The sequence below is a fragment of the Sabethes cyaneus genome, chromosome 2 (genome assembly GCF_943734655.1).
Source record: "Sabethes cyaneus chromosome 2, idSabCyanKW18_F2, whole genome shotgun sequence".
Taxonomy (NCBI): domain Eukaryota; kingdom Metazoa; phylum Arthropoda; class Insecta; order Diptera; family Culicidae; genus Sabethes; species Sabethes cyaneus.
Window position 1 is genome coordinate 217,432,641 of NC_071354.1, and position 110,681 is coordinate 217,543,321.

The 110,681-nt window shown below is 39.7% G+C and overlaps 1 protein-coding gene across 3 annotated transcripts; it reads left to right on the forward strand.

Annotated features, from left to right (window-relative positions):
- The first annotated feature begins 5,885 nt into the window (after window positions 1–5,885).
- LOC128733516 (synaptic vesicle membrane protein VAT-1 homolog-like) lies at window positions 5,886–105,718 on the forward strand. Of its 3 annotated transcripts, none has more exons than XM_053827162.1 (9): window positions 5,886–5,991; window positions 6,632–6,849; window positions 35,533–36,069; window positions 82,429–82,558; window positions 91,194–91,409; window positions 103,190–103,335; window positions 103,439–103,598; window positions 103,659–104,196; window positions 104,294–105,718. In XM_053827162.1, exons 3-9 carry the CDS (start codon window positions 35,738–35,740, stop codon window positions 104,311–104,313), a joined length of 1,542 nt encoding a protein of 513 aa, XP_053683137.1. In that variant the 5' UTR covers window positions 5,886–5,991; window positions 6,632–6,849; window positions 35,533–35,737; the 3' UTR covers window positions 104,314–105,718. The 3 variants fall into 3 exon arrangements, with proteins under 3 accessions (XP_053683137.1, XP_053683136.1, XP_053683138.1); XM_053827161.1 differs by having other exon boundaries at window positions 5,896–5,991; window positions 6,532–6,849; XM_053827163.1 differs by having other exon boundaries at window positions 5,933–5,991; window positions 6,595–6,849.
- The last annotated feature ends 4,963 nt before the right edge of the window (window positions 105,719–110,681 follow it).

Consider the following 110,681-nt stretch of genomic DNA (forward strand, 5'->3'; position numbering starts at 1 on the left):
TAGCTAGTTATTGGTTTATTTATGTCGCCGTGATGAACGTAAGAGAGGAGATACGAAGAGAATCTCTCATTTGCACATAGGCCCTTTTCACATGTTGCCTGAGTCCGTAAGATATGTTCTTTGACATAAGAGGGAAGGTCCCTAACAAGGGAGAGAGGTTCTAATAAGTAAAGGAGTTGCGTTTCTCTTGCATTTGGACCGATAGCAGTTGCTCAAGTGGCTGGGAAACAGGAAGTGGAGGTCTGGAAAGGGGAAAGTATTTATAGAAAAAAGTATCTTTCGGAGAGGGAACAAATGCGTAAGTGGTGGCGGGACAGAAGGAGGGAGCCATTCCACCATAACTCCAGAACAGCTTGACCGTTCTCTACCAAACTTGGCGTACATGTTCCTTGACATAAGACAATCGACACGAGGGGGTTGACAAAACGGGCTAGCAGTTTTAAACAAAGGGGCAGGTTCACATAAGTAAAGGAGTTGTGTTTCTCTTCCATTTGGATAAACGAAAATTCTACAAATGGCTGGATGACGAGTGGGGGATTCGAAAAGGGGGTCACCATCCAAAGGGGAAGGTCAAAAAAGGAAAAAAAGCCTTTGTTTCTCTTTTATTATAAGGATTTTTTAAGACAAATCAAATGCATAAGTGGCTGCGGGACCAAAGGAGGCAGCTGACCACCTTTTAGCTGACGTGAGGACGTGAGGAGAAAAAGCGTTGTCACTATATAGATTACCGAAGAGTAGACAGAGCTACAAGTGGCTGAGGGACAACAGGGACAACTCGAGAGCTGGGTTTTCGCGAACATCATCAACGTACGCTCCCTACGGGGTGCGGATATCGACTCGGACCATTACCTAGTAGCAGTAGATGTGCGCTCAAAACTATCGACGGCTTATACCCCGCAACAAAGCCGCCCTCCTCGGTTAAACACTCGGTAATTAGACAAGCCGCGAGTTGCCGAAAACTACGCGTGCGTACTAGTTGAAGCTCTGCCTTCCTCTGTTGAGCTTGACGCTTCGACCTTTCAAAACGGATGGAGTATGATACGCTCGCCAGTCAACGAGGCTGCAACCACGGTGCTAGGTGAGGAAAACTCGAGTGCAAGAAATGATTGATTTGATGGGGAATATCAGCAAACGATAGAGAGGAAAAGAGTTTGGAAAAACTATCTAAGCATATTCACGAAATAGAGAATCTGGCCAAGTATTGACGAGCGGAGAATGAGTTGACCACTATCCTGAGGAGGAAAAAGCGCCAGAAGGAAGACAGAGATCGTGAAGAGCTGGCACAATTACTCCGGGCTAACGACATGCGCAAGTTTTGCGAGAATATGAACCAAACTCGTCAGAGCTACACGCCTAAACCTGTGACATGTGTAGGAATGAGGGAGGGAATCTAATCACAAACGGGCGCGAGGTGGTCGACAGGTGGAATCAGTTTTTCGATGAGCACCTAAATGGCGATATAGAGCTTTCTGACAGCTCAACCACCCACACAGCGAACACGAAAAACGCGTGTATATACATGATATTTGCCTCATTTTGGCAAAAAGCTGATGCTTGTTTGCCTCATTTTCAAGCACCAACACACACAAGAATGGAAAGGTCTATACCAGAAGTAGACGCAACGTAAGTTAACCTAGGAGTGCCTACAAACGACAACAGCGTGCCGGCTCCCGGACAATACTGACCCCCGAGAACTTTACAGAAATGGCTAAAAACTGCCAGCAACGGCACTTCATTGGATCATTCAATGACTTCGGAGGAGGAGAAATTACCGGCGGAGTGGATGGAAGATGTGGTTTGCCCCATCTACAAAAAGGGCGATCGGCTAGATTGCTGTAATTACTGAGACATCACTGAGACACTGAGACACTTTGAAATTTGTACACCTCGAACTGCAGCAATTAAATTTCATGCAAAAACGAATTTTGAAAATCTTTTTCTGAATCTCTACAAATAATCCGTGCTGCTTGGATTACACATTATAATTTTTGTATAATTTTTAAACGAAAACTTTAGTTTTCTCCGCAAATATTGACGACAACAAGTTACTATATTCAGGGGGCAGTCCCGGCGTAGTGGTTAGCATTCACGCCTCTTACGCCGAGGACCCGGGTTCAAATCCCAACCCCGCAGAAGTCACGAATGACCCAAGCTGTTAAAGTGACTATAATCTAATAAAAAAAAAAAAAAAGTTACTATATTCTAGAAAAGTATGTAATTTGACTGTTAGAAAATCTTTGCCGAACATGTCAAATGCGTATAAATACTGTAGAAAGAACTGTGGTCAAAAAATTGATTTTCGTAAAGTCTCCACAAAAATTGTTCTTTATCTCTAAAACTTTAATAGCTAGAAGGTTTCTTTCTTTGGTAAAGTTCTTTATAATAATCTTTTCAAAAATTTTGTAGAACTTTGTTTTGCTGTATCTCTTACTGTTCAAAAAATAAATTTTTTATCTTACTTTTAGGGGAATTAATCAAATAATCGTTCATACCATACGAAAGAGCTTTTAACGCTGAGAAATTTCTCTGAACATACTTAACCAGTATAATCAACCATTTCGGCGCAATTAAAAAAACGCGTGTTCTGATACCAATGGGACCACTGTGCGTCGCAAGGATGCCGGACGACTGTGCAGTGAAATCCGTTCCCTTCAAGAACCCCACCGGCGCCAGGAATAGGATGGCACAACGTGCTAGATGGCTCGACCAGGTTGAAGCCGACTTGCGTGTGTCAAAACGCGCAACGAATTGGCGATGAGTAGCTAAGGACCGAGTACAATGGAGAGGTACAGAAATCCTCCGAATAACGCGACGGGTGGTGCTTTAGCAAAAAATATAGGCTAAAACTAGGCCAGGAAATGCTCAAGAAAGCAATATTTTAAGGACTTTTTCTTGCGCTGTTTTCTTTTCAGGTATCTACTAAGCTTAATTCTCAAATTTACTTAATTGGAATTGACTCTTATGCAAAATCTTGAACAATGTCACTTACATGTTTAACGCTTATTGAACAGTAGGTGCATACGATACGCGGTTTTCAGCAACTCAGAACTGACCCGAGAGTACAGAGAGTAGTATTGGGCGTTGACGGCATTAACAAAGACTTTTCAGCTTTTAACGTACCATAATAGCGGTGAAAGTGACAGAGGTGGGACAGAGATCGAGAAGAGCTAGAACCGGAAAGGAGCAACTCCCGGCGGAACTCTGCAAGAATGGCCAGGAACCGCCAGCAACGACACATCACTGGATGGTTTCAAGGGTTTGAGAGACGGCTGCCGGACGAGTGGATTGAGGGTGTGCTTGTCCCATCTACAGAAAGGGTGATCGGATGGATTGCTGTAATTACCGCAGCATAACGTTGGTCAAAGCCACCAACAGGGTGCTCTCCCAGCTTTTGTTACGTCGTCTATCTCCGGTGGCAGGAGAGTGCGTAGGGTAGTACCAGATGGGCCTTATGGAGGCCCGTGCTACTGCAGGTCAAATTTTTACTCTTCGGCAGATCATCCAGATGTGTCGGGAGTTCAACCCATCATATTTTTGTGGATTCTGGGGCAGCATACGATTCAGTCGGACGCGAACAGCTGTGGCAGGTGGTGCGTTTTTCCGTACAAAGCGACGTGTCCAAAATAGAGCTACACTGGAGCGAGTGATGTGTTGCGTGCGTGTTTTGGGAGCACTCTCTTTGCTTAACATGCTTTTTATTGATTAAATAGCTGCAACCCATGCGCGTCCCCTCGCGTCAAATTGAGAGCAAATTGGAAGTACGCTATGTAACTCGTTAAGGTGCAACCAGCCACGTAGCCAGAGGTGGGGGCCAGGAGCCGTATCTTGGCTTCTAATACATTATATGCATATCTTACTGCTTATAAATATAATACATCACAATACATTTAATATATTGTAGTTCTAAACGCAAAAAGATGCATATAAAACAGTTAAAATCAAAATTGGGCCCCCGGGCCCCCCCTTCTGGCTACGTGGCTGGGTGCAACTACGTTACTTTTGCTCATCTTGAATGCAATCTGGTGTGATTGGTTTAAGTCTTTGCTTAATGTAGGCTCGTTTTGGCTACAGACAAGGCTCTTACGTATATAGATTTTTATGAATCCCTTTGTTTGTGTAGCCTTTCCTAATCCCAGAATGCCGCCTTGAATAGTATCGATAAATCTAATATCGATGCTTCACGAACGATATATCGACGGTTTCGATAAAGCGGCGGTGTTGATATTGATCACCCCTTCGGCAGACAACCATGTTTTCGCAGCCAACATCTCGTGTGTGCGAAAATGAGATAGCATGTCAGCACTGCGTTTCACTCAACTGCCAGCAGTCTGATTTGGGCCCGCGTCAAATTTTGAGCCCCGGACATGCTGTCGCTGACGTTTACTGCAGCTCGATATAGAGATGTCGATGGGCTGATATTGATATTCGATTATCGATACTTTCGGGAATTTTGCCCAATCCTACCGCGCAATTTTTTTTTTGTTTTTCAGTTATTTTTATAGCTGACAGCAATACAATCGGAAGTATGTAAACAACTCCGTCGCTCTATTCAAGCCAAGTATAGCTGTGTCGTCTGCGGTTAGGAAATCATAGACATTATAAAGAAAATGTTTTGAAGGATTTTGACTAAATTTTCAAAAGTGAGAAAAATTAATTTACTCTTCATCAAACATACATTCGTCTGCAGATGCACTGGCAATGATCCAATGTTGTTCCGTTCTGTCCGAACATGTTTTGTCCTGTACAATCTAAAATCAGTCAAATTTTACTATTGGAGTCGATGCGTAGTTTTCCGATCGATTGGTGCAGAAATATTGAAAATCAATCAGAAAATCACCGAGTTACTGACGTTCAAAATTTTACCACTTAACCACAATTTAACGCATTTCTGGATTTTTTGAGAATGAAAACCGACTTTTCAGTAAGACATAGTCCTCCGTCAAGACATGGTGTCAAAACCAAACCATTTTACTGCCGATATAGGACCATATGCGTTATGGTCCTATATCGGCAGTAAAATGGTTTGGTTTTGGCACCATGAAGAAACGGGCAAGTACAGGCAGTCCATGATCGGTTGCTAAACCCTAGTTTTATTCGACAATTTTTTCACGCTGGCTACTCATGTTTCCAAGCTGAACCATTGCTTTATGAACGCGCTCCTTATGCTGCAATGCTTTGTCTATGCTATAAAATGGATTCAAATTGCGTTTCGTTCCATGCTTGGACATAGCGGGGGCTCTGTATGGTTTTATAGATAGCTTTTACTCTCTTCATCACAATCTTATTCCGGTTTGGATGTATGCGTTCAGTGTATGCAACAGTGTCAGAGCGCGCAGTACCGATCAAATGTATGGATGTAAAATGCGCCGAAGGGGAAGTTAGAGTTGCTACGAACACACCCGTTCCTTTCTTTTAAACTTCTTTTTTGATATCGGTTAGCCGAATGGTATGCTGGAAATTGCTTACCATATTTATCGTAACTATGGTATAAGCAGATATTTTTCAATGATGAGAATTGTAATAATTTTGTAGCATTCAGCAAAAACATAACAATGACAGTTTATGATGAAAAAGCAAAAGTCTAGAATATCAGTCAATTCCATTGTGTTCAACCGCCATAACTTTTGGTTGGTTTGGTGCCTATAAAAGCACACATACAAAACACCCAACTGTTTTTTTTTCTCACGTACTGAGTACGTACTATACATGCGTCCCATTGCTGAGCTGAGAGTGCGATGGAATATATCGGCGTTCTGTCTGACTGTATGGAATGGAGGGGAATGGCTATTCCTTGCCTTTGACTGTGTGGTTGCGTTGAACGCGAGGAGCAACAAGAGAGCCGACTAGGCTTCGGTTTCCAATTCAAATCAATCATTTCACTTTGAATTTCCGTAGCGTTCAGTTGTTCAGTGAAGAAGCTTGTGGCTTGTTACTTTTCTATCCGTCTGTTACAATAGGCGTTGTTAGGCGTTAGTTTGTTAGCTCTAGAAGGTGATAGTCTAATAAGGATATTCCGTTAAAGTGCAAGTCTTGCGTGGGCAGAGCGTAGAGTTGTTTCGATAGATGGAGTGATCAGTAAAAAAAAAGGATACTAAAGTTAAAGCTTGGCTGTGAAGTGTTACCGTGCTTTAAATCATTTTTGACAAAAGTCCTGCTATAAAAGAGTTGAGCGTGTGGAACCCCGCATGAAGAAGACCGAGACGATCAAGTTGTGCATTTTGTTTTTCCCTTCTTTTTGATTCCTGTTGGATAATTATTTGACCGGTTCGTTACCTCTTCTTCGGCAGGGTTCCCTCGGCGACGTTTTGCCTGGCCATCTCCATCCATCCTTGCGATCGCGCGCGCCTACCTCTTTCGGGTCGGTATCTCGGTCGTAGTCGTAGTTTGGTACTGCTGCAAAGTAATATTTGCACCCATATATTCTGGTGGGGCCACGCCAACGAAGGTATAGCGAAAAAAAACGGCAGGGAAAAATCGCAACTGCGACGACCGTCATACAAAGTGCGAGTGTATTTATTATACTTACCACAGAGAGCCTCCCGACTCCCGAGTGTAGTGTGTAACGATATAGTATTAAAAAAAAGTATAACAAAGGAAAAACGTCCGGCTTCTCTCCGATTATTCCTTTTAGTCACATTCGAGTCAGTTCCGAGAGTAGTGCGTCGTTCATCGGTACAATTTAAGACCATACGGACGGAGTTGGCAGCAGAGCCAGAGTGCGCGAAATCCGCTTTTGTCTGTGAGTGGAGTATAATATAAAAGTGACCCACGTTTACCTTACCACGATAACGAAAGGTTAGAAAAGTGCTGTTTTACCCCCCGGCAAACATCGAGGAGAAATTACATATGGTGAGTCATAATGATTGATTTTTAGTTTTTTTTCTTCTCTCTGTTCGAATCATTTTTCATCGTTCGAATGTGGCTGGAGACCGGCCAACGTCGAGGGAACAGTATTACACTCTATTGAAGTTCACGCAACGATCGGTACAGCCCGTAGAGGTAATTTTATGTTGTGTCTTCTTGAGCAGAGCACGTCAAGTGCTCCGTATAATTATCGATGCAAATTTGCGCAATAATTGTGTGATCCTCCTTAGTACGGATCCGCCCGTAGTACGGTGGGAATTTTTGTTCTCGATTCAATCAAATTGTTGGATCTATCATAAATGCTGAAAAAAGATTTTTTTGGAATGACCCTCTAAACCAGGTACCTTCCGGAAAGACGTAGTCCTACGTCAAAAACATGAAACTTAAAGTAACTTAATGAGGGTCTTAACATCTTTAGCGCTACCTACTGTGAAATTTTCACCACTGAAAGACTAACAATCAGCCAACAAAAATAATTTTTCGACTTTTCTTTGAAATTTGGCATGGTGGAAATTGTGTTGTAAAGAACTTTTCTCAAATAATATTCGTTTTGGATTGCTGAGAAAATGTACCTACACACTTACTTTTCAATAGAACAATTTTTTCTGTACGATGCTTCATGGCAGAGATATGAATTCTTGAAGGTGATAAATGTTCGGATACAATCGAGTCTTATGGTCTTAACTCAGGCACAATACAAATAGAAACGCTGTCGTAAAATTTTGGCCATTAAAAATTACAATTTGAAAAATAATTTGAATATTGTCCGTAAAAATTTTGTGAAAAACGTTCCCCAGAGATTTTTTAATGATCACCGAGAAAATTTGCTTGAATTTTATTTTATTCTTTGTTTTAATATGTTAGAATTTTCTAGGAACAATGAATCCTCGAATTTTTTAAATTTTGTTTTCGTTCATAAGTAAGTTTATTGAAGATGCGAACTTGTAAAAGAAATTCTTGTACGATAATTTTAAACAATGCTCATTGCTTCCCAGTTGGCGTCAAGGCACTGCACTGGACTAACAAGCCAGTCGTGGTGTGTTAGAAGCTCGATTGGGAGAGGTTGTAAGAATAAAATAGGATCGCAGTACTAGGCCCACAATTATCCTCACTGCAACAGACTTCCCTTACAACCACACCAGGATTTCTACTTTTAGAATCCAGAGGATTCTTATTTTATAGTGCAAGCGATTCCCCTACCGAGTTATAGCTATCCCGGGGATTCAACTATGTATTGGATTCTCCTATAAGAGTCCTGGTTCTATAAGCAAGGCATTCTCTGCGAATCCTCTGCAGAATTTCTTTACCGCTGAAGCGAGGAATCCCAGCGGCTTCTGTATGAATCTGTTTGGTTCGTCTTCGTCCTGGTTGCCTGCAACCGTCGTCGAATAAAAAACAAGCTCAAAAACAAGTTCCGAATGCGGAAACATAACACCTAGACTTGTCCATTGAAAAATAATTTAAAATAATTTAAAATTTGACTAAAAATAAAACAACACGCAAGTGAAATACAAATTATCATCCCTGAAATGATAAAACATATGAAGGTCTGTGCTAGGAATACGAGCGCCTGATTGATGTAGAACCACGATTGTAAATACAATTCGACAACACGTGACATTTCACAAATGTTAAACAGTTTGCTTCTGACATATGGAATGTCAGTTAAAAATTGTACAAGTATCGATATAATCGGTTGAGAGCTCTTTTCCACGAACTCAAAACGATACAAAGTTGGCACCAAAATGATACCTACAAGTAGATAACACAGTAGGATTTCGAATTTCCACTCCAATCAGTGAGTGTCGCCTATGTTATCAAAATGGAAAACGTGACAAAATCGAGACTGAAGTTTTTGGAGCGTCTTAATAGAATACGAAACCTGAAATTAAAGAAAAGAAAAAACTTTCCAAATTAAATTCTACTAGGTACATATCAATATTTATTTACGACAGATACGTATTTCGCCTACGACTTGCAGGATTCATCAGCCAGCAAAAAGAAAATCGAGAGGGGTTTTAGATATGGAAAAATGAAATACATGTGTCAAATATCGACTAATTACCATAAATTAATAATTTTTACTACGATTGCAAGCGTTTTAAGCAAGCGTTCTTCAAGAGTTATTCACCGGTTTCTTCGTTGAAATAGTCATTGTTGAAAGATGAAAACAACTACTCATCACAGTGTGTAGATGTCCCGAATTGAGTAATTCAGTATAGCTTTCCACCAGCAGTGTTGACTTTCGTTTAAATTGCGGGCTAATTTTTCTCAAAAACATAAATGAAATAAGAAGCATCTGCAAACAACAAGACTACAAACAGATTAGGTGCTCGTCAGAAATAAAATATGTATCACCGTCAATCCTCCAGAACGATCCTCTCGAAAAATCGATATAAAAAACGTAATTTACACCAAGAAGCAAGTCGATTTTATTGACACGAATCTTCACAGCTTTACTACAAAGACAAAGCCCTAAACACGCACCACGAGACGTTCTGCACCGTTAATTAAATTCTGCCGTGTATATCATAAAAAAAGGATTCACAATCAAAGTCGGGACAGGCGAAAATCACATGACCAGACAAAAATTTTGTCATCAGAAAAAGGCTTCCGCCAGACGGTGGTGGTAACACTGCTTGTTCCACAGTTTGCACCCGGCATGGCATGGCATGGCAGGCGAATCAACCAGTCAGCCAAACCGAAAACGGCACGGAAAATATAACGAAAAAGAGAAAATAATCCACGTAAAAATATATACAATAAAATCAGCCGAGCTCCAGTGTGCACATGGCATTATGTTCGCACGAACACTAACCTGCCTGTGCCTGCTCTTGCCTGCCGGGCGAGGATGTCCTGCCCGTCTGCATGTCTGTACCGCTCGCTGTACCTTCGGCACACCATCCGCCCACCACCGGATCGGATCGTACGGCGCTAGCTAGCTCCAGCTAGCAAGGTCCACCGGGTGCGACGCACCCTTTCCAATTTTCATTTTATTATCCACGTCTGTGCATCCTAGTGAGCGAGCTTGCGTAACTGTATGTGTGCATCAGCATTAAACATAGCCTAGCGAGAAGCATAGGTGTCTCATTTCACATTCCTTACTCGCAATCTTCTCCGATCCTGGAAATATACCTCGTCCGTACTGGCAATTTTATACTTATGCAATGGAATCGAACATTGAATTTTGTTTTGAAGAAGGTAAAAATAGACAAGCCGAATCATCATTATATATCTATGTGCATTGAAATTGCGAGAAAGCAGCAGCAGCAGCAGTGCACCGTAAAGGTCTAACTTGAGCTCGGTTTTCGGGCAGGCCAGCAATTGAAACAAAAAAAAAACAGTGCAAAAGCAAAACGATGCTGTAATGGGCAGTTTCCGGGGTCGACTTTCTCAATTATGTTCGAATTTATTTTCATAAGTGCGAAATGATGTGCACCAGTTGTTCCAGATCGCCTTATGACGATAACGTCATCATTGTAACAATATATCGGGGGGGCAGTGCATCATCATCACCAGTTTGTGAGTGTACATGATGCCATGAGAGTAACATCAAGTTTTTTAACAGTTTTAAACTTACAGGTACCGTATGTAATACATTCCATTCCAAGCAGTTTTGTAAGCTCAAAGTCTGAACACGAAAAAGAAAGAAAAGTAGGTACGCACCGACCAACGCAGCTCCACTCTCACTTTTATACCTCTTTAATTTCAAAGTAATTAATTCAATTATCGAAAAGTGTTTTCTTAATGTTGAAACAGCTAAAATTAAAGGCGAAGATCGATGTGTGGGGTGGAACAGCACAGTGGAAATAATATGCATTCTACCCAGATGAAACTGAATAAAATTCACGATAAGTTGGAAATTTCTTTGCACATGAACAGTCTAATAATAATCTGTTCAATGGTGATAGTGCGGTTTTCTCTTTAGTTTTAAAATCTATTAAGATGCTCAACATAGTAACTTTAGTCAATTATAAGCATTACGACGTATGGTGCTTTTACCTCGTGAAAAAGGCCCGTCTTACTCCTATTTACAATTACCATGACGTATTTTAATTTTTCCCACAAACCGTACTATTTTAAATACTTTTTCCGGCACACGCAGGACAAGAGTCATTTAATAAATGTCAGTGGTGGGGACAAACGACAAAATACAAAACTTTATTTTGTAGAAACTCCTTAAATTTGTTGCTGCTAAAACAGGATCGTACGAAGTCACAACGAACGAAAAATTTGTTTCGTTTCTAATTTTGACGTTTTGTACGGCCGAGTATCACAGGTTGTTTCGAAAGTGCTTTGCATACAGCATACAGCATACTAGCCCACTTGTGAAAATTTGAAAGATTTCTTATCGAAATCGATGTGGATCATCTTACGTCGCTGGGTCCTCTTACCCCTTGTATCCCTAACCCTATATCAGTTTAGAGTTGTTTTTATAACATCTGTGAATGATTTGTTTTCTTTTCATATCTGCTTGCCAACTGTGTTATTTTTATATCGTTTTATTGTATCACTTTGGCGTCCTTTTGGAAATATGTGTGATTCTTGTGTTCTTTATATCCCGTTTTAATATCACATCTGTATTGTGTCACTTTTGAGTATCATTTATGTTATTTTTACGTTATTTGACAATTTCAAATTAAATTTTGTATTTCCTTTGCGTTGGTTTTGTGCTATTTTTTGCATTCGTATCTTTTTTGTAGTTTTTGTAAATTTGTGTCTTTTTGTTACCATATTTGTATCAATTTTGTGTCATTTTTGTTGCATTTTTGTATCATTTGTCCTTCTGTTGCGACGCATAGCTACAGTCGTAAAAACTCGTTGAAATGCACGAAGAAATAAGAGTGGGAGTTTTAAGGGGATGCTTATGCCGGCATGTTCGTTAGAATGAGTACGCGTGTGTGAGCAAATTAGACCTCACGAGTGTGGGCTTCGCAACACTAGATATATTTTTAAAAGCATCCTGGAAAATAACGATTACTTGAATCAATCATTTTTCTTGTCAACGGCCAGGCCAACCGCGCAGCATATACCGCAGAGAGAATTGCAAGGAATCAAGTGAACTTCCCGTATCAATCGCTTCCTTTATAGTTAATGATTTATCCACAGTCGTTAGGAGTATCTCTGCCAATGAAGATGAAGTGATACTGCGGACATTCGGAGATGAACTAATGGCTACGTGGTTTCGCTAGGTAGGGGCTTGGGATGGCTAGAGCTATGTCGAGCGCCTTTCCCCTTTTCATACTCTTTGTTTATGAAATTCTCATAATGCAAGAAACAGCTTTGTTTTCCTCACTTAGACGTCCCTCCCCCACTTGTCAATTCTCCCTTTTGTCCCAACAATCATTTATATGTTCGTTTTCTCCAGAAATCCATATAATAAAGTATATGTATATTACATCCTTCATGTCAAGAAACATGCTCGTCAAGTTTGATAGAGAGCGATTTGGGCGTTTCTGAGTTATGACGGAGCATACATATATTCCCTTTTGTCCCGCAATTGCATATGCCTCTGTGTTCCTCTGAAAATCTCTATTTAAAAAAGTTTTTGTCCCTCCGGTGTTGGGCCCCTGGAGGGGGGGGGTGGTCTGCGAAAAAAAAACAGAATTTTTTAATCGAGCAAACAAATGGATTTTTGGGCATTTTTACTTAAAGTTTAAACGTGAAAACCAAATCTATTGTTGCTTTTAATAAATACGAAGTTATTTTTCATGCAAAAATCTACGAACAAAAAGACAAAAGCGAAAGAAAATTTTTTTGGTCGAGTTTCGGAAATTCCACTGTTTGAACTTCCATTTCTATTTCGTGCTAGAAGCGTTAACTCAACTCGTACACTCATTTTTCGAGTTTTTCAGGCTGTAGAGCCCACAGACAATTGATTTTATAAAAAAAATTAAACTCATCCCGCAAATTATTTTTTCGCCCCCCGATTTTTCAAGCCAACTTCCAAGGGGGGGGGGGGGGAGGGAGTGACAAAAACTTTGGAAATGATTTGCAATGGCCTAACTGTCAGTAAAGTAAATGGTCCCAAAGATAAGATGCTAGCAAAAATTTTTATTTTGTGTGTATTTCGTGTAACGTCTAATTTAAACCAAATGTTATGGATATTGTCTTAAATTAGTTCTGTTAAAATCTTCTTCTTTTTGCTTTAATACCAATCGAAATGGTTGTTGAAAAGCGTTACAACTGGCTCGCCCAATCCTTTATTATTTCATCCCAAATGTTCTCCAAATACAGTAGACTCTCGGAAAAGTTAACTCTCTGAAAAGTTAATTATTCAGAAAAGTTAAGCGAATATTAGCTCTCATGCAACGCTCTAAAAAGTTAATTTTTGGCTTAACTTTTCTAAGAGTTTAAATTTATTGGTTGTCCAAAGCGTTCATTCACACGCGTGTGTTATCTTTTATCTTTATTTATCGGTTTATTATCGCCTTTCCACAACTTCATACAGAGTATCGTCATAGCTGGGATTAAATTAAACTCTTGTACCGGACAGTTGTAGTAATAGTTCAATACAGCCACATAGTTGCTTCAGGATTTTTGATAACAAACTGGAAAAGCGGCATCTCAGATTGAATTTTAAATGCAAAAAAAGGAACAGTACAAATCAAAAAATAAGCGCGAACATTGTTAAAACGTTGTCGTAGACTACGAAAAATCAAAGGTAAACTAGAATAACCGACTATTTTAAATTTACTGAAAGGAACTAAGTATCATTTCATAAGGATCTTGCTACATATTTCTTTACATTACAATTTCCAGATTCCTAAAAATGTGTATCCTGTATCCGAGAATATATTTTTCGCTTTTGTATTTATCATTTTCGATGACTCTTAGGACTACTCAGAAAAGTTGATATTTCGGAAAAGTTAATCGACCCATTCCCCAATCGATTAACTTTTCCGAGAGTCTACTGTATTGCTTAAAAGTATCCACAGTCAATCCTTTGATGCTCCCTAATTTACCAAGCATGTAACCTCATGCATAGAAGTCGAGAGGATTCAAATCAGGCGAAGAGGCAGACCACTGTTACGAAGAAATAAAATCCGGAAAATTGTCCTCACACCCCAAGCCTGTGTAGCTTACGGCTGGTGAGACGATGCAGAATCATATTGGAAGCAGTATGGTACATTCTTGTAATGATTTGTAATGAACGTTGGGAAGTATATGGTTCTGTGTCTAGACGTGTTGCATATATCCAATAATGAAATAGCAGGAACATGTATGTTTTCGTCCGAAACAGAATTTATGATCTTGCGACTCCTGCAGCCTTCTGCTTTTTAGTCAAACCGTGCACTCGTAGTTTTTTGTATGAAATCAATCGAAGATCATCTTTCAAAGTATTCTTCATGGTTGAATGCGAAATTCCCAGTTCCTCCAGCCATCTAACGTTAAGGTTAATCTGGTTTCCATCGAATTCGCTCTCTTGCTCGTTTGATGGCTTCCGGTGTCCTTACAGTACGTTTACGGCCAGCTCTAAGTAGTATTTTCCAAGAACAGGTTTATTCCTTGTATTGTTTGATGGTACTTAAAATGAATCTTTGGTCTATTTTGAGTGACCTCAGCTTCCTTAAAATATTACACGATCGAAAATGCTGAGAGTCATTACTGCTTACCCTGCATACTCTGTTTACTTATTTGCCCGCCCACCATTGTTACAGACCACCCTTTTTCCACTCTCCAGTGGTGATTCCCTAATGCCAAAGAATGCCAATTTTGGCAGAGAACGATCCAGGCATTCCGGAGTTATGGTGGAACATATTGCTAATTGCAAGTAAAATTGTCCAATCAATAAGTGCACAATCGCTCAGAAAAGCGCTATTTTAGATTAAATCGTTTCGGTCTGCTCGGTGCACTTATTGCTTGGAATGTAACGAAAAAGTGCGCCGAAGATACTGAAACGATTTAATGTAAAACAGTACTTTTATGAGCGATTGCGCACTTTGGATGGTACAATTTTCCTCGCAATCAGCAATACATACATACTCACGCCCAACTCTATCTTGGGCGTTCCATGCGTCTCAGAAATCGCAATCACTTTCGACACGGTCGAGCCATCTTTTGCATTTTGAGCCCATCCGATCCTGGCGCCGATGGAGTTTGTTGAAGGGGACCTTTTTCGTCGTACTGTCTTCCGGCATCCTGACGACATGTCCGGGCCCACCGTAGCGTTTCGAAAGCGTAAAGCAGGTCCAATTCCCGCTTGAATGCGCCGCTAGATCTCTTTACAAAGGCTGTTATCCGCGGTCACTAGCGATCCCAAATTGTCGTTTGTCTCCTTTGAGCCTCTTTTTTGTGTACCTCATCAATAAGTTCGGTAACCAATTCGTATGAATTTTTGACTCTAGATGTTTTGTAAACTTCGGACGGAAAATGTTCAGTATTGCAAGTGCTATGATCCGGAATGTCGTGCCATCTTGAAGCAATAAAAAGGTTTCCATTACTTTTTCACGCAATTTAAAAAACACAATTTGCTCACACTTACATAGATGATATCAATCTATGTATGATGTAGATAAATGTAAGCAAATTTCTTGAAAAAATATCCATAAAAATTTCCATAAAAATTTTTTTTTGATCTCGCCTCGGGTGGAAATAACACACAACAATAGGGTTTTTTTCTGTTACGAAATTACCACATTCGGGTTTTCGGACTTTTCTTTGTCACTGTTTGGCAAACATGATGCGACCGACCGACCGACCCCCCCGTCAGGTTCGGTTCGGTTTGGTGGATAGTTTGTTATGAACATGATTCTTCGCTGTTTTTTCGACTGTATCAAAGCGGTTATTTGCCGTTGCGGTTTGTTCCACACGAGAAGCCAAACAAGTAGTGTGAGATGCGTTCCGAAAAAGCAAAAAGCTGACGAAAACTTTGACGCTATTGTGTAAAAGCTTCCAATCAGCATCACGATCAATTGGGGTAGATTTCCGCTGATGTCTAAAGGTTACCTGGAGAGTTCTGTAAATATTGCAAAACATCTCAGGATGATAAAATTGCATATTCCACAAGATATGATCCAACAACGATATACCATGAACTCGTTAACCTTCCACCAAAAGTAATGTTTTATGTACGAGCTAAGTTTTTATAGCACGAGAAACTTTCTTTCACTAACGATGAGATCTTATTCCATATTGCACAGAACTGGTTTCCTGCTATTATTAGCAACGTACTGCAATATGCTCAATCTCTAGGTCATTAAAGAGCTAACCGAATAGAGTGGCGAGGTTAATGCCTCATAAAAATGAAAGTAAAGAATGGTAGAGGTACACATTTCACTCTGATGCATGGTGTTTTTTTGCACACTTTTTTACGTGCACAGCTAAAACAGTTAGCTAAAGCAAATCACCACGCAGAGCAGTTTAGCAATTTGCGAAGCAAAACGTTCGTTGGCCAAATACAAAATCTTTTTCGCTAATGATGGCACTGGATTCTCACCCAAACTAATTACCTACCTGTCGCCACCTTCGATATGCTGAGCGATGGTTATTAAACACACTGGCATTGTTCGCGTATATTGTAAAACTAGCGTGTCATTCTGTGAATTTACCTTCAATGTTTTCTACCGGCCGGAAACCCGACAGCACACAGAAACGACCGTTCTACCAGTGCGTTTGTTATTAAATTTCGACGGTAATAAATTACAGGTGTCGGGTGGTTATAACACCACCACCATGCCCACCCCCGTTGTGACAGATAAATTTATTGTGTTCGGATTACACTGAACAGATATAGCAAACAATACAGTTTGACCTATAATAGAGCATGCATTAGAAGCGGCGGGAAATGATGGTAATATTAAATCAAACACTTGTCTGGCTAGGTTGAACCATCTAGCACTTCGACGACAAACGTTCTCACGTAAGCAGGTAGTAAGGTTGGTTGGGATGATGATTAGCACTCAGCAGAAGAAAAACTGTGGGTCATATTTTGTCAATGACCTTTCAACTTTATTTTAGCTACCTATTCAAAAGATAAACTGTTGTCACTCGAAAAGCACTGGTAGAACTTCCTCAAAATCTAGTGGAATATTGGGGCCGTGAAGACCTTTACTAATTAAGCAGCTTTGCACAACTATATTGCGGTTTTTAGTTTTTCCTGAGTTTTGGCTGAATGTGAATTTTATGGATATTTTTTTCCAGATAAGGCCATTACAAATATTTTATAAAGTTTTTGTCCTTTGTGGTATTGGGCAACTGAAGGGAGGAGGAAAAAAACAAAGGGATTTTTTTAATTGAGCAAAAAAATATTCGTTTTATGCATTGTAGTTCAAGTTTAAACGTGAAAATCAAATTTCGTCTTGCTTTTCATATATACGTTATTTTCCATGCAAGAACCTTCGAAAAATACAAAATTGTAAATTTTTTTTGCCTTTTTCGGAAATTCCATTGTTCGAATTTCCATTTCTGTTTCGCGTTAGAAACGTCAACAGTCAATACACTGATTTTTCTATTTCTTTAGGTTGTAGAATCCACAGTCAACTGATTTTATTAAAAAAGTTAACTTATTTCTCACAAATATTTTATTTGTCCCCAGATTTTTCGAGCCAATTTTAAAGCAGGGGTGACAAAAATTTTAAAAATAATTGGCAATAGCCTATTATATTCTTAGATTGCTTAGAAAATTTGCTGCATTTTCATTAAAAAAAAATTTGCGCTGCGGTGCATGCCTTTGAATTTATGATAAAACTTGCAATAGCTGCTTGCGTGCATCGCGTCGCGTCTAATTGTGAGCAAATCGGTGGTGGTACTCAAGAAAATTTTCTACACCTTTGACGAAAAAACACTTTTTGCAGTGATAATGAAGATTCACAATAACGGAGATAACCGGAATGAATTACCAAAACGCCCAAATGTTTTTCCAACGCTAGATGCAACTACGATAATGATGCTCTTGATGTCTGATGATTACAGACATGATGTCTTGATTACAAAACTGGCATAATTGATTTTTGATTTGAGATAATTATATTTGACAATTGATTTGTGCCTTCACTTACTCCGCGCTGGGGTTTCAACATAACGCGACGCCTGTCAGGGGTCTGGTTTTGGTTACAGACAAGGCTGTTAAGTTATATATTATACAACCGGAAATTTTTTAAAAAAGAACAAGGCAATTGTTAATTATTTTGAAGTCTTTGTCACCCCCTTAAAAATCGGGAGGCAAAAAAATAGTCGGACTTGAGTAATTTTTTATGAACCTAGTTGGCTGTGGATTCTTTCTATGACCTAAAGAACGCGAAAAATGAGTGTACGGAGTGTTAACGCTTCGAGGACAGAACAGAAGCGACATTTCAAACAATGTAATGACCGAAAAACGTTTACCACATTTTACTTTGGATTTAAGTCTTTCTTTTGGTAGGTTAAAATAATAAAATAGTGACGTATATATGAAAAGCAAGTATAGATTTGGTTTTCACGATTAAACTTTAAGTAAAAATGCTTAATTTGCTTAAAACGCTTAATTTGCTTAAAACGCTTAATGCGCTTGTTTGCTTTGTTTTTCTTTTTTTTTCGCGCCTCTCTTTGCAAATGTCGGAGAAATATCAAACAGCTAGGCCTCAAAATAGTATCGTCTGGAGAGCTGGAGGGCGCATCATCGCCCAACTCCTACAAACTGTGGATAACTTTTATTTCGGAAGTTTATCTCAAAACGAAGTGCTAACCGAACTCAATTCGCAATTCCGTCATACTTCCACAGCTGATCGAAACGTTACCTTTTGCTTATAGCAACTGGAAAAAATGCAATCGCGAAATATAAGAATACTTACGAGGTTGATTATTATTCAATTAGCATTTTACGTCTTGCTTTGTAAGTTAAGGCATTTATTCCCATTTTCTACACCCATATCTTTCAGGTCGATCACAATTTGTTGAATGGTTAGAAATCAGACTTATTTAGCATAATAAGTCGAGTCAGACAAGGGTCACATTTAGGACCGCTTCCGTTTCGAATGTTTGTTAACAAATGAATTATTATTATTCGATGATATTGTTGGTTATTTGTTATTCTCTACGATAAAACTGAACCTTGACGTAGTGTAGGGCTTTTTAACTAATCAGTAAATAAACAGCTGTCACGTTTATACATATCTGAATGTGGGTATATGTTAAAACACTTTGGTTTTAAGTGAGGTGAGGTTCAGAAAGTGCTTTTATTCCGTTAAGAATAATCTATCACCACTGTCACAAATGTCATTCCCATACATTTTTCGTGTAGCCACCATCTCATCTAGCCCACAACAAACTTCGCCTCGGATGAAATGTGTTTGTGAGTAACCCGCTCTAACTTCAACCTCGGGTAAATATGCTCGAACAAAATTGGTGTTTTGCTTTTTTTATTTTTGTTTCGAACGTGTAGGAAGCGTAAAAACATGTTAGCCGCTTCTTTACGCTTCAGTTTCATACACCTGGCTATTACAAAATAACTCCGAAAAATATCGGATTGATTGGGTTGACCAGGGGCTTAAGGTTAGCAAGAAGTGTAAGCGGGATATCAGATCCGGTTTGGATGCCGAAAGAACATTTTGCAATGATTACGGGCAATGATAGAGGTGCTAAGGTAGCAGATGCGAAAATTAAGTCAATTCTAATACTATAGGTATTACATTCAATTCACAATAATAATATTTATGGCGGTCGGTTTTTTCAGGGCTTGATGACGGATTCCCCTACTAATACACTGCCCATAAATGCATAACAGTCCCATCTGACTTTTCACCACTTTTGAGATAAACCTGGAAATCATCTTTAAATTAACTGTTCTTTCAATATTTCAAACAAAAAAGTTATGTTTGTTCCCAACATGTTGAAAAAAATATCAAACTTTGTCAGTCCCATATTACAAATAAACGCATAACAGTCACAGTAGTGAAAATATATCAATAAGTATCTGTTTTTTGGAAATGCCTGGACCGATTCGACTGCAGCAACTACTAAACGGAAGATTTTAAGCCTAGAAGAACACTATTGAGGAGAATTTGGATCGGATGTACGATTCCGAAGTTACAGTGGGAACAAGTTACGGAATATATGGGACTTGAACATAGAAGCACCTTGAATTACAACAAACCCATCATGTGACATCTATAAATACACGGCAAATCTAGACTATTGATAGTCGTATAAAGTGTTCAAGACGACATTGGCCACATCTAAACATGTCCGTGAATGTTCCAGATACCTCTACGGGGATCAGTTTCTGAATTTAACTATTTAACTATATAGTGTCCAGGATCACATTGGTCATACTCGGACACGTTATGGGACCTCACTGTAAACTCAAGATAACAAATTACAATAAAAAGGAGAAAATGCTAGGAAGAGATTTGAGTCTAAAAGGACATTTTGAACAATTGAATTGAACGAGCACGTGAATTATCAAAACAACACGTGGTCTTGAAAGTACTGCCGAGCCACCGACAACGCAAGGATCAAGGCATGCTGTGGCTGTGACCTGTGACTGTTATGCGTTTATTCTTGCTTATTCAAGCACAAATAAACGCATATCAGTAACTTCGGCAGTTTTTCTAAATTTTGGAACAAATTTTAGGTCACTTGTGAACCAATTGCTTGTAAAAGTATTCTGTTATGTACATTCAAGTGATTTTATGACGATTTGGACGATTTGTTTCCAAAATCGATTCAATATTAAAGAAAAATTGTCGTGGCTTCAACAGCGTTTTTCGTAGTTGCACGTTTTTGCATATGTGACTGTCTTCCATTTATGGGCAGTACAGTTGTTAAAAAAAAGTTTTGGCAACCGATATATGACTTATTCTGATCTTAAATAAGTTTATGCAACTAGAAGTGTCAAAATTGTGCTGCTTGGGTCCCGTTATAAATACTGCGCACTAGCTTTTTAGTTTCGAGAGTCGGGAGGCGGGTGCGATTCTATGTTTTAAAGCTTCTATCGACTACCGCGAACGCCCTGGTTGTGCTGCGGTCAATTTACTTCGTAGACCTATCTTAGAATAGTGCATGAATGCCAGGGAGTGGATGGTAGATGAAATTTGTTCCAAGGGTCGAGCCCTGATAAGTTGATAACTGCTGATGGTCCGAGATTTGACTACCTATGGGATAATTTATGTTTGTTTGTGTTGGAAAATTGCCGGTTGAGGACAAACGGTGTTAGGCAGAGTTGACGAGATCTCCATTTCTTTACTATACTACATTTTAGTACTTTAGTAGTACAAAATGTCCCAGGGCAAAGCACATTTACATCTTTAATTTTTCCCCTTTCATCATTATCATCATGATCATTATCAGCATTCTCATCACTATATTTAAAATATGACATTCCGGCCTTTGGCAGAGAGATCTCAGTGTTAGTTCATGGGGTCCGCGCAGGGTCGGCACGCCTCCGCCTACGGTAATAGGCATGTCGGGTATGTTTGGGGCTCCATTGCCTGTCTCGTCAGGTAGAACTGGTATTTGAGGTCTCCATAATACTCTTATGATGACATTATGACAACACAAAAGGGCCGGGCATAGACTTTTATACGCTATTAAGCGACCAGCTCGATAACCCGAAAAAAGGGACAAAGGAAATTGTTTATTTGTTATTTATTCATATACTTCATCGGACAATTAGGTTCAAAATGAACTTAAAAATTACTTAGCTATTAACACTTATAACATTTGCATGATCTAGTGCTAGAATTCGTTGGCGGTATGTACGAGATTATTCGTCAAAATTAAAAGGATAGGCAACACAGTTGTACCATAGAAGCTATGAGACAGTCGGCAGCGTATTGCGTTGAATAGGAGTCTTCCTGTAGCATCATCCTAGGTCGTAAAACTCTCGATGGTTCGTCCGATTTGCGATGGGATGTCCGGTGTATCATATTCGCCTGTTAAAAGCTTGCAGATCGACTTAGCGTGTCTAAACACAACAGACGACAGTGGTCTTCGTACGGCGTTAAATATTTCCCTCCAAGGAAGATGACGAAGCGCATAACGTACAAATTTTCGCTTTGTACGCTTTCTAGTCTAGCGCTCAGATAGACTGGAGCGGGTTCCAAACGATGCTCGCAAACTCAAGCGTTGATCGAACAATAGAACAATAGAGAGCTTTGAAGCAAAATGGATCGTTGAAATCACCAGCGATCTTAAATATGAACCCAAAACCCTCAATTATTACTCCAAAATTCTTCCCCTGTTCCACCCTATTCGATTTGGTCCTGAAAATTGCGCTTATAATGCGTTGAAAGTTGATGACGCAACTCTAGAAACTCCTGTAACTTTCTCCAATCCTCGAATCGTCTGACTACAAGATAGATTTTCAAGTCATCAGCGAAGAAAAGCCTTCCACCTTCATTGCGTCGTAACGCTGCGTCGCGTATGTAGATACAGAATAGTAGTGCTCCTAAATTGCTACCCTGTGGTACACCAGAATTATTTGTAAACGCGGTAGACCGGCAGGTCGTACGAAAAGTTGCCCTCTCCGTAATGTATGTCTCCAACCATTTACAAAATCTTGCAGTACAACCAAGTTTTTCCAGCTTTCTCAAAAGAATAGCATGATATACCAGTATCAAAAGCGGCGTTCAAGTCAGTGTAATTTGAATCAACTTGCGCTTTGGTAGCCATAATTATTTAAGCAGAGCAATCCAAAGCTCACCAAATTTTTTTTATGGATCGTTCTATTAAGAATCCATGTTGTAGTGTGCTCTGGCTGCCTGCAAATAACGTGTCTTTCATGATTATCTCGAATATCATCGATTCAGCACACAGAGTGGTTATTCCTCTGTAGTTTACGACATTGTTTGGACTTTTCCTGTTTTATGCACTTGCGGGAATTTTTCCAAGAAGCTGAATAGTATTGCTGCTACAGTGATAAATTAAAAATGCAGGTCAGTGGAGATACCGGCTAATCGGAGTACTGTTTTAAAGTGTTTGCCCTGCATCAGTTACCACACCAGTTCCGGGAGTACAACTTCTAGCATTTTATATTCGTTGGCGTCAAGGCAGTGTACGATTCAGTCAAACGAAATAAGCTGTTGCAGATAATGCTAGAACATGGTTTTCCGACGAAATCAGTTTAACCTAGACTGATTTGTTCGGGACTATTGACCAATCAAGTCGAAATTGAAAGTACAGTACATACGTTCATCAAATGGCAAATAAATTGATATTCAAAACTTTTCAGTCTTTATGAGATTATTTTTCCATGCAAAAAAAATTTAAAATAATTACACCATTTTTTAAGAATACTTCTTTCTCGTGCATGGAAGTCAAATGCCACTCGTAATAACCCCGATTTCATGGCAGTCGCCGCTTTTCACCGCCGGAACAGGGCGTAATTCTGTTCACCTCTATTGCACCGTGAGGTGATTGTCGTCGTAATAAGCATCTCCAGCTGCAATTCAGTATCAAAAGAGCCTGCATTGAATTTATGAAAATAAAGGCTCTGCAATGCTTTGCCCCAGATCTTTTCCCCTTATGGAATTTACAGAAAAGCAGTAACTTTGAACCAATTGATGTGCACAGAACGTTATTAGTCATAAAAATGTGAACTAGCCAGTGAAGGTAACTAGAGTGGAGTATTCTTTCAAAAAATGCACCTAATCATAAGAATATTGCGCTAGTTTTAGCGTTCTAAACATTTATGAAGAGAATTATTGCTCTTGAGCTTGATTCATTTGATTTGTAACAAACAAATGTCCGTGAAATTTAGCTCATATTGATCAGCCGTGAGTCTTACATTAACCGCAAAAACTGACTGTTAAAGTTGCATTATGAATAGGACTCCTCACCGGGTCACCGGTGGCAGTATCTCAATTAGCTTCCTTGACCACTCTCAAAAACCCAAAGGAGACGCCCCGGCTGGCTTCCCCGGTAACTTCATTAATATTATTATTGTTATTACTGTTATAACTATTATCGTTATTATTGGCGGCGGAACGGTGCAATCGTCGTCGTCGTCGTAAGGCGGCGGCGGACGGTCCACTACAAATGGGCGGTTAATGGCGCATATTGTCTTCTGCCAAGTGACTCGCGCGCCCCCGCAGCGGCAGCAGCAACAGCAGTGCCGGCTAGAGTACCATTAAATAACGCATGTCGCCGGTTGGTTCTGCCTGCCGGTCAGCAGGGCAGGGGACGACGAAAAAAGCAATGCACTACGAGCACGATTTTGGCCGAACGGAAGGCAGCGGCCGGGTACGGAAGTGAAAGACGTAATAAATTTTATCTTAATTATATTGTTGCACTATATGCGGGGCAATTACTCTTCTCTACCGATGCCCACGAGCTCAGCTCGGAATGTGTTATTCCGCTGTGTCGCTGCCACCAGTTGGGTTCAGCAGTGTTGATTTAAACTTTGCGTTGAATCGGTGGAAGATAAACATAAACACAGAGCGGCGAATTAAATATAGCGAAAGCAGTTACTCGTGAGATTGCAAAAAGAATGGCTCTAAGTAGTGTTTAAATTACTGAAAGAAGCTGGTCTGTTCAATCCTCGTTTCAAACTCCGGCTGTAGAATGCGAAAGCAATGTAACAAATCTTCCATTCATCTGATTGGTTATGGTTGGACTTACTTCTGTTCCGAAGGAGGTGGGTGTACACGTCGTTATTCAAGTTAAGCGAGTAATTGTAATCCTCCCCAAAATAAAAGAAAAATAATTGAAACCAGGTAAAACTTTCATGAATAATCAAACAAAAATGTCTAATTTTAGCCGGAAAAGTTGTGAAAAAATTGAATTTGCCACGGAATCGGTTTGAAACTGTCCATTGCTTTATCGGTATCACATATGACCTACTCTGAACCCGTTAACCGAGATAAACCCATGCCGCGCGGTTAAACTCGGTCGGCGACGCCACGCCGCGATTCCGAACTTTCATTTTCAATTCCAATGTCAGTAACGTACGTACCGGAATGCGTCACGCTTCGTCAAAAACCCGCCAAGTGTAACGATATACGTCTTGAGTGGTTCATTTTTTTTTTGCTTCTTTCGCTGCCGCACCCACTGCCGCTGTTGCTTTCAAATCGCGCACTCTTGTTACCAGTTTTCCATCATTTTACTGCCCCATTAGGATAACAGCTAACCCGACAAAAACCTACCGATCCACCATAAAAAGCTGATTTATTTAACGGCTCACCGGAATTTTCTCACTATCTCGTCATTTGTTCTTTTGCTATCGAACTGTTTGGCCTTGTCGTTGTTTTGGGAGACAAATTGGTGCAATTTTGTAATTTTAAACTGCCAAATTTATCTTTTAATTTCTTGGAATTATAATCTACTTTTACATCAATTTTCAATATTATCATTTCATTCAGGTTATTCTTTCAGAAATATTGAATTTTGCAAGAATGCTCTAAGATTTATGCTGGTAACATAACATCTTGTGGTTTCTGGTTTGTGTACCGTACAAGCAAACGTCAATAAAAGCGCTTTGGAATAACGTCATCCATCGCGGAACATATTTTTGCGTTCCTAGATCACTTTGCTTTGACTTGTGAGAGTATGTTTTCATGTATTTTACGGGCATCTCAAAACAAAAGCAGAACGTATAGTAAACAGCGCCGGGCCGGGATGCGGATGTTTTCAAAATGTTTCTATTGGCCTGTGATGCGAATCGGAATGTATCGCAGCTGACTTTTCAACGTTGGATAGAGACGTAAAATATGTGTTATTGCTCTTCCGGGAAAATTCAAAGAGTTAATTACCAGTTTGGCAAATGTCTGTTAGTGTCAGTTACCCTTCTCGAGAACCGAACATTTTTGTTTTCAACTGGTTGAATACCACAAAAACATGTTATTATAGCTAGCAAAAGTAGTTCAGAATTGGTTATTAGCTTTCAAAATCCTTCATTTTTTTGTGACGTCGAATCTACATTTTGAAATTTTTGTTTATGTTTTCATACAAAAATACCTACTTGTTCTACAATCTTTGATTCAAAAGTTATGAACTTTTAAAATAAAGAAAAACAGATTTCATCTTAAAATTTGAGACTTTGTTTTCGTTCAGAAGTCCAAAAGTTTTGCCCGTATACAAGTGTTGCATGAGTGTTAATACTCGCTTAACTTTTCTGAACAATTAACTTTTTAGAGAGTTAATTTTTAAAGGTTTTATTGTGGTATTATTCATTACTTCTGGCTTTATTATGGTACTAGCTGGTTGTCCGATCTTACTAGGGGCTCCTTTGTCACTCAGCAACTTGTATGTCTATTATTGTAACGAAAATTCTTATAGAGCAAGAAACAAAACCCTTTTTCTTCATATGAATGTGTTTACTCCCTTTGTCAGTTCCCCTCCTGTTGTCCTACAGCCACTTGTAAAGCTGTCTTCTTCTCGGAAATCCCTATAAATTGACAAAGCCTTTTTACGTTTTTGAATCTCCCCCTTGTTAATTGCCACTTGTACAACTGCTTTCGTTTTAAATATTCTAGAATATTGCCATATTCTAGTATTTTGTTTCATTTCGCAAACAAAAATTCATCAAAGCAAAGTATTTCACAGAAAAAAAGTTATCAATCAGTTTCCTGCCACAGAAAGTAACTAAAATGATTTTGCTATAGAAATTGCGATTGACTAACTGAATATATTTATTTTATTAAAACAACTAGTTTTCCAACATTTCGATGGCGCGTTAATTTCATCCACCTATCATACCAATATACACGATAAAATTAAATGCACATATGCTGCCTAAGTACGGAGACTACTGAATATTTATTATTCTATGGGATATTTTATTATGGTCGCTATAAACTTAAGCGATCAGGATGATCTGACAGTATAACATTAACTTTTCTATTCACGGATATATTTTCAAGTTGACAATACTGGTCGAATGGGTTAGCTTTTTAGTAGAGCAAGCTGTATGCGAAAAATTTCATTAAATTATGGCGGTGGCTGTCCAGCAGCGAAAAGTCTTAATTGCTACTTTCAGCAGAGCGTGGTAAGACTACTTAAGCCTATAACCTGATTCTTCAAGAGGTTATAAAAACCTTTTGAAGAGTTTTATAGCGATGTGGTTGAGCTCATAGTTAAATGAGGGATTTTATGAAATTGCTTATGGAAGCCACAGGAGGAACGTAATAAAACTTTAAATTGTTGTTTGGGTACTCAATCTATACCTATGCAAAAGGATTTCTGTCTGTCTGTCCTGTCTGTCTGTCTGTCCTGTCTGTCTGTCTGTCCTGTCTGTCCTGTCTGTCTGTCTGTCCTGTCTGTCTGTCTGTCCTGTCTGTCTGTCTGTCCTGTCTGTCTGTCTGTCCTGTCTGTCTGTCTGTCCTGTCTGTCTGTCCTGTCTGTCTGTCTGTCCTGTCTGTCCTGTCTGTCTGTCTGTCCTGTCTGTCCTGTCTGTCTGTCTGTCCTGTCTGTCTGTCTGTCCTGTCTGTCTGTCTGTCCTGTCTGTCTGTCTGTCCTGTCTGTCTGTCTGTCCTGTCTGTCTGTCTGTCCTGTCTGTCTGTCCTGTCTGTCTGTCCTGTCTGTCTGTCTATCCTGTTTGTCTGTCTGTCCTGTCTGTCTGTCTGTCCTGTCTGTCTGTCTGTCTGTCTGTCTGTCTGTCTGTCTGTCTGTCTGTCTGTCTGTCTGTCCTGTCTGTCTGTCTGTCCTGTTTGTCTGTCTGTCCTGTCTGTCTGTCCTGTCTGTCTGTCCTGTCTGTCTGTCCTGTCTGTCTGTCTGTCCTGTCTGTCTGTCTGTCTGTCTGTCCTGTCTGTCTGTCTGTCCTATCTGTCTGTCTGTCCTGTCTGTCTGTCTGTCCTGTCTGTCTGTCTGTCCTGTCTGTCTGTCTGTCCTGTCTGTCTGTCTGTCCTGTCTGTCTGTCTGTCCTGTCTGTCTGTCTGTCCTGTCTGTCTGTCTGTCCTGTCTATCTGTCTGTCCAGTTTGTCTGTCTGTCCTGTTTGTCTGTCTGTCCTGTCTGTCCTGTCTGTCTGTCCGTCTGTCTGTCTGTCTGTCTGTCCGTATGTTCCTTATAGAATCGAAAACCACTGAACCGATCGGCGTGAAAATTCGCATGTACAGGTTTTTGGGGCCAGGAAAGGTTCTTATGATGGTTAGAGAACTCCGCCTCCACTAAGAGGGGGGGGGGGGGCTGCCATACAAATCTATACCTATAAAAATGGTTTTCTGTCTGTCCGTATGTTTCTTATAGAATCGAAAACTACTGAACCGATCGGCGTGAAAATTTGCATGTAGAGGTTTTTGGGGCCAGGAAAGGTTTTAGTGATGGTTAGAGACCCCTCCCCCCACTAAGAGGGGCGGCTCCCATACAAATGAAACACATATTTCTGCATAACTCGAGAACTAATCAAGCAAATAGAACAAAATTTGGCATGTGGGTGTTTTTGGTGACAACATTTTATTCTATGGTAAATTGGGACCCCTCCCCTCTTTAGAATGGGAATTATGACTCCTTTCTCCTTTAAGAGGGGGGGCTTCCATACAAATGAAATACAAATTTCCTCATAACTCGAGAACTAATCAAGCAAATGGAACAAAATTTGGCATGTGAAAGTTTTCGAGGGCAAGAATATTTTCTATGGGGAATTAGGACCCCGCCCCATTTTAAAAGAGGGGGCTCCTATACAAACGAAATATAAATTTCCTCATAACTCGAGAACTAATCAAGCAAATGGAACTAAATTTGGCATGTGAAAGTTTTCGAGGGCAAGAATATTTTCTATGGGGAATTAGGACCCCGCCCCATTTTAAAAGAGGGGGCTCCTATACAAACGAAATATAAATTTCCTCATAACTCGAGAACTAATCAAGCAAATGGAACCAAATTTGGGATGTGGGAGATTTTGGAGTCTTGAATTTATTTTATGATAGAGACCTCTCACCCCTGTGGTAGGGGGATATGGACTCTCATACAAATAAAACAGAATTTTTTGCGAAACTCAAAAACTAATCGAACTTGAGAAATTCGAGACTCTTCCATAAAACATCAGTCAATAACTAGACCACAAAAGCTATCTATAGTAACACTAGATCATTCAGGACGAGACGGCCGCGAGTGTTGCCGGTGACCCGCCATCGGAAGCGCCGCCCACTGGGGGGAGGCAACTCCCCGCAGAAATCACTGCTGTCTAGGTTTATTTGTTTTCCTAGGTCTACCTGGGTTTCCTGGAACGAGCGACAGCGAGTAAGAAGAGGATCGCGAAATGGTACTTTCCACAAAAAAGTTTTCCGTGAAATGATACATTCCGCTTAAGGTTTTTCGCAAAATGATATTCGGCGAAATGTTGTACAATCATGGCGAATATTACTATCCGCTTTCTGGCTATGCAATGAGGAGACAGGGGAGTTGTTTTCTACTTTACTGTGAGGAAGAATTGCAAATTTGTATATTAAACTACCCATTCCTGGTAACTAATAAGCATTAACAAAAGCAGCAAATCAGCGTATCTGGCATTTTATACTGCACGTTGTTGTATATTAGCTTTTTGACTGCATAGGTGTTGTAAATTGGCATCTAAAATTGTATTCAATATCTTCGTGTCGGTAATTAGCTGTAAATTAGCATTGTCGGCACTATAAAACGGTTATCAGTAAAGTAGCTGTACATTTTGCCAAAATAGCATTTAAGTAGCATTTAAGGCGACTTAAATGCTTATTGGCCTACATTTGAATAGCATTGGTGATGCTTATTGGTTACCTGGGATGCTTCCATAGTTACGTAACTGCCAAAATGAATCATCTAAGGTTGAACTCAGAAACTTGCAAAACTAGAGATTGTGACAAAGATCACCCGGGATTCATGATTTATGTACAACACAGGTTATTTTGTGGCAATACGAAGTTTGTCGGGTCAGCTAGTATTCAATAAATAACACGGAACTACTTGTTAACGAATAGATTCGCGCTACTGGTTGAAAAAGTTAAAACAAAAAACTATGATTCTATAACATTAGCCCGAATACCACTAGCCCGAAAACCACTAGCCCGAAAGCAACTAGCCCGAATAACACAAGCCCGAATGTAACACATGCCCGAATGCAACACATGCCCGAATGCAACACTAGCCCGAATGTAACACAAGCCCGAATGTAACAGTAGCCCGAATGTAACATAAGCCCGAATGTAACATAAGCCCGAATGTAACACAAGCCCGAATGCAGCACGAGCCCGAATGTAACAGTAACCCGAATGTAACATAAGCCCGAATGTAACACAAGCCCGAATGCAGCACGAGCCCAAAGGTAATACCAGTACGAATTTAACACAAGCCCGAATGTAACATAAGCCCGAATGTAACATTTGGAGCTCCATAACCGCAAGGTTGCAGAATCGGCTGGCTGAGAAGTCTGTTGTATAAAAACAGTAGGTGTACGGAGTGTAGCACCCAAGATTTGCTTTCGGATCGGTGTTGCGAAGCCCACACTCGTGTGGTCTAATTTCCTCACAGAAGCGTACTCATTCTTTCGGACCCTCGCTCTTATTTATTCATGCACTGCAACGAATTTTTGCGAGTGTGTGTTTAGCTAACAGCTATGGTCTTCGCTCTCGTTCGTCGTTGAAGCCTGAGCTGCTGATACAAATTACCCGCAAGGGTTCGCACTCCCGCCCATGAATAGAATTGAGGGCGAAGATGACGAAGAAAAGAAAAAGTAATGCAAAATTTGTATCACAGTTCTTCATTAGCTTCACAGGCAACTGATTGCTCGTGAGTTTTTCGACTCGCGAATAAGCTACGCAGAAAGACGGTGTGAGACTGTGCGTTCGCCAGTGTGTGGGTAGCCGTATGTCTGCACACAGCAACGGCGGCTGTTTCTTTTACGACTGCGTGAGCGATGTAACCATTGAATACTATGCTTCTCATACTCTTTCGCGTGTGAGTAGGCATCGTTGACTTTTCGTTCGATTCGCAACATTGATTTTGGTTTTATCAAATCCCAAGAATACTCAAGAATAAGACACACAACAATAGTAATTTAACTGCTGTTATTAATTGTTATGTAAACTTTATTTGAAAACTAGCCTCGCTCTAACCTAGCCTATAAATACTGAAACAAAAGACCGCCGCTTATTCAGTTTGAAAGTCGCAAAAAGCGGCTTCGCCGCTTTATATTTTACAACAGTTAAATCGATGCGAGGACTAGGGAAAACTAACTAGTGGTCAGTAGACCTAGGAAAACGAATAGACCTAAACAGATGTGATTTCTGAGGGGGGGCTGCCCCCCCACAGTGGCCGGCGCTTCCGACGGCGGGTCACCGGCGAACACTCGCCGTTGCCTACGGCCGGCTCGCCCTGAATCATCTAGGAAACGCTTGCTACTAATCTGGTAAAAAGGTCCCATATCTTATGATAAGCCTAACTCATATCTCGCTTAACCAAAATCAAAGATTTAAAAATTGCTGAGCTCGAAAATCAGCTAACTCTAGTCAAGTTATTGAAATCTTACAGTATAATAACGACAAAGCAGAAATAATTCGTAGCAAAGCCTTGGATTTATAACGTCTTTAGACATTATCCTTCTTTATCGACAGACTTCGCAGCCTGCTATTAGAATGCAGGAAAATTACTGGACCAGTGCAACGATCCTACTGACTCTATCTAGCAAGCACCGACTAGGCGAGATTCGCACATACGACGACTGGCTTGTTAGACCAGCATCGTACCTCGAAGCTAACTGGACGGCTTTATTTTATAAAGGTAACTTGATGCGAGGACTAGGGAAAAATAACTAGAGGTCTACTAGATCTAGGAAAACGAATAGCCCTAGACAGATGAGATTTGTGCGGGGCCCCCCGTTTTCTAGTGTTACATTCGGGTTAATGTTACATTCGGGCTAGTGTGACATTCGGGCTAGTGTTACATTCGGGCTAATGTACATTCGGGATAGTGTTTCATTCGGACTACTGTTACATTCGGGCTTGTGACATTCGGGCTACTGTTACATTCGGGCTAGTGTGACATTCGGGCTAGTGTTTCATTCGGGCTACTGTTACATTCGGGCTTGTGACATTCGGGCTACTGTTACATTCGGGCTAGTGCCCTTCGGGCATGTGGTATTCGGGCTTTTGGTATTCGGGCTAGTGTTATAAAACCAAAAACTATACCCAATAAATGAATGTTGTCATCTTATAACTTAGAAGAAATTTGTGAGTGTTTAGAGCACATAAATGAACTAACTTCTCTTTCTGCCCTTCAACAAAGCAAAAAATAAACGTTTTAACCTAAACCCAGTGAAGAGGAAAGATATCAAATTACGTCTCCCAAACTCGCTGTTTGCAGCCCAGTAGCATCAGGAGCATAGCCTTCAGTTGATGTTTTTTGAGTCACTACTCATAAAGATCGTAGCATGCATTGGATTTGTAGATTTAAATCACATGTTTTGGAACCTCAACGCAAAGCAAAGTCTTGGGTATAACCGTCCTTAGATATTACCCTTCTTTATCGACAGGCTTCGCAGTCAGTTCTTTGGGGTACATGACAATTACTATACAGGGCTTGTGTAACGATCCAACTGGCTCTAGTAGCACCGATCAGCCGAGATTCAAATATACCATTAATGGCTTGTTAGACCAGAATCGTACCTCCAAGCTAACTGCGCGGCTATAAAGATATTTAATCCAAATCACGGAACAACGTCATAGTTGACCTGGCAAAAATGTGCGTTTGGAAACAATTTAACAAAATTACTGCTGGCCTGTTACCTTACAAGAAGGAATCAAGGTTTGTTTTTATTACCAACCCTTCCCCCACGTTGAAGATATTTTACCAATTCAACCCAATTTTATCAGCAGCACATCCTTGTCACAACGCAATATATTCTCCATCTATCACCACCGCAGTTCCAACATCCGAAGGACTACCACGCTGTCTACCAGCCACCATATACTTTGTTTTGGTAGAATTTATGATGAACCCTATCCTCGCAGCTTCCTCCTTGAGATGCGTGTACGCTTCTTCCACAACTCTACGGTTAACACCGATGATATCGATGTCGCCCGCAAACCAAAGGAGCATGTAACATTTCGTGATGATGGTATCACTTCTCTGCACACCTGCCTTTTGAACTGCACCTTCCAACGCAATGTCGAACAGCAAATTCGATAGTCCGTCAGCTTGCTTCAAACCATCTAACGACACAAATAAGTCCGATGTCTCACCCGCTATCCTGACGCTTGATTTTGAACCATCAAAGGTAGCACGTATCAGCCTAATCAGTTGAAAAACCATCTTCAAGCAAAATCTGCCACAGCTCATTTCGTTTAACTGAATCGTACGCGGCCTTGGAGTATATAAACAAATGGCGAGTCTGCAAGTTAAATTCTCGAAATTATTCAAAGATTTGTCGCAACGTGAACATTTCGCCGTGCGTCGCGTCGTGACAATTTATACATTGTTACTTTTCCTGGTTCTAGGGTACCTGGTTCCTTTCCGAAGAAGAAAGCCAGCTTCCCCTGTCTGCAAGCGTCCAATAGTCCCACTTGAAGTCCAGTCTGTCATTCACTAGCAGAGAGTTCGGTGTTGAAATAACATTACATTCATATAATTTTGCGTTCATATTCTTATATTCAATTTAGCTCTAAATTCGTGTTAAAAGAATATATCTTTATGTATATAAAATTACAAGCAACAAGAGCATCACTTCCACAAAGCCACATATAATAACTATGCAGATTCCCGTTGCCGCGCCGTAGTCGTTGGCGTGCCAAGTGAAGCCGGATTTCTGGATTGGATGCATCACAAAAAAGTAGATTGCTTCGGCGGCGGTATCTCTCGTTCGATGATATGGCAGGGCCTCGGGTTCACGGTTTGTTCGCTGAAGGAAAGGAAGGCGCATGCATGATGAGACGACAACCCGAACGAACGAGCGAGCGACCCGATGTGTGTGCGGCGCGCCACGCCATGCCACGCCGGTTGATGCAGCACTCGCTGTGCCAGGTCTCATCTTTTCTCCGGTCCGGTCATCCTGTCTTGATGGTTGATTTGTGAGTGCAGTTACCTTGGACTGCTGGCGATGCGATGGCTCGGTCAGTGTGCTGCTGCGGCGCGGTGGTGTGAAGAATGAAGTACGCACTGTGACCAGTGAAACCTTGGAATGAGAGATAATTTATAATGGCTTCTGATGGCGTGTAACGAAAATTGAGGAAAGAAAATGAAAGCGATTGTGCTCTCGGGTCTGGAAGTCTGGAAGGCAGTGTCTGCTGCTGCACTCTGCTGCACTATGGGCTTAGAAAAATGTTTTACTTTTAATCGAGTATGATTTTACATCAGAAGACCATCGAATGTCAGCTTTCCGTTTCGGTATTGCATTTTGAATGCTATTAATGAAAGGTTCAAGTTCCCTTCAACCCCGATATAATTTGTAGATAATAATTTATTGGGGCTGCAATTTTGATTGCTCGCGTGCATGCGACTTTTGATGGCTGACCGACCTGACCATCGGTTTACCAACTGGCGTGCGTTTTCCGATCGGAATGGGATGGGGTCTGTCAACGGTTGAACCCGTTGCTTTCACCCCTGCCAGTTATAATATACACTCACTCCGACTCCGGTGGTGATCTGTATCGATTTAATTGGATTTATTGATCCACTCTGACTCTGTGACTGACGGTTAGGGTCCGCCTGGGATGGGAATATATAGGGGCTTTTCATAGCTCCACTAAATAAGTGTGACATGATAATAGCTTCCCGCGGTTGTTCTTAGAGCTACGCCTCTAGCAAACACCGCAACGCCACGAAAAGGGTGATATATTTAAAAATTGATTCTATCTACTATGTTTTGGTGTTTAATTCTTAGAAAGCCTACGACGGTCTACGAACAAAGGTCAATTAGGCGTGATTTATTGAACCGATGATCTCGGATGATTATGGGTTGGAGACTGAACGAACAGGGGTAACGGTTAAATGATATTTTGGTACATTTATTCGAATTAATATTATACTATAAAAGTGAACAAAATTACAGAAGAACCCATCGATGAAATAAGAATCTTCTTAAGAACTCTTTAATCACCAGTACTTTGTTGATTATTGTTATGCATTTCTTAAGACATTTGGATATTTAATATTTCACACGCGTTCAATTGTTTCGCCATCAATTTCCTCTGTTGCGTCTTGGTTTGTTCGCTTTTGCGAATATCCAATTTCCTTTATTTAAATTTCAACCATCTGCTCGCGCGAGCGCAAATCTTCGTTCGTTCAAGTGTGTTTCAGTTTTATAAACAAAATGTGATCCTCATTAGATTATGTCACAAACCTCCTCTAGTCCTCCTCCCACCACAGTGGAAAATTTAGCACGCAATCAAGATCATCATTTGTCACACATTAGCACAAGATGATCACACTTTTGATCACACTCCTTGTTTTCGTTCGAAACGGTTACACAAACATGTTTGTCATGCTGTCTAAAAATCCAATTTCTGTACCGATGCTGTTGCATTCATCATCGTTACAGTCATCAATTTCACTTGAAAGCCGTAACTATAACAAACCAGCGAGATGAAAAACAATGAAGCACTCGTCGATTATTCATCGAACAATATTTAAATGTTCCGAATCGGGACAGTGCGTCGTCTTATTTATAAATATTTACTTGCGTTTTCATGGTCCCGTCAATAACAGTTTCCTGGCGTGTGTAGTTGCAGAGACCACATTTCTCGGTACGCCTGTTCATTTTTCCTTCTGGTAGAACACTCAGACTTCCGTTTGATGTTGATTAATAGGCTCCAATTAATTTTCCTTTTCACACTTTTCTTTATTTCCAGCTATAAGCGATAATTCCTCTGGGACGTGAGGTGCAAGCAAAGCGAACCAAAGTGTTTATGCTGTTGCGCTGCTGATCAAGAGAGATTAAAAGAAAGGGAAAAATCGTCATCAACATCGTCGTTGAAAACAACACACACCCACGAGTCAGTTTCAGTTTCGAGTCCACGAACCCAACGGCTAAGTAAGAACACTATCATCATCAGAATGACCGAAACTACCGAAGCCCCAGTCGTTGCCGAGGTCAAGACCCCATCGCCGACGAGCGAAACGGCAGCTGCCGCGGCGGCCGCCGCCACCACGAACGGTCACGCCGAGGAGGGTGTCACCGCGCCGCAAAAACCGGTCGAAGAAACCAACGGCACGGCGGAGAAGACCGACGACAAAGCCAAAACTGAGAAAGCCGAAGATGTACCGCCGCCCAAAGAGATGCGAGCCGTCACGCTGACAGGGTTCGGTGGCTTCAAGAACGTCAAGATCCTGAAGAAGCCCGAACCGAGCCCACAGGCCGGCGAAGTGTTGATCCGCGTCAGAGCATGGTGAGTAATGTGTGTTTTTTTTCTCTCTACCACATTTGAACCGTGCAGAAGAAGAAAAGGTGGTTTACACGCGTTCGTGATGGTAATGAGCATGAAAGTAAAAACTACTACCCATCGATTGTTGATAGCAAATGAGCCGTGCCGAGAAGATCGCTTGTCGGCCAGTAGGTGGAGTAGGGTAATTCGATCGCTTGTTAACGGGCGAAGCTTTGATTTAGATTAACTACCGATTGGTATCGTAAATTGATTTACTACAAAGAAGAGAAAAAGTGATTCGTTATGTGTGAGTTGCCGAGTCAGTAGATCTTAATTTGCGCGCAGGAATGGGAGATTGATTTGCGAGGAGGATCCTCTTCGCAGTAAGCCAGCCCGCCAGTCAGCCAGCGCAGCGTCGTGTTTCATAACGATTTGTGTACGTCTGACGATCGCGCGCTTCCGATGAATCAACTTTTCGAAGTTTCGCTTGCGCAAGAAGAGGAAATGCGCTATTTGGGGTGTTTCAGCAATCCGGCGGGGACGTGCAGTTTGCATCAATCGACGATTCGATTTGTGTGTCCGGTCTTTTTAAATGCAGAGAGTGAAAGGGGGAGAAACAACTGATGGATTGTATGTAGGCCTGCGGGTAGATGTTTTTTATTTTCAGTTTTTTAATTGGTAGTGTTATTTTTATAATTGCAAACATTACTCCAAGTTGGTAAATGATGTTAGGAATTTCTCGCACTAATCTCACGTGTATAACAATTTGATTAAAGATATTTCTGTTGCTTCAATAGGTAGGTGTAACAAAACAGTGATTGATAATTAAACAAGCAACAGCAACATACAATAGGTTCATGACTGAAAAGCTAATCTTTGCATTGAGTTGCATTCCACAATATCAAGCTGTGATTATTTTACCCAGAACCCAGATATTTTATGACATGCACTTCTCACTTAGAAAATTAAGTGCATTGATGAATTAATTCGACCAGACACAAGAATCAACAAAACAAACAAATCTATTCATTGAAATCTACCAAATCGAACAATGCATCGCTTTCATCTCATAAGACAAAGAGCATCACAGCGAGAAAGTAGACAATTCAAAAGAAAGGAAGAAAAAGAGTGAGTGTCACATTCTTTAACTTTCAATTGTTTATTTCCAGGCAAATTCTTTTGCTCTGGCTATAATGAATCGAACTTTTGAACATTGATATCGATTATGGTTAAAATTCAATAACGAAACACTTTTATGCTGAATTGCTTTCCCTGTTGCAAGCTTCTGATGATTTCAAACGAAACATGGCTGTATAAATTGTGTTGCAACAATTGACACACGCTATGTCCGAAGCCACTTATTATTTAACTTTCATGCACCTCAGATTTTTCTTCACAGGATTTTAGTACATATTGATCAAAACGATTAATTTTAGAAAGGTCCTAAAATATTCTATCTTGGGTTTTTTGAAAAATTCAATTTTTAAGTTTACATAGGAGTCACTTCCTCTCAAGTGGTCTTATCCGTTGTAATCGACCACCTCCGATTTCAACCAAATTTGGTATAATTACTCATTCCGACCTCACATTCAGTTTCTCAAAGTTTTGTACGGATTGATCAATCCCCCCCTTGCAGTGCCGCTTCTCTATTTTTCTCAGATTTTCGAAAAAACATTTTTTACTACATGTCACTGCAAGGGGGATTGATCAATCCGTAAAAAACTATGGAAAATTAAACGTGGGGCTCCTGGCGCCGGTGGGGTTCTTGAAGAGAACGGATTTCACTACACAGTCGTCCGGCATCCTTGCGACATGGCCGGCCCACCGTAGTCTCCCCACTTTCGCCAGGTGTACTATGGGAATCTCTCCAAGCAGTGCCTGTAGCTCGTGATTAATTCGTCTCCGCCACTCTCCGCTTTCCGTTTGTACTCCGCCACTATTTTTAGTCCGCACCACCTTTTTTTTCAAAAACAGCAAGTGCACGTATGTCTTCCGTTAGCAGTTTTCACTTTTGTGTCGTGTTGAAAACGTAACCACTCCGGCCACTTAGTTCGAGTTCTTTAGGCTACTGTGCTGACTGACAATTGTATTTTATATAAAAACTCTTACTTGTGTCCAACTTTTTTTCACGGGGCCAATTTTTAAAACTAATTTCAAAGAAAAGGGGGTGACAAAAACTTCAATATTTTAACCCTCTCTGTTCCATGGTAGCACAGGTGCTCCATGACTTCCGATACTAAAATTGACCGATAAAATTTTTGAGGCATTCAAATATGAATATTTTGATTTTATAACGTAGTAAAAACATTGTTTTACAACCTGTATAGTTGCGTCTGACGAATTGCTAATTAATAGCTTTTTTACATGATCAAAAACTGTAAACCACCAAAACACTCCTGGGACAGAGAGGATTAATATGCAACTGGACATGACTTCGAACAATGCGATGACCGAAAAACGGTCACCAATACACATTTATTCTAGGCTAAAGTTAGAGCAGGCTACTCACAAACACAATCTTATCTGAGGTGAAGTTTTTTGTGGGCTAGATGAGATGTTGGATAGGCGTAAAATGTGTTGGAACGACATTTGTGACAGTGGGGTGAGTACGGAACTATTTCCTCAGCCTACTTTTTGGTTCCTCCCTCGTTTTAGTAGTTGTCCAACGTCGGAAAGAAAAAAGCTTTATCAAACAGGGTTACGGACCCTGTTCGTCATACATAAATACGATCCATACTGTATTGCGAGTTTTTTATAAAAATGTATACCTATTTAACCCGAAAAAATATTTCGGAACTTACATTTCTCGGTGGAACCATTTTTTAAGTTCCAGCGAGAGTTGTTCGTCATGCGAAAACTACACTTCGTCATAAGCAAGATTTCTTTCGTTTATCATGGACAACAACAATTATTTACAAAAATTTATGCATGTACCTATTTAAGCCCTGTGCAAGAGCTAGTCAACTACTATAAAAAAGTAGAAACAGTTTGAATCACAGCTCAAAATTTCAAGTAATTACTCCGAGCGATCAGCAGATTCTCTTCGTCATACTCAAAACTGGTAGAAAATCACATGTTTTACCTTTGTTATACTATAACAAAGGTTTAGGAATTGGTCGAAAAACACGAAATTGATCCGAGGCCCGGAGGGCCGAGCCACATATACCAATCGACAGGGTTCGACGAACTGAGCAATGTCTGTGTGTGTGTGTGTGTGTATGTGTGTATGTATGTGCGGAGCGCAACTTTTCTATCGCCTGTTTCTCGGAGATGGCTGAACCGATTTGTTCGCTATTACTTTTGTTTGAAAGGTATTATTGCCTAGTATATCACTATTGAATTGTTTCGAGGTCCGACATTTCGTTTAAAAGTTATAAGTAAAAAAGTAAAAATTACGTGACACGATTTTCTCCGTACCCAAATGACCGATTTCAACGATCTTGGTATCGAATGAAAGCTCTTGTTAACACTAAATTTTTCGGATAAATTTTATTGAAAACAAACAATCAGTTTAAAAGTTATGCTTAAAAAACCTGTTTTGACAAGGTAATAATTATCGCCTGTTTCTTAGAAATGACTAAAGCGATTTAGACGCTATTAGTCTCATTTGACAGGTAACATAACCTAATAGATCACTATTGATTTGCTTTTTGATTGGACGTTTAATTTGAGAGTTATGATCAATTGAATACAACACATTAAAATTTACAATAATTTATTACGATTTCATCTAAGATGATTTACCTAGTTTGAATTATTTTGGCATCAAATTAGAGATTTTAATGCTACAAATATATCTGCAAAATTTCAGAAGAATCGGTTTTGCCGATCAAAAGATATTAACCCTCCAACACTCGCGCCGACTTTTGTAATTCGGTTACTCGTGCGCACAATGGTCCAAAGCCAAAAAGACATGCGCATTAGAATTTTGACTGGGAAAACTTGGTTTTAGGTTTAAGGAACCTTCGGAAGAATTTCTTGAAATTGAAAGTTCTATCGTCTGGTGCAATTTAAATTTTGATTAATCCCCCTATAAGTGAAATAAAAAAATTATTTTTCTTCAGTTTCAATATAACACATTGATGTGTTCTGCAAAGTTTTAGAACATATTATTACAAGAAATTTTGTTGAATACAGTAACCTTCTATCTATTAAGCGAAGAGAGAAAAATCTTATTCATTGTATATGAATTTGTAAGATCAGTTTTTTCTATTTTAGCTCTTTTTGTAATTGTTGCATTCCTTTTTCATGTATTACAAAATTGTATAAATAGTAAAAATACACAACTTTGATTAATATAGTATACCTCTACGTTTGTTTGTTTAGGTACTGTAGAACTTTGATTAAAAAAAAGCCTTAATGTTGACCCCGAATGACTCGACTACCAACAGATACATTTTAAACATTTTATATTTGCTAATTATGTTGCTGCATACAGACACCATTTTTACATATGAAGAAACGAGAGAAACTTCCAGGGCCAATCGCGGTACAACTCACATGCTGATTGCTTCGTTTCTGTGATGTCAGTTTATGCTGATCTATTTGCCCAACAATTTAAAGTATTAATGCATAATTATGACATTTTGCTCATAACAAGGTAATTGAAGAACATACGTTAGTTAAGCAGAGATTTGTAACTTTATAACAATATGGCATTCAAAAACCTACACGTGTTGTACAAAATGCAACAGCGTGAGTAATCGAAGGTTAATAGATATTGATGAAATTTATTCAAGAAAACTTTATTGATGTCAATCAAAAATAATGGCGTTACAGAAATTTATGCGTAGTTCAAAAACCTATGAACTAGACTTTTACTACGCAATGTATATGTTAAAGAATAATATTTCCTCTTATAACTTGCTTTTACTTGCACTTACTCAAATTAGAAACAACCAGCTTACCCTTACTCAGTAATTTCATGAAAAAAGGATCTATCAAAATTTATAGGTGCTGCTATTTTGTTCAAATTTTGTAAACTTATTAAATTTCCAAAAATTTAATGAAAACCAACGCACCACGCAACGATAACAAATAGATGAATTATGTTTCGAAGACGTGTCGATTTCTATCTCAAATAGCAAGTAAGACCGTATAACAAAGGTTCCTTTCACCACTAGGTGGATTAAATCGGGTTTTTTTTTAACAAATAGTGAAAAATACTAATTTTCTAACATAATCTTTTCCTCGATAGTGAAGACAATCCACAAATATCAATACCAGGTTGGTTTGAATGTAATTTGCATCAACTGATTTTATTAACAGCAGGGCCGTTTATGAAGTATTCCACCACGCACACATATAAAGATTTTTTGACATTAGCTGGGGCCCTCGCTGCGGCGGTTTGCAGTAGGAATATCAACAACATGAAATTTCGAACTCCCGGATCCTCTCCTCCACTCTTCGCTCCCCTCTCACTACTAAATGAACGAGCCTCAGCATTTGTGTTTCTCAAAATGGCCTACAATATTGATTGGCGACAATAAATAAATAAATAATGTCATTCTCGTTAGTGACGAAACCGCAAATTACTCTGTGGCTGCCAGTAACTCAATATTTTTCTGTCCTTTTCTTTTTCCGCTCACCAACATACTCCCATGGCCCTAGGAAACCACCACAAAAAAATAAAAATTGAGTAATCAAATTTTGTAACTCAAAGCGTTTTATAGGTTGAATTACTGCTTGGGTCATAAATTTCATTAAATACTGAGTTTTGTTCACAATTAAAATTCCGTTCAACTTCCACTTATCGAAGTACTTGCAAATGTTTACTAGTTGACTTGAGTGTTCGCTTGAATTTATAGAAAAACCGCCATTAATTTCGATTGCAATCGCGAATCCACGGCAGTCCTTCGTTGACACGTAACTAAGACAACGAGCATGGATTTGCAGTGATGCCAACCTAAATAATTGGGAAAGAAAACAACTAGATATTTTCGCTATTAAATTAACGATTACAGAGCGTCGTAAATTTGCTAAAATGTTTATTTCCATCGTAATCTGATATTTTACAGCAAAAACTTTATCATAGCTAATTAAAGGTGAAATACTTATGCGGCTCAATGCTTCTTGAGTGGTTAGAAAACGAATCCTGCTACTAGCAATTCTCTCTTTTTCAGGAAGTCAATACATACAGTGTCAATACATAAACAAAACGACGATAAAATATTTTAAGTGAAGTTTCAAAACAATTTAATAATTAGAAATCTCATACTCAATTTACGCAATACACCTGAATTGATGCAATATACTGCTCATTACTTGCTGTTTCTAGTACAGATGAAATGAACTAAGTAGACTGAAGTCGCTTTTTACGCGAATTTCGGAATTTACGCGGTTTTTAACGCGAATTTCGGAATTTTACGCGGGTTTTTACGCGAATTTTGGAATTTACGCGGTTTTTTACGCGAATTTCGAAATTTACGCGGTTCTTTTTTACGCGAATTTCGGAATTTATGCGGTTTTTTTACGCAAATTTCGGAATCTACGCGGATGTGCTCAAAACGTCTATTTTTCCATGTAGTGTTGAAATCTACAGTTTTTTTACGCGAATTTTGGTTTTTTTACGCGAATTTTGGAATTTACGTAGTTTTTTTACGCGAATTTCGGAATTTACGCGAATGTGCTCAAAACGTCTATTTTTTCGTGTAGTGTTGAAATACACAAAGTTTTTTTTACGCAAAATTTTGGTTTTTTCACGCAAATTTTGGAATTTACGCGGTTTTTTATACGATTTTCGGAATTTACGCGGTTTTTTTTACGCGATTTTCAGAATTTACGCGGTTTTTTTTTGTGCGAATTTCGGATTTACACGGTTTTTTATGCGAATTTCGGAATTTACGCGGTTTTGAGATCTAAAATATCAATCAAGAGCAAAAAATTGACTGACAGGTTCGGTTGCGGACAGGTTGCAATTCGTGAATGAGTTGTTTTGAAGGGTAGAAAACTGAAAAAGACAAACACTGTCAGCAGTTCAGTACTGATGTCCATAGGATGACAGTTGAAGGAATACTACCAGGGGTTAAAGTTGTATGCGCTGAATGCGTTTTATATTCGCCTTCATGCAGGGCTGTCACTTTTTCGAGCATTGGCATGCATACAGCATAAAGGAACTTATACATGTATCGTCTGTGCTTGGATAGTTAATCGTGGAAAAAATGTATTGGGAATTTAAGCTATATCACTCAATTTGATCACCAGTTTCTATTATTTAGCGATTGATATACGATCTCTTCTTCCATGTAAATTGATTCGTATAAAAAAAATTTGATCGATTGATGCGAAATGCGATTTTACCGCCTCACCCTTCTGTAGTAGGATGACCCCCTAATAAACCAGGCATATAACGGTCTGATCGAAGAAACATCGGATATTCATATTTTACGAACCTGATACATCACCTCGTAATTAGTTGGAGAAGCAGTTTGAAAAATTAGAAAGAAAATTATCCTTTAAGCTTCAAATGCGCTGTCTGCCAAAAAATCAAATGTCATACGGTGTTTTGGCCGCTCTGAATAATTGGTTTATGAAACAGTTGTCTGTTTTTAAACTGATTTCTTTTGGGTTTACTAAGTAAAATTAACATTCACTATCATAGTTATCGGTGAGGTAACATCATGGCGATTAACTTCAACCACCCAACCGCCCGGAATTATTTGCTTCTAGAGCACCATTCTATTGACTGTTTCTACAAGGGAAAGAAAAGCAGATACCTAATCTCAGAATAATCGCAAATTTCACCATGGTTTGCTCATCCGTCGGACAAATTTAATCACACTGTCCGTTGCAATGCGGTCGACAGACATTAAATGACTATGTGATGACGAAGAGCTTCACAGGTTTTTGCCCCTGCATCGTATCGACCATATCAATAATAGGTTCATTTCCATGAAATGATAAAACGATGATTAAGCTTCTACGCCGCTAAGAAGTATGACTAGTAGTGTTCAACCACAAGCTTTCTTACCAGGGAGAATGATTATTCATACAACGTTTCACACTTGATTGCCAGTCACTATGAATTTGTTATCGCCTTGTTTACGAAAGTTCGTTTCACTTATTTTGTGATCAGCGGAAAAGCTCCACTCTAGTGTGAAGTGAGGGTCTCAGTATTGGAACACTCGCAAAGCAAAACTATTTAACTGCCTAATTTAAGTTTTGCATTCCTGGGCAACTGGGAAAAATATTCTAAACAATTGAATGTGTTGTCTCAAATCAGATGACAATGAACTCTGTTGTGTTGCACCATGCTACCGAGGCCACCATAATCCAACGACTAATTGAGCTCAATTGATCTATTATCAGACAGACATTAATGGTAGGGTCAGATTGGATTACGCTGCTGCTGCCTGGCTGGTAATTTTTTCTCACAACACTTTCTTTCGTCCCTCCAGCTTTCCCGAGTGTTATTTCTACCGCATCTCGCAGTGAGACGAAGATAGAAAAAAAATCATTTTTCATATTTCAATTATTTCTTCTCACTTATCGGTCTGGGTGCGCTGCTAATCCTGTGCCTTGTGACGGGACACCGATGCGGATGGCGATGGCGCGATGGTGACTGCACATCGAATAAATCCCTCTGCGCGGTCTCGACCGATACGCGGATGATGATGATGATGAAATGGGCCAACACGGTAGATAGTAGTACCATCATCAGCCATGTCCTAATTGACCCAGACTGATGATGCGCTCGTCGTCGTCGTAGCGGAGTGGGGAGGGTACGAGTCTTGAATCTCATTTGATTAATTGTTGGTTTTCCCTTATTCCCCCGACATGGCTTTCGAGAGTCAGCCGATCGTGATATTCTGCCGTCTTCTGTTCTTTAGCCGACCCGCCAGCCAGATAAGCGGGCGGCCAGCCGACGGTAGCTTGCCTGCTTGCTTACTTGGCAAGGACATTTGGTTCAAATGCGGGATCATTTGTTGATTATTGTATTTCTGCTTCGAGAAGAAAGAAGGGAGTTGTGTCGTGTTTTTTTCTGTATTCTACCATGCCCTACCATGAACCGTTATATGCGACTGCAGAAATTGAAGATCAGGGCATAAAGATACGGTCTGGAAAATCAATTGGAAAGTTGGTGCATTTGTGAGTGACTAATTTTTATTGTGCATCACGTTGTAAGTCGTACTGAACACAGTCTTAAAGTTTGAGTAGATTTATTTTATCAGCACTCGAATGGTGAGAAAAGGTTGTTCCTTTTTCACACTCTCCACTTCCATCCATAAATTCCATTAACGCCCTAGCAGCTTCCGTACCGTAGGCTTGATTTTTTAAAGCCTTATTTTTAGAAGCCACAACGAGCTCATATCATCAAAGAATGTACATGTATATGTAGAACGAGGAAGAACGTTAACTTTATTACCATCGCTCGGAAAAGAATTTATCAGATCTAGACGATCAAGTGGAACGGACTGCTTGATACAGTTTTCTCCGAGGCACATCTTTTGCACGTCCGTCCTCTGTTCGTTCTACGCCATGACACATCTCTCACTCATACACGAGTTGCTAAAACACATCAGTAGTAAGTGTTTTCATAAAAAGCGAAACCCGCGATTGTGGAACTCTCTACTGACTGTGATGATGAAGACAACATGAAGAATCATTTTTGTTGGCAGCGAGCGGGGCGTAAGATTTCAGTTCTAATGGCTATACGTGCAAGCATATAATTTTCTCCAGTGCAAGGATGCTGCTACATTCATTGGCTGACAAAAAGAGGATGACGATAATGGTTCTCGGGGCAATGAATACCAGCCTTGGCTTCATCATATCGCGTTGCACATTGCTGTCGATTTTTATCTTCAACATCAGTTAGATTGATTTATTTTGTTCCAAATTTCTCCCGAATCGAGAATCATTATTATTGTGTTAAATATTAAAATTTTCTGTCTGTCGTCGATACCGGAAAAAGTTGTACAAACTAAAAAAATTGTTGGTACCTAACAATGAAGCTCATAAATTGCACACATCCTCACTCAACCGGGCAACCAGCCAACAACTGCACTGATGATGTTGGTGCACTCCAACTCATGTGGGATGGTGCTTTATCGTGCATTTCATGCCTTCTTTCACAGTTTCCCGTACACTGCCATAAAACCAAACCCGCTACTGACGATGGCCGGAACGTGAGAACTGCTGAAGAAGTCTTATTCGCGCTCCTTCCAGGGAAGAATCTAATTTATATTCATTAAGCGTATTAAGCCCATTCCATTGTGCAGTATTGGTTGTAGGGATGAGAGACGATATTTCTGCTGGATGGATGATGGTCAGCTAAAAAACGACAAGGAAGCGCTTGTTGCCAGTGCTTGATGGGATGGAGTTAGTACGGAAAGCCCTTCAGCATGCTGTTATCGCAGTTATCATGTCTCAACCTAATACACATATTTGGCTAAGGCGAATTTGACTCAAGACGACGAAACATGCAAAAGTTATTCAGCGACCAAAATAAGGAAAAAAACTTATCTATTATTATTTTTCATTTCGGTTTAAAATATAAGGGAATAAAACCACCACTAGAAAAGGTACTCCTCAGAGCGGTTGTTCGGTCCGGATCGGAAGGATCGGGACACATATGCAGCGCACATGTGTTCCTTCTTGTGTTAGGTCTTGTCGTTTGATGCCATTGCTTTCGTAGGTTCTTTTTTTCGAAAGATATATTTTCTACATTTCCTCTATACACTGTGTTGTGCGCCATGCATAATATTAATATCGCAGCATCAGTTATGAGAATCGCTTCCGAGCGAGTATGCATACATGTTTGCGCTTAAGATGTTTGAAGGAATTGCACTTTAATAGGATTCTTCGGAAAATTTTTCGCTTCGTCGCAGATTTCGACTTTGTTGTGTTGACGATCGGTATTTGCTTTGGTATTTTACGGACTGACTGTGACTGTTGATTGTGTACGCCAGTGCGAGGAAAAACACTGTCCGATTAGATGCATTGTAAGGTAAGGATAGAGATAAGCTATGCACCGCACCGTTGGTTGGTTTGCCTCCGATAAGAAACGCAAATTATGTACGGTCGGGGTCTACATTGCTGCAATTTGTTGTGCAAGCGTTCTTATCTTTGTTGAAGAGACATTCATTTGTTTGTTCTAAAAATCGTGTACCCATTAGCAAAATTTTTTGCGCTACTTTATGCAATAGCGCAGTTGGTCTTTCGGTGCCAGCAAGCTAGCAAGTCTATGAATCAATTTTTTTTGGGAAAAAACAGAAACTAAATCTGAAATTCTCGTCCGTATGCTCACGTACAATTTTCACTAAAAGAAGAATATAAAAATCACAACACACCTCACAGACTCTTGGAGGGTCTCTGGCAATCGAAAAACTGCGCTCAGTCTATTGTAATATCCGTTGAAATTCTGCTGCGATGCGAACATAGCCATCGTACTAACGAGATGAATGTTTCTCGAGCTAGTCCCTATTTATCACAGCTATCATCAATATCTCCGCAAAATATCGGATTGATTGGGACGGCCAGGGGCTTAGGGTTTTTTTGTATGCCAGAAGGGCACTTGGTTCAAAAATGCCACTGCGACAGTCACGAAGATTGTCTTTTGTAGCTGGCCCCGATTGCTGTACACAGTTTACGGATTGCTCATACCCATTGATGGAGTTTAACTAGGTTGTAAGATTGGCCCCAATTAAGTATTACATGGTTAATAAAACTAACTACCTTCTTGGGATGAAGTTTCCGTACTGAGTATGGAGTTAATAAGTAGCTTCCGAAAAAGCTGAACCTGGAAGACGCAAGAGCTCCACAGGAGCAAAGCAAGTGCGTTGAACTTTATAGTTCTAAATTGCAATAGCGGCAAATGTCGGTTAAGATCTTGCCAATTCTCTAAATAGTAAAGAGTGGGACAATGTCCGGTGTGGAGTCCCGTGGGCTTAGGGTTAGTAAGGGGATGTAAGCAAATACGGGCAATGATAGAGGTACCGTCAAACGGGGTAACATGCAACAGTTCTCAACTATGAGTGCAGGTAAAAACTTATCTCTAGTACATTTGAGGACATTTAATTTATACAAAGTTTTATTAGGTTTAGGATAGAACAATTTAACATATTAAGAAAAAATATCCGATCAATATTGGCTGTTGCAGAATTTTTTAACTAGGGTAAAGAACTAGTTTTAAGCAGTCTAAGCGGGTCACTGATTGTTTTACCTTATTACAAGCGATGGGTTGACTAAGTGGGGGATATCAGCATACCAGTCTTCTTGCTATCTTTAGTTCTTCAAGCTGTTACCATTGGAAGACACTATTGTTGAGCTAAACTTTTGATTTTTCGCTTTAAAAGTTGGAGCGGCGGAACTAATTTTGAACACACCGAACCCATTTTCACCCGCAAGGTGCTATTTTAAGCAATCCTGAAATCTGAATTTTTTTACGTCCCGTTAAAAAATCCCTCGAACTTTTCCCCCTATTCAGTAAGTTCGCGTTCCTATCCGCGACCTACTAATCAGCATCTGATGCGTAATCGGCATAGCGTATCGGCATAGATGCGTAAAATGCCATCTGTCTAAATTGTTTATCGGGGCATACACTCACCGCACCGTTCGGCAAACGGTATTCGTCGTCTCTTTTATTCTCTGGTTTTCTTATGGGAAACTGCGACAGGGTGGCAACTACCTGGAAAAACCTGGAAAACCTGGAATTGTCAGGGAATTTGAAATTACCTGGAAAAACCTGGAATAATCAGAGAATTTTTAACAAAATCAGGGAATTTTTTAAACAACCCCAATGATCGATTCATTTAGTAGTCAAGTCAAGAACACTTAGAAATAGATAAAGAAGTACGGCACACAAGCGATAGATTGGATTATCGATAATTAGCTCAGTGTTTTGCAAAGGGCCTTATTCTGCGGGGCAAGTGAAGTGATATAACAAATTTAGTTTGCACTCACTTTGCGTGTTTCGTTTGGCGTTAGTCAAGTCGAATCGAATGATATTGAAGTTTCAGGACGGACATTTTGCGGCATGTGACACAATTCGCAGAACATCGAAGTAAATGCCAGTGGCACCGCAGCGAAATTCGGTTTTCGAGAAAAATGTTGGAGAAATTCCACTGACTCACGGCAGTACATAAACTTGCCATACTGTTGAATGTTACAAGTTGTAACCGAAATGCGGGTGTAGCGACCCTGCCTTCCACGTTACGAATTTTTGGCTCTAGGTTGGACACGGAAGAGTAAATCCCGATCAATCCATGCAAAGTGAAATAAGCCGCGTTGGTCAGAAAGTAGAACAGCCATCAGTGGTAAAGCGAAATTAAAAACTAGCTCAATTAAACTGCTTTTTTGCATGGCTTATGGCTGGGAGAATGAAAATTAAACGCGTGGATGGCAGGAAAAGCGCGACTGTGGGTTCGAGAGCTAGCCGCAATAGGCACTAAAACTCCGCTTGCGACTGAGTTTGCGAATAAACTTGCGCGGGAAAAAGAACAGATAAGGAACTCACGGGAGGAGTGTAATTTGCTGGTCGGCAGAATAAGAGAAAGTGATTGAAGAATTCGCCTAGGGAAATAGAGTAGGTGGGGAAATTTTTCTCAATACCTCGTAGATTGATAAACAATTAAAATATCAATGATCGAAACACATTTTCAGTTAAAATAATATCGCAATATGAAACCTAGAATTTTATTAAACACCGGGAAAAACCTGGAAAAATCAGGGAATTTGGTTTTTCGTATCCAGTTGCCGTCTCGCCCTGAATCATCTAGTGTTACTACAGGTAGTTTTTGGTGGTCTTGTTATTGACTAATATTGTAAGGAAGAGTCTAAAATTTCTCTATTTCGATTAGTTCGAGTTACGCAAAAGTTTCTGTTTTTTTTGTATAATTGTCCCCCACCCTACTACAGAGGGTAGGACCGTTCCCTTTCACCATTCACCATTGAAAAATTGCATTCTCCAGAAACCCTCACATGCCAAATTTGGTTCCATTTGCTTGATTAGTTCTCGAATTATGCAGAAATTCGTGTTTCATTTGTATGTGGGAGCTCTCCCTCTTAAAGGGGGAGGGGTCATAATTCACCATAGAAAAAATTCTTGCCTCCCCTCACATGCCAAATTTGGTTCTATTTGCTTGGTTAGTTCTCGAGATATGAGGAAATTTGTATTTCATTTATATGGGAGTCACCCCTGTTAGAGGGGAGAGCGGAAAGGGATACACGATAGAAAAAATTCCTGCCTTCCAAAGGCCCCACATGCCAAATTTGCTTGATTAGTTCTCGAGGTATGAGGGAATTTGTATTTCATTTGTATGGGACCCCTCCTCTTAAAGGGGGAGGGGTCATAATGCACCATAGAAAAAAATCTTGCCTCCTAAAATCTCCACATAACCGATTTGGTTCCATTTGCTTGATTAGTTCTCGAGTTATGAGGAAATTTGTGTTTCATTTGTATGGGAGCCCCCCCGTTAGAAGGGAGAGGGGTCTCAGTACACCATAGAAAAAATTTCGGCATCCAAAAACCCCCACATGCCAAATTTGGTACAATTTGCTTGATTAGTTCTCGAATTATGCAGAAAATCGTGTTTCATGTGTATGGGAGCCCCTCTCTTAAAGGGAAGGGGGGTCCTAATTTTCCATAGAAAAAATTCTGCCTCCTAAAACTCCCACATTTCAAATTTGGTTCTATTTGTTTAATTAGTTCTTGAGTTATGCAGAAATTCGTGTTTCATTTGTATGGGAGCCCCCCTTCTTAGAAGGGAGAGGGATCTCAGTACACCATAAAAAAATTTCGGCCTCCAAAAACCCGCACATGTCAAATTTGGTTCCATTAGCTTGATTAGTTCTCAAGTTATGAGGAAATTTGTATTTGTGTGGGAGCCTCTAAGAGGTGTGAGGGGTCTCTAACCATAATAACAAACGGACAGACAAACAGAAATGCATTTTTGTATATAAGATTACATTTAATTCACATTAATAACATTTCTAGCGGTTGGTTTTTGACGTTTGATGCCGAATTCCCGTTATAAATACTACGCACTAGCTCTTTGATATCGAGAGTTGGGACTTGGGGGACGGGTGCGACTCTATGGTTTAAAGCTTCTGTCGACTACCGCGAACGCCCAGCTCGTGCTACTCTCAATGTACTTTTTAGACCTATCTTGGGACAGTGCATCAATGATGAAATTTGTTCATTGGTTCATTTGTGGTTGTTTGTTTTGGAATATTGATGGTGGGTGAACGGTTGAGGACCGGTGTTAGGCGGTGAAAGGTTAAGGTTTTTCATAAAATTTTCCACGCTCTAAAGAAAACACAAAAAAAATCTACATCATGGAATTTTTTTCAAAATATCATTTCTTGTTTCTCAATTTCTAATCTAAAAGATGATAAATGATTGTTTGCGAGTTAGGGACGAAAAACTATACTACGCTTTAGCATTCCCAAGCGGCTCGGTACACTTGTCTTTTGTTTCTGAATATTTACATCCGTATGGCAGATATGAACCTGCAGTATGTGGGGAAAGTTTCACGCCCCACTCTATGCCAAAGCTTGGCATGGGCTAACAAATCGAACCGCCGATAGACGATGAAAAAAAATTTGCTGAAGTGAAGTTCATCGTACATACCTACAACTTATAGCATCTGAAAGGATAAAGAAAGACAACCGACAACGAACAGTTCAAGAGTTGATGACCCTTCCGTTGTTGGATTGCAAAGGAAGCGTCAGGATCAAATGGAAGCAAAAGAAAAACTTTAAGTAGCGTAATATATTGTTCGTGTGGGTGCATTTTCTGTGAGCACAATCCATTTCGTTGTTCGTTTAAGAACTCACATGTAGTTGAACTCGGAGGCAACCCAACTTCCTTCCTAAAGAAACATCTATCCGTTTTGCAGTCAGCTAGTGTTGTTCAATCTCCGGCATGGTGCCAAAGCTGTAGTTAAGGAAAATTTTAAAATACAATAGCCAATCGCACAAAATGACGGGTCTTCATTTCATGTTTTAGATTGCTTCAAATTTCATTGTAGATATTTTTAGTCATGATTAGTCTCAAAATCAATTTTACTTCACATGGCTGCTGCTCGTTTCCGGCTGACCTGAAGGAAATAAACAATTTAGCGTTGTCGAATCGATTCTCCGTGGACGGTTACGGTAATGACGGACGAAATCATAAGCTTTTTGTATTTTCTCGAACGCTGCCAATGCAATGGCAGCAACAGCAGCAGCAGAGTGTCCACGCGGAGACGATTATTGGTGACTCGTTTTATAGCTTGTACTAATCAACTTGGTTTTCCATGGTCTTTTCAAAGTGTGACGATGATGGAAAAATAATATCAATATAGTGTTTTGGGATTTTCTCAAATGAGCTGCAAACAATGCTCCGTTATTGTTGGCCTTTTCACGCGTAATGGTATCGGGTAATGGTGCAGTGGAATTTCATACAGTCGTTTGGGATTTTTTCCCTAAGAACCATGAAAAACTTCCACAATTACGAATTCGAATGTGCCAGTAAAAGCCAGTGGTCACAGTTTTTTCTATCTGCTCTAAACCGCAGCAGTGAAATAGTACACAAAAAAGAAAACAAAACCATATCACATCACCCCAGATAACGCAAAAAAAAACAATCAAAACAAATGTTTTGCACAAGGATTCGTCTGGATTTAAAGAACGGTATTATCAGTCCGGTGTGCGCTGCTGATGAAATGCATGTAAACGCCATGACATTGACGACGACGCCGGTCGGTCGTCGGTATGTGGATCCCGAAAACAGCTGAACCAGACATATCTGCTGCTACACAACAAACCGGAATTAATTAAAAATTTAACCATGCCCGTGGTTGTGCTGTCATGTCAGGTCACCATTTGTGTGTGCTTGATGCTAGTAAAATGAAAGTCTACATAGAAGAGAATGTAGTGCACAAATTCGTAGGCATCAGTCTTATGGCGTTGCTGCCAGTGCAAATGTCTGGTGCATAAAAATCGATTGTACCCCCTACCAGGGCCTTTAATTATCACCGAATTTCAAACAAAACAGAAAATCTTTTTTCTCAGCATACATTGTTTTTTATGCCTCTGAGTTTCGTATGTACAACTCCACAGTGATTTTCATCATAGTATACAAGTTCAATATATCGTGAAAATAGAACAGGAGAAAGTGATTTTCAAAACCACAAGGTGATATTCACTTCAGGAAAAAAAAAATTTTAAATGCGGTAAATGAAAAGAAAAATCTTATGTCCAACAGCTGAACGCAATAGATGCTAAATAACAGCATAATTTTTTTTTTATTGATTTTCACTGCTCAAACGTGAATATCAGTTTGTTAGAATATCACAGGGCGCTGATATTATATATTCTCGTGCATGAAGTTCATGCTTGCTGTATATAGTTATTATGTACGTTTGATCAAAGCAAGCAGATTTTCAATGCAAGGTAGACTGATAATCCAGAAGTTTGGACGTTATGCTGATGAATATTAACAGCACTGCCCCCTACCCATTGATAATAATAAAGCTGGTGCTTTTGTAAGCGGCCGTTTTATGTTTTATGCTTTTCTTCTATGATTATTTTTCAGCCATTATCTCATTGCTCATTGCTATGCATTGATAGCGTTGATTTTGCTTTCATATCCGGTGGAAAGTGTGACCAGAATTGTTTTCCACTTTCAAAAATCCCGTCATCAGTGTCATTCAATTGTCGATAGGTTGGGTAATATAAAGCAAAGTGAAAACATGCTGCCAACAGTTAGGAAAGAATACATTCTTTAGTACTAACGTGCTAGTATTTTTATCTGTTTTATTTTAATTCTAAAATGAACGTCTTTAATGACTAATACTGTCTAAGTGATCGCCTCAAAACTATTGGACAAAACAATTAGTTTTTTTTTTTCAAATCATACCGGAACTTTCTCTACCTACACCTGTTTGTTTTTATCAACCCGATTTGTGACTACTATAAAACTAATAAACTTGCGTAAATTGCTTTTGGATAGGGTCATTGAAACCAAGTTGAATTCACTCATTCAAGGTTTTATTGTTTCACTTGCGATTTTTATATACCAACTTTCCTGTAACGGTAAGCAATACGTAAGCACAGACAGGAAAGGAAAAGTACACTTTATACTCTATTTATACGTCCTTTCTCTTCGATGATTTATGGTTTCGAATATATCCTGTAATATTTTGCTGTGTGCAATATAGCAGAAAATAGCGGTAACAAATGAATGTGCCCTTCAATGAAGTTCAGTTGTGGGATTTGTGTTGCATTAATCGATAAAGTAATAATTTTTACACCAAGATCATATCTTCAACAACAATCGCATATTGTATTTTTACAGTTTTTCAATTGCCTCTTTTCTTAATTGATCTTAAATTTAATACTACTATTCCGTTAAAGCTAATACATTTTTCTCTGTTTTGTATTTTAATTTTTTAAGCTTGGTGGGCTCGAATCGTTAACATTGAATGCATTAAAGACCTAAGCTGGTCGTCACAATAGTTATTGTGGATTGTCAGTGCTCCTGGCAGACCCTTGGTCTGATGTTTGGATACATGCATTGCGTGCGTACCTGTAACGCAGAAATAGGAAAATCAAAAGTATTGTTGCACCAGCTGCAAGCTGCAGTGAAAAGAAAATACTATTTAAAGAGTATTAACTAGACTGTTAGAATATGTTAGCTGTGTTTACAGAGATGGGAAAGCATTGTTGCACAAGTGGATATTAAAGCTACAGTAAATAAAGGGTTTCATGCGGAACTGGATTCATCGGTTTAAATGCCATTCATTATTTTAAAATGGCTTTTAGTAACCCCCTAGGCTCAATAGCTTTAGTAACTTTTTATTACCTCTTACAGGAGGGCAAATTACAAGGCAACAATTCCTTTTCTGGTCATTGTTATAGGGCTTCGACCTTTGCACAAGATCCAACATCTAAATCTAAGTTGAACTTTCAATTATACTTCAATTGCAAAGTTTACTGGAAATGCGTACTTCTTACTTCTAGCAGCGTAGAGCCGGAGTGGCTCGTGCTGTATCAAGAACTTGCCTCCACTGTACTCGGTCCTGGGCTACTTGTTTTCAATCTCGAACCTCTTTCTACCATATATTTGGTTTCTGACGAGTTAATTTGTAACCCACTCCTCATAGCATTCGTTTTTAGTCTGGCGTAGATTATCGCAATGTTACGAATCGAGCGAGAAGTCAACCTTGCCTACTCACACGCAAGAGAGTATGACCGTTCAACATCGAATTCAACGCTTACGCCGCACACGCAGGCGTTAAAGAAACAACCACCGGTGTTGTGTGCAGACATTCTTCTACTCACACACTCGCGCATATCGTCTTCTTGCATAACTTATTCCCGAGTCAAAAAACTTGAAAAATCAGCTGCCCCTGAGGCTGGTGGCGCACTGGGATACAAATTTTTCATTACTTTTTCTTCTTCTTCATCATCTTCGCCCTCGATTCTACTCACGAGCGACGGACGACGAGCAACGACTGTAGCTGTTAGCTAAAAGCATACTCCCAAAACTCGTTGCAGTGCATGAAGAAATACAAGCGGGGGTTTAATAGGGATGCTTATGCCGGCATGTTCGTTAGATTGAGTACGCGTGCGTGAGAAAATTAGACCGCACAAGTGGTGAGCTTCGCAACACTGGATTAATACCACCGACCCAAACTTTCTAGAGATGTTGTTAAGATCGCTTGCCATTTTCTCACTCATTGTGCAAAAAGTGCCACTTTTTTGGTTCAGCAGAACTGCTGCCACAAATGAGAAATACATCCACGCAAAGAGAAACAGACTAAAAATAAAGAGAAATATAAACAAACTTTAGTTTCTCATTGTACGAAAAATGAGAAACTTTCGAAATCGCTCATACTGCAGTACCTACGTGTGAAGGTGAAACAAAAAAAAAAGATCCGCGTCAGAAGCAACTGCAGTTGGGCATTCCAATGTTGCCAAAACAAAACGGAACAGAATAAAACGCGACTGATTACAGTGTGAATGGCTCTCTTCTCTTTTTTTATTCTGAGAAGGAATCATCCCTGGCGAAGGCTAACAAATATCTACTTTTGACGAAGATAGTTCCTGTTATTTCCATACCCGCTCGCCGGATTACACGCTTTTCGCTATGTTAAATTAGGGCATGGGAGGGTATTTTCGGCCCAATAACACATTAAAATTGAATATCGGCAAATTATTTTTATTGGCGAAAGAAAAGGCAAATATGCTGAATTTAGAAACCTGCTGAAAATACCCTCCCGTACCCTACATAGAGGACACTTCTCCGTCCAATTACCGCAATTCTATTCGCAATTCGAAAAGGCTTGAGGGAGCTCCCGAAATACGCACGCAGCACATCACTCACTCCACGGTAACCACGGTTAACTAACGGTAACGCGTTAGTTCATCCGGAAAACCGTCCTCGTACTATCTGCCGTAGCCGTTTGCGTTTGACTGTATCGTTTGCTGCCATAAAATCCACGACAATTTTATCCGTGGGAACATTGAACTAGTAGCACGGTTCCGCCTGAAACTGCCCCACGAATTCTGTTGCTATTGGGGGGAAATGACGTAACGAAATCTCAGAGAGCATCTTGTAGGCGGCCAGTAAAGTGCCGTTGCTTTATTATTCTTCAGCTGACCGATTTCTCGCCGGATCGATTCTTACGAGATCGGGAGTCGGCACGCTATTATCTTTCGTAGTGTAGGCACTCCTAGATTAACTTCCGTTTCGTTTTCTTCTGTTGCATCGCTATTGAGATGCCAATCGAAGAACTGCTTCCACCTGTCGATCACCTTGCGCTCGTTTTGTGACCAGGTCCCTCCTCGTCCCTACACATATCGGGCTTCCGTGTGTATCCTTTACGAGATTGGTTCACCTTCTCATAGAACTTGGGCATCACATTAGCCCAGGATAGTTGTTTTAGCTATTCACGATCTCTCTCCGAGTAACAATTCTAATGCCACTAGGTTTTAGTTGAATTTTATAAAGGTTTTATTGTGGCATTAATCCATACCTCTTATAGCAAGCTAAAAACCATAATAAAAATGAAAATAAAGCAAATTTGCTTTGAATGTTTATATTACCTCGATAAAGCTAGTTGGCTGAACCACGTCTCTTACCATACGAGTGCCATAGCAATACAATATGGCGCATCAATCAAAATTGATCTTATTAGGTTGCTTGTCAAACCGCAATAAGAGCTATTAAAACGGTAACACCCTAACCAATCAGATTTATTGCTGCTATTATGAAGAATATTAGAATTCAACACTGAAATTATTTTTTATGCAAAGCCATATTGCCATATTCTAGAATTTTGTTTTAGCTCGCAAACAAAAACTCGTCTAAGCAAAATATTTTGCAGAAAGACAGTATGTATTACCAATAGTCGGTTTTCTTGTCACTGTAAGCAACTAAAATTATTTTGCTAAAAGTTGAGATTGACTAACTATATTTATTTTGTTAAAACAACCGGTTTTTGAAAATTGCATAATTTCGACGGTGCGTTGTTTTTATCCACACATATCTATATGCACAATAAAATTTAATGCGCATGTGCTGCAAACCAACGTAGACTGCAAAAAATTTATTAATTATTCTAGGGATTATGGTCGCTGTAAATCTAATCCATCAGGATGATCTTATAGTAAAACTTTAACTTTTCTGCTCACGGACGTATTTTCAAGTTAACAAAGGTGTGGCCTGACTTAGCTTTTTATAGAACAAGCTGCGTTGCCTCCCGATTGGCCTCGAGGTAAGGTGCTGGCCTAATAAGCCAGTCATCGTAAGTTCGAATCTCGGCTGAGAGAGGCTGTTAGAGTCAAAAGGATCGTAAAAACTGGTCCTGCAATTGTCCTATACTCTAACAGCTGGCTGCGAAGTCTGTCGTATAAAAACAGAAGGTGAAGTTTAGATAACGGAATATAAAAAAATTCTGAAACTTTGAAAAATTGTTATTATTATTAAGGGTGTTTTATAGAGCTATAGGGATTTAAGCCGGGATAATTTTGTGATATGTGATCATTTTGACCGCCGTCAATCGTCTTGTATTTACTGTTTGATTAGCCGTTTTGAATAGACTGACTTACTTTAAATGTTTTAAATTTTGGGTATACCCCAAATACAGTTCGTCCGACATTCATACTATAGCGTGATTTATGTATTTTGGACATTTCCAGTTGATCTTGTCGTAAATGTCCAAAATAGCGTACGCGTAACGCCTGTCCAAAATACATAAATCGCCCTAGCAGTTTTTATCTCGTTTTTAGTCAAAGTTCATAAGCTACATATCCCATCATTGGAAAGTTAGAAAACAAACGTTCAATCGAAAAACAGCAAAAGTTTTCGCAACATCAACATTAGGAAAAATACAACGTGGGAAAAATCCCCGCCCAGCAGTTTAACGCTCGCGAGAGACTACACTGTAGATTTTTCCACTTCTATTATTACTAATTAAGCTAGATTTTTTTTATTTCAATTCTATCCCTCTATTGCCATAGGGCACAAACCGACCGAGACTCATTCCGGCTGCAGCGATATTTCTGCTTCTTTCCTTCGTACGACGGAAGCGTCGTCGAAAGAATCGCCGGATGCAGTTACTATATATGTAGAGTATGGAGCGGCGAGCATCTCTACTGTAGTAGTACCTACAGACACAGTCGGTGGTAGTGACAGTGAACTTTCCGACGGTCGACCGACCGGCCGACCGACCATCCTTCTGTGTTGCCTCTTTTGGCCACCATTCATTGGTTGGTGATTGGTTTAGCGGATCCAATTAAAAGTTGCCTTTTTTTAAAATTGGTCTGTTTGAAAAGTATAGAAGAAAAAAAAACGTATGATAGTTTCCAGTCGTGCAGACATTCGCACAATTTTTCACTTTCCAGCAATGTGTGGCTGGACTACTGCTGCAATGCAATTCCAAATGAGCACGAAAATGACGGCAAACATACACATTGCGTTTTTTTGCATTGTTTGGTGGTGCACGGTTGGAATTATTCGTTACCAACTTACACACTTTTCACTCTGCGGTCAAGCGAATCACACACCCGGCGGTCGGTGATGATGGACCCTTAGTGCTACTTGAAAGTGAAAATTTACATGGATCGTTAGGTTTCACTTTTTGTGGTATGATGCTATTTTATTATTTTTTTTTTCAATCGTATAGATGACTGATCGACTGATTCGCAGATGAAACGGTTCGGTTTGATGGGCGTTCCCGAGGGGTGTGTGCATGCCCGGTGAAAACCGACTAGTATCAGTTCGGTTTCAACCTAATGCTGCTGCCTATGTTTATGTACGGTAGTCGCCAACATCGGAATGCGTATTCTATTTCGAAACCGGGAATATCTTATCAGTCAGCCAGCGGAAGTAATCAACTAGAAATTTATTTCCATCAATCAGCAGCAGCAACTGTTTGTTGAAAGGTGCCACCACAGAAAAGCAATGCTCCTACTGTGGCGCTGGGCGAAATTTGATAATGCACCATGATGTGTACTCTTGACTGATAACCTTCTGATAGCTGTGTGCTGTATGCAAATTCGTTTTTTTTATTTGCAAAAACAGGTCGAGTGATTTGCAAAATGAAATGAAAACAAATCAATTTTGGGTTTTAAACCTTTGAAATGCCTACGGCATCCATTTTATTCGAAAATTGAATAAACTATAATGATAAAACAGCGTAATTCTTTTACTTCATAAAGATGTTTCAATTCAATTCTTCACCTTGTACGATTGACACTTTTGATTCTCTATTCACTGAAACGTATCTGTCCCTGCCCTGTCGATAAGGTCTTTAGAATCGCATTAGTTTGGGATGCTTGTTTTTATTATTGATATATAATCTATCCATTAGAATGGCATTGCGTGCTGCTGGAGGTTATTCGTAGGCTATAAAACAGCCCTTCATAAAATAAAACAGACTAAAATTAGACCACCACCGGATTGGTCGGGGGCTGCTAACGAACGGCGGCTGCTGGGCTCGACGTGTGAAGATTCTAGATACACTGTTTCACGGTTTACGATCCTCTGTGAGGATGAGGGAGGGATTTTTGCTATGTCTATTTTGGGACTTCGGATTCGTTACCTGAGTTGACCAAACAGCAATAAAGCCTCTGCTGTTTCGAGGTTCTATGCCTTCAACATGAATCCTGAGGGTATTCCATAACATACCAGTCCTACCGTTCAAAATCAATTGAAGCAGACAGTTTCTCGGTGCCTTATAATTAAGTGTTCTACTAGAATGGGATATTTTGATTGCGTGCTTTGAAATCTCAGCCACAGTCAGTTGTCCCGGACTGACATCCGTTTGGCACTGGAACATTCGTTGCACATCTTTGGCAAATCCCACGTCAGTCAGCTCATCGCCACTTGCACAAAAACCGTCCGTCCTGGTTGTTGTATTGCACGGCAAGTTCAAGATGATGATGATGAGTGTGCAGTGAGATCACAACGGGTTGGACAAAATTGAATAAATCTTGCAAATTATATTTCCGCTTATACTGCACATTCTCCAAGCACGGCCGGTTGTAGACTCCAGATTAATCCGTCTTCGGAATGGCGGTGGTCTCTCTCTGATAACGGCCGAGAGACGGTTGAAAATTAAAGCCGTGAAGAAAGTGCATTAAACGCGGCTGTGAGATCCCTTGACAGTGTCGTTCTTTCTTTTCGCTGGTTTCACTTTGTCCTCACCATTGATGCCCAGCCAAGAGGACGTATAATCTTGAGATTTATTAGTTCTTCCTTCTATCGTTCAGTGACCATACCGTTGTCGGTGTATGATGCTAGAGGATGAGCGGTTCTTATTTTCTAATATCGAGAAATAACCCCGCTCTGGAATGTGTGTGACGTTTCGTGGCGTCAGAGCATGGAGCAGTACACAACAATAAATACGAATGTGGTTCAGCTTCTTCGACTGGAAATGTCCAATGTACATTTAATTCAATTATTTATGAATGCTCTCTCTCGGCACAGCAGCGCAGCATCGTAGCGAATGGAAAGCTATGTTCATGAAAGACCTCACACAATGATTTTCGAACCAGAAAACTTTCTTCCTGTCGGTGCGGTGGGAGGATGATCTCGTCGCGCTTCCGGCTGTTGCTGGCTTCCGTCTTGTTTTTGATTTGTGAGGAGATAATAGCGATGATGTGATGGAGATGAGTAATTATTTCGGAGCATTTTTCTTTAAGACTCTGCCTGAATACCGAATAAGATTAGAAGTAGTTGTTTGTGACACTGATGTCATGAAATGATGGAAATCATCGTAGGATTGAGCGGCTTCCTTATATCTTCAAAAGCCACTCCTCCTGTAAGACTTGACTTGTTTCTCAAGATTAACACCACATTGAACAGCCCCTGTTTGAATATATAATACTATGAAGGACATATTTGAATGATTTCCGGCTATAGTTACCTAGCTTAGCTCGGAGGAAATCCAATCAGGAAGTGTAAATTTCGATTAATTTTCGCAGCAATGGAAGCCGTACATCTGTGCTGATAACGTGGTAATTGGTACCTTTCAAAGTGTCAATTGTCTGCTCCTTATCGACATGATCTAGAGATTTCACATAACTCCACAAAAAATAGTTTAACGTTGATTTAATCACATGAGCTTCAGTACACGGGACCAACAGGCGAACTTATTCGTTCGCCAATTTTTTCTTTTACGTGGCACTCGATGTGTGGTATGTTGCGCCGTCTTGTTGAAACCTCTCTCTAACAGCCTCTCCCAGCCGAAATTTGAACTTTGAACGACGACTGGTTTGTTAGAGCAGAAGCGGTCTTAAAACCAAGCTCGCCGTTTTGATACTATCTAATTCAGTTCCGTCCCAGCAGAACGTGCTCTGCCTGTCTGTTTTCTTATTCCTGAGCTGCAATCGCGACTTCCACGGCACCGTATCAAAAAAGAATGACAAGTAATGCTTGTTTGCGTTTTTCTATTAATCCATGTACGACAGCAAGCAATACACACATGTTATTTCGATGTTGTCCAATCTTTTTGTATCGTGTTGGAAAATTTACACCTTCTCACTTATCAATTTTCCCCGTCCCCACGCACCACTCGTTCATCGATTTCAAAGCCGCATATGATAGCGTAAACCGACAAGAGCTATGGAAAATTTTGGACGAAAACGGCTTTCCAGGTAAGCTTACTAGACTTATCATGGTTACGATGGATGGAATTCAGTGCTGTGTGAGAATCTCGGGTGGATTGTCGGACCCATTCGAATCTCGCAGGGTACTTCGACATAGAGATGGTCTTTCCTGCCTGCTATTCAACATTGCGCTTGAAGGTGTTATAAGGCGAGCGGCGATCGAAATGCGGGGCACGATTTTCAATAAATCCAGTCAATTTATCTGCTTTGCTGACGATGTGGATGCTGTCGGCAGAACATTTGAGGCGGTGGAAGATCAGTACACCAGACTAAAACGCGAAGCAGAGAAGATTGGATTGAAGATAAATACGTCTAAAACGAAGTATATGCTGGCGGGCGGGACCGAGCGTGACAGGGCCCGCTTGGGCAGTACCGTGGTAATCGACGGGGATGAGTTCGAGGTAGTCGACGAGTTCGTATACCTTGGCTCACTGGCAACAGAGGACAACAATACCAGCCGTGAGATTAAAAGACGTATTATCAGCGGAAGTCGGGGCTACTACGGACTCCACAAACATTTACGGTCGAATAATCTGAGCCCTCGTACAAAGTGCACACTGTATAAAACGCTAATTAGACCGGTGGTACTCTACGGGCACGAAACGTGGACACTGCTAGAAGAGGACCTACGAGCACTCGGAGTTTCCGAACGGCGGGTGTTAAGAACCATCTTTGGTGGAGAGCAAGAGAACGGTGTATGGAGGCGAAGAATGAACCACGAGCTCGCGCGTCTCTGCGGTGAACCAAGTATTCAGAAAGTGGTTAAAGCTGGACGGAGACGTTGGGCAGGACATGCTGCTAGAATGCCGGACAACTATCCTGCAAAAATGACTCGCATCGAATCCGGTAGGAACAAGTAGACGGGTACAGCGAGCGAGGTGGCAAGACCTGGTGGTGCGAGATCTGGCAAGCACTGGGTGCCCGCGGAACTGCAAACCAGCTGCCATGGACCGAAATAGATGGAGAAATTATACTGCGCAGGCCTTGTCATAAGATGTTAGGCCAATTAAGTAAGTAAGATCGTGCCATCCCTGGTTGACGATCCCGATTGCACAGGAAATGTCGCTTTTCAAGCGAACATACTAATAAACCAGATATTTTTTAGCGAACTTCGACAGTTTTATATGCTTGAAAAAATCTACTACCTTTTTTCTTCCGGTTGCCGTAGAAATTCCTGTCTAATCAAGAACTTGTTTGAAGACTGCTTTGACGTAGCTTTCATCGTCCATCACCATTCATGTATAAATACATGTATAAATTTGCTCGCTCCAACACACGCGTCAGCCTAATAGCTCTTGTCTGCTTTTTGAGTATAAAATGGTTGCAATCGTAGAAAAATCATTGATTAATTATATTTAGCTTGGCGACGGATTCGCGTTATGAATACTGCGCACTAGCTCTGTGGTCTCGTGGGTTGGTAGGCGGGTGCGACTCTATGTTTTAAAGCTTCTGTCGACTACCGCGAACGCCCAGGCCGTCTTGCGCTCAATTTACTTTGTAGACCTATCCTGGGACACTGCATAAATTCCGGAGGGATGAAGGATGCAATTTGTGTCATGGGTCGAACCCTAATAAATAAGTTGATAACGACTGATGGTACGAGATTTGTCTTCCTATTGGTTCATTTGTGGTTGTTTTTGTTGGAAAATTGATGATGGGTGCGCGGTTAAGGATAACCGGTGTTAGGCGGGACTGACGAGATCTCCAATTCTTCACTATACACCCAAATAACATTTTACCTCCACTATTGGAGGGACATAAAAAATCGGTCGTGGAAAAAGAGGACGTAATTCAAACTTTGAATGTAAAACGAGAGGACTTTAATACAAATTTAGGACGTAAAAAAGAGGACGTTAATTCAAATTTTGGACGTGAAAGAAAAGATTATCATTAGACTACGTGACTATATAACCAATTACTTGACGTTATCTGATCGTGGAATCTCCATAGTCTCGGCTGGCAGAAATGCTTCTTAGAGGCTCCGATATTAGATCCCCCCTCGGGCTTAGTATAGAAGTAATGCGCTCATCAGCGTCCAACTGGGCAACCCTCCACAGATTACAGATTACAGATTTTTGACCTATTTAATAAAAAAAAATTCTATATCAAAAGGGGTCTTGATTTTTTTGGCAACATAGGCGACACGCATTTGTTGTCAAATTCGAAGTCCTACTATATTGGATTTGAAATTCAATTTGCTGATGACATCTAATTTTACAATAAGAAATTAAGCCTCATTGGAATTATAAAGCTTGTTCATAAATTGTACCTAGGTTTAAAAAGGAAACTTTGGAGGCAACAAAAATACAGTTAACGTAGTTTATTGTCGCAAGAAAGAATTTCTTATTTTTCAACTAATAACTACAATAACTACTACCTATTTGTCTTTTGCGCGACCCAATTTACAAAAATATTAGGCGAAAATCACACGTGAATATAATATTCCTGGTGAAAAAAATCGCGTCAGTTTTAAACAAGCACATTGACTTCGAGGAACCATTTTGCGTGTGTTTTCTCAGTAAATCACCATCCCAGTGATTGCATTAGTCGGAAGCGAAAAGATTTATATGTCGGCATTATTATCGGCAATCCAACCCACCCCGGGAACTTTCACCGTAAATATTCGCAAAGTTGTCCCCAGCGCGCTACCGGCAGATTTATGATTCTCCTGCCTGAAGGAGCGGCCAGCCACCCTTGACACACAGTTGACCTTGAACTTTGAGCTAGAATTCGGCTGGCTAGACCGAAAGTGTCATCCAAGCAATTATTTTAGTTTCCGAAAATGTTTGCCTTTTGCACAGTGATACGGGTTTATTAGTGATTTATAACTTGGTGATCCTCTAACAAACAGGCAGATTAGAGCCAACATGGAATCGATATTTTCATGTATTTAGTAAGTTTTTAGTTTGATTGGCACTTTAAGGTCTGTCTCGACAAAACAACCACTTTGGGGCGCGTTCGCCAAGTGGTAGCTGTCATCTGGTCGCGACAGACACTGTCAACGAGAGAGAACTGTCAGTCAAAATATGTAAAAAGCGGTCGTGTGGAGTACTTTATTTCATAATAAACCGGCCACGCTGATGATGATCCTTCGGTACGAACGAATGTTTAATCGTGTCACGCCCAGAGGCAGCTTCAGTCCTACCCATCGCTATTAAGTGATTTGAAGTGGAATTCGATACAGAATGCGATGCGAGTTGTAGAACGATAAAGAGCGAACCCCGCTGTAGGAAATCAATTAATTAAAATGTAATTGTTTCCAGTGATTAAGGGCGGAGAGCACTCTAGCTGATGGACTGACAGCTCGTAATGTGTTTTTTATTATAAAACAAATGTCACACTTTATAACTTTACATGCGTGTTGACATTTTTTGAATCAACCAAAAACCACCCAAAATTACAGGCAGATTTCAAGACCTACCGTTTCACGCTGGAACTTTAATTTATTCAACAGACTTCCATCATCCTAATGACAATATCACACCGCCACAAGGATTACATAGCTAACTTTTTCCGCATCAGACACCCACATATTTTGGGATTTGCGGATCGGGTTTTTTCCGCCTCTCTGCCCAACCACAGAAGGTACAGGAGTAATCCATACTCCTGCCTCTTCAGAACGGAAGAATCGCGGCATGGGGAAAAAGTTTTCCCATCTCCAATTCGTCACGCTCCTGACAACGTGTCGCATCTCCGTGATGCGGTCGTGGTTGGTGTGTTGTTTCTGCCGCGCCCATTTTTTTCTTCTTCATGGGTGAATCGAATTTTCCGACCCTTGACTACTACTGTGCGTGCGACGAAGGTATTCGTTTCTTTCATCTTTCACGGCGCAACAGTCAATCAGTAGTACAGTACTCTAAGCACAGGGTGCAAATTTAGGCCACTGCCGATGGTCATCGATGGGGAGAGGGATCCTATATTGTATCACAATACGTTTGTGCTGCCTTAATACTTGTTGTTGAATGATGTTTACTAAGGATGACAGCGGATGCCCTTCCGGGAGGGTTTCCGAAAGGCGTCAATTTAGTCGTTTGTTACGACAATATTCTGATTGCGCAGGATGTGAGAATCAATATCCTACGAGGATTGTAAGCCGCTCTTCTTTCTGATTTTATTATCTCCTTTCTCTTCTAGATCTTCGTTATTTTTTTATAACAGTCGTATTCAATGCTAATATTACGTTTGTTTTTTGTCTTTTCAGGTGAGTTGTGCAATTTCATTATCGATTTTGTTGGTGCTGGTAAGTTTTGACAGTTCGATCGGTATCTCTACTCTAAATTACTATGAAATCTAATTCAATGCTTCTGTTTTATAGGAGCTTATAAAAGCTAAGTTCAACTGTCATCGTTGTCACTTTCCCACATTGAAATCCATTGTGTTTCTAATATAATTCAAAGAATTTTACGTTTACTTGAATCAAGTTTGATCACGTACAATTTTTACGGTTTAATGAGTAAGTTAATGTTTGGCACAAGTCGCATGTAGTCTGACCCGTATGACGCTGGAATTTTAATACTCCATTTCGGACTCGACAGCATGAAGTAAATCTATTCAGTTCACACTGCGTAATTAAGCTATAATAATAGACTTTTGAGTTTGACTAATTATGAAGTCAATCGCAATAAGTCATAAATAGTGACATTTAATGTCGTCAGGTTCTCGTCCAAAAGCTTTGGTAGCCGATTCCTCCAACTGATACTATTTATCGTCAACATTTAAATACCACGACACTTAGCGCGTGCAGACTCGCCACCAGACTCTCCGGTATACCGCAGCGAGGTCGTATTGGAGGCGATATATTGATCGAGATAAGAAAACAGCAAACACACCACAGCACAGCTAACCTGTTGGATGGACACCACCCACCAGCCAGCGGCGGCAGCAGCACATCACCCGTTCCGATCCGAGCCCGAGGCCACGGATTGGGATGGGATGGTATTGAAATATTCAATAACCGCTCGTCGTTCGGCCGTCGAAAATAAAAACTGAAACTTCTTCGAAATTGTGCCTGGCATGGCCTGGCTTGGCCTCCTTGGCCGGCCGTACAATGAATCGTTAAAATTTATACGGTTTCACCCGGTTTTATTTTCCACCTTCGTACAGCAGCCGCTGGCTGGAGGGCCATCAGATAGTAGTAACCGGAGAGCATTAAACGCAATATTAAAGGAAAACATTTTCGGACTCTTTCTGCAATTCGTAGTATGGGAATCCGCCTCGGATGAAGCTATTATCGTGTTTCAAAATAGAATTTTGCAACTAAACCGTAGTTAATCTGTATAAATATTTATAAGCTGAAGCGTTTAGGATGTATGCGGAAACGTTTGTGATGATGAATGAACTCAATAACATTTTGAGTTTAGTTGGAAAATCTTTGCGTTTAATCTATTCCCAATAATTTAGCAAAGGAATACGACCAGTGAGACATTCACCACCTAACAAATAGTTTTCACAGAACTCATAACAAATAATTTGCGACCGACATTTCTTGCACTAATAAAATAAGCCAGGAGACTTTTATTGCTAATGGTTCCTGGTGGAGATGCAACGTAAATAATTAATTAAGACTGCAAAGGAATCTCCCAACTTGCTCATGTACGTCCGTCTGGTGCTCGTACGTTCGTTCGTGCTTACCGAAGGAATCATATCATCAGCATGTGGTCCCCTCAATTAGCATTGGCGGAAGCATAGTTTGATTATCAACACGCTGACATGCAGGAAGATCCAATATGGGAAATGATTTTTATATGCTTTTTCATACTACGTTGGAGGGACAACAGTTTGCATCGGATCCTCGTGTTAACGAGCGGATTTCAATGAGACAATTTTTTTTTCTAAGTTTAGGAACACGAATTAACTGTTCCGTACATTAAAGTCATTTTTTACACGAAGACCTGTCACACAAAAAATCTATCTAAATTCTGGAGTTCACTTAAACCAAAACGCGTAAATATCGAAAAGCTCTTGAACTCTAAGCTTCGTATAAAAATCACTCGACTTCGGTTGGCACCTGATTGTTTTACTAAGGCAGGGCAGGGACAACGTCCACAAACTATGTTTGTATGCCAAATTCTAAGAACCTTCGGCTTACTTGCTTACTTATTCAGTCGAGAGTCGGGGTGGTTCTTGCCGTATCAAGAATTCCTCTCTATTGTTCTCGGTCCTGGGCTACTCGTCGCCAATTCGTTGCCCGTCTCGACACACGCAAGTCGGCTTCAACCTGGTCCGGCATTCTTGCGACGTGGCCGGCCCACCGTAGTCTCCCAACTTTCGCCAGGTGTACGATGGGAATCTCTCCAAGCAGTGCCTATAGCTCGTGATTCATACGTTTCCGCCGCTCTCCGCTTTCCGTTTGTACTCCGCCAAAAATAGTCCGCAAAACCTTTCGTTTAAAAACGGCAAGTGCACGTATGTTTTCCGTAAGTAAAGTTACTGTCTCAAGTCCGTAGAGGACTACCGGTTTGGTTAGCGTTTTGTACATCGTCAGCTTTGTGCGGCGGCGTATGCTCCTTGATCGAAACGTCTTACGAAGGGAAAAGTAGGCTCTATTTCCACCTTGAATGCGTCGTTTTATCTCCTTACTCGTATTATTGTCGGCGGTGACCAGAGATCGCCGTCAATAGTCACTGTCCGTGGGAGGCAAACGTTACTTTCTCGGGAGCCTCTTCCTACCATATATTTGGTTTTCAACCCATTGATTTATAAGCCTGTTAGACGAAGTTACTGTTACCATGTGTGATTCCGGTGCTCAATCTGCAGCGGCTTGGATGTTCAATCTGATGTTACTTGCATAAGAGGGGTAGACCAAGCACATCACAGTGAATGCTTCGGTGAAGTAGTTTCTTTTTTTCTTGCTGTTATTTTTTCTACTTGCGCTAAGAGGTATATTTGTAGTCATATCGCATTTGTGTTGCCCATTTAGTGTGGATGCGCCACAGTTTGGATGCGTCTAAGTTTGCTCTTAGTCAGCTAATTCCACTGGGGATTGTCTAAAAGTGTCAAGGAAAAATAAGCCAACATCGCAAAAGCCAACCCCTCGAGTCAAACTACCCGGAGGGATCAGCTTTGTGTAATGTTTTGATGGCACAAAATGAAACCTTTAAATATTTTACAAATAGCAGGTAGAGCTTTGGATGGTATTTTCAGCATGAATTTAATTATTAAGCCTAGTCTATTTTCATGTTTTCCGAATCTAATTATCCAATTTTTCTCCAAAAGCGAATGTGCAACCATAGTACTGTATATGGGTAAGAATTAGTTATAGTTTTTCCCCCAGGAGGCAGAGAACTGGCGGTAAACCCAAAATAGAAGTAGGCTGAAGAACTAGTGCCGTACCCTAAGAAAATATGACCGGAATTTACGATGGCTCTAACTGTCAATGTACCTCACCAAAACGCATTATTGGCAGCATTGCCTTGTTTTACGACTTCTAACAAAAGATTTTAACTCAAAACAAAACAAGTTTTGCGATCGGCTGCAGAATCGCATCGAATCGTAAGTAGCACACTTTAGGTTCATTTAGTTGAAGCAACCGAATTACGACTGAAATTACTCATATTTTGGTTACCACAACAATTTTGTAACAACCGTGCTAGTAGGGATGTTTGTCGAAGGCTAATCACAGGGATCACAGGGAAAATCACATTGCTTCAATAGTATAAATATGGCGATTTTGATGCGAAAGCCGAAGCCATTTTCATACCATGTCATGTGAACTATCCAGAAGATTGGAAATTGGAAACCGACATGAGCTGAAAGAGACAGCGGGTAAACCGAAAAAATCACATGTGAAATGCTGCTCGCCAGGTATAAAACGAAATCATTACAGATTCGGATTATGACTGGCAATAAACAGTGGATTTATTTCAAGCATCCTAAGCAGCAAAGATCTTAAGATAAGTTGCACGATCAAAACACTATGGACGAGAGACAATCTACTGTGAGCTACTCAAACCTGTCGAATTCGTTAATATTGAATGCTACTGACAGCAAATGATTAGTTTAAATCATGATTTGGGTGAAAAAGAGACCAGAATACCAAAAAAAGAATGAGCAAAGCTGATTTTGTCGCATGGCAATGCTCCAACACACACTGAACAACCAGTCAAGGAAACGATTAAGTCATTAGGTTGGGAAGTTTTTTCGACTATCTCCTATTTGCATCAATGGGAAACGCATTTGCTAGAAAAAAGACTTGATGATTGGTTTGCTTCTAAAGAGAAACAGTTTTTTTGGAGTGGCATTTACAAATTGCCAGAGTGATGGCAACATATTGTTCACAAACCCACTATGTGATATATGTGGAGGAATCATTTTGATAATACTAACCAGCAAGGCTCGGCAAAGTGACCATTCCCGGGATTCCAATCTCGCCGAATTTTGTCATCCAAGGAGTCAAAAACTGAGGATTCAATGCTGGAGAGCTTAGGGAAAGGAAAAATCTTATAGACTTCCCTAGAAAAGCCTGAAGATATCGCCAAGTGGAATAGCTAATAATAAGCTATCTATAACTGTTGCACAAAATTAATAGCTAAATTGAATTCATCTGATCAGTTTCCAGTACTTTCAAGAACTTCCAAAGACTCCAATGTTCTTTCTTTTTTTTTATCCAATATTCACTCAGAATCTAGACTCGTAAAGCTTTCAAACACTCTGGACTGGATTTTTTTAGAGTTTCAGCATTATTAATCTTCTTGAAACTCTTTTCCTGACATTTCTACAGTAAGCTGACCCCAGCAATAAATTGACTTATAATGTTGATATCAGCTTCCATTATTCATTATTATTGGAATTAATTGACTTATAATGTTGATATCAACTTCCAGTATACGTCTTGATTGAGGTATTTGTAAATTCCACAAATTCGCGTAAAAACGTGCTAATTTCAAACTTTAACGTAAAAATAAACTCCGTAAAAATGTGCTTCAGTGTGTATAACACTCCTCCGAGCAATAAAAGGGACAAGACTTGAGTGTGGCAGCACCTTTTTACGCATTGACGTCATCAATATCCTTCAGGTTTGCTTTTTCATGACGAAAAAGCATGCCCCCGGGTCGTAAATAGTTTCTTTTTTTCCTTTTTTCTTTCTTAGTTTTTTTTACGCAAAGCGGCCAGAGGTTAGGCTTTTGCTTTGTTGCTTCGGTTCATGGCGGCTAAAAATATTTACCATACGCACCCGAATTGCTGTAGTAGGGTCATAAAAAGTCGCGACTAACGAATACGCACCAGACAGCATTAATTTGAACGAAATATCGATTTTTCGATAGCGCAAAAAATGATGAGGGCTATTTTTAGGGACTGGAATTTCAGGAATTTTAATGGACTTGCTCAAAGCATTTTAACGATGAAAACTAGTGTCGAACTAAACGTAATCCAACGGTTTATTTAAACCCACAGCATTGTCGAAAAACCGTCCAAGATTCCAAACTTTTTTTCTTCATGGCTAGTATAAAAGGTGAAGGAAGCGAGAAATTAAGCATCGTTTTTTAACTCCGTCTACCAGGGGAACATTTTGCCTTAACTCTGTTTTTTACCAATTTTTCTTTTCCTTCAAACTTTTCTTCGGTGTAAGCAGATGAGTTTCGTAGCACTTCGCAGAAACCTCCAGCAAGCAGTAGACCAGTGGAAAATGAAAAATCGATAGGCAAGACTTGATTCTACAGTCACTGTGCTGCTTGCTTTCAGTAACCCGCCCCCGTAGTACGATGTACATATATAGCGGTGGCCGGGTGTGATTCTGCACTGTGAGGAAACATCGTCGCGTACACCAAGTACATATAAACAGCTTCTTCTGACTATTCCCGTCGGATGTTCTGACGGAAGAAAACAGCGAACAGTAGCGCGTCTGGTAACCAAACAGCCAGCCGTCGGCCGGTCGGCTCCCTGGTGGAAGGAGGGAGTTGTCGTTATCCGGAAATGTCTGCCCGCTGCTGGGATTTTCGCCAGGATTTTGATCTTTGATCTTTCCTCGGGAAATCTGCTGTTGCTGTGGCCTTCGGTTTAAAATAACTTCCTTAAAGTAAAAAAGGGGTGTGTGTGTTTTAATATGTTTCTTTATAATTCCTTTAGGAAATGTCTCTTCTTCGACTAAAATTGCCTCGGACTTTTGCATAAGCTTGTTCCAAATATCTCGAATAACTTTTTTCGAAAGGCAAATGATTGCTATTAATCCTGTTTTCCACTCTCTTTTGTGATACGAACACTGATATGCCCGCAGTTGATCAAACTACGACAGGAATCCTTCCCACCCACTTGTTGTATTCGAAACCTCGAAATCGAGCAAGGTTCACATCGAACCCTTTAAACTCCCGTCAAAAATAAGGCAAAACAAACAAATTTCCGCCTCTTCAGCATCCTCCCAGCGGGAAGCAAACAGAAACCAATTTCATTTAATCGCTTCACTCCGCTTTTCTCTTCCTTCGCAGTGACCCCACTTTGCCTAGTTGTCGCCCAAACCGAAGGTGCCTACAACGAAATACATTTTCCGCCATACTAACCCAAAGTATTGTTTCGCCAAGGGAGTGGGGGGCTATTTTTCCATCCCATGGTATAAACATTTCAGCACATTTACACGCATTATAAAGGAGCAGCCTTCTGTCTTTTTATTAGCGTTTCTGCCAGAGACTGACGTCCCGACCGCAGACATGGAAATATTTTTCCGACCGAGTTTTGAGAGGATGCTCATTATTCCTTCTAGCTTTTCGCATACCAGAGGAAACACCATACTAAATTTAATTAAAATTTGTTAACTTAATCACTGAATAATTGCCGTAAAACAACTTATTCAAATGAGTAGAGCAGCTCCACCGTCACAATTTCTTCTGAGCCGAAGCAGTTGAGTTTCACAAACCACCAGGGCTCAAAGCTCGTTAAAAAATAATTTCTCTAATGGCACTTTCAGTTAAAGATTTCAATCGAAACTACTACAAGAGAAAGTCAAAAACAAAGATAAAGAAAAAATCTGCAAACGAAGTTAAACAACCATTTTCGTCACAAATTTGTCCCACACCCAAACAAACACGGACCGCTCGCGACGACCACATTTAACGTCGCCTCTGTGTCCCTTCAAGCGGTTATTCCCAGCAGCAGCGCCGCGATACGAGATTGCACCTGCAGATTTCAGCTGCTGGACAGCAGCGCAAGTTAGTTGAACGCGTAGCAATCATAAATTGCAATCATGATTGGGACTGCAACAGAGGAGAGTTGACTCAAAGTTGCCCTCCTTCTCATCCTTCTCCTCTCGACCAGGTGTTTTATCAGCTCAAAAAGTTTTGCCATTTAGCAAATTTTTCTGCGAGCGTCATCTGAAACATTTCTTTTGCTGTTCAGTGAAAATTTAATAAGTGGATTTGTATACTTTCGTAAAGTAGTTCCAAAACTAGTCACGACGCTATTCAAATAGTTATTTTTAATTATCTTTCGATTGAAGCATTAATCATCAAAAAGTTTAATACCATTGAGAATTTTTAGTTCGTCAAATGTTTGCACGACTCAATTTTTTGCATTTTTTCTCAACTGGAAATATTCATTTCATCTGAGTGTAGCGTGTTTTCTGCTTCACCCGCTATCAATAACTGCTGCTATGAGTCTTCTGTGACGGGAATAGGGAATAGGGATAGTTCCTGGTTAGTTTGCCGGTAGACAGAGGAATGCTACAGATAGTGAAATAGAACCGTAATAAGCATAAAATCATATCTGCACTGAAGTAAGAGATAATCGAAAAGGAACAGCAAAAAATCGGCAAATGACGACGGAAAGGCTGGCAGATTTGCCGTGTTTCTCGAGTGGACTCCATCGAATGTGGCTCTATACATCAGAATGTCGAGAGCTGAAGTCAGCATCAAGAGAATTGATTTTTTCGTCGCTGCTATTGTTCTGCTGCCGCCTTACAGCCTGCATAGTTTCGTCCGGATCCAATATGGCGATCGGTTTGGCAGCAGCCAGTGTCCCGGCAGTTAAAAGGGTGCGGCCTCATCAGGATGGGATGCGATGCTATGCGATGCGATGCGATGCGATGCGATGTGCATCCCATTGTCGCCGGTAGCGTGGGTGGTTGGGGCATTTATATGCGATGGTTTCAATGGTCTACCACTGACTGCCTAGTTACCACTCACTCACTCGCTTCACAACCAACGTCTCATTTTCATTGCAAGAAGCGCTATGGCTAAGGCTTGGACTTGAACAAAGAAGATCTTGACTGGCATTGCACATCAGCAGCAGCTGTAACTGATTCCAATGGGCAGGCATAATACATAAATGCCGCAGAGCAGGTCTAGGCGAGTTATTTTGCCTGCTAGTCAGTACTTATATTTTTTGTTCTTCCACTGCACTGTGTACTGGTGGGCGGTGGCAATCCATTCCGCTGGAGAAAATGTGGAAAAAAGCTCTGTAAAATTGCAACCGATTATTTATCGAAGTACCTTAACTGGAAAGATAGAACATAACTCGCGATAACGATTGTATCGTGAGAGATAAATCGCCAGTTTGTTGCCGACGAAAGCAAAATCTGTGCAGCCACGTTCCTCTTTTGGCACTTGGTCGAGATTGAAACGAATCCCGAAAATCAGCGTTTTGATAGCTGCCTGGCTGCTATCAGAACTCAGACGTAAATAACGTTGCATGTCATTACCTGTCGTTGCCTCTCTCTGAGGCGTAATCTGAGCTCCACTCTTGATTGTAAAGATTTTTGCTGAAAAAATGGTACAATAACTACCCTTCGCTTCGCACAAGAAACCGTCAGGATTGTAAGCCAAATAGGCGAAAATTTTCCTTTCCTTAGCCTACTAGTAACTCTTCTTTAGGAGTAAAGTCACTTGCGAAAGTCCAATGTGAAAAATAGGCGTTATGTCACTAGGAGCAAGAGCAAACTTATTTCCGACAACAAAACCGTAAAGTAGAAAGTAAAGGCTTGATAATGAAAATAATTTGTGGATCGGCGGTTGGAGTTGTAGTAGATTGTCATTGCTTTGTCTTAACAGTTACAGCTTCCTCTTTTCGCCATCGTATACGACACTCATACGCCACATTATTGAGAGGTTTTGTATTCGCGACACTGTCTAGTCGACTTTGACAGTTTTCAAGTCACTGCACATTCTTCGTGCTGAATTATATTATAAGAGTGGTACTGGCACGAGGGCTCTGAATAATGCCTCTTGTCAGCGTTTGGGTCAACCTTCCAAGTTTGTCTGGATCTTTCAGATTTTTTGATACCTAATCAGACAGACCGACTAGGCGTTGAGCCTTGTCTTCCAGATTTTCGGTAATGTACCAGATTTCCACTCCTGCGGCTCGCAAAAAGGCCATCAAGCTCTCATTTCAAGTAAAATTTTCACATATACGGTTAGCAAAATCGTTAGGTTGTTCCTCAAAAAACTGGCCTCTCTATCAGACCAAATCTCGGGTACTTTGTCAAAAGGATGGTCAGCTTTTCGCCAGCTTTTTGTCCAAAGGCAAATTCTAACTTATTGCGCTTCCTGGTATCAAGGTGATAAGAACACTCAATAGCGGTTCCGCAAAGAATGACGTGCGGAATATAGAAAACCCTCTGGAGGATACTGTAATAGATCAATAATGGTCGCAGTGCATAACATAACTAAAAAACCTTTTTAATCCACCTAGTGGTGAAAGGAACCTTTGTTATACCGTCTTACTTGCAATTAGAGATAGAAATCGACACGTTTGGTTTACATGAAATTTTTGGAAATTGAAAAAGTTTACAAAATTTGAAGCAAATAGAAGCACTTATAAATTTTGATAGTTTCTTTTCTCATGAAATTGCTGAGTAAGTTGTTACTGATGAGGGTAAGTGCAAGTAAAAGTAAGTTGTAAGCTGAAATATTATTCTTTAACATATACATTGCGTAGTAAAGGTCTAGTTTATAGGTTTTTGAACTATGCATAATTTCCTGTAACGCCATTCTATTTGATTCACAACAATAAAGTTTTCTTGAATAAATTTCATCAATTTTTATGAACCTTCAGTTACTCACGTTGTTGTATTTTGTACACCATATGTAGGTTTTTGAATGCCATATTGTTATATAGTTACAAATCGTATATTACGTATATACTAACGTATATTCTTCAATAAACTTGTTATGAGCAAAATGTCAGAATTATTCAATGCATTATTACTTTAAATTGTTAGGAAAATAGATTAGCATAAACCGACATCACAGAAACGAAGCAAGTAGCATGTGAGGTGTACCGCAATTGACCCCAACTGGAATTTTCTTTCGTTTCTTCATATGGAAAATGGTGTCTGTGTGCAGCAAAACTACCAGTAAATGTAAAATGTTTAAAATGTATCCGTCTGTTGGTAGTCGAGTAATTCGGGGTCAAAATCAGGATATTTTTTATAATCGAAGTTCTACAGTTTGTAAACAAGGAAACATAGAGGTATACTATATTCAGCAAAGTTGTGTATTTTTATTATTTATACAACTTTGTAATACATGAAAAAGTCATACAACAATTACAAAAAGAGCTAAAATAGAAAAACTGATTTTTCAAATTCATATACAATAAATAAGATCTCTTCGTTGAAGAGATAGAAGGTTACTGTCTTCAGCAAAATTTCTTGTAATAATATGCTCTAAAACTTTGCAGAACACATCAATGTGTTATATTGAAACTGAAGGAAAATAATTTTTTTATTTCACTTTTAGGGGGATTAATCAATATTCAAATTCTACCAGACGATAGAGCATTCAATTTCAAGAAACTCTTCCAAAGGTTCGATAAACTTAAAACCAAGTTTTCCTAGTCAACACTCTAGTGCGCACGTTTTCTTTGGTTTTGGGCTATTGTGCGCGCGAGTAACCGTGTTACAAAAGTTGGCGCGTATGTTCAAGGGTTAATATCTTTTGACCGGCAAAACCAATTCTTATGAAATTTTGCATATATATTCGTAGTGTGAAAACCTCTCGTTTGATATTAAAATAATTGAAATTAGGTTATTTTTCTTGGTTAAAATCATTATAAATTATTGTTAATTTTGGTGTGGTGTATTGAATTACTCATAACTTTCAAATTAAACATCCAATCAAAAAACCATTCAATAGTGATCTATCCGGCTATATTACCTGCCAAATGAAACTAATAGCACGTAAATCGGTTTGGCCATCTCTGAGAAACAGGCGATCATTTGAACCTTGTCAAAACTGGTTTTTTAAGCATAACTTTCAAACCACTTATTTGTTTTCAATAAAAATTGGCGTGAAGTTTAGCAATAGTAAGAGCTTTTATTTGGTACTAAGATCGATGAAATCGGTTATGTGGTTCCGGAGAAAATCGTGTCACGTAAATTTCACATTTTTGCTTATAACTTTTAAACTAAAAGTCAGACCACGAAACCATTTAATCGTGATATACTAGGTAAAAATACCTTTCAAATAAAAGTTATAGCAGACGAATCGGTTCAGCCATCTCCGAGAAATAGGCGATTGAAAATTGAAGCGCACACACATACACACATACACACACACACACACACAGACATTGCTCATTCGTCGAACCTGATCGATTGGTATATGTGACACGGCCCTCCGGGCCTCAGATCGACTTCGTGTTTTTCGACCAATTCCTAAACCTTTGTTATATTGTATAACAAAGGTAAAAATTACATAACTAAAAAAACTAGCAAAATAGGTCCACTGAGTGCAGGACAGCCCTGCTTCCAGTTCATCACCGTCAATAGTCCCCGTGCGTGGAATGCAAACGTTGCTTTGTCTGAAGCTTCTTCCTACCATATATCTGGTTTTCGACGCATTGATTTGTAACCCAATCCTCCCTGCCTCCCTTTTTAGTCTGGCGTAGATTACCTCCGCCGTCGGAAGGTTTCTAGTAACGATGCCAAGGTCGTCTGCGAAGGCTAGTAGTTGGCTACTCTTGCTGAAAGATTATTGACCGCACTGCATGGTAAACGCTTCTTACCACTTCTTGCCCTCTATTTAGACTAGCCTGGACCCGGAGCGTTAAATCCCGAACAATCCATGTGAAGTAAAGCCAGTGGCGTTGGTAAGTAAGAGGAACGACCAACGGCGGCATAAAGTAAAGCAAAAACATTTCTAAGAATGCGCGGGCCAGTTTCTCCAAAGGTGCGCGCATGGAAAATGCAATTAAAGAATAGAGACAGGGCGAGTTCTGTAATTAGCCGCATAGGTGATAAAGGGTTGCTGCTACGTCTCAGATTGCGCAAGTTAAACGGTGAGAGAGCGAAAGACGCTCTTTCACTTGGGTACTCTTCCTTTCGCGCGTGCATATGCTCGTGAACAAAGGCTGCAGAAAGAAAATATTTAAAAACTTTGCGACACCAAAAACACACTCCAACGAGCAATGTTGATTGTTTTTAGAATTGAACCTCATGCTTAATCGGTATTAATAGTTTTTCGTTTCGAAAAACGTATTGATAATGTTTTACGCTACACTCAACTACTGTAGCACTATTGCTCCGCTTGTGAGTACCGTATTGGCTTTAAGCTTATTTTCATTTCGATCGAACTGTAAACCCATAAATTCACTTCACATGAACCGTAAACCGAAAGCTGATGAAATTTTAAAGAGATCCACAACATTTATTTTACGACCTGTTTTCGCTAGCGAAAAAATATGCTTTTTCGCTTGGTTCTATTTTTACTTCGCTAGGAACTGTATACTATGCTTTCATGAGGTTGAAAATTCGACTGCGTCCCGCAGATGGATCGAGAAACACCTGGGAATGCATAGTTTGATGGTATCTGGAGTGTTAAAGTCATACAAGAAGAGCCAAACGACCCAGCGGCGGGCAGGAAATCGACGTCAGCTGACCTAGTGAAGGCCAAGAGGGTGTTGAGTCTATTCAAGCGTCGAATGTTTTCATCTGGTTTGTCGTGCAGATGAAACGTGCCGTCCGGCAGGTCTTAAACATCCAGAAGACATCGAACCGGAACGACAAACAAATACGGTAGCCGAAATCCACGCCAGGATCGCGTATCGCCATCGGATGGCGATCCGAGGTGCGACGTGATGGACTTCAAAGCGGACACAAAACAGTTGCCGTGGCAGAAGTTTTACGAAGATGCCCGAAACCTCATGATTGGTGTCAAGTGCAAGGTGCGGCTATTCGGTCGATTATGGAGTGCAGGTCCGATGAAGTAACGAAATAAACACCTGACCATAATGTTGTTTTTCCCTGATAGCTTGAAAAAAATCGACCTAAAATGAATTTTTGGCGACCATTTATATGTGTTACATTTTTTTATGCACAGTTTTATGGTTTGCGCGATAACGTCAAAGTCTCTAGATAAAAGTGCTAAACGAGAATATTTGGCTTTGGTTCTCCACGAACCACGAACATTCTGGTAAAATATTGTTAATGATAGAACGACTCGAGGATTCGGATGAGAACATTTTCGAACAAAGAACCAGAATCCGGATCACTGGAGTGACCGGAAACATTTCAGTAGTAACTGTGGACTTTATGCTATTCTGGTAGGATGTTCCACTGGTGGTTGGATGGCGGCATGCCGGAAGCGGAATAGGGATCAATGTTAGGGATAGCAGTTTTTAGTCAATAGATAGGGCGGACAAGCTTCATTCCTCAATTCCTTTCGAATCTAGAATTTCGAAAGGTTGTAGCATTCAAAAAGGCCCTTAGGTGATCAGCATATATGAAATAATGATCAGATATGGGGGGTCTCGTTTGAAACGTACCATTGTGTCAACCCATTATGTCAACCAGAGTTATGGTAGAGCGAATCGTCAAATGCAAATATGGCTCCTAAACCGAAGCAGTACGGACAAAACCATTAAAAAGTTTTACCCATAAATATAAATCTGCTATCCGTTTTTGTTACAGATTTATCTGTGATACTCTGAGTATTTAATTAGCGATGTACGGGTAGGAAATTGTATCTGAAAAGCTAATAATACTGACTCGAATACAGTTAATAATTCACAAAATGATACCGGGAAAAGTTTTCTGTGTTGTTTTCCACGAAAGGGGCAAGTGGCACAAGGCTCGATTGTGTATGGTTTATGAAACCCAAAATAATACTCCTTTCATGACTCACATGTTTTCACCCCTTTCGAATGGCCAGTACGGTCAATTACACGGAATTGTATCTTGATTTTAAGGTTTCCGATTTTTTGACTTCCACGACAGATTTAGGTGTCAAAGTTCAGTTGTTTGATTAAATTTCTGATTAAATTAAAAAATTGGGCAGAATTCCCCGCTTAAAAACGAACACGCTTTGACATAATTTATGTCTTGAATTTACTCCGTATTTTTGAAAAGTTCGATGAAAATCCTTTATTAAACTTTATTGGATAAGAAAAAAGAAAGACCGCCTTCACACAATTTCTTATCTGATACTTGTTCAGATAACTATTTTACATGAAAATAATTGAAAATTATTTATCCGATTTTGGCCGCTGAAATTGTCTTATCATTTCGTAGAAAAGATCTTATCCATTACGTGGAAATGAGTAACATATACTCATGACTGTTATAGTCTTGAAACTGTTGATTGTTCCAATGCGTAACAAACCTCCTCTAAACTGGCCTTTCCGTGAAGTTGTTTCAACTTGATCTGCCTGCTACCTTCAACATCGTTTAGAAATTATCCTAAATTTAGTTTCTCGAGTTTCCACTATCGAAAACGCCGACTTTAGCAGTCAATCAAAGTCCCATAAAGCCGATCATTATGGGCCCATAAAACCTGACTAATTTGAAAACAGTTTAGATTATTTTGGGCCAACACGACCGGGAGTAAATCATGCAACAACAGTACCACAGTGCGGATGCGGTACCGAACAACGTCAGCAGCAGCAGCAGCAGCCAGCATGTATGGACTTTGCTCTTGACAATGATGAGGTCATTTCCTTTCTCGTTTTCTCCTCGAGCATCATATACTTACACTCCTGCTGTCAGGCTGATCTGCAGTTTGTTCTGAAAACTGATGGGAAGTACGTAACAGGGAAAACTTGAAAAACATAGTTCATCCATTCATCTCTTCCAGACGGTAGGATGCTGTGTGCAGTATGATTTCTACTCGGAACAATTTAAAAACATGGTACATGCTGCTTACTGCTAGCCTTCTTAAGGGGCTGTGCTGCCTGTGTTTGTGTATATGCGCGAAGGCGCTACACGTCGCTGCATGTGCAATTGACAGTAGTACAGTAAACGTACATGTTGGTCGCAAGTGCCACAGTGCTCCGGCTGTAGAAGACTGTTGCCGATTGATTTGTTTTGTGGGTGTTGTAATTTATCGAGGACATGGCACATGGTGTGGTACACTGGAATGTTTTTAAAGGCATCCATTCATCATTTTCTAGTTGATACTAACTAACTGTATATTTCACTAGTATGTTGCTTGAACTATATTACTGGACTTAAACTAGAGTAAACTAGAACATGGAGCCGTAATTTTAATTGCCATTGGTAAGTCTCTGAGATCATTAAAAACTGAGCACTTTGAATCTCAGCAATTCTTATCAAGATTAATTGTGATGCAAGATATTCTCGCCACCATTCTTTACAGTTTTACAAAAACCAGTTGAAAAGTTTGAAAATGAATTATCATGCTACGGTATTTTCGAATTTTATTATTTGCATCTCTAACGAGACATTCTAGTCAGGTTGGCAACGCTTCGAACCGTCTTTTCATCAGCTGCAAACTGCACGTAATTTTCCCAGAAAACGAGACAATTCGTCGCGCGATGCTGCGCTGCACCGACGCTGCCTTGCTCTCATTTCGTTGTCAAGTGCATGTGCCTTGTTGAAAAGTTTTTCCTTCCCCGTTAGTTTGCTGCCTCTCCGGCGCGGCGGTGTTGGCATCACGTTTCGTCCGTCTGTCTGTCGGTTGGTCGGTCGGTATTATGTCTGCCGGTTGGTACCGAATGTTGAACTGCTTCAAAGGCCACCCTTCAGCGGGTCGACTTTCCAGTACCCAAAAGTGGAGAAATTTTCTTAATTATGTGTGGAATATAAATTGGAAACCATTTACCATATGCTTTCTGTCACGTTGGGGAAGTAAAACTCCGGGATGCTCTTGTCGTGCATCCCGAACCCTCCGGGTTCGGTGTCAGAACTACAAGGTAAGGCCATCACCGAAACCAAAAGCAAACACATTTGAAATATTTTATGTTGCATTTAAATTTTCTTCTCCGCAATGGCACTCAAAGCTAAACGAGCGAACTTGTCACGAACCCACACTGTACCATGATGTACCATGGTATGGTATGTACTTTCCCAAATGGCATTTCTTCTAACGTTGGTTTTTATTTATCTCTGTCTTATTTCATTCACAGCGGTCTCAACTTCCAGGACTTGATGGTACGCCTCGGTGCAATCGATTCACCACCAAAAACACCAACCATCCTCGGATTCGAGTGCGCCGGAGAAATCGAGGCGGTCGGTGAGGAAGTGGAAGGATTCAAGGTAAGCTTTCAGGAGGGAAACAGGCATGCAATATAAATAAGGGGTTATTTATTCTAATTAAAAGTTTATTAGTTTAAATATTAGGACGCATGAAGATTAGACTAAATTATGACAAAAGTTAAAGTTTCTTTAGATCGTTCATAATTCGGTTTCAAGTTTCACATATGGGATTATGTCCACATTTGGATAAAATCCATCAAAATTAGGTGGCAATAGCTTGGCTCTACTCCAAATCGGGCAATTGTTCCTATTGACCTATCCTATTTCTATTCAATTCAAAGACCTTCATCGCTGTGATTTTTTCTAGTAAAATTCGCAATCAGCAGCGAACTACATTTTGAGTGAAACTATTAGTTCAATTAAAAATCTCTTCAAATATTTCAAAATTAATCGATGTTTGATTATCGATGTCGCATGAAAATTTTTTAAACTTTCAATTTCAGAAATTATTTTTTGTTCACATCTTACACCGAAATTTTAGCATAAGTAGTATTCTTCTATTAGCAATTTACTAAACTTGAGAGAAAATATTCCTCGCGAATTTTTGGTCTAAACTAAGAAAAATTCTGACTAACAATAAGACTTTTTTTACATTTTCGGTTGATGACAATAGACCGTATGAATAAAAGAGCTAGAGTAAATGCTCCCATAAGATTTAGCAAAGCAAAGCAAAGCAAACTGTTTTATTCATACGGCCTAATATTGGCTGTAATAATAGTAAAAAATGAAAATGTTTCATGAAAAATATCACTTGTTATGATCGTCAAACAGTTCATGCTCTTACCCCAAGGGATTGTATTTTTGTCAAGCACAGTTATATAGGTACTGACACGACGAGAGTTTACTTTGCGGTGATGTAGAGAATCCCGTGCCCTGATTTGCAATCAAGGAGATACGGATTTCCGCCTGAAGGGTAACATTTTTCAAAGCCCATTTTCAATTTATTTATTTGACAATTTCTATATGTACATATATATATCTAGCAAATGATTCGAAATTGAGTGCTGTACGGCAGTAAGGCAGTTCGTATGCCGTATTTTTAGGTTGAAAATTCCGAATCTGATATTGGTTTCTACACTACTTGAAATGTATCATGCAAAGTCCTATTGAAATTTCATGATTCTTCAATTTTGACGATTTTGATAAAATATTGGGAAATTTTCTAAGCGATTCAGTCGAAAAATCTTTTTTGTGATAACTTTCTTTATTCCACGATATTGTAAATTCGTCGCTATTTTTATTGGAGTACAGTTTCCGGCAGCTGGCAGTGATTACGTGGGGAATCTTGTCTTCTAAGGTGTTAGTCATTTACACCCAATCGATGAGATCCAAACTTGACATAACCCCACGAAAAATAGTCCAGCGATTTTGAATAGCATAATCTTACAGGTCAATTTACGGGTCCATTTCGCAAAACTCTTCGTTCCACGAAAGTTTCTTTCAATAAATGGCATGTTGCATCATGTTGTTGAAACCTCACCTCCTCCACGCTAAGTGTATTCAATATTTGTATCAAAAATGGTTCGCTTCGAAAATGGTTCCGGGAAGGAAAGGAAACTTTACTTAAATGGGGCAATTGTTCCTATTCACTTTAATTTGAGTTTGAGCCTATTCAATGAATACACGGTGTGTCAAGGCCACTATGGTCCAAATGGGCACAGATTTTTCCTTTAGCATATTTTGCTTTTGTTTTAGCAATACTAAAGTAACACTTTTAGGCCGATCAAACACTTTTAAAGTTGATGCTATTCAGCCTTTATCCGGACGAACGTTTGTTAATAGCTATGAAAACCTTTATTCAGCTCCTAAACATACAAATCTAATGATTTTATCCTGCTTTTGGGTATTTAATGGCTGCTTTCGAAGCTTAATTGAAGCTTAACAGAATTTTTTCCGTGATTTTAAATACCCGGTCTTGCGTAATGCTGTCCATTCTATTTTTAGAATGTGAGATAGCTTTGCAATTCGTTTCTAACCACTTAATCAACGTCTCATCAGCCTTTATGCAGCCAATAAATAATCCTACCTAAGAATTAAAAAATGAGACTTGTCATTATTTTTTGTTCTGCTCCGACCAGACATCGAACGCGAATATATTTGATTTCGAATAACTTTTATTCCTATATTGGCGGCCGCCATCTTGATCTGCCTATATTAAATCGCCATAATAGTCACTGTATGATCAGCTTTGCAGGACAGACAGTGAGAATATCTTCACACCAAACGCCGTACCAAGTTACATTAAAGGTTTTGATATTATGATGTTGTTGTTGGGCCAGTACAAATATTTTTAAAGTTTTTGTCCTTCCGGTGTTGGGCAACTGAAGGGGGGGGGGCTGTAGAGCCTACAGACAATTGATTTTAAAACTGGGTTTAAAAATTGAGGAAAAAAAATTCTTGAGCCTGAGTAAAAAACTAAGTACCGCATGGAAAATAACATATATGAAAAGCAAGAATAGGTTTGGACCCACACGCCCTGGCAGGTGTTGTGGGTTCAAATCCGGTTATAATCTCTGATTACAGCTTGGTTCGACCCATGCACCTTCCAGCATTGGACAAAAGATAGAAGTCACAACGACAACTTGTTAAGCATAGCTACCTACCCTCCCCCCCCTTCCTTTCCACCCTTCCCCTTCATTCCCGAAAAAAAAATCCTTCTTCATTACTTTCCCTTACCGTCCCTTCATCAATTGTAGAATCATCGTTTCAAAAAAATATTAGAAGAAACCATGCCTTTATCTCAAAACACAAAAAGTGGTTTAACAGTGTTCGCGTACGCTAAACACAATACATATGCTTGCTTTACTCTAATACGGGTTGGTTGGAATGAGCGGCACCTATACAGCTTTGTGGTACTTAACGTAAGCTTCAAGGCGAAGCACTAAGTTCACATCTCCCCTTGCCCTATTCTACCCTACAGACCCGTACAGTTAAGCAATAATAAAACTTGAATATGCGATTTATAACGAAAGGTGCTACAGCTTAGCAGTTTTCAGCAAAAATATATTTTAGTGCTTTGAAAACTGATTAGAGGAAGATAGTTTTGTAAAACGCAACTAACGAAAGCTGAGGGTGAAAAATTATTTTTTAAGGAACTTTCAAAGGAAATTCTGTACCTACCACAATAGATCTAAATGCTGGTCGCAGAAGTCTAGTCTCCTATAAACAAAAAAAAAGGAAATTCTGTATAATTCCGCACCCGATGAAGATACAATGCCTGTTTCTCCTGCAAAACTGCTTGTTTTTTACATTTCCTACAACTTTGCCGAAGAAATTATGCCTCTATCTCTTAACGCTATGACATTTTCAACACTTTCAGATTGTGGGGGATATTCAAAAGTTTTGTATCGCATGGTATTTACTGTTTACTGTAGAGTAGTGCGGGGCATAAGTGCAACGTTTCAAGTTGTCACCAATTTTCTTGAGATATAAAGAAGCGCAACGGTAAAATACATTTTGTATTGATACAATAACTTAATATCTTCACATTCAACTATAAATCATCTGCGGTAATAGTGTTATGCAAAATAAATTATTCATTTTTCTGATCAAGTGCTGAATCGCACTTGTGGGGCCAAACGAAGCTGGAATCCATGAAATTGGCACAGCAGTAGCTAACAAAACCATAATATCTTTAATCTGCAGTAAGGCTTATACAAATATGGAAAAAAGTTTATGTCACCCCCCCCCCCCTTCAAAAATTTTTGAAATTTGAAGGGGCAAAAAAATAAAGTGCAATAATGTTGCATTCTTTAACGGTAAGCAGATTTTTACAATTCCACAGGTTTACATCTCTAAATTACCCAATTCGGGCAAAGTTGAAGTAATTATCCCGTGAGTCTCGATCAACTATCCTACACCATTTATTTATTTATTTATTTATTTGAGAAGGGAAAAGCCCGCTGGAGTGGAACAGCTTTGACATTCCTTCTCCAGTAGGCACAAAACCTCCTATCTTTTTGTATCAACAGTTTCCACCAAATGATACATAGCTTTTTTAACACTTAAAACTAGAAATACATTGCATTAAATACTAATTGAACAAAAGTTTGAGCTTAGGAGTAATAATTTACTTATAACATGATTAACAATAGTTACATTTATTTCAAGGCACGACGAATTTTTTCTTTTAAAACGGTACGAGATAAATTAAAATTAAACACATTGTAACATTGATTAAAAACACGACACATGCTACTGAGAGGCTCGTTTCTACCGTAGTTGGTACGTGAGACAGGCAGGTAGAGAAAAGCATGGGATCGAAGAGTTCTACGGCGGATGTTTATGTTCAGCTGTTGCAGAATGTCGGGGCAGTCAATATATGTTGTTAGGATATCGAAGATAAAGGTAGCCTTGGCAACCTCACGCCGTAGTACCAAGGTATCAAGACTAATAAGGTTACACCGATCTTCATAATCCGTCATTCCAAGGTAGAAGTCGTAGGGCGAAACGCACAAATTTACGTTGAATGGCCTCAATCCGTTGAATGCTATTTTGATAGTATGGTGCCCATACATTTGAAGCGTATTCTAGTACAGATCGCACTAAAGAACAGTACAAAATTTTTAAACATGGAATGCTCGTAAACTGTTTAGTGACTCTGAATAACAAACCAAGATTTTTAGACGCTTTAGAACAGATAAAAGCTATGTGATCCTTAAATGTCAATTTGGAATCTAATAAAACTCCTAAGTCTTTTACAACGTTTTCCCGCGTAAGAACAATGTCCGAGATTTTATAATCAAATGATACGACTGATCGTTTGCGTGTAAAGGAGATACAAGAGCACTTTGAAGCATTTAACACCCTTCTGTTGATATTGCACCAATCAGCAAAGATCTCCAACTGCGATTGTAAAAATTGGGTGTCCGAGATATTCTTAATTATGGAGAAGAGTTTGAAGTCATCGGCATACGATAATTTCATGCATTTAAGGGTAAGATGAATGTCATTAAGATACAGCAGAAAAATGTAAGGACCTAGATGAGTTCCTTGTGGCACACCAGATGTGACAGAAAAAGGTAGAGAAATAGTATTTCCAATTTTAACGGACATAGTCCTACCGGTAAGATATGATTCAAACCAGTTAAGGATATTGCACTTAATCCAAGCCTCTGAAGTTTCGAGACGGCGATCTGATGATTTATTTTGTCGAAAGCTGCTGATAAATCCGTATAGATTGCGTCGACCTGAAGATGGTCCACCATCTATGCTTTCTGATTCCTGCTACAGGTCGCAGGCGTCTATTGTGCTTAACCTTTAAGTTCCGACGCCGAAAATTGGGGTGCTTGGAATTAGACTTCTGGCTCGATTTACTTTAAATGTTGTTCCATTTTAATTCAACTTGCTTCAAAAGAACCGAATTAGATTGAGGCATCAATCAACTAAACAATGTACTAGTGAAATTTGCTACCAATTTTGACGGAGATATTCTAAATTGCTCTATATTTGCTGTCATAGGTAGTAGATAAGATTAAAACATCAGTTTTCGGTGCTTTCGGGGCTCCAAATTGATCGTTTTATTCCGTAGTGTCCATGTACCTACCCTAATTTTGGAAGTAAGGGACGAAAAACTTAAAGATAAAATTTTTTACCATGCATTGAACGCATGCAGAAAGGATGTCATTGAACTGCTCGAAACTTTTCTGACTATTGTCATGTTGTGATTATCATTAGGATCAACGGTAGCCCCGACCATTACATCAAATCAAGTCAGGTTAAGTGTTATTGCTTTTTTTCTGAGCTTTAGTATGGAAATGTACAAAAGTGGAATTAAATTGGAATAATACTTCCATTGCTAGGCAGTCGAAACAGTTTATCTCTCCAAACATTTCAATAGTTCGCCAAATCCTAGAGCTTTCGAAGAAAGATCTAAACATTTATACTGATCTTATAACAGGGAATTGTCCAAACCGCTATCATCTGAAGCTTATGGGGAAACTGCAAGGTGATATATGTCGATTCTGTGGCACAGAAAAAACTATTCGGAACACCTGTTGTGCCGATGTCCGGCATTTTTCAATTAAAGATCAAGGTTCTTCGATAGAGGGCTGTTAGAAGCCCTGATATTTGGAAAACAACTCCAGCGCAGTACTGCACTTCATCCAAAGTGCAGTACCGGACTGGACAAATGCTATCTGTCAAACAATGACAATCGCTTCTGATAGTGGTGCGTTTGTATCCTTAATATATCAAAGATAAACACGTTATTGTTGAGAACCAGCATCAGCTGAGGAATGGGCTGATATTCATATGACTAAAAGGTTGATGTCAAAGATTTTTTAGTTTTAGGGACCTAAATTGTCATTTTTACGAGAAGATTAGATTCCGATACTATTTCGTGGTTACCGAGTTCTGAACTAGTAAGTGACAGATTTGAATTATTCTAAAATACAAGGTAGCTAACCGAGTGACCCAAGTAAAAAACAAAATTCGAATGAAGGTCAAGTTACACGTTTATGGCTCTCTAAGGTGATCCTGTAGTAATCCACTATTTTCAAGTTGATTCACCTATGCCAGAATACTTACTTTATGTGCTTGAATCAAAAATTTTGAACGTTGTTTTGGTTTGAACTAAAATTTAAGTAATGTACAACTTTTTTGTATTGAATTTTTATTAATCTGGAAAAGCGTGCACTGGTTTCTTCTCCTTTGTTTGGTTATTGAAGGTTTGATGTTATTATTTTTTTCTTGCCCCCCCCTTGAACAATATTTCGAGATCAGGACATAAACTTTTTTCCAAATTTGTATAAGCCTAAGTTTCAGAAAATTTCCGCTGGTGTACTGCAGCCTCCGCCAGATCGAAACTTTATCAAACGTTTATTTTGTGTTTCACCAGCGGATGGACACGGTTTTGCTTCGGCCAGCAACTGTAGACACACAGTATCCTGCAGATCTTTCATTTCTAGTATCTGTAATGCATTGCCTGAAACTGTATATAATTACCTATGCATTTTTCTTCGTCCATGAATCGCACTTTTGCCCCGTCGGTGAATCGCACTTTTGCACCACTAGGCGCTTGACGGGGTTTGATCAAGTTATCGAAAATTGAAATATATGTGAGTGATGTAAAACGCTGCTACAATTTTTCGATAATTAATATCGTTCTGTTGATATCGTATTTTCCGTATAACGGAATATTTCTTCAAGACCGCTCTTCGTAAAGAATAAATGTTTACGATAGATTCAAGCTGTCAAAACCCATCCATGCCAATGTAGTCAATTTACTTGGAATCTGCACTGATAAATCATTGAGTCGCACTTTTACCCCCATCGCACTTACGCCCTCCTTACTCTATATTTACTGTATTGCTAAAATGAAAGCAAAAGGCGCTAGGAAAAAAGTTTTACGTTTTTGCCTCTTTGGACCACAGTGCGGGGGTCGTGTGACTTTAATCATTATCACGAGTTGAATTTTTTAACCCCGAGAACCAAAATCTTGTGCCTAAAGTGGATGGACACCAGCTCCAATTGTTGAGCACGATGACGAATAGTCTTAATTGGGTCTTCCTCAACGCTTTGCTTTACAGCAGCGTTTACTTTATCGGCTCGTACTGTACGACTTTTCATACTATCATGAAACTCAAAGTTTGTTCAACCTACTTGATAATAAGCTCAAGAAATCACAATAAAACTTGCCAAGTGTTTCTGGAAAAAATATAATTACACTAGATAATACGCAATCACCTACAACAACAACCTACGTTTTGATTACAGGCATTCATACTCTACTATTTGGATATCAGGGGATTCCATGATACAAATATTGGCTCTTGTTCATGGTATGAGTCGTAGAATATCGATAGAGCATGAGTAGAAACAAGCAATAGTTTCGGCCTAGATGCGGCGTGGAACTGACTAAGGATTAATTATCGATAAAATGAAACTGCAATACAGTTTTTTTTGCGTTTTTGTGAGCAGATCTCTAAGCGCAATGTTTTCTGCAATTTTCGCTGATCACGTTAACTTTGGCAAACTTAGAAAACTATTAGGAAATTCATGTTGAAAGTAACTTTATGAAAAATCTGACAAAAAAGGAGTTTTTTGAGTAAATCGTTATTGGTGTTTTTATATTTATTAGGTTCTTCTACGTTATTTTCAATCAATTTACAGGTGTAGAACAAAAAATTGTACTCTCAAATACAGAAACTTTTCCACCATTTCCGGTAGAACAAAAAAAAACAAAATCTACTCAGCTTCGAACAATCGTCACGCCTTGCTTATTTGTATGTGACGGTACTATCAAAGAAAGTTCAACTCGCCTACGGAAGAGTGTAGGATTCCTTTCGCTCTTCATTACGCAGTATTGTCACGTTCCAATGGCCACAGCGTCTCTTGCTCTCTATCTTGCGTCAGAACTTCGCATGAGCTGATAAATTATGACTCATTGGAAGTGTTCCGTGTAATTTGATAAGGACTAACTTATGTCCATACCTTCCTATACTGGTTGCAGTGGCATATTAGGTAAAAGCCAAAAATTCATAAGGAACATCCATTCGTTGGTGCTTATTTGGATGAAATTTACCAAATCAAGCAGCTATAATTAAAGTGTTAGACCTCACAGACCCCATATCCATCGTTTCAGTTAATCTAATTTACATGATCCTTTTTTCTCTTTCTCTCGTTCCACATACAGGTCGGCGACCGAGTCGTGGCGCTGCCGGAGTTCCGTGCCTGGTCCGAGCTGGTGGCGGTGCCCACCAAGTACGTGTATCAAATTCCGGATGAAATGACATTCCAGGACGCGGCGGCTATCGTGATGAACTACCTTGTCGCCTACATTCTCATCTTCGATCTCATCTCGCTGCGGGAAGGCAAATCCATCCTGCTGCATTCGGTTGGTGGCGGCGTGGTAAGTAACAGTAGAAGCAGTAGTAGAAAGCACACATACCCGTAGGGCAGGATAGGAACCCGTTCCTACCGTAATGCACAGGATTTAATTAGCGAATCGGAGGAAAGGTCATGAACGCGGAAGGATAATCTCCGCGAATGATGGATGATACGATACATACCTGCTATGGGAAAGAAAATTTAATTGAAAAGAACGTGACAGGTTCGGGTGCTGGGGAATTATCAGTTCGTGGGAAATAATTCCTATTACAGTCCAAATTTGATGTGTTTGCTGCGGGGACAATGTAGGTGTTAATGTATTTTGTGAGTTAGAATTCAGAGCAAGCAATCAATCAATTTCGGATAAAATAGATTCGTTTTAATAATGCTATTCTAACTATGTAATTACATCAACACCGGAACATTGTTCGAGTTTGACGACGGGCAAATTGCCTGGAATGCAGAATGACAATAATTTTATTACTCATCGCATCGCACTTCGTGAATGCTCGATAAATAAAGTGCTGTTTTGCCAGCAAAACTCTGCGGAGGGCAAGAAAAACGTAGAAGGGAAGCTGTTTAGTCAACAAGTCGACCGAGGGCGGGTGACCCTTATTTATTTGCGTTGATGTAAAACAATATGTCTGATAAAGCGAAGAAGCTCTTTTAATAATCGTTAGTCACCATTTGCTGTGTGCGGTGCACCGCGCCCATCATCCCCATCCCGCAGGCAGTCATGCGCCTCTGCTGGTCGGTCGTGGCAGCACCGAGCAAACAAGAATTTGTTACAAATGGAACAAACATTGACTGACTAGCTGACTGACTGACTGACTGACGCGGTTGGCTCTATGATAATGCGGACTAAGTGCATGACGGGTATAAATTAAGCGATTAAAACTGCAGAAAAAAATCCCGAGTGAAATTCAGTTCAGAAGCTATTTTCAGACCATGTTGATAGACTACAATAAATTAATTGTTTCGTATTATTTTTTGTTTGTCGAATCCTGCTTTTCTTCACAATTTAACGATCGATGGTGGTGGAAAGTGGAAAATTTAATGTTGAAACAATGTTGCAAAATGACAAAAATCAATCTGATTTCAATTATTTTTTGAAACAACATGTTTTAAAAAGCTCGTTCATTATTAACGTCGGAAAACGAAAATAAATGAGCACTAGCTTTGACCTATCACTTTTTACCTCACCCAAAACACCCCGGCACACAAAAAATAAACGACAAATCAAATGAACCGAAGTACTATTATTTATTTCCAGTCAGGTAACTGAGGCGCCCGACTGTCTGTCTGCGTCCGTTCTCACCCACGCACGCTCTCTATTGGACTCCATTTCTACGACTTGAAATTTTCTATCGTCGTCAATAATACGTTTCGCGCCGCTAGGTACAATCACCTATATAGTTGGTTGCCGCGAAATGTACCGCCGCCGCCGCCACCAGGGAACAACTTTCCATTTAATTCAAGTCCTACCTGTTCGGCCTACGCCATCGCCATCATCATAGCGAATCCCTTTTCCACTTAGCGGTTTTAGCGCAGACAGTGTAGCGTTTTCGAGAAATGAACAGTTGTTGTAACGTATGTTGATAGGTACAGTACAGCCTAACAACCGAAAATGACGACGATTTTAATACCGTCACTGTTTTTGCGCTAAAATGTTTTGATTTTGATGGCGTCTTTATCACGCATTTATCCTTCTGTATTACTTGGAAGAAAATTTTAATTTTTAACGTATCGAAGGACATAATATCAACACTTTGTTTAGCAGCATGTTGATGGAAATTTTGTGTCGACCTCAAACGCATTTATACGCTAGATGTAGTAATTTATTCGTGATTCGAAAACCTTGTCCTAACTTTCGGAAAACGTGAGCACGTTAGTGCCACATCGTAAGCCGCACCCGATACTCTCTACGAAGAAGAGTACTGAGGTAAACGGCAACTAGGTTGAATAGTCCCTTTTCAACACCGGCTTCGGCCCGTGGTGGCGTCACTTGGCTTGACGGGGACTGTCCTTTCCCTGTAATTAGCGGTTGTTATGTTAGTGCATAACACGCAGATTGGACACTGAGCAGTAGCTGCTGCAGCGGTCACATCGCATCGAGTGTGAGACCGGAAAATTGAATGCTTATGACGTTAATAGGCTGCTTGCACTGCTCGCGAACTCCCCATCCTTGCCGCAATAAATTGGGTTCGATAGTATTTAAATTGACCTCGACACGTCGTCTATACTGGGCGAAAGCTTAATACGTTTGATCGTATGTGTAGCTTATTACAGAAATGTGTTTGTGTCTTGCAAAAGGAAAGTTCCTCATGTGAAGGATGTTCTTGACACAGTTGCGACCAACTGCTGACCAAAATAGATTTACTTACTCATTCTACCGAACTTCCATGCTTGAGTTAAATATACAAAAAAGGACATAGTTTTGATTAGATTGCTAGCAGAAAGACGTGTTCGGTTGTTTTTATTCCGTTTTTAGGCTGGCTCAACCTGAACTTGGCGGGATTTTAACTATTATTTCGGTATTTAAAATCAAATGCTTCAAAGAAGTTTCACTGAGCCTTAGTTTTATTATTATTATTGATCTTTGTAAGAGATAAATATTTGTTTATTGTTAAAACCTATTGAAAACATTCCAAAAGATAATGATTCCGAACAAAGTCATGACTAATTTATTCATGTTCTGTAGACTAATGCGGTGTAGATTCTGCGGTAAGCTGTAGTTAATAATCTCAACTCTTCAGCACAAAACAGTTTGTTATATAAGTACAAAATCCGAGACACATACTAGGCTTAGCAAAATTAAACATACCGAAATGTGTTCTGATTTTTCGTAGCCTACGAATCGTAGGTGCTATGTATAGATTCTTTAGGAGATTATATTCTTATTTATCTATGTATATCGAGATCAGGCTAAACAAAGATAAGCTCTCTTACTATAAATTTTGCACGTCATCTGGAAGTTTCTCACTAGCAACTGAACTATAGTGAATTGATCTGGTTTTCATTTGCTCTTTTCCCTGGGAGTGTTCCTCCGTTCCCGGATTACTATTGCTATGAACAGTTTATGTTATCAACAGCGATGTACTTAAATTAATAGGGTGTTTAGATGTTGGACATCGCGTCTAACTGCGTCCCAAACAGAGATTAGTGAAAACCAATGTTTCACTTTTTAAAACGATTTCCATGGTTCGGTAGAACAGATGCAATAATGCTGCTCTGCACCGTTTGAAATTTTTATAAAATTTACTTAAACTGGTGCAAGATATGCCGATGATGGTGGTGTAGATCGGCTTTAATATTTCTGTCCCGTTTCTGGTTTTCGTATCTACTGATTTCTACTCACTAGGGTTTTATGTCATTCATTTTAGGAAAAAATTGCTGACGAGTACTAGTGCGGTTTAAGACTGGGATGCCATACAAAGCGGATAATATGTTGACCTTGTCACAGATCGTCGGTAAATTTCGAGAATTGCCCATCCACTACCATCTTTTCTCAGACTTTACAGTGGCGTACGATTCAGTTAACCGTAATGAGATGAGCTAGTCATTAGTGACAAGCATAAACAACGTGAACCGCGTGTTAAAAAGGTAGATAGCGATTGTAAATCTAAACCCTTCTGCGGATTAGGTTGTTAGCTGGAGTTCTGCCACCAATTGATTCGTACGAAACTTGCGCTTTATAAAATGCTGATTCTTCCATTCCTCCGAGCATAAAGCTTAGCGGTGACCAAGTCTGGGTATACGATTATGCGGATAATTCTTGGATGCAAATTAGAAGAATGGAGACACGAGCGAATTAATCATGTAATATTTCAGGTGTTACACCTATACGAATAGAATAAAAATAGAATAAAGCGTGCCAAACAGGGCAGACTAAAGTGGGTTGACCATGTAGCGAACATGCTAAAAGGCCACCTGTGCAAATAATATTTAGTTAAAAGCCCGAAAGAAGCTGATGACTTCAAGACAATCCCCGTATCCTACTTTATTCATAAATATAGTTATCTTGCATGGAAGGTAAAACTCAGATAAGGTGCTCCTCGTCATCGTTATCCAATTGACTCAACAATCGGACATAGTTGATCGTCTGCGTTTTCGATAGGAAGTAACAAAACTCCGGTCGTCTGCTGCCTGTTGCATTTTCGGACCTTTGGTCATTTTTCCTGAATGACCCAAGAGCTCCGCGTCTTCGGTGGCCATACAACTGCTTCTTAAATCCAACACCTTTCAAGCTGTCTGTTCGCCTCGTACTATGCCAATCATCGAACTATCGAAGCAGGTTTAACGGACTAGGATCATCGACTTTCCTTCCCCGTGTGATGGGAAAGCTTGACTTAGAGATTTTTAGAGAAACTCGCTTTTACTCGTCATTTAACCAGAAACAAATGTAACAAATGTACTGAACTAAAATCTGAAATACAGGGTGTTAGGTAGCTTAGGTTAGGTAGCTTCTACGGATTTGGCCAAATCTCAATCGTTATCAGAGTTATTGAACATTTTCAGCTTTCGGTTCTGTTTACCTTAAATAAGCTCTGGTACAAAAAACTATGCTCCCACTTGGCCTCGAGGTATGATGCTGGCGTAATAAGCCAGTCGTCGTATGTTCGAATCTCGGCTGGGAGAGGCTGTTAGAGTCAATAGGATTGTAGCAACTGGCCCTGCAATTGTCCTGTACCCTAATAGCTGGCTGGCGAAGTCTGTCGTATAAAAACAGAAGGCCAGGTTTCGATAACGGAATGGAGCACCTAGGCTTTGCTTTACAAAAAACTATGCTAACTAGCTGAATTCTGTTACTTTCATTCGGAAGCTGAGAAAAATTTACTCTGAAAATTGGTCTTAAACCTCCTACTTCATTAGATTCAGTAACTTTTTAGAAGCAAAAAGCTTTGAAATAAGTATTTCTCATGGCGTTTTTATCGAATTTCTCCCAAAAATGTGTGAAAAAACTGATTACTGTTATTCACCAATTTAAAGTTCTAGTACCGTTCTACAATTCGTTCTTTGACGTAAAACTTCTATCTCTTTTAGTTTCGCTGCAAATTTCATTTTAAACGCATGGTTTTGGGTGTTGAATTAGTATCTGAAAACTGTAAGAATTCATACCTCACGCATAGCACACTAGATTTCCGCGTGCGATGAACACATTCTGACACGTATGAAAAATAACAACAATGTTTTTCATAAATTGAGGGTTCGCCGCCACTTTTGCTTGCATCATCCTGCATAACTCCTGCTATTAGCGAAGCCATAACAAAGGTGAATGTCCGCGAGTGGTCCCGGAGAATACATTTTAATACTGCAATCGTTTTCAGAAACGTCCCAGAGAGACCCGAGAAGTCAGTTACGAAAATATTTTCCATATGCGTCTATCTAACCGTGTCCCTAGCACGTGTTAAGAAGAATGCAGTAAATACATTTTTATAAACAGAACCCCGCCTTTGGGCCCAAAAACTTCTTCCGAAATTGGGCTCTTCGAAGAAAAGTTAATAACTGTAGACGAAAAGTAGTTTCCCGTTAATTCTATTGAAATTTGTTCGTCAATGCAGTCTCTGTAACTGTACTGCAATGAAGCCCCCAATAGTACGTCCCGGTCCCGGAACTCAATGTTCTACGTGTTCTTCTCAGTGATTGTTGGTTCATCCGAGATGTTCTCGTTGTTGAGTCATTTGAAGAGTTTTTCGCAATTGTGGTCTGCTTCCGGCATCTGAGTCATGGAAGAGGTGTACTAAATGCAACACTGTGTCAGCACTACAGTGGGTACATGGAGTACAGGCAACGCTTTCTCCGTTCCAACTCGAAAATCGATCTACCCTCTATTATCGTTTTGAACATCATTCTCTAGTAGTCAATACCTTACCAATTTGTCGAGAGTTTTTTTTATTTATTTATTTATTTATTTATTCCCTAACATCATCGGACTACTTGGTCTACATGATAAATTTACTTTACATTAAATTACGCAAACGATACTTAAAAACTTTACAACTTATCGAAAAATCAAACAGATGATACACATTGTTAAAACAAACACACATTGCACGGATAGGTTCGTTTTGTCCATACATCGTCCGATGATAGGGCAGGCGTAGAAAATCTGTTGAACGCAGAAATCTTGATGTGGCAGTGATGCTTAATTTCGCCAAGATGTTCGGAGCATCAATTTCACCACAAAGCAACTTCGCAATAAACATTGCTCGCAAGTCTCTTCTCCTTTTCGCCAAAGTTTCCATGTCCAGAAGCTTGCAACGGTCTTCGTATGGGGGAAGTTCGAGTGGATTGACCCACGGTATAAATACCGTATAAATTTTCGTTGTATGGCCTCAATTCTGTTGGACCAGATTGCGGTGTAGGGGCTCCAAACTACTGCAGCTGTTTCCAGCATCATCGAGCGCACTAACGCATAATATAGTGCTCTCAGGCAATAAGGGTCTCGAAACTCTTTGGCAACTCGCATGATGAAGCCAAGATTACGATACGCTTTACTGATTGCGTGGCTATAGTGCACCTGAAACGTTAGCTTGGCATCCAAAAAAACTCTCAGATCCTTCACAAGATACTCCCGTTGAATTGGTTGATTGTTTATCAGGTAACGATGCTCAATTGGAGATTTCCGTCTGGTGAAACTTACTACTGAACACTTTGCGACACTAATGTTAAGCCTGTTGTTGACGCACCAACTCGAAAAAATATTTATGAGCCTTTGCAGGTCTTCGCAATCAGCAGCTGAATGGATAACCTTAAATAGCTTAAGATCATCAGCATACACAATTTTACACCCTGAAGGAAGTGCTGAACAAACATCGTTAAAGTACAATGAGAAAAGGAGCGGTCCAAGGTTGCTTCCTTGTGGGACGCCAGATGTGCTTTGAAAACTCTGAGACTCAGTATGGCCAAGCTTTACAGAAAGATGACGGTCGCACAGGAAAGATTTGAGCCAGTGAACAAACGGCTCCGATGCACCTAAGCGCTGCACTTTAGCGAGAAGTATAGAATGGTCAACGCGATCAAAAGCTGCTTTGATGTCGGTATACACTGTGTCAATTTGAGCACCATGTTCCATGTACTGGAGACAGAAAGAGCAGAACTCGACAAGATTAGTGTTGATCGAACGGCCAGGGTAAAATCCATGCTGGTCTGTACTGATATAATGCGCGACACTACGCTGTAAATAATCACCGATCTCAAATACTTTTGAGCAGGCACAGAGCGACGTGATTCCCCTGTAATTTGAAACGTCGCTTTTGTTTTCTTTCTTAAACACCGGAAAGATATACGATTTTTTCCAGCTGTCGGGAAATTTCTGCTGAACTAGTGATCGGTTGAAAATTTGTTGTAATGGTTTCGATAAAGCGGCAGCGCATTCCTTTAACACAGTAGAAGGTATCCCGTCAGGACCTGGCGATGCTGATGATTTTAGCTTCTTCATGGCTGACATCACCTCGTTCACAGTAAAACTGGTAGGGCTTATATCACAAATGTTTTCAGGAACGAACTTCAAGGATTTCGAAGTCAGCTGGCTTGAAACACCGTTGACGAAGACGCTTGAGAACTGCTCAGCAAAGAGATTGCATGTAGTTTCGGGTGAGCTAGACAAGGAATCTCCGAGAAACATGTGAACAGGCAAACCATTTTCATTCCGTTTTTCGTTTACGAACGACCAAAACCGCTTCGGATTCTGTCTAAGTTCATTCTGCTTCCGTTGTACGTGACGAGAATAGAGATAGCGGTTATAACTTCTATACCGCTTGCTGGCATTCATAAATGCACGCTTGCTAGGACTATCACGAGCTTGGTTGTACTTTCTCAATGCAGCAGCCCGCTTACGTTTCAGCGCACGAAGACGAGGACTAGACCATGGCGGTTTCAACCGTACTTTTGGTTTAGGTACGTATTGACGAAAGAGTGACAAGAGTGTTTGGCTAAAAAAACGTACAGCTTCATTCACATCGCCATGCTCCAAACAGGACCAGTCAATTAGTTGCAATGACTGGGTCAGACCAGTAAAATTTGCTCTATTAAAATCGAATGCATTTTCAGCAGGTGCATTCGTGAATCTTACTACGGTAGGACATTGAAGATTGACTAGAACAGGAGGGTGAAATGGATCCACACTAACTAGGGCTTCAGGTGCTCGAAGGACTTCACATCGACTAATCGCATTATTATCAACAAAAATCAAATCCAAAGTACGGTTCAATGAGTTTGTCACAGAGTTCATTTGTTTCATATCTAGCATAGCCATTCCGTCGACGAGTGCTGAATTGGCGGGGGTGAATGTAGATTCCACAGGATCAATAAAGACATGCCCTGACTGACTGCGCTTCCACTTAAGCGCAGGTTGGTTGAAATCACCAAACAGAAGGTGAAAATCATGCGGATGTAACTTTTCGGACACAGCTAACGTAGAGTTGATCTGCTTTTCAATTTTGCTTACTGAAGTCGAGTCATACTGTTGTCCACATTAACCGAAGACGCTATAGAACTGAGACGGTTGGATACTGCTATCAGCACACCTCCTCCTCGTGTTTTTCCTGTCGTTGTTGAGTCGCGATCATTTCGGTAAACATTGAATTCATTACCGAACAGCTGCGATGAACGGAATTGATCATTCAGCTAAGTTTCGGTCAAAACCACTACATCGAGCTCCGCGTCCGATACGGAAAGGAACAGCTCGTCAACCTTCGATCGAAGTCCTCTGACGTTCTGGTAGCAGATGCTTATGCCATTGACGTTAGTAGTATTCTGAAACGTTGATGCGTTTGAGTGTGGTGCAGTATCGAATGCTTCGGCAGAACATATACTATTTAAATTACCTGACAGAACAGGGTTCTCTGTATCCAAATACTCTGTTGCTTCACGGTGAAAATTCGCTGGATCGTACACGTTGCAGTTTATCGTTGATGTCTATGCTGAATAGTCGATCCGTTGGCGTGCATGTTTTAGCCGCTTCAGATAAAGCGGGCAGTCGGTGCTCCAGGCAGAGTGACAAACATCCAGTTGAGCCTCGACAGAGGTGTTCCGTAGTTGATTTGATAATTCACAGTTAATACACTTTTCGAAATTAGACGTACAATCCTTGACATCGTGGGGCTCAGCACATTTTGGGCAGCAAATCGACTTCTTGCAGGTAGCAGCTTTGTGGCTGTATTCAGAGCAGTTAAAGCAGCGATTAACATCAATCGCTTCAACGGCCTTGCACTTGTCCCAGCCGATGAAAACATATTTCAGTTTCATCAGCAAGTCAAACGAACACGCGTCAACTTCAATAACGATTGACGAGGAATTTGCTGTGTCTTTTTTGTTTTTGATGGTACGAACAATTTTTAACATTGCAGATTCAGGTATATTATTCTGTCGCCTAAGTTTGTCTATGATCTCTGTCTCACTTAGACTGACCGAAACGCCTATAATTTTCACACGCGGCCTTAATCCCCTCTGCAGCTCGATATCGTACTCTTCAGATAGTTTTTCACTTGCTACGTGTTGCATTTTCTCGGCGTCTTCGTAGGAATCACATCTAATGGCAACTTCCCCATTTTCACGCAAGCGAACATCCCTCACAGCGAACAGAGTGGGATCCAACCTCGAACGAATGTCTTGTTTGGTCACATCAACAGTTTGGCGCACTTTAGGTTTGAATAATACTGTTTGTTCGATTCTTTTCAAGTTTTGGTCCTTTGTTCAAACAGTTTCACAGAACGGTAATTCCAAGACTCTGAGTCCCAATTATTTCATCGATGCCTAAGGATTCCCCATGCGGTGTACGTCGTTGTGCGACTCAGCTTTGTTTCCCTTCATCTAACCTCGTGAACCCGGTAAACGGCTAAAAATGCGTACCTTGCACACCTGTAGGCATAAAATAGACCCTACAGTGGTTTACAGCTCGTCTTAGACCGGCAAGATTTCGTCTTCGTCGTCGTTTCGGATTTTTGAAGGGAACAGATTTCACTGCATAGCCTTCCGACATCCTCGCAACGTGACAGGCGCCGTGGCCGTAGCCTCTCGACTTGCGCCAGGTATACGATGGGTATCGATTTCCCAAGTATTTCCAAGAAGTGCATGCAGTTCGTGATATCCTGTTATTGTGTGTGGACTCATCAATTTTTAATCACTCATCATCCTGCGCTGCATTTCTTCTATGCTGTAACTGCTATTGAGTGCGCTTAATGCGTACTTGAGTATATTTTGGGTTCACCCTGCCTTCACACCCTACTCTACTACACCCACTCGTACCTCTAGCCAATGCTGTCCCCAGTTATAACCGTCCCCGGCAAGGGCTAACTTCCCCCGTCTAACCTGTACCCACTCATTATAAGAGTGGCCTTTTTGTACTGTCAGGCTCCAACGAACGGGGTAAGGTAGGATTCAGCATGAAGGAAGTGTGATAAGGAGGCCTGAGAATTAACCCACATTTAAGCCAGTTGACTTCGAATGGTCTCGATCCTACTAAATATTCGGGCTCACGACCCTTCACTCGTCAATGTATATGAACTAACTAATCAACCACTTCGAGTTCTTCGCCGTTAATAGTCACTGCCCGTGGAAGGCTACTTTTGCTGAAGGACTCGTTGTACTCTAGACATTTCTGAAGGAAATTATTTCGTGGTTTCGAGTTTATTACTGTTAAGCAAGGCCGAGCTAAGATGTTGAGTCCTTCTAAAATCCAAGGGCAGTCAATCCAGGACAATCTGATCTGATATAAACATCTGATATGAAAACAGCTCTGATTACGCCCCGACCTGCTTGCAGGGGATCCAGGTTGATTAATCTGCAACGCTGTTTGTAGTTTGGCAGTCGAACCGGGTCGTTTCATGGTATCAGCATCTTTGGCTCTAGCAGCACGTTCCTCATGGTTTCATGGTAAAATTCGATCCGCGAATGAAACTTCGCTGCACCGTCTCGATTCAGCTGACAACGTTTTGATAGTAAAGGCTCTACACTGTAGAGTCTACAGTCCACACGGATGCGCAGTATGCGAAGTTAGGGCGACAATGCATAGACGAGTGATTCCAAGCAATAAATATCATTGAAGTTTTCAGCGATATGCCTTATGAATCCCAAGTTCCTGCAAGTCTTGTCGAGAACGAACGAAACATATTCGAGAGCTTTATCACTTCGCATTTGTTGGTGTTTCGTATCAAACGGTTGTTTTTGTACCATCCAGCGAATGTCAACAGCATCAGCAGCTTCTAGAGTGCATTGTCCGTTAAATCATTGACTTTTGGAACAGTTTCTAGTCGTCAGTGAACGCAAGGCAAGTAACTTTAGGCACTATGTTGACGTCGTTAAAATAAATAAGAAAAACCGAGATGGCTACCTTGTGGAATTCCGGGGAAGCGAACTAATATTTACAGTGCGATTACCATACCGAAGAACACATAATTATTTTTCTATTGAAAAACCCTATTTTTCGATAATACATACTCTCTAAAGTAACAATTTGGGTTTTATTACACGCTTATGGTGGCTTTTATGACCAAAATTGGTCACGCAGAGTGCAATAAAACTAACATTGTTACTTGGATGCTGTTCGACGTTTGAATGGACATGCATTCGATCCCTAGTAAAACCAAACTATTCGGTGTCAAATGAAAGCATGAATTTATTTTCTTAGACATCTCCTCCGTATCCTTCCTTTATTGCTGCATTATCAACGATTGCGCTTTTTATCGGGGCAAGTTATGAGAGCGATACAGGTTCGGGGAATGTAATAAGGCCTCATTGTTAACACGACTCAAATAAAACAAATGTTAACGTCGGTAAACTTTGTTAATTTCTCACTCACAGGGCCAAGCTATCGTTCAGCTCGCACGTACCGTTCCGAATGTGACCCTCTTCGGAGTGTGCTCGAAATCAAAGCATGAAGCGTTGGCTGCTACCGGACTCATCGATCATCTGATTGATCGGACTGATTATGTCAACGAAGTCAGAAAGTGAGTTGAATGCGGGCGGGCGTCGGCGGTGGTGATGCCGGCCGACCCGACTGTCGATTGAAAATAATCTAATGGCATGTTTTAATGTTTTTTTCTTCTGTAGGATCACCACCGAAGGTGTTGATATCGTTATGGATTGTCTGTGCGGTGAAGAATGCAACCGGGGCTATGGACTGCTCAAACCGATGGGCAAATACATTTTGTACGGATCATCCAATGTGGTCACTGGCGAGACCAAGAGCTTCTTTAGCGTTGCTCGTTCGGTACTTAGAATATACCTTTTTTGTAAACTATTTGTTTATGATAAATTTGAATATTTTTAGTGGTGGCAAGTGGACAAAGTTTCTCCGATTAAGCTGTTCGACGAGAACAAGAGCTTGTCTGGATTCAACCTACGGCATCTGTTGTACCAGCAGGATGGTTCGGCATACGTGCGGTCCACCGTTGAGAAGATTTTTGCCCTCTGGAAGGACGGTAAGGTTAAGCCGGTAGTGGACAGCACCTGGGCGTTGGAGGATGTTGCAGAAGCCATGCAAAAGATGCACGACCGCAAGAACATCGGAAAACTGGTGCTGGATCCCGCCTTGGAACCGAAACCGAAACCGGCCACTCCGGCCAAGAGCAAGTCCAAAAAGCAGGCCAGCGAGGACAAGAGCAGCAAAAAGGATAAGGACGAGGACAAGAAGAACGCCGAAAATGGTGATGAGAAAAAGGAGGAAGCCGGAGAGGAAGCCAAAACGAATGGTGAATCTGGGGATGCTGTTGCAGCCGCCGGAGCTGAGGGTGCTGCTGTTAATGGTGACAGTGCGGAAAAATCGGACGCACCACCGGCTGCCACGAATGGAGACGCTACTGAAAGTGGTAAGTGAAAGTAAATTACAATCTGCTAAATTTCAACAGACCAAATTATGGGAATTTCAAACCATTCTACTTTTTAATTTATTTATTTTTTTTGCAGAGAAAAAGGAATCGAGTTGAACATCCTAAGTGAAAATAATAACATCCCCTATTGAATCGAGCCGCTTACAACAAAGAACAGTTTCATCATCACAACTCATCCCAATAATTTGAAAAGAAGAGAAGGATCCGTGACCATTCTCATACAGTTTCTGTGTACAAAAACTATTCAATTTTACCAATCGACGTGCAGAGTTGATCCTGAAAAAGAACCGGTCATCGCACACAGATGATTCTACTAACTTCCCGTTTATAACATATGGTAAAAAGATACAACGACGTTCCATCAGCTGTGTGTTTGTAAAATTACGTTAATCTTCAGTGTAAAGAAAAGCAAAAATAAAGTGTGTGAACCATATTAACAAGAAGAATGTTATGTACGTTTAAACAATCGGTTTCTTTCGGATAACTTTTCGCTAACTACTAAGTGATGTTTCGACGATCTCGTTAACTAATGCCCCCGTCACAAATTCAGTAACAGTTATATTACAACCTCTTAAAGTGGGATGTTATAATAGTAAGCATTAAGCACAAAATAACCACTAAATAAATGAAGAAAAACAGGCCTCTAAAATGTTGAAGGTTTCAGGAATTTACACACAAGAAAACAAAATATACACAACACTGCACAAAAGAAATCCTCGAATTGCAGCAGCACAACACTCTGTGTAGTGGTAGGAGCCATCAAGATTTCATCTCAATCCCATCACGAACATATCGTTGTTACACGCGCTCCCACGGCATCCCATAAAACAAACAACACACAACCAATTCAACAACAAACAAAAAAAAGCATTACGTAACGGAATAAAAGTTAAAACGCGCGCGAAAAAGTTCACATCATTGTTTCAGTTGGATAGTATTTTTATCAAGGAAATTTATTAATTTATCACCCTGATTTAATAAGAAGAAAACAAAACAAAAAAAAAACAATACGAGCGAAAGAAGCAAGCAAAAATTTTAATTTTTTGAACCTATGTGTCATTTAATACTGTAATATTTAAATATATATGATTAAATCTATGTATAACAAAGGAACGAAATAATTGATTTAAAAATATATATTAGATTCTTTATTATGAGAATGGATTTTTTTCGTTTCTTTAAGGTAATGTTTATTTTTTTACGTCGAGATATAACATTTAAACAAATACAGCAGAAGATCATTAATATACTGTTAGTAAACAATCAAAAGCGAGAGAAAGATAAATGTCATACATTCGATATCTTAAATGCACGCAGCATGCAATTTCACTCTTCAGTACACCTTTTTTTCGGTTGAATTGCTATCATCCTTTAAGCGTTAAGTGTTAAAAAGAAGAAAAAATAGAAGAACTTTTGACGAGGAGATATGTTTGACTTCTTTTGTATAAATTTTTTAAAAATATTTTTATTTTATAATACATTTGACAAAGGATTGAAAAAATCGTGCTATCGTTTTGAGTTTGTTGGTTTCTATTATTTTTTTCGTTTCCGAAAACACCCTCCCCTTTTGTTAAGATTAGTGAAACACAGTTATTGTCACAGTCATTTTCGAGAATTTGAAAATTGAATATCAACTCTGTAAAAAAAAGAACAAAAGAAAAGTCACCTCTAAGGTTTATTCACATCGATTCTAGTTTTTAACTAACCACGGGTCCTGCTGTGTCAGCAAAGAAAACAATCCTTTCACCTACGAGAAAAAAAAAAAACCCATTGTGGAACACTAAAACACACCGATTCAGAGCCATGGATAGGAGGCAACCTAAAACCAAACAAAGAAATAAAGCTGTTGCTGTTGATTTGTTCATTGTTTCAAAAACAAAAAAATAAAAAATAAGTGAAATGCAAAGAGTGTAACAAAAAGAAAATCAGCCAAGTTGAATTGAGTAGCTGGAATCTGACTCAGTTGTTAGGTTAAATATTATACGGCACTAAACAAAAAAAAACTAACCTCAGAAATCACCATCTGAAAGACACACACTTTAACACGACGAGTCGTTGTAAATCATTTAAATAATATCTGTATTATCAATAGAAACTGATGAATCTTGTATTTAATTAGAAGCTGAACTATATATAAAAATATACATGTGCTTTCGATGTTTTACACGATAATGGCGGCAACATTACACTAAATGCAAGAAGTAGGTATGTATAACAATCGGCAATCAGCAACTGTTTCCATAATAAATCTATACAGTATATAATTATTACAATAAAATCGAATAAACAATTACTTTCAAGGGCATTTTTTAAAATTATCGTACAAGTATGGGCCCAATAGTACCAGAATCTTGTCAAATTTTGTTTACGAGAATAGTTGATGAATTTAAAACAATATTTAAATAATTCGAAGTGGTCTATTTTCCCTGAAAATTGCAAAGGAAATTTTCCGTTTTTCTTGGACATCGTTCCATAGCTCGAGAACCGAGCATCGTAGATCAAATAGATTGTCATACAAAAACAAGCAAATTTTCTCAGAAATCCAAGAAAAATATCAGCTATACATAAATATCTCTACGAAAGTGGAAAATTATCAAGAAAAGTTTGAAAAACAATGTTCTTCCGAACAGACATTTTTAAAGCAGTTTTCCATTTTGCCAATTTTTGGTAAAAATTTCACAGTAGCCTTCTATTCGGGACTACGAAACTAAAAGAGATTCTTAGGCCTGTTCGCACTTACACGATATCCCATACCGAATCGTCAAAACTTTCAAGATCTGGCAGAGATCTGGCAACGCTGATCACCAGTGCGGTTGTGTATTTGGTGTATTAGCGTGCGCTTTAGAGAAATTGGATTTTCACGTGACTTTTAGGTGTTTTGTTATAAAAATAAGTGTTAAAATGTACAGCAGTAAACAGCGGTTTAATCCTACTGATTTTACGATTACAAAAAGGAGTTTCATTGAAGGAAGTATACCTATAAGCATTTTTATTTTTCACTCCATTTCAATTCATTCCTTTCGAATGGCTGTCACCGAAACTGAAGCAGAAAAGGCTGACAATGTCTTACGAACATGTATTACAGGTTAACATCCAAAATCAAATAAACAGGTTAATTATCGAAATTATATATTTATAAGCTGACCATCAGTAATCAGTTCACATTACACAAAAATTCAAGAAGAGCTGAATTGCGTTTCCATTTCAAGTTGTATGGCAACTCTGAAAAAAGCACGTGCTTTTTTTTCAATTTTTCTCTTGTTTTTCGAGCTATGTATTGGGCGATCAAAGTAGCTCATATCGATACTTGCTGTTGAAAACTTTGATTACGACATTATTTCTTAAAATATTTGATAATTGACACATTTGATACATTTGATTTGGTACCTATATGCAATAATTTTCGTGAATGTTGGTCCGTTATTGCGATATTATGAAATAATTACGAAATACATATATGGTGGTGAATCTTGATCCAACGAATCATGCCGTTAGGACAAAACAAAATCCTAACTATCATGAAATTTTTATCACTAAGAGATTATAAATTGATGAACAAGAAAACATTTATTCTTCAGAATTATAAAATGGTTTATTGACTTTTTCAAGAGTGTTCCACTACTACGAATACTTTTTTCGAACTCTGATTTTACCTAAATTTTTGTGGATGTTTGTTAAGGCTTGTGCGAAAAAAAATTGCTCTGCAATGCTTATTTGACAGTTACAAATTCGAGGAAATTTGAAAATTTCACTTGAATTTTTCTAGGAAAATAGGAGAGCTTGAGTTTTTTAAAACTAATTATCGTTCTTAAGCCCAGCCACTATGCCCGTATGTAACATTTCACGCAATTCTGTGACTCTTCGCTAGTTTTAAAAGCTTGTAAGCTAGTTTTAAAAAATGCCCTTAATCCAAATGGTTTACGAAGTAAAACAGTTTCTGGCACCTACAGCTATTGGGTTCAACGGAAGACGATTAAATGGTAAAGACAAAAATGTTTCCCTCTCCTTTTGCCTGATATAAAAACGAAGGATATAACAGCAGCGTGCTTTGTCAAAGCGAGGTTCCTGTAAGAAAAAAAATGGGAATTTTCCAGAGGTTTAGATTGATCTGTAGCGTTGATCTGCCGATTACCACCAGAGAAAAATGTTTGAATAATATTTTTAATTAGATAAAAAAACTGCTAAAGCTTGCTAGTAATGCAATAAGGTCAAATATTAATTAACATTAACCACCATACTAACACTAGATGACAAAATTTTTTCGTTCCCAAATATGTAACAGCATTTTGCTTATTTTTCCTAGAAACCAAATCGATAAAAATTCTTGCTGGAAATGATCTTAAAATACCGAAGTCTCGTTCCGCTAATGAGCGATTTCTAGAAACTAAATCAATCTGAAGAAAAAAAAGATGGCAAACCAAATAACGAACGCACGTGCGAATCAACAATCGAAAGGCAGAAAAAGAACATAGTTTAGGTTTAGGCAAGAAATTTTCCAAGAATTTTGAAGCTAAAAGACTATAAAAAGAGAGCATTTTTCTATATACAGAAAAAGATGAAATGGTGACAAACGCGCAATTGTGATAAAATTGAAATATTTGAATTTTCTTTACTTGTTGCTAGAACTCTGCACCCCGAAATAATAAACTTTGCACTGAAAACAACTTATGCAGTAGCTTCAAGAACCACCGACGATAAAATTTCTCAGATACTTTTTTGGAGGATCTTTACACCACCTTCCCCGCGTGAATCGATCTTAGAAGCTCTCTACCGATCAGATTGCACCGAATCACAAACGTCACTTTTAAAGAATGCGTCTTCCTGCGTACAAGAAAACATCATATTTATAAAGAAAAATAACCAGAAAAGCTCACTTTCAGCGCTAGGCTTTTGTAGTGAATTGAATCAGTAGTTACGGGAAATCTATTAAGACCGAAAAGCACTGCCTAAAAATAATACGTTCGTAAGTTACTCCAAGAGTAAACACAAAAAAAAAAATCATTTATAAATTACGACTGCCATCCAAGTAGCCATGAATGAAGGGATATCTTGTCACTAATTTTTGGCATAAAAGAATGGCGACAAATCAAAACTATCACAAATATGCACAACCGATTACTCCCAATTACTTACCACTAAATCTTTACAACCTTTAGCTCTCAATCTCTCTCTACAATAACACAAAATTGTGTAATCGCTTATTTTGAAAATGTAGTGAAATTTATAATGCTTTTATCATTACACATATCACTTTTTTACGTTTTTGGAGCGCTTTTTGTAGCTTTTTTGCGACCACACCACCAACTTTAAGAGAGTGTCGTCGACTTGCTCGCAAATGTTTTGAAAACTTTACACAAACAGACATGCACACACAATAACAGAACAATGAATTTTTCGATCGAAATCGATCAAGATCGAACGACTCAAGTACCCATTATAAATAAATAATATGACCGCGAAAGTATTCTCAAATACTTTACTACCAAAAGACCAAACTTACGCTTGGAACCGTAAATAATGACTTCAGTGTCAACTGAACCTTTCAAGAAGGAACCAATAGGCAAAATCAAACACGAAGGAAAATAAAACAAAGCTGGAACAAAAATCAACCATATAGTATCTATCTACAAAACAACATGTATATTCGTATAAATATATGAATGCCACTTTGATAAAGCATATATATTTATATATTAAGAATATGTAAGCATATAGAAATAACAACAGGAAAACAAGTGGAACCAAAAAAGGCGAGACGAACGTGGCGCAAATTTAGCAGCTTGACTTTAGCAAACCTTTGTATGTAGTGTAACGTATAGTGGTCGGATGAAATGTACTGTCGGCACGACTGCCAGCCATTCCCTAATGTATCTCCTCCTGGACAGGAAGTGAGCAGGATTGAGACCGATCGATCGATTACACAAACCTATGTTATTTCCGGGGCGTTCATGCGACAGTTTCGTCGTCCGTCACATGTATGTAACCATGTAAAATTACTCGTATAAGAAGACCATGAACAAACAGCAAGGGGGATGTGAGACAAAAGAAAATTAAGACAAAAAGAAGATAAAATAACACAGAAACTTATGTGCAACAAATCAACCTGTGTTTTAAACTATGTGATTGTAGCCATCTGGAATGCGGAAAATGAGTCAGAATAAAGGAAATAAAATCCCAAACCGCGGCGTAAGAAGTTTGTGTGATCCTTGATAGGGTCACGTTTTTGATGACTTGATTCCTTTTCTGATTTCTTTTTTCTTTCGAAAAAAACAAGCCTACTGTGATTTGGGAAGGAATATATCCTAGTTTACTACCAGATCTTCCTATCGAGCTATGGAGCATTACAAAGCTCTGCTGGTTCAAAATTGTAGTGAAAGTATTTCACAAATTTTTTTTCCGAAGATGGACGATGGCAACGGCCGAAACGTTTGGCAAAACATTTTGCGAAATTTTATAAAATTCAC

What these genes read in the sequence shown, in the direction of transcription:
- LOC128733516 (XM_053827162.1), top strand. Translation starts at nt 35,738, where the DNA reads ATGACCGAAACTACCGAAGCCCCAGTCGTTGCCGAGGTCAAGACCCCA. An exon ending in AGGAAGTGGAAGGATTCAAG is followed by an intron (nt 82,559 to 91,193) that starts GTAAGCTTTCAG and finishes TTCCACATACAG; the next exon opens with GTCGGCGACCGAGTCGTGGC. An exon ending in TATGTCAACGAAGTCAGAAA is followed by an intron (nt 103,336 to 103,438) that starts GTGAGTTGAATG and finishes TTTCTTCTGTAG; the next exon opens with GATCACCACCGAAGGTGTTG.